Genomic DNA, 144179 nt, shown 5'->3' on the forward strand with positions numbered 1-144179 from the left:
ATATATATATATATATATATATATATTATTATTATTATTATTACTGCTATTACATTTTAAAGAAAATATTTCCTCGAGTTCTTCAGCATCAAGGAATCTTTCGTTACATAAATACATAGCAATTCAAGGGTTAACACAACTTAACACAGATCTTTGGGCATCATAAACATATTTTATGACCGAAAGTATTTGTGTTCAAACATTACTGGTATAATGAAAACCGGTTAAACAACCGATTCTTATTAACTTTACCCACCTTTTCTGGAATCATCATATCCAATCTCTTTGATGGTATTTCGGATGACTGATTGATAGTCCACATGAGCTTTGGAGGTAATTTCACCAAACACCATAATCATGCCGGTTTTGGCAGCTGCCTCACAAGCGACCTTAGCATTTGGATCCTGCTTCAGATGTGCATCAAGGATTGCATCACTGATTTGATCACATATTTTGTCTGAAAAAGTGAAACTTTGAGTTGTTGAGAACACAAATTGGAGCGGAAAATGTTACGGAAAGTGGCCACATGAAGCTGGGTCTATTCAAGATTACAATTGTGGGATTCATGCGCATTTGTAAAGTAACTCACTAAAAAATCATCTGGATTATATTTTCGAGCTTAAACATGTGCTTATTAGATCCCTCCATATTGAAAATATTTCCACTTTTCTGCAAACGCAGAGTCGGTAGGCGATATTAAAGATATTCAGGAATTTCATTTTGAACGCGTGCTGCAATGATAAATTGGAAACAATTTCCATCGAAGATAATGATTTGTAATACATTCGAAAAATAAGTATTTTGGCTCCTGACTGTTTAGGTTGTGATTGAATATTCAAGCCAAATGAATCTAAATTCACACTCAATATTATTATCACAACCAAATGTAAAAGTCTAATGTCTAAAAACATAACTCAATGTCATTGAATTTACTTACATAAAATTAGTATCATCCGCCTTTTTTAGAGGAGCAAGTCTAACAAATGTTTATACGAAAGGTGTGTGTATACAATGATTACCATAGAAAAGGGAAGTAAAGCTTTGAGCTCAACCCATCCTCCTTCACGGACGTCAATTTTTAAAAATATATTCTTTGAAAAGGACCAAAGGCATTTTAAATCTTTAAAAAGGTTGAAGACGCTATTTATGATTAGATATCTCCCCTCTCCCCGTCCTTTAGTTAATAAGAATTAGCCAACCATATTCTCCATGCAGAGGAAGTCGGTGATTGTATATATATATATATATATATATATATATATATATATATATATATATATATATATATATATATATATATATATATGTATGTATGTATGTATATAAATTTATATTCTAGATAGGATGAGATAATAAAGATGGGTGTAAGAGGCAAAATACAAGAAACATGTGGAGTGGCAAGACATCTGAAAACCATGTAGCTGAAATTGTAGTGTAAAAATTGTGGAGGGGACTACAGGATATGTACGTGTACGCTCGTAGGGTTATATGGAGAAGGAAACACCACAGAAACACAAATTGTTTGAACACACTTCTGTTAAAAATAAATATCTTGAATTCTTTGGAATTTATTTTGGCTCGTATATCATTGTTTCCTTCAGTGGACTGTTTATATGGCCACAAGCAACTAATTATTTTATGAATTAATTATTGTATTAACTATGAAATTAGCATATGTGAGTCGTATATTAAATACTTCATTTAAAAATAAAGATGAGTCGCTTAGATATCAATAATGGTTTCAGAAATTTTCTGAAATTTGTTGACTTAATTTTAAATGGTTTCAACTCTCTCCGCTTATGGAACAATGATGCAAAAAGACATGAAAATATTTTTTCGCTGATAATCAATAACATATTTAACTTGGGATTTCATTAACACCGATAGGAACAAGATTGATATTCTGTATCAATAAAAAGATTTGATGTCTCAGCTGTAAAATCAAAACCATGTTATTTTTAACCCAATATATAATGTATTACAAAATATTTGTGAGAAACACCATATTCATATGACCATCAATTCATAAAAAGGTATTGCTTTTGGGGTTTAGAGCCATTTCTCAGTGTAAGATAGGTTATATGCGGCAGCCAGAATAAGTGGGTGGAAGAACCCTGGAAAACCCCGGTAAGAACTACCAGTCAGTGGGAAGCTACTGGCAGCTTTCACACATATCGGAAGACTCGAACCCACGTGGACAGAGGTAAGATGGCAATGATGATGAAGTTGAGGTCTTTAGGCCACTCGGCCAACTAATGATCCTTCATCACAAGTAGCACGATATATTGATAATGACCACTATGGTGGCATATTGGATGTTAATTCAGCACCGTTTTAATTTAAGACCAACTAGATAGACATTACAGACCTTAGTGAAAACCCCATATTGATATTACCATTGATTTATTAGTAGTAACGAATAGATCTTCATCATGGCTGGCACAATGGATATAGTGGACGTCAGAAATATAAGTCAACAGCGACCGACAATTTTCGTCTGGAAGTTTCTTGACAGTTTAGGTACAAATGCATTCAATAAATTAGGATAGACTTCGGTTAATCAAACATGGTAGTAAATTTTAAAATATTTTAGATTTAAGACGAGCAAATGCACATTCACGACTTGTATGAATTTTACTTTTATAATTATAATAATAGCAAGTTATAATAACACTTGTATATCTACCATAAGAAGAAATAATGTTTAAACATTGGGCAGATGACAATAAAAATAATCAGCTGTGCATGGTCGTTACAATATGTACATGGTATAGTGGCACTACCTGTGACGTTATTAAGAAGGAACGACTACTCCACTTAGTAAGATGTAAACAAACGTACGTGACCAAATATCATCATATCCATCATAATCTATTAGCATGAACAGTGTATGGCATTACCTGGGTGACCCTCTCCAACTGATTCTGATGTGAAAAGGAATTCCCCATTCATTCCGTTTCCTAATTCATTTGCCATAGCTCTTTACTGTTCAATTCAACAATCACGTATAACTAGAAAAGAGGCAGTTCCTCGTCTTTGTCAGACCTTATAAATACTCAGTATGTCACGTGATATTTACCATACTTTGTGATTGGACAGGTAATTGGAATGTTCCACTGTGAAAGATAGCCCATTTTGGTTCATAAAGAAATGTTTGTTCACACATTGAAACAAATGAATGACAAGAATAGTTTAATATTATTTCGTTCACATGATTATTAAATATTTAATAGAAACATAAATTAAAACTTGCCTGTCTTTAAATTAAATGATTACGAACATAATCGATCAGTCCCATAAGGGTCATATCATGTTAACACGGCCGTGTACGGGGTTGTCGGGATACGAGAAGGTGAGTTATACTGTCTTTACAGGGTGGACATTGCTCTTTGTCAGTGCATTGGGACTTGCTAGATGTTATATTTGCAAAGTGGTAAATTATCTTGACTTTATAATAGATAAGGCATTAAAATTAACCCATATGTCGATATTCGAGCTCGAGAAGTAACTACTGACACACCGTGCCATGCACTTCATGGCACATACTAGCGACTATATCCTAGGCACTGAGTTCTTTTAAACACAATCGCGATGTTGAGGCCTAGTTCTTGCATTGGTGAACAAAGTTACCGAAGCCAGTCTTATTCTTAGTCAAGATTAATCGTATTTGCCCTTTAAACCTCATTGACTGCCAATATTGCTAATATGGCCGACACTTGCGACCATACCACAGGTCAGGAGTGTATCAGGGGAAGTATTCATTCAAAATGTGATTCATTCACGAATAACAAGTCTTTTGATAAATGGATATATTTACAATATTTTTCTTTTTACGATCTTAAAAGCGGCCCCGAGTAACCGAGTGGTCTAAAGCGTTCTCCGTTACGGATCAGAGCCATCTCTCCTCTGTCTGCGTAGGTTCGAGTCTCGGATTCGGCCAGTGTGGGTATCTGATAAAGCTTGCCAGTAGCTTCTCCAGGGTCGGTGGTTCTTTCTGGGGATTTATCGGGTTCTTCCTCTACCATTAATACTGGCTGTAATGTATCTTGTGCTGAAATATGGCATTAAACCCTACAACAACAACAACAACGATTTTAAAAGAAGAAGGTGGAAAATCGGTTTCCCCAGGATCTTCAAGATATGGGTGATTTTATTTTGCATTATCCCTACGTTTTTCTCTTAAGCACGTATTATACTGGAGGTAAAATACCATTGCTTCCACTCTCTGTCAGTTCTTCCCAGTGGTAGATATGCTAACTGGTATAAGTAGTTATAACTGAAAAAAAACATCAAACTCATGTATTCATAAATTGAGGTGCAAAACAATTGACAAACATTTAAACTTTTAGAATTGAGCACGTGATTGACTTAGTTTTTATCATTTTGTCCATGATAGTGAATAAAATCCTTCCAGACTGTTCATCTTGTTAACAAACTATACATTTATAAATAATAACATACTGAAATATATTTCCAAGACGAGAATGTTCTATTGAAATATCTCTATGGAAAGTTAGTATATCTTGCTTTCCTCAATATTCCCAACACTTTATTAATATCTGTTACATATGTTATTAGATCTGAGGGGCCTCGAGTAGCAAAGTGGTCTAAAGTTATTGATCACTACCATCTCACATCTGTCTGCGTGGGTTAGTGTATCGGTGTCGGCCAATGTGGGTATGTGGGATAGCTTGCCAGTAGCTTCTCGTGGGTCAGTTGTTCTTTTCGGGGTTTTCCCGGGTTCTTCATCCGCCCTTTTATACTGGCCGCCGTGTATAGCCTGCCGTGTCCTGAAATATGACGTTAAACCCTACAACAACAGCAACAACAACAACAACAACAACAGCAATCAAATTGGAACCATAATGTTACCTTTTCCTTACCAGAAATCTTATTAATCATTAAAAGCTTGGAATAGGTTGTAATGTATTTAATCATAATATCTGGATGAAATTACGTCTCAAGCCAGAATTGCTTAAATTGGAGAAAATAGGGTGAAGTCGGTATAACAAGTTTAAAATAGTCGCAAATGACTAGTATTTTTGAATATATTCGTGTGAGATTGTTAAAATGATGATGAAATATTATTGATAGTCTATTTTAAAATAAATATTAATGCTTTTTAATTTTAACTTCACCACGGATGACATATTTTATAATATGAAATGTGAATCTTGAAAGTAGGATATATTCTAAAATTAGCACCATCTGCCATAAGAGAGGTTTTTATTTATTTTATTTATGCAGTGAACTATTTGACAGGATGGTAATGTTGTTAGTATTATAACAATATATTTCTACTGAATGCTTCATAATGGGTCACAAAAATTCAGTTTTGCTCTCTTTTGTTTTCGGTATAAATTATTGACATGAATTTCGTAGTTAACAATGTTGATTCTGAGTAGTGGTGATCATGAAATTAGCACTAAAATTAAATACAGAACATACGACTTCATTTTATATCTTAATACTATCCAATTTGAAGTGAAAAATTGACACAAAACTCAACATTTTATTTTTTTATTATTCCATTGCACTTAAATAAAACAAGTTTCAGATAATGTCATGAAATTAATGCAAGGCAATGTAAAGAACACCTTTTGGGGCAGGTTAAGTGAAATGGAAGACTAGAAGCAGACCATTTCTTCATGATAACCCCTTTGCTTAGACCATGTACGTATTGGGATTCTCCAACATATGTGAATTATGAAAAACGCTTTACTTCTAATGAATCAAATCATATTTTTGTAATGATATTCTAGTTCATGCTTCTTATGTTGAAAACGGAATATAGTTTTATATGCAAACTTAATTGGTATTATGGTAGCTGATTAAACAGTTAAATTTGTTTCATATTAACGATTGGTGGGGCTAAAAATTATCCAAAATTATTGTTTCACAGTGAACATTTTTTTCCAGATTTTGGGAAGGAGGCCAGGATGTTGATTCCAATGATTCAAAACAAAATAATTTTGAAATATGCGAAAATATACAAAAATATGGTCACTTTTTACAGTAAACAAGAACTGTGACAAACATGTGTACAGTTCTGATCATGTTAATGTATACTCACGAAGTGCTTCTAAAAATCATTCATGTTATCCATGGTGACAGTTGAATTATTACAAAGGGACATAACTATTCAATCTACTTGGGGAATGCGCAGATTGGTCTGTTAAAATACCATTTAAAATAGTTTAACCCTATACATGATGTAAGCGCCTTTGGCAACCTCTACTACACTGTCATGGACTCTCCATTGGAGGCCTGTATCCGATTCGTATGGAAGCGCCTTTTGACGCCTCTTCACCATTCTCACGGAGGTTCCTCTCGACCCCTGCGCTTTAAATCCGCCATTTTGAGCAGGTTTTCGTAACGCCATCTTCGGGGACCCTCCTTCCCCTTCATTAGGTACTACATTTATTGGTGTGAATGAACATTACGTCAAATCACGTGGTCGCTGTTTGAGATCAGCCCGAAATCTGCTATTTAAAGTAACTGGGTCGTATTATCCACTCCCCAAAATAGAGGCCCGGATTTCGTTCATTACCTTCTTGAGTTTACACGATCAGAATCACAAATAGTAATGCTCAATAACTTAAGTAAAGGTTCTGATAATGAAGTAGGCAGCAATTAGGTTTTATAAATTTTCAAATTCAGATGATTTCTTGAAGTAGGCGCAGACAAAGAACTTGTGAATCTAGAGTATGAGAAATGGCAGCATCGGTTGGTTATGCGGCTTGACTGAATTGGTAGTGAACGAGTTCTCTCAAGATTTTAAAGCAGATAAAAAGTATTTCCGTGAAAAAAATAATAGATTTCCAACGATCAGATTTTACTCCTAAGTCTTTCTGTTCATAATATATGTGTACTATACAAGCAAAATGGTTAAAATTGATCTTAAACGTTAACATATACTACACTGCTTAACAGTTAAAAGGCAGACCTTTGTGTATGGAGACAAACATGATGATGATGATGATGATACTTTAATTAGCGTCGCATTGGCCAATCAGGCATGCGCGACGATTTAATGCCCGCACAGCGGGCGTATCAATTACTCACGGTGGAAGGAAAATGTACCTCATCTGCCACCGTGCTTATGCAGGCAAGTTGTGCTGATTAATTTGTCCGATTCCGGGACATACGGTGGGCGGGAATATAAATACACATGCCCATCGTCTTAGTCTGTATCTAGTATATTGGGGATAACATCCCATTCATAGCTATTGATGTTCAACACCATTAGTCAAAACAGCATACAAGGCCTACTTCAATTAAAAAAAAAAAATACCTATTTGATGAAGTCTTTTCAAATAGATAAAGCGCTACAACAATGCAACATTCTAAAGCGCATTAAAAAATCACAGTGTTATCTCTTGTACTTTTTGAGATAATGCTCCCTAAAAGTGACATATCTTATTATAACACTTATCAGGAATATTTAAAATGTAACTCTTTCCATGTTTATTGCTTTTTATAGCTTTGTACTTCTACCCAAGACCAATAAATGTCTGTTAGTTTAATATTGTCATGCAATAATTTATATCCGAGAATAACTCTGTTAACTTTACTTATATATACAAAATGTGTTAAGAATTTGAAAAAAAGACAAAATCTTACAAAACATCCAGCATGTTCTCAAGTTTATTAACCAGAATATTTGATTCATTGTCACAGATGTGTAGGTTATTTTTACACAGTTTCATCTATTCATTCTCTACTAAAGGAACTACTACTTTTGTGATGTACAACATTGCAATCAAATAGACAAGATGTTTTTAAAAATGACACATTTGCACTTTTCTTTCTATGCTATGTCCGATTGTCTATCACCAGGAAATATACAGACGCTTTTAATCAAGGTAATCTCTGTTTCAAAGTGATCTACATGTGGTTTAAAAAAACATCAAAAGCATGTTTCAAAAATATTAACATTTCCTATATATTTAACTGAAAAATTATTTCAGTTTTCTCAGAATTTTAAGGGGAATTAATCCCCAAAAATCGGGGCCCAACTTTTCTTGAAATTTAATATTTTTTCTTTGAATAATAAAAACCATTATACATATTTTTCTTATTAAAAGCATGACAAGATGCATATGCCAGTTCACTCAATTCCAATTAGAAAATGTCTGCCAAATACTGTACAATGCAGTCTGGTGTATAACACTTTACAATCCTGTAGTTTTCACAAGGTAAAAATATCTGCGGCTGCGAGTTACAATCTTAAACATATGCACATATATGTATAAAAGCAGGAATTATTAGCCTGTGTTCCTCTACACAAATAGGAAATCAATTTGCTAGAATAAAAAAGGTTAAGAATACAACAAGAACAAAAAACAAACATGACAAATGTTCAGATACTTGTCTTGTTCACTCTCTGACACAAGGTCTACAAACATAGAAATGATTTCCCCAACACAGTGCCTGAAAACGTCTATAACAAAACGTGACCAAACTATGATGAATTGACAGACAAGATTCTAAAAATAATCCAGATTTTCAGATGACACAGGTGGATAAAGCTTGAGCAAACTTTCCAAAGACTGAAACGGCCAGTTTGGAATGGGATGACTCGAGTCTTCAAACAGGATATCACCTTCTAGGAACACTAGGTGTACATACACATCTGAAAGACAATTTATGCTCAAAATGTATTTCAATTGTATGGAATTAGTACATATTAATTTGTATCAAACTTGTTTAAAGTATCAGTTGAGTTTTATTGATAAATGAATTTATGAACTTATGTTGTTTATGTCGATATTCACATGTTTTTCATTTTCTTAAGGGCTTTAACATTATTTTAACTATTGTAGGAACAATTTGGGACAAGGGAATTCTATATTTCCTATATATCATACTCACTGAAAGTGCATTAATAAACCAGTAATGATTACGTCCAAGCACTATTACCGTGAATTTAGAGGGGTAGTGTGCTGCAAAACGCCCATCATCTTTAAATACTGAAATTGGCATATAGACTGGGGTTTGAAAGTATAAAATAATGAATAACTGGTTAGAGTAATTAAATTGACAGTACGTATCAAAATAAAACAACAAAAAATAGAAAACCTTCGGTCAGATTGTGCATTCATGCGTATGGCTATTTATTGTGCAATCCGTACTGCATTCTCCACGTAAAGTTGCATCCCCAATTAAAGTTTAGAAACAACAACGGTATTATTAACATAATTTATAAAACCCGTGCAAATAGTTTCCATTTAATACATCCTAAATTAAATGTTCGTTGAAAATAAGTAATGTAACAACCGATTATCACTAACCTAACGTAAACATGAGATGAGCCATAACTGCAATTTTACTCCAGGGGACCGATTATCGTGGAGCCTTCATTTCAAACTTCGGCATATTAACTCATTGCAAAAGACAAGAGTTGGGGCTCACTCAATGCTGAAAGAAATGTTTTATCTATTTGACATAAGGGCATGTGCAGTGTACTGCCATAAGTGACCAAGATTAGTTCATATCACCACACTGATATATAGCACCTCAAGGACATGGCTTAGGTCTTCACGAGAGAGATCAGCACCATTTTTCAGGAAGGTAGAGCCTCCCTAGGAACTATTTTCCTATCCCATTGTCACCTTTTGTAGCTATCCAAATTGAAACGGAATGCATTTTTGCTATAAAACATGGTAGTGGTCCTATCAGAACTTTAAATCTGAATGTGTTATTAGTTATGGAAACAACTACCTAAGTACACAGTAAATATGGAACATAGCACCTGGCATTGTTTCTTTAGTGTGTACACCTATATGCATCTGGACAGGCATATTGCTGTTTGCTGCCATAATGAGCTGTGTTGCTTCACTACCCCTGGGAAAAATGTGATCAGTTGTACAGACCCAAACTACCATTTGTTTTAAATACCATTAATTAGTCAAATTTTTCTTTCTAAAATTTATCAAACTGAGTTTTAAAACTTGTATGAAAATTTGAGTTTTCAATAAAACTTAGTTTTTAAAATTTAAATGTTTATTTAAAATGCCATTACAATTTATTTTATCAATATTGTAAATTTCAACATACTATCAGACAGGTTGTATCTTATATTACAAATAGGTTTTTACTGCATTGAAACATTCCTATAATTAAGGAAGATATTGCAAATTTAGTTTTGGTTTCTCAAGAGCAATTGGACCAAAGCTTGCACCCTGTGGAACACCAGCACTACATACTTTCTGACGGGTGTCACATGTTTTGTTTGCAAGGAAATTCAGAAAGACTCCATGTATAAAGTTGAAATAGGTGTAGCAAGCAAATATGCAAGTTTGACTAAAATTGGCTTCAAAAGTGGGGCCTGTCATGAATCGGGCCAATATTGGTACTTCCAGTTCAGTACCCACAAATGTAGTTCACATTTATTTTTAGAACATTTTTCCTCTCATTTTTGTGGTGATATAAGAGTTTTATTTATACATTTTTGGTAGGGGTTTAAATGTAATTGTTTATTCTTGATAACATGAGCTCGGGGTGTTGGTGTCTGTGTGTATTTCGGCGACAGTGCAGTGAGTAACAAGCCCTTGGTGATGATTTGGAAGTGAAATCTGTGTTCTGTGGAACATAGAACCTCTCGTTGTTTCTTTAGTTTATACACCTATTTCCATCTGGAATGGCATATTGTAATTAGCTTCTAAAATCATTGTGAGCTATCCTGTTTCACTACCCCACGGAAAAATGTTATCAGGTATACAGTCCCATACTCCCATTTGTTTGAAATAACATTCATTAGTCAACTATGCTATCTAAGACTTGTCATATTGTCTTTTTAAAACTTGTATGAAAATATTTTTATTATAAAAATAGTTTTTACAATTCAAATGTTTATTTAAGTTTCCAACAGATTTAACTTATCAATTTCTTAATTTCAGAAAACTTTCAGTCAGGCCTTATCTTGTGTTACAATAAGGTTTTTACTTCATTGAAAAATTCCTTTAATTAAGGAAGATGTAGCAAATTTAGTCTTTGTTTCTCAAGATTAGTTTGACGGAAACTTGCACCCTGTGGAACACCAGCAATACACACTTTCTGACAGCTGTCAAATGTCTTGTTTGCAAGGAAATTTAAAAAGACTTCAGGTAAATTGTTGTGGCATTCAAATATAAAAGTTTGACTAAATTTGGCCATAATACAAAATTGGCCTGTTAGGAATCAGACCACGTTTAATGTTCCGGTTCAGTACCCACGAATGCAGTCGCAGCCTATTTTTAGAGCATTTATTTCCACTGTCCATTTGGCGGTCATACAAAGGTTAGATTTAGGCATTCTTGGTATGGTTTTAAAGGGAATTAGTTATTCTTTTAAATGAGTGATTTGTTGTGGCTGTCTGTGTATGTTTCGGTGACAGTGTACACTGTGTAATAATGTATTGGTGATGATCAGGAATTAAATCTGTGTTCCATTGCACTGCGGGTTTCTTTACAGTCCAGCCTCTCCAAAAAATGACGGTCAACCTGTGACATGAACTACTCAGTAAGGTCATCTTTGAAGGCATTTTAGATTAACAGATAATTTTTATTGATTGTCACACAGTGAAATGTTCAGTAGTGAGAAACAAAAGATGCAATGATGGCTATTTGTCAAATTGTGTCAGAGAAAATATGTTTGTAAGTCAACATGAGGCCTTCATTTAATATTGTGCCTTAAGGACATTCAAACTATGGTGTTGGGGTCCAAACAGTTAATATATGTTTTTATTATGAGGTAATTTCCTGAGTAACACATACCTGTTTATATAGCTTCCAATAATTGTTCATAAACATAGTCATAAGGTATTTAATAAGAGGACAGAGATACAAAATTTACACTAGAACCTTTTCAAGTTCTCTACTAGATCATTTTAATCTGTCAGAGAATGAAAATCAGGTCAAAGTGATAAAATGAACTTTCCCCAGCTATATCTACCCTTGTATGTAAGAAAACAGTCACATGATATAATTTGAACGCAATATGCATTTCAGTGTATTGTTCAGTTTGGTTAAGGTTTTCATTGATGTAGTGCGGTATTGTGGCCTATATGATATTATGGGACTTCTAATGAGTTATTTTGCTTTATGCATTATTAATCATTAATAACATTTTTAAATGACACTCTAAAAATTATGCAATCAATATTCAAACAGATCATTTAAATGTAACTATATACAGCTGATATTAACATGGTTACATATCCCACATGAGCAGATATCTATATAGTTTATAATGTTTGGGATCCAAATAATACATTCGATAGATGATATACGCTGTCACTGTACCTATAATAAATCTGTAAGGTACATATCTGACTGTGTTTACTTATAATATCCCAAAATGCTATTTTCATCATGACTATACTTATGTGTTGTAACATATTTCAATTTGGTACTTTCACAGATACCGGTATTGTGGCATCAGCTTATGTCTGATTCCACTGAATCATTGAACTTAATAATTGGTAACTAACACTCTTAAAAATACACTAAATATGTTCAAACAGATCATTTGAAGCATGTTTGCACATTTGATCTTAACAATTACATTGCATATATCCCACATATGCCAATATCCATTCTTGTTTACAAGTTCTGAGGATCAGAATTTCACATTTAGTTGATGATATAGGATCTACTGGTACCTATAGCTGATCTGTGTGGCAACATTTGGCTCTATTCACTTGCAATATCCAAATTTCCCTCATGAATACGATTGCTTATAGTAATATATTTTAATTGAGTACATTGTCACTCGACTTTCCTGTGTACATGTATGAATTAATGTTTGCACCAAGGATCAAACCTCAATGTCCCAACATTGCCTTAAACGTTATGATATATAGTCTTCTTAATGAGTTGTTTAGTCGGTAACTAGCTAAATATGCTTATAGAAACCTGATACATTGTTGGGATGAATGTATCGCTTTAATTCATGCCTATTGCTTTACACTCCAGAGAGTCACTCTGGCAAGTTAAATATTTTCCCCCGTTCTTGCAACCTTGATGTTATTTTGAAATGCACATATCTAACACATTTTACTTTCATTTACCCAAATCTTACAGTTTATATAATTAAGTGCAACATGTTATACCAGTTCAGGTCAAGCCTGGCATCTTGAACAAAGTCTTAAAGTTCGAGCAGTTAGGAAGCTCTCCGGTAGACCGGTGGTGAATGCAAGTTTCATAAGGAAATGTGCAGTGTACTGCCATAAGTGACCAATATTAGTTCATATCACCACACTGATATACAGCAAATCAATGACATGGCTTAGGTCTTCATGAGATAAATTGGCACCATTGTCCTTTAAGGTAGAGTCTTCCCGGAACTGTATTTTCCTATCATATTGTCGGCTTTTGTAGCTATCGACATTAAAATTGAATGCCTTTTTGCAATAAAACTTGGTAGTGGTCCCATCAGAACTTTAAATTTAATTGCGCTATTATTTATAAGAACAACTGCCTAAGTAAATGACACGACAAATGTGGAACATAGCACCTATCATTGTTTCTTTAGTGTGTATTTAATGTATCTGGAGAGGCATATTGCAATTAGCTGACAAAATCTATGTTAGCTATCTTGCTTCACTACCCCTGGGAGCAATATTGTAACTTGTACATACTCAAGCTACCATTTGTTTGAAATATCATTCATTAGTAAACTTTGCTGTCTAAAATTTGATGAATTGAATCTTCAAACTTGCATGAAAATTTAATTTTTTTTAAACGTATCTTTCCAAATTTAAATGTTTATTAACATTTCCATCACAATTTAATAATTCAATATTTTTAGATTTTAAACATATTTTCATTACAGGCCTCATTAAGGAAGACATATCAAATTAAATTGTGGTGTCTTCAAAACACTTGGACAAAAACTTGCACGCTGTGTTACACCAGTTCTAGACAATTTATGATATCTGGCACATGTCTTGTTTGCAAGGAAACCCCAAAAATACTTCATGTATAAAGTTGAAATAGGTGTGGCATGCAAATATAAAACTTTGACAAATATTGGCTATACAAAATTGGCCTGTTAGGAATCAGACCACAATTAATAGTTCTGGTTCAGTACCCCTCAATGTATTCCCAGTCTATCTTTAGAGCACTTATTCCTGTCTCCTTTAGGTGGTGATACCAGAGATAGATTTAGGCATTCTTGTTATAGATTTCAAGGTAAGTGTTTATTCTTTAGAATATGAACTTATGGTGTGGTTGTCTGTGTGTGTTTCGGCGACAGTGTACACTGAGTAATAAGGTCTTGTTAATGCTCTGGAAGTGAAATCTGTATTCCATTGCATTTTGGTCTGTTTACAGTCCAGCTTCTCAAAGCACTACTGCTGAACCTATGACAAGAGTTTCACCGTGAAGTCATCTTTGAAGGTATTTTAGATTAACATATAATTTTAATTGATTCGTCCACAGTTGAAAGTTAAGTACTGAGAAACAAAAGTAGAGAGTATATGGTAAAATTAATTGCTTTCTTTGTCCATATACTGTGAAATGCGTACATGACTCAGATCAATTTTAAGATCAGCACTAGCCCGAAACACCATATTTCCAACTATATGCCTACTGTCCATTGTTAAAAGAACAGTACATATATACCCTTTACATACATTTATTTGATTTACGAAAATATCCCCCGACTCCTCATTGCACAAGAAAGTAATGATATTCCAAACAAAATCGTCAGTGTTTAGAAAACCTTGAAGTTGACTAATTAGGCGCACTTGATTCAGACTAATGATAAAAATCCAAATTAAGACGAGTCCCCGAATATTGTAGAAAAGATGGCGTCCTTCATACGATAGTTTGTTTTTAATTATATATATTTAATGGTGGATGATCACGCAATGAAAGGATTTGATTGCGTGCTTCTCCTTTTTATTCCTGTACCAGGTCTTTCATAGTGATTATATGTTTTTAAATAATGTTGAGCAACCAGAAGTACGCTTCTCTTTTGCATAGAAATTTCCGGTAGGCTCTGATAATAGTCAATACTTATGTGCTGAGATTTTTTGCTGCAGTCTCAATGTAAAGATAACAGTATCAATCCAGTAAGTTATCTGTAAAAAAAGGAAAGATTTTTTCCGATTTAATGCAAGTCATAAAGATCGTGTAAGTTTACATTATTCTACTCAATCAATTTTTGTTAATAATCATACCTTTGAAGGGCAATAATTCAGTTTATTTAGATCATCACACTGTTCCAAACCATATTCTTTAAACTAAAAAACAGAAAAGGGCGAGAAAAAAAAATTCTTTTTTAAAATCAAAACATTATTTATTTCCATAGAATGCAAAGTAAAAGTTTATAAAAAAAATACAGTATTTTGAATTAAATCCCAGATAGTCCTAAAAGTTTGAAGATGAAAGAATTGATGCACTCTCAAGCACGGTCTTTAATGTATCAAAAGCCTCTCGAAATTGTTAGACCAATATAATTTTTGTTTACTTAACCAATTAGTCACGGGTTCAGCAATTATCTAAAAACTGCAGCAAGATGTCCGATGATATCTAGCCATACTCAAAAATCGCATCATCTGCGTTGTACTGATCTTGACAAAATTAACTTTTGTTTAAATTAATTGTGAAATTTGCATCATTGGTTCTATCAAAGAATTTCCAGGTGTCGTTGGAGATGATGATGTCATCGATGTGTCATGATTATCTAGACCAGATGTAATCATGTAGCCGAAGCGAAGATATTTCCATGATATCTTGTGAATAGTCCAATATAAATTGGTGTCATATAAATCGAGGCTAATCCAGTATGTGTCTAGTCGCGCAAACAGACGGACGAAATATCGTCTCAATCATGAAGTTCGGAGCAGTAATAAGCTGATTGAGTCTGCAAAAGTCTACGACAGGTCTCAATTTTCCATGTCTCTTCGTAACCACAAATAGTCTGGAATATAAACCTGGATAGTTCGGTTTTCAGGCTAATTCCACAGTCCTCTTTGCAAAAACATGGTCTCCTGTAGAAAGTACAACTTGGTTGGATCCCTTAGGATCTCATTCATGAAGCTTGCTGGAGGAACAACGAGAACCTCTATGAAACGACTAAGACAATCCAATAGTTTTTCGTAAATTGGTCGACCCATATCTGGCTTAACAGACGGAGGATAGCCATTAGGCGGGAGGGACGGCTCAAGTGATAGACGGTTGTCTACAGGTTTGGGGGAGGAAATGCATATGGCTGCCTGCAAGTCGCATGGCCACGAGACGGTTGCCGTTCTTGCTGAGAATTACCCTTCATCCCTACTCTGCTACGCCTCCAGACGGAATAGCGTAGAGATAGGGGCTTACACGAAGAACATAAGGGCAATGGCAGTGCCGTCTGTTTTCTCAGATAGAGAGAAACGACGGCGAACGTGCGCGATATTGCTTCTTGGTGGCGTTTAATAGAATATAGCAGGAATGCAGCCAACCGAGTCATGTCCAGCACGGAGCTTGGACCGTGCTGAAATATGCGGGCTCGGCGCGGTCGCTTTGGCTGATCCAGATGGCTCCAAATGCAATGCCAGTTCACCGTGTACTGGTGTATCCGGTTTGTCGGTCAGACTGCTCTGTTGCGGATTTGACGTCGTAGTTATGGGAAATGACGAGCGACGTATTGTTCGACTAAAATTCAAGACCAGTGAAACCGTATACTGGTTATCTGGACGGCTGTACCTTTTGACTGACAGCCGAGACGGGATATTGCAGATATATAACTGCTGGCCGGGTCGGCCGGCAAAGTCTGATGGTAACATTGTATGCCAGGCTTCAAGGTTCCTAATAATATGCATGTGTGGGTTAGGAACTTATGTCCAGTGGTCTACAAAATGCGATAAAAATTCGTCTGACTAGCTCTTCGATATTCTAGATCAGGGTGCTTGCTGTTTTATGAGTATCATAAGCGATTCCAATATGTCTTGAATGGAATCTTTTGGCGCTGCTTTGACTGGATCTGACGTAACCGTGATACTTTGCGCACTTGTATGTATCTTCTTGGTGTGTGGGTGGGGAGTAGTGCAGCATATCGATATTCCCGTAAAAACGGTCATCAATTCCGAACTCTGATAAATGCTTAATACGTCATGAACAGAAGATTTGAAAATGTACCCTTTATCTAGCAGCACTTAATTTGTTTTTTGAAGATGTTGGGCCAAACCTCTTTACACAATATTGCTCAAACGCACTATTAGTGTGAGAAAGTACATTCTGCACCGGTCAGTCACTTCAGGGTATCATCCACGACTTTAAAGCATTAGCACTTGATCACACTTCTCTGTAAATAAGGTGAAAAGAAAAGGAAACTGTGCATACGACAAACAATTGTGGATAATAGACCGACATTTAAAAAATTTATACAATTGCACCAGCGAAAACGTATGTGACGCCGGGAAATACTTACACCAGGTATATCAACCTCATAATTAGCTATACTGCTGCAAATAAATGTTGAAGAGTCAAAATTAAATATAAATTTCAATCTATTCTTCAGAAACACAATTGGAAGCGACAGTTTAAACTGGTTACAGCAGGAATACCGGTCGCCACCGATTATAGATCTTTATGAGTTGCGTACCTATAGGTCATTTAGACGGACATGTCTTTTATCGCCCAGTGGGAGGGGTGGGGGCTGGATTTCCCAGTGTTCATATGATCAGGTAATGTAATTGTTGTTGTTTTTATGGGTTTAACGAAAATGATTAGTACAAACTAGGTTATACATGCCGGTCAGTATGTTTGGTGGGGGAATAATTCGGAAAGAACGTAATGTATTTGACAAAGAAATCAAACAATGAACATGCCATGTGTTGTTGACTTGTTATCCTGAGAATCCATTGCTTAATCGATGTTATTAATACCAGTGGTGACCACTCCTCACCTGGATTATATTTACTTGCTGAATAAGAATTGGGCTATAAAATATAGCAGCACATTCTGTGACATATGATAGGTGGCTACTGCTGTCAAACACTGTCCTTCTTCATCATATGAGACCACTCCTGTGGCCTAAGTGGTCAGTGCGTCAGTCTCGGATGCGGGAGGTCTCGGGTTAGAACCCCAATTGAGTCATACCAAAGACTTATAAAATGGCGCTCAGCATTAAGAGGTTAGTGTTTAGACTGGTCGTCCTAGTGTCAAGATAATGTGACTGGGTGGGACATGTAACTGCCCCAGTGTTAGACATCACTATCAACTGCCATACTGCAGACATCGTAGCGATATGACTGGAAAATTGTTAAAACTACGTTAAAACTCCAAATCACACAAACGCTCATATGACAGTCTGTAAGTTTCCTGCTTCTGTAATCTGGCCATTATTACAGGAAATGTTCTGGAATGCTTTCTTTCCAACCAATCACGAAATGAAATCATGCAGACGGTCTGCACGAAGATCAACATCTAATTCAGAGAAGAAAGAAGATCCACAGTGAAATCGTGTAAATGTGATAATGCAGTGAAATTATAAAATCTTTGTTCTAGTTTGATTCCAGACTTGAGAATGCCTCGTCTCCAATGGTTTGCGTCCCTGTATTCTAATTTCATATCTACTACAGCTATATTGGTCATGGATGCATAATGTAATTAATGCATCGAATGCAAACAGCGCTGAATATGAAAGCACTTGAAGATTTCCCTTTGGTCAAAAGTGTACTAACAGAGGCGATAGGGCGGACGGCGGGGCTGTCTCCCCGGGCTCCACAGGTCTTGGGCCGACAAAACTACGGCGGCAGAGGTCATTGGGCGCCAAAGCCAATTGGCCTCTTGTCGTCGCCCCGGGGTTAATTTACCCTTAGTACGGCACTGCCTTTGATCCATTCCTTGTCAACACATGAACCTCCTTACCCTACCATTTGTCATCAAGCAGGCAATCATTAGCGTTTAACTGTAGTGTTGGCTTCTCTGGTGGTTCACTTAAATCCGTGTCTCAGAACCAGCGTATGACATCAACTGAATAAAGATATTCAAGTGTATGAGGCTAACAGGTCATAACATATGAATTACTACACACGATTTTTAAAAGAAATATTTAAGGTTGATTATCAGAGATATCAAAAGATTGTTTGGGTAACAAGACATTTTTAGAGCAAAGCTAAACAAACCATGAATAAAGTCACTCACATAATAAAGGAGCATTGATCGTTCATTCAGATTTAGCTAACTGATGGCATATTACGAAAAGCTTTATTGATATATTTATTAACCTACCAAAACAAGTCACTGATAAACTGTTATTGTTTGTACAAGTCGATTACCTCAAAATAGTAGACTAACAATACAATCTGCACAACCATATTTTTGATGTAATCATTATTTAATGAAAATACAAACAATAAGCCACAATGGCCTTGACCTTTAAGCCCAAAATTAAAGGCCTCTTGCATACTCCGTGTGCAATATGTACGCAAACTTTGGTCAAGGTATTCTCTCTGGAACTAAGCTGTCAATCTACTTTGCTTCAATGAAGAACCACGAATTGGAAATCTACAAATTTCATCAAGACAAACAACAAAGTGAGAAATTCCTCACCAAGCTACAACAAGTGAGTATGCTGATGTTGATCAAGAAGTAAGGCCACAAGCAATTCAAGGATGTTTGTCAACACGTCTTTGATGTAATACACTTCCTGAAGAGATGGACCTGGCGTGTCTTCTTACATGCGCTGAGCTCTGGAATTTTTTGACAGGCAAGCAACATAAATAAAAATCGCAGGAAAGAGATAATGCCAACACAATAATAAATGGATGGACAAGATGTCATTACGAAAGCAAGACATGCTTCGTGGAGAAAGCAAAAGGCAGCAAATAACAACAATACTGAAACCAAATATGCAGAAACTCTGCTGGCAAGTATCCACACAAAGATGGACAGTCCTCTGCGAAAAGGAAACAATGCAATTTTTACAGGAATAAAAAAAAAAACATGTTGCAAAGGTTTGTAGATCTCGGCTCAAGAGAGAATACAAAGTTAATCAGCTAGAAAGTCAACAAGATAAATGAAGAACAGAACAGCTGCAAACAATGCTAGAATTAGATGAAACATGAGAGAGGGCTACTGACTGCCACAGGATCAATCAATAATGTCATAGAAAAAAATACATTATGCGAAGCTGAAGCACGAGCTCAAACTGCAGAAAACAGATACAAATATATTTGCCTAGAAATCAGTGACCATTTTATATATAGCTGGCAAATTTCAAGCCAAGACTGAGACTAAAGCTAAGCTCACAACTGCCCCATTCTATTTAACCAAAAATAAATTTCGGAAATCTACTGACCTATGAAAGAATTGCACTTACACATAATTCAAAGAATCTGTGCTAAACTGAATAGCAAATCTGAAGCACTATGCAAGATTTTCACATATATCTTCAATGGAATTGGAAAATTAAATGATACACATTCACACAGATGATAATGTAGTCCCTGTTACACAACCCCACCAACGGACACCATTAAAAATTCAGAAGAAAGGTCGAAGTAGAACTGGAAAGACTTGAACAATTGAATATTATCAAGAAGGTAGAAGAACCAACTCCGTTGGTTTCTCAAACTGGTGTAGCAACCAAACCCAAGAATCATAATTAAATTAGGATGTGCATTAATATGTTTGCTAAACGAAGTGGTACAATGTGAAAGAAACATCACACTATGGATAGAGAAATTTACAGCATATGTCTACGTTGCAATGGTGTTCTCCAAACTCACGACCCCTGCAAGAATAGAGAGTTGGAAATTCCAATTACAAGTATACAATTTCAAAGTGGTTTACATGCAAGGTAAAACAAATGGAGCACATTACATTGGATGACATCCCGAGGCTGGAACTAAATGCTGTGAACATTTGACTGCTTTAGAGGACCAGGATGTTAAAGAGGTTATCAAATCGATAGAGACTGGAAAGTGGAAACATTCATACAAACAAAACAGCATCCTGGAGAAATTGTCAGGAGTTTGACAGGAACTCACGATTGCTCCAGTTACAAATGGTGCTGTCCTACTGTGTTTTCAGGAAAATACCAGAGGCTACAAGACAGAGTAACATAACTAGCCAATGGTGGTCATCCGGGCTAAGTCAAAACAAAATTGTGAGAAAGTATGGTTTCCTGGTAATCACATACAAGAAGATGAATTTCTATAAAAGTTGTATACCAGGCCTTGCGGCAACGTCATAGTAAATGGTGGACTGCTAAAAATGACAGTTGTAACCGCCAACCATTGGCGCCAAATAAGCAAGGACATCAGTGTACTTCTTCAATTTGGACTCTGCCTAATGGTACTTGTTGACAACTACTATATCCAGTCGCTATAATTATGAACTCCACATCAGCAAAAGCTGTCGTCTGACAAAATGAAAAGATATTTTCAATGTTTTCCACACCAAAGTTGTGAAACTGGATAATGGAACCCCCATTTAACAGAATGGAATTTGCAAGGTTTGCAGCATACACTGGATTCAATAATAGGAAAATCACACCTTCATGGCCTAAAGCCAATTGCAAAGCAAAACGGTTTATAAAGACAATTGGAAAACCAAAAAAAAAGAAAGCAGTCGTGGAATAAACATCTACCTGTAGAAAATGGTCTTTGCCTGTCATTACAAAACACAAACATTACACATTTGTTCGTCTTTCAGGCAGTGACTTGAATCTTTTGACCACAAAATAAATAGGCTTCTACCTTGCCCCAAGTGCAAAACATCTATAAAATGTTTGGTCCAGTCTGCGATCTTAAACCTTAGGTTATTCGGCAAAAATCATATTTTCCTTTTTTTTTCCTTTGTCACATTTTTCTCCTTTTTCACTGTCATCCTGACTTTTGACATTTTTTATGCCAGAATTGATAATGTTCTTTCTAACTCCAAGTGTAAATCATCTACAAAGTTTGGTAACTGAAGATGGTGGACAACTCGAGTTATGATGTAGAAATGAAATTGATAATAGACAGACAGAAGGGTAGAAAACTTTACAAAATTTCTTCCACCTTATGGCAGGCATGTCAATATATTTCTCACCCATATGACAGAGAAATCTGTTTAGCTAAACTCACCGGTCTTTTCTCACCTATGAGACAGAGAAGTCTACTAGTTTTGTGAACCATACTTTTCTATCTCTGTCTGGTTATCTCAGACTGGTTGTCACAGTCATGGTGTCTACACACTAGGTAATACCTTTAAAAATGAAACGTATGATGTATTCGGCTGTGCCTGATGATGTTGTTTTAAATCCAACAAAAACAACAACAGATATATAACAAAAAGAAATTCACTCATAAAGCACTTTATGGTTTCTGCAATTTTGATAACACCATGCAAAACATTTTGACACACACACATATACACACACAAGTCGAGCTATTTGATAGAGCTCCATACACAAGCAATACACATCACTGGCCACTCAAAACCAAACTCTCTCAAGTGATACTGCAAAGCCGCACGCCCCAGAAATGTGTTATGTCAAACTGGTTTCTTCTTTGTTGACCACCAGCAATATGCCCCAGTTGAATTAAATATAATAATGCAATTGCAAATGAAAAATCATGCGCTTACTAACCAGAGTGGTTCATTCATCAGTCCACATGCTCTTCCATATAGATTTCCATGCAGCGTATTATTACACTAGTGATATCCACACTTGTCATATTTCCAGGACAGCAAATGTAAGTTTCCAATAAAGTCACAAACCAGAAATTTCCTGATGTCACTATACATTTCGTTAGAACTGTACCCTGTAGGCGTATTCATAATGTACTGCACAGAATCGTACCACTGCCAACCATATAACGTTTTCCAAATTTGAACTGATGAAAGTTAAAACTTGACCGTATAAAAGACATTAATTTCATATGTCATCCATCTAATAAATGTGAGAATACAGTAATAACATAAAATAAATTTATGTTTCTATTTTCTCATGCGCAGGACTTGTGTACTTAAGGTAGACGGGTCACAACATTTCCTACATTGACATATTCGTCTTAATGCACATTATTAACAAAAACATGTGGCTTGAGATGATCATTGTGCAATACTTCCAACACATAACAATGATAACTTTGTTCTAGATGTTTTCTTTTTCAAAGAGCAGCACGTATAGATGGATTCAACTTAGATAATTATTTAGATTTTCATAAAAGAGTACAAAACATGATGATATTTATATAGAGAAGCAATAATAGTACCTGATGAATACTGTGTTTTGACACTTCTAACTAAATTGCAAGGGTGCAGGGTTATTTTAATTTACTTGGGAACATTTGGGTTGGAAAAATATTCCATGTCAGTGTTAGTACCAAGAAAAGGAAATCCCAATCAAGGGGTTATATTATTTGGATAATGTAACCCCATGACTAGGACTTTCTTGTCTCGGTCCAAACCCCAACATATATTCTATTAATCTTCGCTTTGTCATCTCAGTCATGGTGTATATATGCTAGGAACTACTTTTAAAAAGAAGAAACCCTTGTTGTCTTCTGTTGTGCCTGTTAGTTATCTTTATTAAAACAACCAACAACAAAGATATGCAACAAAAAAAAAATTATTCATAAAGAAAGGTTAGGTCTCTCCAACTTTGATAACACATGATACAAAACATTTTAAGTGTGATAGATACACACATGCATATGAAGTTAAGCTATTCATTATTATGCTAGAAACTACAGTTCATTTCATATAGCATGGCGACTTTTATCCTATATGTAATTCAGTAAATGTTCAGGTCAGCATCATTAAATGTATCTAAAAGTACCTAATTCATTTTCAATCCTTCATGTGAAACACATTATGTATTTTTGGCTACATTTAATGATGCTGACCACAAAATGTACTGACCTACAAGCGGGATAAAATCTGAGATGCTGTGTGGAATAATCTATAATAGAAAACAATTTCCAGATATACAGGCTATAAAGGTCACCCCAATTCCTCCATTAACATATTCATAGTAATGCATGGTATTGAAAAACAATAATATGCACTGAATCTGCTAAATATATTGCAAAAAATATAGGGTTATTTTAATTTTATTGGACAAAATAGGTCAAGTCAAATTATTAATGTCTTTGTTTGTACCAAGACAATGAAATCCCAGTCAAAGGGTTACATTATTTTTCTCCCCATACAACTGAAACTTGCCGATAAACAAATAATGTAAACCCAACACAGAATCTATTAAACTAGTATTCTTTACCCGATTGACATATCAGGCAAAAAGTTGATAAAATTAAATCGCTCAGCATGATTTGGATTATGGTAGTCTCACATCAAGGTTTAACTATTAACTATCCCTTTTATTTTGACATAGCATTTTTCACCACTCAGTCATAAACAGTAGAATACTGGAATTCAAACATGAATTTCACTTATTTCACTACCGTATGGGTTAGGCACCGAAACATAACTTTCCAGTTGGCGCATTCATAAAAGCTGGACCAAGTGACCTCCCACTCATAACAGGTATGTATTAAACAAGATCCTAGTTCAAGAAATGTTAGGTCCATAAAGTTTAAAATAGAAATCAAACTGTAATAGTTGGGGTGGTGAAAATACACACAACTTTACAACTTCTTGTACTGTTGTCCACAACCTCTGATCCTTGATAACATACGAGTGAACATTAACATGATAGAGTGAATATTAACATAATAGAGTGAATATATGAGTGAAGATATGGAAAATAATGAGAATCTCAAACATATGGATTTAATGCAATGCAATATCTTACTTTTGAGTGTCATTATTTGACATACAGTAATATCCCAAAGTTGTTTGCTGGGTTAGGCACATACCATTCAAAATCCTTGTAGAAAGTTGATGCTATCATATTTCTTCTTATGTAGGAGAGACAGAAGCTCCTGGCAAATCAGAGTACAAACTTTACCCCAAAGTTTTATTTGAATACAGCAAGTTACTAATGCAAAAGACAAATGACATTCACAAGTTTTAACAAAATACCTTAAACACTGTTCATAACAATGTTGCTGGCAGAAATGCGATTTATTTGTCTTAATATTTACAGGTCAGACAAAAAGCCATATAAATGAACACTTCCATTCAATGCAACAGTTGCATGAAGGAAAAAGAACACAAGCAAATAACAAGGAACAAAAAGTCCCTTTTATATTTCATGGCATCAGCATAGTAATGATTCAGAATAACTGCTGTTACATTCATTAAAAAGCAAATGTATAGTTAATACGACTGATTTTGAACCATTCTCATTCCTCCAGTTCTTTCAATGCAACTTTGCAATAGATATGTTACCTGATTTTTGCAAATATTCATTTGTCATTGAATGAATTTTTATTTAAGATTAAAGAAAATTAATAGGATGGAATATCTTTCTAAATATCTATGTTGAATATAACAGTTTATAAAGCAGAAAACTGCAGTGAGTGAAAGTTTCCATAAGCCATGATTTTAAGATCATCGTAGTGCTGCATGCAAACATGAATGACAAACAAATAAGTTTACAGTAGTGTGTATGCAGACAGATTAAGCATTATCAAAGGTCAATATAACAATCTGTCAAAATAGTAATCACAATGTAAATTAGGCACTTGTAAACACAACTAGTCCTGCAGTTTTTGATGGATTGCCATGAAACTTTTTAAATAATATGGTCATCACAGATCACTCTACTCTTCCAATTTTTTTTTGTTACTGCCACTTTCAGCTAAAGCTGAATGTAATGTTAAGTAAAATATATTGAATGTAACTACTCTTGCAATTGCACTATTTTGAGAAGAACTGTGCACTTTATACGTTGACTATATATTCATCTGAGTCATGAGAAAGTTAAGGGATGCAGGAGAAAAAGTGCCATATTTACGTGAGTAAACTGGCAATCATTCATCTAGTTTAATTTTATTTGCCCCACCCTATGTACAACGTTATAGATAAATCAGTATCCTGCAATAAAAATCCACTAACTTGCAATAGTAATGTTCATGAACATGAAACATAATTTAAAAATTACAGTATAAGCATTTTTACCTCATAAATACAGTGCAATGTATAGTTATGGGTCACACTGGACACTGTTTTTGATTAACCTCCTAGAAATGCTTTAAACCTAAAATTATTATTTATTGCAATCTAGATGTTTACTGAAAGATAACTAAATGTAAACAAGTGTTTTACAGAACATTGTGTATTGCATATAAACAGTTATAATGACATTAACTGTATGCCAAAGCAAGCAAAATATGAATTCCTTGCATATCTGGAAACAACATTCACACATATAGTAATATTGTATAAATTGTTTTGGTCAAAATCAAAATTAACAGTTTTCATTCTTTTAAGTCGGTTTCAAGTTTAATTTAGAATTATGTTGTTGTTGTTGTTGTGGGGTTTTAATGCCATTTCTCACCACAAGATAGGCTGTTCATGGCGGACAGTATTAATGGTGGATGAAAAACCCGGGAAAACCTCGGGAAGAAACACCGACCCACGAGAAGCTAATGGCAAGCTTTAACACATATCCACATTGGCCGAATCCTAGACTCAAACCCACGCAGACAGAGGTGAGATGTCAGTGATCCATAACGGAGAACATTTCTGGCCACTCGGCCACTCGGGGCTCCTGTAAGTCTGTATTTTCCTATTTACTAAGTAATAAAGTGTTTTGAAATGTTTTAACATTCCTTCATTGTCAAATCTCTTTTCAGTTTTTTGTCTTTTCTTACCCACATTAAAATAGTCCACCATTCATCCATAAACAAGGGCAATGCTTGTTTACTTGTGCCTAATCATGGTACATTGGGTCTATATTGCAAAGCACAAGGACACCTGCACTGCATCTCTTTGGTCCCAGGTTTGATATGTGATTACAACCCATTGAAGTTTAGAGATATTGTATATGCCTCTATCTAAATAACAGAAAGGGAATGTTCTATTGGTGCTATATATCTGTACATCCCTATATCCTTGAATATCCAAATCTTGTACTTTTTTAAATACATTTTCAAATTTTTTACCTACAAATTTCGGTAAAAAGGCTTGATAGCACTATTAACCAAACATGCACATGAAGTAAACTATTGAAGTCTTGTAGGCAAGTGTAGATGATCTGATTAGATTATAATCATGTAATAGCCATTTTTTTAAAAATAATACAAATAAAACCACAGTTTCTAAGATATTTTGTTTAACCTGCAGTGGAGTCATGCCTGTCTTATGAAAACATTTCATTTCTAATTTATTTTGTTAACATTTGAGATACCCGCAATACGAGGATCTGACAACTATGTTATGTATCAATGTTACCAATATGATTTAGTCAAAGTTTGTACAAGCAAATCTACTGTGACATTTCTTGTTCTCAAACTTAACTAGGTATACTCTCTACGATTATTTAAGCCAAATGTCTCTTGTAAGAGTACAAGGATATACTTAGAGTTCTTTTTGCTAAACATACACAGGAGGCATGATTCAATTGACTCAGCATAACTCAATCAGCCAATGCAACAATCATTGTTTAAGCAAAACACAAAGTAATCTGTTCATTATGTCACATCATCAGCCAATACAATTGTGAAAGCCTCAGTCCCTCATTTGGCAAACATCTCACTGAGCAATTCAAGAGTTTTTGTTAAACAACACTTTTTATTTCAGCAATTTACAAAGATCCATTAAAAACTAATATTAATAAATTCCAATTAAAATGCTGACACAAACATGTTTTATTCAGCTATACTGCACTATAAGATGACTACAACAACTGCCAAGCATACATGATTACAGCAAAAAAGGGCAAGCTGATAAATATGGTACATCTTTACTGTGCAACACTTTACATCAGTTCAGTAAAGATTACTAAAGAAAGTGAAATTTCATGTGCATATTTAAATTAAATAATCTGAAGAAGAAAGGTTACTGTATTTACTTGCTTATAAGTTGAGTCCAACTGCACACTGCACTCAGATCTGCTCATGTATAATTGGCCAACATATCTGGGTCTGTTCAGTTTATTAGGAGTAATCAGTAGAAGAAACAACACAAATCCTTATCTGCCGGTACCTTATTTGACGGCACTTCAGGCCTGTGTTGTTTGCCTTTTAAACTCGACTTACAAGCTGGCATAGATAGTACTACCATGTGATATAATGTCTGTAAAATTTCAATAATTCTTTCCTCTGAGAAAGTTTTGAATGAACTTATGTTGACCATCCTTTCGATATGTGTTCATATTATATTCATGTAAGGAGACGAAATGATGTAAAAGAAAATGTGGATAGATGATCTCATAGCCCAACCTTTACTTTGGCTTGCAAACACTTCAAGTTACCAAAGGCTCCCTAACTTGGGGTTTAAATGTCTAAAACTTCGAATAAATCAAACCTGCTACTATAATCCTGATTTTGTTTGTCATAACAATTTCGACTAATCAAATTTCACATTAAAATTAATCACATAAGATTATGAAACATGATACAACGGTTCCTTTCTTCCGCTATGCCAAAAATAGTAAATCATAAGCTGACAACAGGACTAAAATATTTATTTTCTTCCTTTTCTCTGGTAGCATCCTTTGGGTTTGACCCCTGTATCAGGGTCAGTTTTTCCTTTAACTCCAAAGGCTTAGCACCTTCAACATCAATAACGGATTGATCTGCTTCGCTGGTCTTCAACTCCCTAACCTTACTGCCCTTTAAAGAGATCAGTCCAAAAGGACATGATAATATCATCATGCATAACTCAGCTAGGAAATTCTGAAATCTGACTTGCTTATTTCCAACCATTGACCAATCAGTTTGAGCATAAAAATGTATTATTAGAGCACCATCACAGTGAAACTGGGTTACAGTGACCTATATTTCATTTGTGACTTTTGTTTGTTCAGCTTATCACTCTATGAGGCATGGTTATTCTTGTCCCTTGAAACATTGTTCTTGCGATTGTTGTAATACATACATTATGAATTCACTTATAAGACAAGTCCAACAGCAAACTGCACAGACCCAGATCTGCCACAGCATAATGCAGAAGCAGATCTGGGTCTATGCAGTTTGTTAGGAGTAGTCAGAAGAACAAACAACACAGACTATAATTTACTGATGCATGATACTACTGCAGATCAGGATCGTTGTTATTTGCATTTTGACTCTACTTGCATGCAAGTATAAACTGTATGCAAGTATTACAAAGTAGGCATTTTAAATTTGAGACAAATATTCTGTGCATATTAAAGCAATTGATGCCACCTTTTTTGTTGTTGTTGTTGTTATAGGGTTTAACGCCATTTTTCAGCACACGACTGGCTATACATGGCTGCCAGTATTAATGGTGGAGAAAGAATCCGGCAAAACTCCAGAACGGATTTTATATTCTGTCCAATTTTGTCGTATGAAATGTCTATGTCTATGTAACATAATTTAAAATAAACAATATATGTTGGGGTTCCCACTTTTATGTTCTGTACATGCTGCTACAAAGTCGAGTGTTTAAGGATCCACAGCACTGAATACTCTTTTAGCATAATTTACTATGCATAGATTGTTTTAAATCAGTCTTTAAGAGGCTTTGATAGACCTAGGAATAATAAACTTTTGATATTTTAGGGCACAAGGCTTGTTCACCATTTATAATCGAAAACGCACGTCGAACAGATAAAAGGCAAAGTGTTGTTATCAAAGGTGTGATCAAATGAAATACACATATACAAATTGGGAATGCACTACTGTAGAATATGGACATGCAAACTGCCAAAAGTAGTACGATCAGACTGCACAACATAAATACAGTAAATTTATATGGTACCCATCATTTTAGAATTTGTATTTTTTTTTAAAACACAAACAGACACATATAAATGTCAATTTAAGTGAGTCGCAGAGTAACAGTCTCAGAAAATGACCTAAATTCAAATCCTAACCAAGAACTCAATGCAAATCTAAGTCCAAATCATTGAACAATGAAATACAAATCCAAGTGCTTAGTTTTCATGAACTTGCCTACAACTATGAATAACTCAAATGTTCCGTGACTTCTGCTGTGAGTTTGTCAATCTCCTCAGGACTTGCAGTACTAGCTGGGCCAACAGTCTCTGTAGTCTTCTCCTGGGATTTCTAAACACAAAATAATATAAAACACTTGTAAATTATAGCAAATTGAAACAATATAATACACTTAGGTATCTATATGCATCTTCCCATCAGCAATAGCAACGAGACACAGGTATCTTCCATCTTTGTTAAGTGATATTCAACATTGCTGAGAGACCATTTTCTTACTAGCAAAATAAATTTCTTCGATAATACTACCACGACCATAATGCGCGTGCAGAACTACCTACATTGCGCACCCAGCCCTCCCGCTTAAAACAAGCTATAGGTTATATGCCCACGAAAACCATCAGTTAGAGTGATCCCCCTTGATATTTGAATAGGTTCCAAATCCCTTGAATACGTCAATTACTACTGGAGTAGAGTGCACATTATCTATGTAACTGTAAGGAGGCTGGAAGGATGTGCGTGTTTTACGATTGGGTAAGTATTGTTGACGAAACATATTTTATTTAAAATTGGCTTCTTCTTCATGCATATTATGTGATCATAATAACTTAGGAGACAGGCAAGAGGTGAGTGATTAACATCTCCTTACGATAGAGAGACCACCTCTGCTTTCCTAAGTTATGTGAGGCAGGTTCTGAAAAGATAACCTGGATGGATAATCGGCTCCACATGCTGGGGAATAACTTCAAAAAGTGGAAAAGTTACTGCCCCGAAACAAATCAAGCGTAAGTCACGAAACAAATCTTCAAAGAAACTGCTGAATGACCTGAGAAGGTAACCTGTTGTTTTGTGGTAAAAATACCCACCCAGGTCTAGCTGAGCCTTTTGGCATGCAAGATCTCGGAGGCAAAAAGGTGGCGAAATTAGTAAATTCTCCATTTTTCTTTGTACACTTTCAAACTGTAGGGCCATCTCACTTAAGCTATTCTTTCCATCACTTGACAAATATCTGTTATTGAGGACTTGTTTAATATTATCCTAGCATGCAGATTAAACAACTCCGTATTGGGATGGAAATCCTACCATTGTGCCTGCTTGACCAGACGACAAAATGTCTCTATTTTCTTGGATATTTCTGCTGCTAGAGATATGTCATTCATCCACAATTTTTTCTCACTTGAGTGGAAGAACCATGACGAGATGACACTCTGAATCGTTTGCTTTGTGAATCGCCTTCAAAATCAGATATGTTGGTGGGTAAGCATTCGCATCTAAACCATTCCAATTTTCTGGAAAGTCCATCGACCACCCATGCCTTCGAATCCGGGACTTGTGGGAGAAAGGTTCCCACAAATAGAGTCACCATTGATCAATCCCAGTGGCCACATATGTGAGTGAAATTCAAGGGATGAAGCGACTTAGTGTTTTGAATTAGTTGATTCTTTTGGGATGGAGAGTCCAGTAATACATTTAGTCGGCCAGGAATATGATGCATTTGCAGGTGGATTTGTCACTCAAGACACCATCTTATACAATCCCAAGCAATAATGAAAATGTCTGAAGACTCGGTTTACCCTTGGTGTCTAAAATAATTCAACACAGTGGAATTGTTGGACAGAATGAGAATGCCCTTTCCATATGGTTCATCCTGCCACTAATGAAATGCTCAGTATGGCTTCCATCTGCAAACGATGATCCTCAGTGAGCCACACTCCACTGGCCTCCTGGAATGATGAAAGGAGATGTGCACCCTGGACCTCGGTGCTTGAATCTGTAAACACCGCGATCTGTGGAGGTTTTACCTGCAAGGGAACACACAATGTGAGTTAACTGAGGTTGTCCCATCTTCCAAGCTGGAACCTCATATATGTGGAGACAGTTATAGGTTGGTTCAGTTTGTGGGGTTTCATGCCATTTTTCAGCACATGATGGACCATACATGGCAGCCAGTATAGTTCTTTTGAGGAAGAACACAAGAAGAACCACTGATCAACAGGCAACTACTGGCAAGCTTTCCCATATACCTGCATTTGCCAAACCAAAACTTCAACCCACTTGGAAATACATGAGGTGTGAGTGATGTGTAAAAGCAAGCACCTCAGACCACTTGGTCACCTGGGACACCTTATAATTTGGTCAAAAGGGCAATGTATTCGCTTCTATTGGGACAACATGATGATTGTAATGATCTCAAAAAGGGTCGCCTAGGACAACAAGTCTGCCACACTGAGTAAACCCAGCAGGCAAAGAACTTGTCAGGGTGATCTGTATAAGAACTGAAACCATCACAGAACTGAAGTTGATGCCCATTCCTGAGGGTGACTCTGTTTTGAAATCCATACCCAAATGGATAAAATGCCAAGTTGGTATGTTTATTGATTTGTCTTTGTTGACAAAGAATTCAAGGCAGACAAGTAGAATAAAATGTAAAATGGCTATCGTGTCTTGTTCCAAGCTATAACGCACTTGTATTTTTCAAAACTTTTTTCCAGGTAGTCAGAAATTGTAGCCATGACGTGCTACTGAAATAGGCCATGACCCTGTCCATAAGAAATTATGCAGCAAATTATTCAGTTTTCTTTAGCACACAATCCTGGCTCAGAAAATAATATCACACCAGTCTGAGAGGGTGCACTAAAAACCTGAGCTGGTGCGTACAAGCAGCACCTTCATGTGTCAGCATAACAAAGTTAGTACAAAATGCAGAAAACGTTTGTGAATAGGAACGAACAAGGAACGACTTGAAAGGTTGGAAACTTATAGCTGAAAAATATTTGCCTTCAAATACTTGCTTTAATGAAGAATAAATTCCAGAATAATTGTGGGATGGTTTGCGAGGTCTCTCCTGAGAGAGACTGTGTGCTTCAACATGAGTGGAAGTAGCAACCTAAGTACTCATGGGATTTGGAACCAATCATTCTATCAAGGAGAGATCACTCTAAATGGAACCTTTGTGGGCTTATTAGCTGATAATATTTAGCAGAGAGGGCTGGATTAGCAATGTGTCATTCCCACCATCACTCCCAATTGAACTATGTTTCACACAGTTTGCAGAAGGCATAACTGTTGCCCTTTCTACTAGCAAACATGAACAGCCAAATCGTGCAGTATGATGCGATAAACTGCTGTACTCATCTCTTCATGTCTTTGGCTTAAATTTTTTTTTCCACCACTAGCTTCCTCAGAAATGTATTTCAAATTCATTTTCCAAACCTGACTCAGCCATGATGCTGTTTACACTACAGATGGAACAAAAATAAATCTTACACATGCACAGTGCATGACGTTTTGCACACGAGCCCTCTATTTAATACAAACCTAACTAAGGTCTAAGGTAAGCTGATTTTGCATTATTTTCATACTTCTTTTGCTTATTTTCATTCTAACATGCTAATACAACCATTTAGTATTTTTAACTCTCGCAAAATCAGATTTGGCACTTGAAAGGCATATTTCTGTATTTGCTATTACTTTCTCTGCACAATGTGGAAGAATACGGAGGGTCCACAGGTTTGATATATGTGTATGATTTAGTTTAATAGATATAGAGAATCTTACAAATTCTGGTCAATCTCTTTAAAATCTTTTGTATAAAAAGCAATACAAGTACATTACTGTATATACATACTTACAAGTCGAATCAAACTGTAAACTGCACAGACCCAGATCTGCCACTGCATAATGCACTTGTAGTTTTTTAGGAGTAGTCAGCAAAACAAACATCAAGACCCTGATCTGCCAGCACATTATGCAATGACAGATCAGGGTCTATTTTACTTGCAGTTGTACATTGACTTGTAGTTGAGTATATACAGTTGAGACTCGTCAGTGTTGATGTAGACTAGTTCAAAATACTGGGTTGTTATTGTTGTTGTTATAGGGTTTAACGCCATTTTTCAGCACAAGATGGGCTATACATGGCGGCCAGTATAACTGGTGGAGGAAGAACCATGGAAAACCCAGGGAAGAACCACCGACCCACGAGAAGCTACTGGCAGGCTTTCCCACGTACCCACGCTAGCAGAGCCTTGGACTCGAACCCACGCAGATAGAAATGAGATGGCAGGGATCCGGAACGGTGGGCAGTTTAGACCACTCGGCCACTCAAAAATACTGGGTAACAGAATTATACTGGAATAGATTTAATATGACAGCCACTACTTGAAGCAAATGGAAATAGTTAAACCATAAACAAAGAAGAGAGTCCCAATTGTTTGTTCATTTTAATAGGCTGTATGAAGCTTTTTGAAACTATTGGGCAATGAAAAACATCAGTGTTACTGAACTGATTTTTCAAGTTGCCTAATAAATCATCAATATTAATAATGCAAATATTGTCAATATTACAATAAGTTTTCAAGGTAATAATTTTACATTCAACATCCAGAATTAAACAAGGTATCTACATGTATATACAGGACCTGCTTTAAATTTTCCATATTAGTTTCTGTACTGGTATTTCAATGTTGCATACTGGTTTATGTATCAGTATTTAAATTTTCCATACCAATCTATATACTGGTATTTCAATTTGTGCATACCAGTCTATGTACTGGTATTTCAATTTTCCAAACCAGTCTATGTGCTGGTATTTCAATTTTCCATACCAGTCTGTATACTGTATTTAAACTGTCCATACCAGTCAATGTACTGGTATTTCAGTTGAATATCTAGCTTAACCGTAGTATAGTTTCTTTTACATTTCATATCATGCTACAATTACTACTGTAGGAATACAAACATTTTAATGTAAAAATGAATTATTGCACTATAAAACTATTAAGAATTAATATAATATATTCCAGTGTAGACATTTCATCACATAAAATTTGACAGCTGTTCCATTTCAACCTACGTGGTACACAGTAAAGGCAGTTTAAAAACAAATATGCCAAAACAATTACTTGAAATATTACTATAATTGAAATTCGTGCATATATGACCTTTAAACCCTTACTGAGGATACTATAGAAGAGAGGCAATAATCATACCTATGATATTGGCAGAGTGTTAGAGTGTAAGAGTTGACAAAATATTCTTTGACTTAAGTACATTATGTTAGATGATTTAACTGAGGTAACACAAGTGTACTGATTCAAAATGCAAACAGACTGTCTTTGGGTTCATTTCTACTATATATTAAAATGTTGCAGACTGTGTGGAATATGGGTACGAACTTGACTAAAAAGATTCGTGCAGCACACCGCTGACAGATTTCCCCAAACGTGCAACTTTTATTTTTATGGAAATATTTGCAGTGTATAATCATTTGGTTCAAAATATCATCAGACAATAATCTTTGCTTAAGAAAAATTAATCTGTGAAAAACTTCATTTTGGTAAATGTCCATCTCTATTAATTTCATATTTTATTGGGATCTCATATAACACAAGCTTTACATGTCTTACCTTATCAGCTGCATCTTTTGAAGGTGCAGGGCCTGGTGGTCCTGAAAATTTCTTTTTCAATTCCTCTATTACTGCAGGTTCAATCTTTTGGAAGAGTGGAAAAGGCTGTAAAAGAATAATATTTAATAAATCAATGGATACAAATAATGTAATTGGTGAATGCAGAATATTACAAATGGATCACACCACTGTCAAGTGTGGGTCATAGTGGCATGAATGACTTTTATTATACAATGTCAAGATCTATAGCATAATGTTCATGTCAACTGGATCAAATGATTGTTCTGATGATATTTCCAACTTCAAACCAGTCTTGTACATGCCATATAGTCATGAAACTGAGCACAAAATGGAATTCATGTCTAATTTCAGAACTTGTACATGTTTTATGTCTAGATTTATATCCTAACTTGGGGAATGTAAGTCTGATTTTTATATTTGTAGGTTTCTGGCTAAAATAGCATTTGTGTTCACTATTTCCATGAGGATGAAAAGAGGTACACCAGGAAAGCCAGTTTCAAAATATGGCTTTTAATTAATATCTACAAAACACTGCACAGACCCAGGTCTGCCGGTGCATTATGCGATGGCACATCTGGGTCTCTGTAGTTGGACTGAACTTATCAGTGAGCATATATTGTATACAATAATAGCTCTTACCTTTCCCATCTTGTGCCCTGAAGGTAAATGGCAGACAAAGTCCTTATAGATGAAATAACATTCCTGTGGTGCATTCAGCTGCTCCTGTATGGTTCTGCTAACATCTGGCATGTATGGTTGAAGCAGCACTGAGAGAAGGCATCCAATGTTGGCACATAAGCTGCACACAGTGCCTGCTTTACACCTGCAAATAGAGTTAAGGAGTGTTGCAGTGTCATCTTTTCAATAAATGTACAATGGATCCCATTTACAACTAAATCTGATTTGTCAGTTTTTGAGAACAAGATAAAGGGCTAAATCAAACCAATATCTAACTGAAATTTAGATACCAATATCCATTACCTTCTGCATATTGTTTTCTCAATTTTGCTTTAGCAAGCTAATTTCACTGGTCTCGTGTTTTTTTTTTTTTTTAAATGTGAATGATACAGTACTGGAGGCTATGAACCCAGCTCAAAGAGATGGTGATCGAAACAGCTAAGTGAGTCATGAAGAAATCCAACAATATACTGATATGAAAAACTCCAAAATGTTCTACAGTGCCAATAAAGCTGTTCATGGTCCTTCCAGATTCGGATCCACACCATCTACCCTTAGAAAATGGCATAATAACCATCAAAGACATCGAAGGGATTAAATAAAGATGAAAGGAACATTTTAGTCAGCTCCTCAATCACCATCTACTGTCAATAGAGCAACAGTGTAACAAATCCATCAAAGACCAGTTTGTGAAGAGTTGGAGTTGCCCCCATCTGAGCAGGAAGTGTGGATGGCCATTGAACAGATGAACTGTGGCATAGCACCAGGTAAAGACTGAATCCTGCAGAGATATTCAAGGCTCCCAGCACAGAAGCATTTGAAGCTTTCCATTACATCCTCACCAGTATCTGGTACAAGGATGATATGCCTGCTGATCTACAAGATGTCACCATCATCTCACTGTACAATAATAAATGTGCTAGAGCTTACTGCTACAGCTATAAAGGAATCTCTCTGCTCTCCATTGCAGGAAAGATTCTTGTCACACCATCCTGAACAGACCTGTTGTAATCATTTCAGAGAAACTGCTACCTGAACCACAGTGTTGATTCTGTCCAGGCCGCAGCACAGTCAATGTGATCTTCAGTGGGAGGAAAATAGAGGAGAAATGCATGGAACAGCACATACAGTGTTTATGGACCTCACCAAGGCTGTCAACTCTGTAAATAGAGAAGCCCTGTAGTTTCTCCTTGGAAAAATGGCTGACCTAGAAAGTTCACCACCCTTATCCAGTTGTTCAATGACGACATGACAGGAGAGGTCGTGGCCAATAGCAAGTATGGAGGGCACTTTGGCATCTTCACCAGAGTGAAGCAGGGCTGTATGCTTGTTCATATGCTGTTCAACCTTTTCTTCAACCAAGTCCTACTCCATGCCGTGAAGGACCTAGGCATTGGAGTCTACATCAAGTATCGCCTTGATGGATCCCTGTTTGATTGATATCAGCTCATTGCAAGAACAAAGACAATGGAAATATTACCTCTCGAAGCTGTTTGTAGATGATTCTGCACTTATGGCACACAAGGAAAACCACCTACAGACCACTGTGAATAAGTTCTATGAGGCATCCAGGCTGTCGGATCGGACAATAAACCTAGATAAAAAAGAGGTATTCTTTCATCCAGCTCCTTACACAAACCCACCACAACCCACCATCAAGACTGAGGAGAGACAGCTGAAGAACGTGGAGAGCTTTACGTACCTTGGACGCACAATATCTTCAGATGGCTTGCTGGACAAGGAAAATACAGCCGGATCTGGAAAGCAAGCCAAGCCCTAGGAAGACTTCATGTCAGAATCCTGCGGCAAAAAGACATTTTGGATGCCCACCAAACTCAAAATCTATAACGCTGTATTCCTCACATCCTTGCTCTAAGCCTGTGAAACCTAGACCGTATACTGCAGGCATATGAAGCAGCTCAATCTATTCTGCGTGTGCTCACTATTGTCAATCATGCACATCTGATGGTAAGACAAGTTGTACAACATAGAAGTCATCAACAGGGCCAGTGTTATTAACATTGAGGCATTGCTGCTGAAAGACTAGCTTTGATGGTCTGCCCATGTCATTCGGATGGAGGAGACCATAGTACAAAAACAGTTCTTCTACGGTGAGCTCAAGCAAGGAAAACAGAAACGAGTATGCCAAAGGAAAAGGTACCAAGACAACTTTAAGTGTAAGCGGTAATGGTGTGGAATCAAACCCAGCGAGCTTGAGGCCTCAGCCAAGGACCTGTCTACCTGGTGCACACTCGTCGCGAACTGGTGTAGGATAACCACAGCCAACGACTCACAGCCTCGAGAGAAAAACGGCACATTGCAGCAACCCAGACCATCATGTCTATAGACCTACCATACTCATTCTGTAACATCCTGTGTGCATCCAGCTTTGGACTCATGAGCCAAATGCATAGTCACCATGGGCTGCACAACTAGTGTCATCAGACACGTAGGACAACTGAATATCTCATAGAAGTGTGATGGAAACAAAGGAAAAAAATAATTTCTGCAAGACGTTCAAAGACAATTTTACAAAAGAACCTTTAATTGCAAAGTACATGCCCAATCAATTTGTACTGGTAGAATATTCAGGTATTAGTAGGGTATGGTTAATTTGGGAAATTACTGACGAGCTGGTCTCAATGACCATTATTTACTTATTTGAGCAACATTGCCCATGACCTCTGACTTTTAAACTCCAGACATTTTAAGTTTCTTTATTACTATAAGTGCAAGATATCCACAAAGTTTGATCAATAAAGATACTTTACAACCAATTTTTCTACAAGTTAGGACTTCCATGACCATTGATCTTTTGAACCCATAATAAACAGGCCTCTTCAATACCTTAAGTGCCAGCTCTCCATTAACTTGGCTCAAGGTATGTTGTCTAAAAGTAAAGCTATTATGCAAAAAAGAAAATTCTTATTTCACTGACAGTGAACTGAACCATTAACTTTTTGATTCTGAAATTAACAGGGTCCTTAACCAAAGTGCAAGCCATAACTTCAGAAAGTGAAGAACTCAATATATTATGGAGAAACCATTTAGTTTTCTTCTTTCAGTCAGTGACCTAACCTTTGGACCCCAGCATTAATATAGCTATTGATAATACTGGAAACCAGTGCGAAGGATCCAAAGATCATATCTTTCTCTCTTGCACATGGTTACCATGAAAATCTTGCACCATGGTATTTATGAACATACTTTGATACTTACCATGGTATAACATAATTATATTAGGGACCAACAATTTAATGTTCTGGGGCAGGGGCCTGATATTATTTTAGAGAAAATTCCACCTGTCAAAAGCTGGAAACATATCTTGTTCTCATATATATCAAAATAAGACAATATGACATTCATACTATTATTGGAAGAAAACAATACTGAAGAAAATAATATATCTCAGCTCAAAAGAAAATCGCAGCCCTGCCCAATTGAATGCTCAGTACCTTATAGCAGATGAATTTGCTGTGTGTATGATAATTGTTGTACAAGGTGTGATCTAAAACCTGTAACTTCAGTGACTTGATTAAGTTAGCAGTATAGCTGACACCCAGTAAAATACACTGTGATGACATTAGAGATCTTGTTGATACAAATTGGAATTGCTCACATCGAAACAATACTTTTGATATAATAGGCAGTGAAACTTTCAGTGAGATGTCAACACCCTGGCAAGATATGTATCAGAGAGGGACAGTATACTTAAAACACCCTGAATCAATAAATGAGAAAATATTTAGTGGAATTGATAAATTATGTACAATTCAAACAGAATGCAACTTCTCTCTTGAAAATCTTAGGATGATTTGGAGTCTCACAAAGGAGTACATATCCTTAGCACATTACCATATGCTAGAAAATGAATAACAACTGACATCTATTTTTTACAATTTGGATTTGAATATATAATCTTTAACAAGATCCGATTTGGCCACCACACTGGCATACATTGCACATGTCAAACAGGTGATCAAAGGATCATGAATATAATCATATTTGTAATATTTAAAATTAATTTGTGCCAAACACTACTGCTTTGTGAAATATTAATATGAGTTATTTTGTCAAGTAAAACAAAACCTTGCCACTAACAATATTAATTTCGTAACATCATCACTCAGAAATTTCTGTACATTCCTAACTGAAAGAAACTACTGAAGTAATGGTACAGTTAGAAAGTACCGCGGTATGTACCACCAGGAAAATATACAGCAGTAAACTGGTAGGCTGGTAATACCACAAACCTCAAGTTACTGTGCAGACAACTTGATATAAAATAGTTTGTTTAAATCTAGGAATCTGAAGATGGCATGGGGATGGACGGATTGCCATTGATGGACAAATGTAAAACATTACAGCATTCACCGAAACATTTATCGATATTTAAACCTACATACCTGTCCTCCTCACTCCCTTTAATCAGAACCTATAACTTGTATCCTAAATACGTCCTCCTCTCTCAATTTAATCAGCACCATGACTTTTATCTTACACACCTGTCCTCCACACTCAATTTAATCAGCACCCATGACTTGTATCCGACATACCTGTCCTCTTGATTGGCTTTAATCATCACCAATGACTTGCATTCCTAAAAATCTGTCTTCACTTCCTTCAATAAGCACGCAGTTTGTATTCCTACATACACTCCCTTTAATCAGCACCACCATGGCTTATATTCTTGCATACCTGTATTCTTTATGCCCTTTAATCAGCACCCATTGTTTGTATTTTTATGTACCCATTTTATTTACCCCCTTAATCAGCACCCACAGCATGTATTCCTGCATATATGTTTTCTTCACCACCTTTAATCATCATCCATGGCTTATATTCATACATACATGTATTATTCACTCCCTTCAATTAGCACCCATAGCTTGTATTCCTACATACCCGTATGTTTAACTCCCTTTAGTCAGCACCCATGGCTTGTATTCCTACATACCCGTATGTTTAACTCCCTTGAGTCAGCACTCATGGTTTGTATTCCTACATACCTGTCTTCTTCAGTCCCTTTAATTAACACCCATGGCTTGTATTCCTGCATGTACTGGTTACCAAGTCTTGAGATGTTAAGGATGTTCCGTATGGAGTCCCTTAGCCTGTAGAATGAGTAGTAAATTAATTTCTGTTATTTCCTTGTGAACATTATCCACATACCTAAAAGTCAAGCATTTACTAATTTTATTATGAAACCGAAATTTAGTCAAGGTGGACACTTAAACTTCAGATTGAATGCTTGAAATGTGAGAAAATATAACCTACTCAAACCGCAGTAGTAGTGCATTCTAAAAATTAAATGTTATTAAAAATTTCGTAAAATAATCTGACATGGTTTTCATGAGATTCCATTTTTGTCTGCCTATTAAATCACTGATTATATCAATCAACTATTGACCTGATTCATCAGTATATCACATACTTCAAATATTGAACTGATTCATCAGAATATTACATCCTTCAACTGTTGTCCTGATTCATCAGTATATTACATATTTCAACTATTGTCCTGATTAATCAGTATATTACATATTTCAACTATTATCCTGAATCATCAGTATATCACATACTTCAAATATTGAACTGATTCATCAGTATATCGCATATTTCAAATATTGAACTGATTCATCAGAATATTACATCCTTCAACTGTTGTCCTGATTCATCAGTACATTACATATTTCAACGGGGGCCCCGAGTGGCCGAGTGGTCTAAAGCGCTCTCCGTTACGGATCACTGCCATCTCACCTCTGTCTGCGTAGGTTCGAGTCTCGGATTCAGCCAATGTGGGTATGTGAGAAAGTTTGCCAGTAGCTTCTCGTGGGTCGGTGGTTCTTTCCGGGGTTTTCCCGGTTTCTTCCTCCACCATTAATACTGGCCGACATGTATAGCCTATCGTGTGCTGAAAAATGGCGTTAAACCCTACAACAACATATTTCAACTATTATCCTGAATCATCAGTATATCACATACATCAACTATTGACTTGAATCATCAGTATATTACATACTTCAACTATTGATTTGATTCATCACTATATTACTTCAAATATCGATCGGCTTAATCAGTATATTAGATACTTCAACTATTGTCCTGATTCATCAGTATATAACATACATAAACTAATGAACAAATCGTGTGTTTGCAGCATATTTCATTATGATTAAGCAAAGAAGGAAGAGACAGCAAAGCAGAAAGTCTGTAATAAAACTAGATACTGTAAATACATAAACAGTTGCAATTCATCATTAAAAACAAAGCAATTGTCTGCAAAAAATGAATGTTGCTTCCTAGGTATTCATTTTCTTTCACACATATATGTGCTTGCTTTTGCTACAATAATATTGGAAGACCTCTGTATGCATTTGTCTTGTATTTGCTTGCTATCCTTATTTTATAGTGTGTGATTCAAAGCAGATGAAAAGACAACAGCACATACCCATATCTACTAGTTCACTGTAATGGAATATGCCATTTGCAATTAGGCCTGCATTATACAGGAAAATTAATTCAAATCTGTTCTTACTTTGCCTGTTCCATATTCTCGATATACGTGTGAAGTTCACGATTGATCATGGCCAGTAGGTTGAATTCCTCAGCTTTCAGATCCATTGGCTGAATTGTGCCTTCAAAGTTGCTGTCCACAAACTTTAGGGCTCTGAAGAAAACATAATGAAGCATTTTCAACCAATAATGAAATGTATCAGACAAAAAGAGTGGGGATATATAACCATCAATCAGTCAAAATGATAAGCATGTATAACAGCATGTGGGTACAATATTGACTGTGTAGCGTCAAAGTATCATCCAAATGACTTTATGAATGAACGTATAAATAAAAATAAACAAAAAGATCAAGATTTATAAACCTTCAACAAAGGCAAATTCAATGATTGCCATCATTATTTCACACTATTTACTGCAAACGTCAATCCAAAACAAACCACAGAAGAGCACAAAACCACTCCAATGACCCAAACACAAACTCCATTACATGCATGACTTCATGTTTTGACACAAACACAAAATCAATCACATGCAATTCTTCCTGTTATTACCAAAACAGAAAATCCCACATTCACGTCTTCATGTTATGACCCAAACACTAAATCCATCATATGCATGTCTTCCTGCTATGACTCAAACACAAAATCCATACAATATGTGTTTTCCTGATAAAACACAAAAACAAAATATCTGCCTGCAATGACCCACACACTAAATCCATCACATGTATGTCTTACTGTTTTGGCCAAAATGCAAAATCCATCACATGCAGGTCTTCCTGTTATGATCCAAACACAAAATTCATCAAATGCAAGTCTTCCTGTTATGACCAAAACACTACATCCATCACATGACAGTCTTCCTGTTTTGATCCAAACACAAAATCCATCAGATGTATATCTTCCAACTATCACCCAAACACAAAATGTCTTCATGCTATGACCCGCACATTAAATCCATCACATTCAAGTCTTCCTGCTATGACACAGACACAAAATCCCAAATGCATGTCTTCCTGCTATGAGCCAAGTACAAATTCCAACATGTATGTCTTCCTGCTATGACCCAAACACACAATCCAATACATGCAGGTCTTCCTGCTATGAACCACACACAAAATCACACATCTAAGCCTTCCTGACCTGACCCACACACAAAATACACCCTATGTATGCCTTCCTATTATGACCCAAACACAAAATCCATCACATGGAAGTCTTCAAGTTTTGACAAAAACAAAACATCCATCCCATGCAAGTCTAAATCCATCACATGCAAGTCTTCCTTACAAAAACAAACAATCCATTACATGTGTTATCTACCATCTGTTACCCAAACACTACATCCATTACATGCATGTCTTCCTCTTTTGACCAAAACACAAGATTACACGTAAGTCTTCCTATTATGACCAAAACACAAAATCCATCACATGTATCTCTTCCTGTTATGACCGAAATACAAAATCTCATCACATACATGTCTTCCTGTTTTGAACCAAACACAAAATTCATTATGTTCAGGTCTTTATGCTATGAACCACAGACTAAATCCATTACATGAATGTCTTCCTGTTTTGACTAAAAACACAAAATCGATCACATGTCTTCCAGCCATGACCACATAAAATGTGCCACATTCATGTCTTCTGTTTTGACCCAAATACAAAATCCATCACATGCAAATCTTCTTTTTATTTCCATGACACAAAATCCATCACATGCATGTCTTCCTGTCATGACCGAAATACAAGGTCCAACACATGCATGTCTTCCTGTTTTGACCCAAACACAAAATCTTGCGCATGTATGTCTTCCTGCTAAGACCCACACACAAAAGCCCACATGCATCTCTTCCCGCTATGATCCAAACACAAAATCCATCACATACATGTCTTCCTGTTTTGGCTCAAACACTAAATCCATCACATGCAGGTCTTCCTGCTAAGACAAACACAAAATTCATCATATTATTGTCTGCCCGTTATGCTCACACACAAAATCCCACATGCATGTCTTCTTGTTTTGACCCAAACACAAAATCCATCACATGCATGTATTCCTGTTTTGACCGAAAAACAAAATGCATCACGTGCAGGTCCTTCTCTTATGATTGCAAATGAAAACATCTGAAATGTCATTGTAATGTCTTACATTTAACCTCTGACCACCTCCAAGGGGTTGGAGTCAAAATGGGACCATTTCTATGGATGGTTTCCACAGGAATAAGATACATATAATCTCTCCGTCTGTCAGCTTAGGAGATTTAGCAATGGACGGATACAAGGATGGGCGGATTGAAGGAATCACAACATCCTCACTGTGAACTCTTAAGTGTGGGGATATTATGGCAAAAGTGGGTTCAGCCAAGTAAACTCAAACATATCAGTACTGTGACAATCATTTTCTGATTGAAGAATGAAGCCAAAAGTCTATTAATTTACTTATTTTACAAATTAATTTTACTAATATGATGTGTGTGTGATTTAGATTTTCAACGTAGCTTTAAATAATCTTAAGTGTGGCAGTTTATAGTGATGTCTAGCACTGGGGCATCATGCCGCAGATATGTAGCATTATGTCCTACCCAATCACATTATCCTGAGACCAGGCCAACCAGTCATAATACTAACCTCTTAATGCTTAACGCCAAGCGAAGCATATGTTACACAGGTTTACAATATAGTATAATTTAATATAATATGATAATCAGCTTTGTGTGAACATTGATTAAAATACAGGTACAAATAATTTACACAACCTAAAGTCTTCAAGTGATGAATATTTTGAAAAAAGGAAATAAACAATTTTTTGGCTCATTCCTTAATTTATAATATTTAAGGATTTCCATTTCCTTTGCTCCCTCTCTGTATCACCATTGTCCTCTTATCTGGTCACAAGATGGCAGGTACAACAATCGAAAAAGGTAATTAGGGATATTTCTTCTTGTCTACCTGTTGATAAAGTTCCCAAGGTTGTTTAAAAGTTCAGTGTTGTTCTTCAACAAAAAGTCATCCCAACTAAAGCTGCTGTCCTGAAATTTAATTTGAAAAGATCAAGTCAACTGTTGCATGTTTGAAGCATGGATCATTATGTAAAGAGGTCTGGACCGTTACATTTATATACCTATGATCCAGCATGGTTTAACAACAGTACATTTTACCCTATTAACCATGCATAAAATCAAAACACTGTAACTTACATCTCTCTACCAATATTTCGGAAATTTTCACACCAAAAACCCCATAAAATTTCTGTTCAGTTATTTCATGACATTTTTCAAAATTACCAGATTCAAATTTTCAGAACACGTGTGCCCACCCTGTAAACCCAAAAGGTATAAGTGAACTATTTTGTTTTTCAAAAAGGAAAAAGTGTTAAAAATTGCTATAATGACATGAAAATCTGAATAGGTTATCTACATATGCATAAAAATGCAAAGTTTACTTTGTATACCTCAAGTGGTTTTGACTCAATCATGCTAACAAGGTTTTGTGTAAAAAGACAATTTCCAAGAAGTAAAACAAAAAATAATTAACCAATTTGAAATCTTGTATCTGTGAAAAATGGAATGGCTCCGAATTCAATAGTTTTTGTTCTAAAATAAAATTGGGATGGACGTACAGATGTGCAAATGTACAACAAACAACTGCAAAGCAATATGCTCCCTTACCTTGCAGTAGGTGAATAAATACTCTCACTGTACATAAATAATAGGACATTGAGCAAATGAGGTTGTCTTGTTTTAAGCAATCATTCATTTATAGTAATAAATCTTACTTGTGTTTCTGGCCTGATATACAGCAGGTAGAACCTGTAGATGTCAGCAGGTATTCCTGTGTCTTTAGCCTGATCACCAAACACACCTGCCCCCCTGCTCTTGGAAAACTTCCCATCCTCATAGTTCAAGAACTCTGAAAATATGCAATACATGAAGTGCCTTTTTTAAAGCACGAATGAGGGTTCTATGAGAAGAGTAATTATGATTTGCATGAAATGTCTGGTACAGTCACACTTTGGAGAAAAAATTGACCCTGGCATGCATCTAGCCTATGTTTGCAGGTTAATGCATATTCATGAGTAAAGTTATCTTATCTTGGGCAGCCATGGATGAAATGATATCTCTGCAGATGTTTCCTTAACCTTGTGATGAGTAAAATCTGACAAAAAAATAAGATATTTCATGCTAGGATATACTGCATTACGTAATATAACAACCTTATTGAAAGATCACCTCTCTAAAAAGAAAACATTTTGTTGGTTGAATGAGTGTCTAGTCTCTCAAGACCGGTTTCACTCTATCTGCATCATTCATATTCAAACAGGAAAGTCTTGTGTAATGACTATAGGTCTTAAACAATGTAACATCAAAAGGAGAAAGAAAAAATATTAGTCAAATTCAACAAATAACTTAATTCTCTAAGTCACAAACTGAAAATGTAAGAGACACTTACAGTATTATGAATTAAGTCCCAAATATTCTTAAATGTCCTAACACAAGTCCAAAAGTATAGAATATTTAAAAGGAATGCCAATAATCTTGAATGTCCTGATGTGCCACAATGATGCAACCCAGAATGTTTTTGAATGAGTTCTCAATAATCCCAAAGTAGTGTTTTAGTCCAAAAAGTTAATAAGCACTTTGCAAATCCAATCAATAATTTATACAAGTAATTCCTATCAAAGTATATCTGAAGATAACTATAAACTCTATCACAGATTCCCAAAGACTGATATAAAACAGGAATGAATACTTGTTTACCCATATACTCTATTTATACAGACTGTCACCTGAGCTATTACACAACAGAATGTTCTGCAGAACTGATCATTTCTAAGGAAAAAATTCACTCACTCATAAACAAGGTTATGTCTTGAACTTAAATTCAAGTAAACGTCTAAAGACAAAAATCGGGTAGGGACAACCCTCAATCACAAACAAAAAACAAAATATTAATATACATTTTATCTGGATTTCCTACATGTCAAACCAATGACAAAATATTAAAGTAAAACAAGTGACCATGAATTCAAGATCAAAAGGATGAGAATGCATGCTAAAGAAGGAACTGTATTAGCTTCATAATGATTCAAAATATTAAGAAAATCCATCCAAGGGTTATAGAAATATAAGCACAAACAAAATGTGTCTGCAACTGTGACATAAAATTAAGCCTTTCTCCCAAGATCCCAAGGTTCAAGTGACCAGTGCAGTGCTGCACACAGGATGCCAAGGGCAGGATACACTGTATCCTTCTTTGTCCATATATGGGGACCAGTCACCATTTTAAATGTACAAATGACAATAATAACATATAATGCACTCATATGCCATAAAAATGATAATCTTTGTAGCTTCAACATTTTTGCCATTTCAACTTTGTGGTCTGCACTGTCCTTTCAAAATTTACATGAAAATGTACAATTTAGCAACCAACATTTTATCATATGTTAAAAAACTCATGAAAACATTATCTGGTTAACCTGAAATGAGATCTACCATGGAATTTTTCATTCCAGATATTGCTCTCTCATTTACCTACTATCATTTATTATAATAAATACCTATGATTTCTAAATAATTTTCTTTCCAAACTAACCAATCATTAATATCAAGACAAACTGTGTTCACATAAATTTAGTCATTCTGTCAACCTCAAATTAAATTAAATCTTCCTGGCCATTGAGGGGGGACGTCAATCTCGAAATATGTTACACTAACGGCCATCAGATGTGTTCAATTGCATCCCCACCAACTGTCACAAACTTGGAACGTTTTCTTTGCCAGATACATCTTAAAGTTTATCACCTTTTGCAATTTTGGACATTGTTAGCGCCATTAAGACACAATGGGGCCATATCTGGACATGGGACAAAAATTGCGCAACACTGCGAGTGACCATGTTAATTGTCCTGGTTACATAATGATTTATCACATGAGTTAAGAAAACAAATCATGGGCATTAGAAAATATATGCATATAAAAAGACTTTAACATTACTCTCCGCATAAATATTTAGAACTGCTCATAACCCAAGGTCCAAGTGCCAAGCATGCATATCACAGAATGAATTTTCTCAGATTCGTAATGATCCATGCAAAGTGTGAAGACAATTAATTTAGTCATATAGAAAAAAGTGGCCCAAAAAAAACAAACTTTAAAGAAACCTTAATGCCAATATAATATTGTGACCTTGATTCTAAGGCCAAAGGGGAAAGCAAATAATGAACTGTCTCCATAACGATATATTCAAAGCATGATGAAACTCCATCAAGAGGGTAAGAAAATATAAGCAAATAAACAAACTTTAGCCCAAATTTTATATGAATGTGACAATGCGGCTAAGATCATAGAGGAAAGCAAAATTGTACTAAATGATTTGTCTTAGCTTCATAATGATTCATCTAAAGCATGAAGAAAACACATCAAGAGTGTTATGAAATATATGCAAACAAAATCCCAAAACTGAACAAATTGGATTACGCAGCTATCACCAGAAACATGCTTTGTCTTGCATCCAACTAACATGCACTCAACAACAAATGTGCATTTTATATCTCTCTGTGAATTTATATCTCTCTGTCTTTATTTGTATACTCTCTCTACCTCTCTCTCACTTGTACTCACAGAAAATGAGTACTAGCACACACATACTGCTTGTAGCAATCTACATGTTCACACTCTCTCTTGCATTTATGGTGAATACATGTGTCCAATTAATCTGGCAGAGATATAATTCAAATGGATAAGACTAAGATACAGAGAAAAGAGAAATGGACACGTTAAGAAAGACATATCTAACCTGTAGCTATCATGTGATTTACAATGGTGTAACCGTCATCTGCTCCCAGCAATGTACAAGGGAAGATAACACTGTGAAACGGCACATTGTCTTTTCCAAGGAAGTTATACAGCTCCACCTGTATAAATTTTCGATGAAAGCAAGCAATCATTAAATTAATTAAAAGAGGAGTTTTAAAAGATAGCCATGTGTAAATTAATAGCTGTCATGTTAACTTTTAATTTGGGATTGCAAATGTATGGACAAATGTTTCCCTTACCACTGTGCTCACCAGCACTCAACCCCATGTGATACAAATTATAACATATCCCCTCACTCCTTTCAATATCTACTGGTTCATTTCCTATTATCACAACTTATTTAACTCTTAGTGTGTCCTTCATGCTTTGTGTAAGAACTTTTCTTCTTCCAGATAAAATGAAAATATTTATTTAAACATTGATTCAATCTGGAGAGGAATTAACATAAAAATAAACGCAATTTTTGTTAGTTCACAAAACAGTGGAGGAATTAATTTTTATGAGCAACAACATTATCAAAATGTAATAAATGTATGCTCCTCTTTTAAAAACGATTATACATTCTTCCATAATGATTACAATCTCACCACTGAATCTTGAAGATAGACAATTCAGATCACTTTAAAAAAGAAAACTGTTTTTAGATGTTGAATACATGCTGGCAACTGGTCTGATGGTCAAATGAAAGTTACTGCTCCATCAAACAAAAGATCCTGGACATTCATTGTTCTGTCTGCAATATTAATGCATTGTTGTGGTTTTGTTGAAGATAACAATTTTGCAGCACCTACATTCATGGAATTGGGTAAATGGTCCTATTGTTTTCAAATGATTACTGCTCGTTGTGTCCTTAATCAGTGGTTTGCTGCAACCACAAGCTCCACAAAACTTGGTACCACCACACAATAAGAATGAGCTCACCATTTTTATAAACATAAAAAGTTACTTTCTACAAACCTGTTGTGGATTTTTCCACCATTTCTTCCAATGCTCAGTGTAATTCGCAGTGATTGAAATGTATCCAATAGGAGCATCAAACCACACATAGAACACCTGTAAAAAAAAAACAACAAAAAAGCAACTACGATGACTTGCCATCACAAATTCCCAGCCATGGACAGTGGTCAAAAGTCCACCTATCACATACAGTCAAATCGGTTCTAATGGTCACCTTTACTCAGCGGTCACCTGTGCTAACAACCATTCTAATTTCCCCCTGGCAAATATTCTATACAACCATCCTGTATGTAATCACCTGCCTTCCTTGGCCAGGTGTTTCCTAACCAAACAATGGTTTATCCATGCCTAAAGCAGTCACTAGAGAATATCCACGCTGACTGTTCAATCTACGTACACTGAATCTTTGCTTCATGATGAAGGCATTGTTTATATAAAGGAATATCAGGTGAACTGATATGCAATCATTTCTTATACACTTGGACTCGTAACATCAGTTAGTTCCACTTACAGTGTCAAAAAGTGTCAACGTGTCAAATTCAAAAGCGAGGCCATTTTTATCACCAGGGTTGAAAGTTTGAGTAATTTCTTTTCTGGATTGTGCAAATAGTTGTGTTATTGCAGGAATAAATGTAAGTCACTTTCTGTGCCAGTGTGATGTTTACAGTTAAGCATCTTCATTTATTTACGGTGAATCTAATCAATCTCTGAAAAAAAAAAAAGTGTTTTTAAGAAGAGATATGAATTACATCCCTTTGCTTTAGTGACGATTAAACTGTAAATAACACATCTTCCTGCAATGACTGCATATGTAAAGTTTGGTCAAAAACTGTTTGGAAATGTCGTACTTAAAATTGTTGTAAATCTTAAATTTTACCCACCCATCCACACACCCTACCCAGCTTATGAAATAAGCATGCATTTGTCTACCTGTCCAATAGCAATAATGTTCTGGTTGGGTGAATAAAAACATCAAAATAGTAAGTCCATTTGACCAGCTTAAAATAAAGAACGGATTAGAAAAATCAATCTGGGGGACACAAACTGTCTTGGAGGACCTAGGTCTTTTTAAGTTTGCTGGTCCTTCAAGCCCATGACACATTTAGGCAATGGGGAAAACTGCCAAAAGCACGAACCAAATATGACACCCTTATTGCAAATGATTAGTAAATAGGAAACAAGCAGAAATGTTCATGAATTTCCATCTACAGTTTACGAGGATATATTTCAGATCAGATCTATCTTCATTTAGGACCAATCAGGCACCATAAGTCATCTTTCAGTGAAAACCCCATTCACCTATGACCATTGATTTGAGAAGCAATCACAGCATCATTTTTAAGATGGTCACTGTTGTGACCATACTAGATGTCTGAATGGCACCATTTTCATCTAGGATAAACTATACATCAGAAGAAGTCTTTCTTCACAATCCCATGCTGGCACATCCAGCTAGTCAGGAGGAGTAGTGACATCAAGATTCTTAAGATAATAGTTGTGTGAGTTGCACCATTTTCATTAAGACCAACTAGACATCACAAGAAGTCTTCCTGGAGGAGTAGTGATAACACGATTTTCATATTAAAAATGCTGTTGCTTTTGGTTTAATGTCATTTGTCAGCACATGACAGACCATATATGGTGGCCAGTATGAATGGTCGGGTAAGAACCTAGAAAAGACCTGGTAAGAACCAGTTACCCACATGGAGCTCCTGACCAGCTTTCTCACATTCCCACACTGGCATAAGCTGAGATTTGAACCAACACTGACAAAGGTGAGATGGCAGTGATCGATAAAGGAAAGTGCTTGAGACCACTTGGCCTCCCAGGGATCCCCTATTAGACATCAGACCTGCATCATTTTCATTTAAGACCAATCAGACATCACAAGAAGTCATCTGGTGAAAATATAAAGTCAATATGACTTTTCATTTAGAAGAAGCAGCAATAGATAAGATTTTCAAGATGGCTACCGTGGCAGGCATGCTAGACATCAAATTAGCACCATTTTCATTTTGTACCAAGTAAACATCATAAGAAGTTGTTGATAGAACCATCCATTCAAGAAGAGTAGTGATAATTAGGACCAGCAAGACCATAATATGACTATGTGTGTAAAGTGTAATGGCAATCCTCCAATTAGTTTATGAGGAGTGGCAATAACAAACTTGTGTTAATGTACGGACGGATGACTGACAGAACAGGCCATAAGCTCTTCTGACCTATGACGAATGTATGAATAGCTATCAAAATACTAATACTGGATGTAACATGACTGGTATCCTGACAGTCTAAGGGTCACTGAATTTAGGTAACAACAACCTAGTGTTTTTGTTGATTCTAATAAAATCTTGCTATTAAATTAACTAAAGACATTAATCTTATCTTTATCATATTGACAGACAAGACAACACAGTTGGAGTTAAAAAGTATGCAATTTATGATACCATGCAGATATCAAAGACTTTCTGCAGACTGGTTTCCTTATTAACATACAACACAAAAAAGCTGCTGGTAAAAAGTGTGTAACTCATGTCATGCAGATACCATGGACACTCTGCAGACCCTAGATACCATGAGATTCAAAATTCAAAGAACTTTAATTAAATAGGCTTTTCTCTCATCTACATGGAACACAACAAAAAATATAACTTCAACAAGAATGTTCACAGAAAAATGAAAATGTATGGAAAATCATAAAAATGACACACAATGTTTAACCAAAACATTTACAAATTCTTTTATTTGTGGACTGCAAAAAATCAGATGTAATTGTCATAGCTGATACCTGTGTGTGACTTTTATATTAATATACATATCCATTCTGCATTACTATTACAAGAAACTGATTGTATTAACATTACATAAATATGTCAAAGACATATATAAGATAACTTATTCTAAAGCTGTGCACATTTTTATATATATTATTAGTTATATTTATCCCGTCTAAACCTGGCTATCATCCTGCATCCTAGCCCGTTTTCCACCTATGACAAACTATATCCTATGAGTTGTATGTTGTTTTCCACCTATGACAAACTATATCCTATGAGTTATATCTTATTTCCCACCTATGACATAATATATCCTATGAGTTGTATCTTATTTACTACCTATGACATAATATATCCTACGAGTTGTATCTTATTTACTACCTATGACATAATATATGCTATGAGTTGTAACTTATTTCCCACCTATGACATACTATATCCTATGAGTTGTATGTTCTGTTTAATATTATCTTTTGTAATCGCAACAGGATGATAGGCATAAACACAGCTAACTCAAATTCTTACCTTATCTGTATAGCCCTCCAGAGGAACAGGGGTTCCCCACTTCAGATCTCGGCTGATACATCGGGGCTTCAGACCATCACGTATCCAGGAATTGGTGATTTGTTTAGAATTGGATGTCCAGGTCCCTTCTTTGAACACTCGATTCAGATGTTCTTGTAATGTGGGCTCAGCCTGAAACAATATAGACACAGGGGTGAAATAACAAAGAATGTAGGAAATTATACTGATCATATTGATAGTTTTCACTACATTCTACATTCTATTGTAGAAGACATGCATTTATGTGCTGCAGTGAAATGGTGAGTTTTCTGACTTTGAATATAAGGTAAAGAATAAATATGTCAATATGTCATGGATGTCCCTGCAATATAATGCAACTGAAGGGTATAGTTTCTTAAGGTCAAAAAAAGAATCCATTACATTTGTTTGAAAATATAGTGAAAGTGACCTACATCATTATAATGTAAAGCCTCGTACCAAATTTGTTTTCTTTCCATAATGTCTTTAAAAAGTTATTAGAATAAACAAAATTAAGATGCAACTTAAGGCCAATGTTCCAAGTCAAACAAAAGTCCATAACTCGGTTTTGAATCTACTAAGTCCCATAATGGTTATTGTGCAGAAACATTCTCTCGGGATTTTATGTGACGTGACATGATGCGACATGATGGTCTAGACTGGTTTGGTGTTTTATGGCATAGCATCACAATTAGGTGTTTTAGTGTTCATGGCAATTGGAGAAAGTGCCTTGCCCAAAGGCACGCATATGTAACCAATCTGGGCTGATCCAATGGTTTAATTTAATCTGATTTGTTTTATAAAGGATTTTACAAAAAAACTAGGAAATTCACTAACCCCCTCAAAGAGGGAAGGGGTGTGCAACAGCTTACTGTGGTCGGGGTTACACATCAAACTGCTACTATTTTTTCCTAACTTACCATTTAATTGGGTTTATGAGTAAACAGTTTCCTTTTTTCTCTCTTCCCCTTCTCCATCCGATGTAAAGGGTTTTATTTTTCTTTTTTTCTTACAGATTGAATGTCATATCACCTTTATTTGGTTAATTTCAACCATCAAACTGTTTAGGTACATGCTCATTGGAATTTTGTATTGTAACTGCACTTTTTCATTGAGAAATTATCCTCATTTCCTCAGTAACATGAACATCTCGTCTGCATTGTTCACTTGCTTCAGCAGCAGTCCCCTCTTCATCATTTCAAGTTAAACTGGAGCATTTCTGTCCAGTGCATTTGCACCAGGTGCCAACATAATAGAGAGGAAATTTATATTTTCCTCTCTGTCATTACTCTGACGTAAAAAAGCTATCCACTGCATTTAACGACTTAAAAACTACTGGCCCAGGTTTGTGGTAGCAATTTCAAAACCCATATTGGCACAATTACAAGCACACTGGTTAATTTCTGGAGTGTTCCAGTTTTAAATATAAGCAATGCTGCCAGATACTGTCTTACAGAATGAGACTGACTGTTTATTCTTACAAACTGTTATTATAATTATCATGTACCAGCGTATCAAACCTGCATAAATATTATTTCTTATGTGCAATTTCTTTCCATTCAAACTTGCATTGTTTGTTGGAGTTGTTTGCAAAATAGAAGACTCCTGAAACAGTGCAGTCTGGATGCAACTCTTTATGATGAGACGGATAAATATGGGTAATACTATGATAGAATAGATAGACATAAGTAACACTGAATACTCACTCGATAGATATGGCAGGGGCATACCAAACATATCACCATCAACCTGATGTGAGGGTTTGGATAAAGGATATAATAAGAAATGAAAGTTTTTAGCAAATTTTGTTTCCCTGATAACACTTGCCCAAATATATTACATTACGATAACTTTCTCTGCTGCGGCTAATCCCTCCATCCTGGAAGGAAGGAAAAATGTATTTCAGTCTATGCATTATTACAACACAGGGAAGCAAAAGGAAACAAACTCTTATGGATTAACTCCCCTTTCTGTCTGCTCGGTGGCTGCCATTATGCCTGGTTTAAACTAGTTTTTCCTTTAACAAAAACTTTAAAGGATATTCACACTGTGGAGAAGGGGGTAGTCAGTTTTTGTGATGTGATCAGGTAAATATTCTCGGAGAAACATAATTTATTGAAATATTTCTTTCTCCATAAAATACATTACCTGATCACATTACAATTTAACAAAAACATCTCTGTAACTGTAGCATGAAATCTCAGCCATATTAACCTGCTCTAAGCATAGTTTATGTCAACAATAGCGGTTATAAAGATTTCTGATAGAACTAATTTTTTATATTATTTATAATGCTGCATTAGGAATTAACTCACTTTTGGGAGGTCAAGGAAGAGGTGCTGAGTTGATTTGATAACTGGAGAGTTTCTACACAATTTGCACCTGGGATTTTTCAGTTCAATGGCATTGATGAGTTTTCCACAAGCATCACACTGGTCTCCACGAGCATCATCAAATGCACAAAATGGACAGGTGCCCTCCACAAATCGGTCAGCTAGAAATCTGAAATATTAAAGGAAACTGAGATGCTAAAAGCATATTGTATAAGAAATGGCTAGTTTATCATCATAAATAAAAATAAAAACGTTAGAGAAATCCCACCACAGTTTTATAAGTGGATGACACTAATAGTATAAGAATGACCATTCTTTAAACTACAGCCTGCATGTCTGATTCAGAGAATTTTCTCATCAAGTTGACAAAACAATTTCATGTGCTATGGAGGACCAGGAACTTTTTTAAAAGTTTACTACAGATTATACAACATTCATGGACAAAAATACTTTTGTAACTTTTAAGTTTTTGACATTAAAATACAGCTGATAAATATAATATGTTTCTGAAAACAATTATTTTCTGTCAAAAACGACAAGGTCAAAAATTATATATGTCCATTTTATTGATTTTGTGAAATCTGTCAAAAAACGGGTTGTCGATTAATGAGAATCCGACATTAACATTCTTCTCAAGAGAATGAATAAAATGTACAATTCCTTCAAATAAAATATCATTTACGGCATTTTCTGCCAATTTAATCAAACTATTCCTGAAATTCAATTTTCCTTCTTCTGAGTAAATTCTTCCCCAACTCTCTCTACTACTGTCCCTGATTCTTCAAATAATGCAATATTTATTAACTTATATGACACTGGTACATTTATGAATAAAAAGGAGAATTATCAGCTCTGCACTGAGTTTTGAAACAAACCTGTCACAGGCCTCACACTGTAACTGGTTGATGCTGTCTTTAAGAATCAAATCTCGATTGTATAGTCGCCAGAAGATATCTTGGGCTATTCTGCAGTAAAAATTAGAAAACATAAGCTAGAAAACTAATAAATTGTATAAAAGAGTAATGTAATATGGTATGGTTGACTCTGGAGATTACTGACCAGCAAATCTCAGTGACCTCACCCTTAGGTCATGCCGTCTTGAACTAAATGTAATAAACAAAACCCATTATTTTCTTATTTGACTTACCACGATCTTTACTCTGAATTTTGTATTACTCCATGTGCAAGTCAACTATAAGGTTTGGTCAAGGAACTTACTCTTGCATAAACATTATTATGCAAAATCCTTATTTCTTTCAGCCACAATGACCTTGACCTGGTAGAAAATGCGAGTTATTATGTAGAACCCATTTCTCTTCTTTCAGTCAAAGTCACACTGACATTTGACATTTTGATTCCTAAATCGATAGAGTTCCTCCTTACCCCAAGTGCAAGCCATTCACAATGTCTAATAGTTGTAGATTATGGACAACTTGAGGCATTGAGGAAATTGGTCAAGACAGAATGATGGACTTCACAACATATTACATTCTGCCTTATGGTGGACATACAAAAATCGTGTAACCAAACATGTTATAATTTTGTTACTGTAATATCCGATGAATTGTATTAAAAATAAATTTATTCTTTTACGATTTTATACTGTATGGGTTAATGGAGCAATTAAGATTTTAAAAAAGATTGCAAATACTATGTTTTATATAAGGACAAGGTGTAAGAATAGTTAAATTAACAGTACATAGCAATATCTGTCAGACACCCTGAAATGGGTAATTTTACTAGTGATACGAAAATGGAATGCAGACTGCAGAATGATGAATAATAATTGAAAATGGAATGAAATGTGAATTCGTTTTATTTTCAACCAATGCCAAGATTTCTATGGTTGAAAGCCCTTTCTCGTCATACTCCAAGATCAGAATCTTTACACTGACAGACAACTTTTCATCCTTACATGACATGGCATTGCTCTACTTGGGCTGGACATTAAAAAAAAAAAACATCACAATGTGATGACATCATCACTGGTGGTAGTCTCTAAACTAACCAAATTAAGAAAGAAAAAAAAACAATCCTACAAAACCTAAAAATGTTATTTTTACATTTACTGTAACTGCAGTTATATTTTATTTAAAACTGATCATAAATTCAATGGTGTCTTTTACATTTTATACATTTACTAATTCATTAAAGCACACTTTGAATTTTGAATCATATGAGATGTAAAAGCAATGGTTCTTACGAAAACTCTGATGTCAGTAAATGCACTGCCATAGTGAAAATGGAAAGAAGTGATGGATGCATTACCGAGACCAACAATAAAAAATGAGATTAGAGATGAAATTCAAACATGAATTGCATACAAACGAACACAATCAAAGGCAGATGAAATAGAGATCTGGTAAAATTACGTATTTTCAGAGTATGGTATGGCTTTATTATGGGTCAAGATAAAGTGCGATTTTTTTTGCTAGGTCAATATATAGTATTATTTGTTCAGGGTCTATATACAATATGATTTTTTTGTCATGGTCTATATGCAGTGCCATATTTTTTCTGGATTCGCATATCTTATGCACGGGTATATGCAGCATATATCACTGCAGTTCTGGACTAAACAAAGTGTCTCTCAAAGGGACTTCAAAGGGGCTGCCACTCTGCTAGCAGGACTTGGTCTATAATGTTTGCAGCTGGTCGAGTTTTATGCACAGGAATGTACATTAGCTATCGCTGCAGTTCATAACTAAAACAAATATCAGGGTTAACAAAGCATTGGAAGTTACGAAATCCAGAAAATTAAACGACACATGCAACGATCTTTAAGGGCTCAATTATAAATTACTTTTCCCATTCTCCTTGCCTGCACTCTAAGTAAAATATATTTAGCATAGAATTTATAAAATTTCCCATATTTGTTTTCATCAATACAAATAAACCGCATGGCTTTCAAGTATCTCAGAAAATTATGCAAGTGATGTTTGACTGTTCTGAAACAATTTTCAGCTAATATATTGGCTTTAAACCGCTTTCAAGGCCTTGATTTTTCCACCTAAACATTAAAGCACTTTCAAGAACTTGACCTTGCCACCTAAAAATTCAAGCACTTTCAAGGCCTTGATATTTCCACTTAAACATTAAAGCACTTTCAAGAACTTGACCTTGCCACCTAAAAATTCAAGCACTTTCAAGGCCTTGATGTTTCCACCTAAAAATTCAAGCACTTTCAAGGCCTTGATATTTCCACCTAAACATTAAAGCACTTTCAAGAACTTGACCTTGCCACCTAAAAATCCAAACACTTTCAAGGCCTTGATTTTGCCACCTAATAATTCAAGCACTTTCAAGGCCTTGATGTTTCCACCTAATAATTCAAGCACTTTCAAGGCCTCGATGTTTCCACCTAAAAATTCAAGCACTTTCAAGGCCTTGATATTTCCACCTAAACATTAAAGCACTTTCAAGGCCTTGATTTTGCCACCTAATAATTCAAGAACTGCAAAGGTTTCAATAACCTGTATGAACCCTAAGTACTTGTGAACAAGAGTTGTCATATAAGTACTTAGGTTATGTATTTAAGTAAATTCTATATTGTCACCCTTATATAACCAGTTTCCATATTCATTTTTCACTTAATTGCATACTGAAAATTAAGTTCCGATTCTTTAGATTTCAAGATACTTATTTTCATTAAACTACTATCCATATTTAACACTGTTATGGAACTGAATAAATCACAATTTTCAAATCCCATTTATGTAAATCAGCTTCTTTGCTATTGAAACCCAAATCATGTGTTTGAGTATGCACTCAAAAGTTGGATTAATATGGAATCAGGCTATGAAACAAAGTCACATGTCACTTGTAAAGAAGCCACTCAATTATATGCCATGAGTCTGAACTTCATGTATAAATCTGAAGTTTTTAAAGAACATTAGACAGGAAAGAAGTGGTACCAAGGTTTGAACTTAAAATTTTAAGAAAATAATGACAGCACATGAAATAAAGGTACACATGTTTGGTCCGACATTTAGTAAATTAGTTAAATACATATTTCCATAAGACACGCACAGATTTAAAATATTTTCCCGTTTTTATTACGTTTATCAATAGATTTTAAATACAGTGAATCAAATTTAATAAATTCCAATTTATTTTGAACTTCATTCAAACAGTAAAGCAAACACCATAAATTGGTGAATATAACAAGCGGGTTATACAAGTTTTTCCCTATCAAACATCCCCCGCATACAGGTATGTATGTATGTCTGTATCATTTATGTTTTACTCATATTACGACATTATATTAATATTTTAATAGACTCATCTCCTATTTCAAACAATGCACTAAGTATGAAATATACTCCTCTCCTATTTCAAACAATGCACCAAGTTCGAAATAGTACATGCGTCTAAAGTTGATTATATAGTTATGTTTTACATGTCACATAAAGTTTCCAACGTTTAAAGATGATATAACAACAAAACAAAATCAACATAATAAAATCAATATCTTCAATTTAATAGCTTACTAATTTATGAAGAGATGCAATTTTTGTTGTGTTTATTAAAGTCTTAAACTGGGGGGCCCCTGAGTGGCCAAGTGGGCTTAAGCGCTCATCGTTACGGATCACTGCCATCTCACCTCTGTCTGCGTGGGTTCGAGTCTCAGGTTCAGCCAATGTGGATATGTGAGAAAGCTTGTTGGTAGCTTCTCATGGGTTGGTGGTTCTTTTCGGGGCTTTCCCGGTTTCTTCCTCCACCATCAATACTGGCAGCCACGTATAGCCTATGTTGTGCTGAAAAATGGCGTTAAACCCTACAACAACAATAACACCAACAAAGTCTTAAACTTCCTTCAATATAATTTTAGAATATGAATTTTTATAGCGCAGTATGTCAATGTTGAAAAATAAATGTTAAAACATTTGGTTAATTACAATATTAACATACTTGCTGTCTTGAAAAACAACCAAAACTTCAGCTAGGAATGCTTCATTGAAGGTTAAAACTAGTGATGCTGCGTCTAATTTGCTGTCATAGTCGGATTCAGAACTAGATGAGTCAACTTCCAGAAGAATTTCACATTTATGAAAGCCATTACAAATATTAGCCAGTGTTACTCTTACCCCAGCTGCCATACCATAACTGATTAGATTGTTTATTGTAAAATCGGGAAGTATGTAGTTCATGCCATCTGGCGAATATTTACAGGTAGGTGATTATATATTGATTTTTAATGAATGGATACACATGGCTTTGTTCCAACAGTTAGCAAATAAAGCACGTGGCATTATACTGGAATTAGATGACTCAAGGTGAGGAAATTAATTCTGAATTGACCCAGTCTGGTTGAAATGGCTCTGCTGCAGAATATCCTTTTATCAAGCAAAGCATGTGGATTGCAATTCGGCCATTCGAGGGAATCAGTGGTAAACATATATGATGACTCGCCATTTCCTAGTATTTTATTATATTCTATATTTATAACAAAAAGAAGTCAACTTTGATTTTGGTCGTTTATTATTATTCATGAAAATATGAGGGTATGTACATCCACGGGTACTCAAATATATTTTTCACACCCAATAAAATAACTACTTGTAATACACGAGTGCATGCTATACTTTAACACGTCATATTTGCTAATTTAATGTAGCTAAAATTAATAAAAGAGGAGCATGTGAAAAATCAAAACTGTAGTTGTGTTTTGTTTTGAGTCGGGGAATGATCTGTTTTGGTGAGGCTTATGAATTTGTTTGGGCCTAATAGCCTTGATGTATCCCTACAACATATCAAACTTGTTCTTTCTACCAACTCAGAAAATCATGTATGCGGTTTTGTGAATGTGTCTTATATGGGCTGATGCATTAGTGATAACATCTGAAAAATCTGATTCATACTCTGTTTGTTGTTTTGTTGTGGTTCTGCCAAAGTAATCAAAGTCAATGTTGAACCATCTGTAGATTTCCTCATGGATGACGTTGTACTTGTCACAGATCTGTTGAGGTGTCAGTCCTTCCTCAATGGCCTTTGTCTCAGTAGCTGTACCGTACTCATCTGTTCCACACACATACAGGCAGTTGTAATTCCTCAGTCGACAATACCTGGTATACATAAATATTTCACATTCAAATTTATCTTGAACTCAATCACCTAGATTAATTCTAACTTGTTACTTTTTTTACATATCATCCAAAACTCAGTCTTGTATGGATATGCATGTTTTTCTTTTTCTTGTATCTGTTTGCTCTTGCTCATTACCTAAGACGAACAGTCAACTGACCACAAATTTAAATAACTCCCGATAATGTTTAACCTGGAAACAAGTATACATTTTCCGTACAAATACATATGCAGTGTTGCACATAGGATCCCAAGGGCACAGTGTACCCCTCTCTCCAAATTTGGGGAACATACACCAGTTTAGAATGTCACTGAAAATTGGAAAGGAACAAGAATTCTGAATGGTAAATTGGATTATAATAAATGGACTATTCGGCTTCAGTACCATAATTATGTCACACATATACATGCACACACACACACACACACACATGCACACACATGTATATAATGTTCTTTAGAAGAACACTATTATTCCGTGGGAATTTTACTTCTACCGGGAACATGACACATTTCTAAAAAACAGTTTTCAATGTAGGAAAATATCCAATAAAACATGTATAAAACGAATCCTGAAAGTATGCCAGATATGAAGTAAAGATTAATATTTTTCACTCATTCTTCTAATTTATTTAACAAGAACAGGGCACAGAAGATATTTCTCCTAGACACAATTCAAAGACTTTTGGGTAAAACCCTGTGTTGATATGATCATACATTCAGAGGAATAAGTGACCAGATTTCCCGTACGTTCAATGTAACAGCATTATTTGATGTAAAACTGACAACATGTTCACTCAGGATCAGCTAGATATCGTAAGTTTTCCGATGAAAACACTAAGTCTATATGACTTTCCAATTAAAATATACAAGATGGCAGCCATGGTGGCCATAACAGATGTCAGATTAGCACCGATGTTACTTAATACCAACATCATAAGTCTTTGATGAAAACCCAATGTTGATATGATTTTAAATTTAGGAGGAGAAGCAAGATTTTCAAGATGGTAAATGTGGCTGCCATATTGGATCCAATAACAGCACTATTTTTGTTTAAGCCCAGCTAGATACCACAAGAAGTCTTCTAATGAAAACCCCATGCTGATATGATTCATTTTAATCTTCTTAGTAGTTTAGAAATTGTAACGAAAACAAACTTGTGCTAATGGATAAAGAGACAGATGCTGGACAACAGATAGCACATAATTACGTAAGATCTTCTGGTCTAGAGTTGAAAATACAAAGTTGAATTATTTTTGATTAAAAGGATACTCCAACTTTAATCAAACAGATTTTGCATTAGAGATTTCAGATATTTAATCAAAGATATACATTTGACTAAAAGTCCACCAATTCCGTAATACAGAAAATGGTACCTGCCATATATATTTGCTTGTAAGTTATGTCCAACTGCAAACCATACAGACTCAGATCTGCTGCTATATAAAGCGTTGGCGAACCGGGGTCTGTGCAGTTTCTTAGGAGTAGTCTGTATAACAATACAGGCTCTGATCTGCAGGTGCTTTACGCTATGGCAGATCAGGATTTTTGTTCTTTGCAATCTGACTCGAATTATAAGTGAGTATAAATGGTAGGTATGCTTAAAACTGTATCATATTCTGTATGTAATTCAATTTTATTTTATTTGAGCAACAATAAATTTAACCTTTGACCTTTAGATCACAAAAGCAACAAGCCTTTTCCATACCTTAAGTGTAAGTCCAAAAATAAATTTGTTCATGGTATGTGGTCTAAAACTATAGTAATTATGCAAAAACCATTTTTTCTCTCAGTCAGACTGTCCTTGACCTTCAACTATGGAATCAATAAACATTTGTTCTTTCTTACTCAATATGTAAGCTGTCCACAACATTTGGAAAAAGGTACATGCTTGATGGCTTTAATTTCTGTGCAAATCTTTTTTTTTTCTTCTTTTAAGTGATCTTGACCTTTCCATCCCCAAATTATTATGTTTCTGCCTTATCCAAAGTGCAAGCCATCCACAAATATTTAAAAAATATTGTGATTTAAACTGATATTATTGTGCGGAAACCAATTTTATTTTTAAAATCACCTCACTATGACCCTGACCTTTGGACTTTTGACCCCAAGACTGATATTTGATCCAGGTATTGATGCAGAGCTAACGCTATTGTCTGGAAGCCGTTAATGTTTCAGTCACAGTGAGCTTGACCTTTGACCTTCTGACCCCACTACTGACAGGATTTTTCCTTAGCCCAAGTGCAAGGCAGCCACTAAGTTTGGTATCAGTAGATCATGGACAACTTAAGTTATTGTGTGGAAACCAAGAAAGACGGACAACTAAATATGCTGTGTTAATGAAGGAATATAAAAAAATAATCTACTAAATACAATTCTACTGTTATCACACAATCTGTTCACTTACATATAGTGTGGGCAGTTTACTATGTTTGATATTACAACGTGTCAACGTGTTAATATATCATTTTATCCGATTCTAATTGGTCCAAATAAGACAACGAAATTCTTGGGCAGAATTCTCTTTACAGATTGAACTGTGGGAAGATTTTCTTTACCACACCTTGTGGAACTTTTTGCTTTTACTAATACTATACAATTTTGGTAGCCATTTTCTTAATCAACTGTCCAAAGGCAATTAGAAAAAAAAGTCAGGTCTTTCTAAATATGGTTAATTTACCCCAAAAGGATTCGTTACACAATATACTGCCTATCATGCACTGAAAAAATTGTGCTAAACCCCAAAATGAGAACATGAACAAGAACAAAAAAAAAAAAAAATACTAATGGTACTGGCATGCATGAATGGGGGCTGGGTGTTGAGAGTGGTAATCCCAAACATAGAATTTGCCATATATACAAAAGTGGTTTGAATGTTAACTTCCAGAAATAAATAAACTCAACTCTGTTCATAGAAGAATGTGAACACAAAGTAGTCTCCAACTGCAGAACATTATACCTATCAAACCGCAATATTTTTACATGGTAAAATACTTCAAACAATCTCATGTTTCTTACATGATGTAATTCCAACTATCTCCTGTTCCAAATCAACTAAGAGAAAAAACCGGTCACAAACGCATTACAGTGAATATGGAATTTCTTCATCCAGTAATAATTCTTTCACATAAATATCCAACAACTTCCAGCAGTGAAAAAGATATATCTTAGATGTCAACAGTGTTACACTAATTGTCTAAACCAAATTAATCAAACCATGTGATATCACACTGAACTTCCATACACATTCTGTGTTGAAAAACAATGTTCTCTGAGCCAAGTGTCCCATTTATTACAAAAAGACAATTGCTTGCTGCATTCTAATTTGTAAAAAATCAGCTTTAAATGTCATTGGTTATAAAACTGCCATATAAATCGACAAATGTTTGGGACTATTTTTTATGTGCAACAAATGAAATGAGCAACAAGCGAGGAATGACATTATTTCTTCTTCTTTCTCTTTTTCTGTCATAATACAAACTATGTGATAAACAGAATCTCAAATGACTAATGAGTTAATATTAAATGTATTAAACTCGCTGGATAATGTCCAAAGCACACAAAATCTGGATATTATTCATTTCGTTTCATAACTTCAGTATTAAATCATTACCCATTTGAAATCCTATATTCATGTTATATTATAAATTATAAGGTGTATCGTTTAAATTGACATTTATAATACAGTTCACCATTAAATGGCCAGTTGTTAGATTTGCTAAGTCTCAATCATTACTGAAAACATATCTATAAATATGACCCAGTTCTAATGTTGATATCCTTTCATGATGTAAAGAATGTCTTTAAAAACAGAATGTATCACAATCTATTCATGGCCCTTCCAGTAATCCCTTTTAAAAAAAATATTAATGATAATGATAATGTAATAAAAAATAAAACAAAATAAAAACAATATAATACAGATTTTAAAAGCCAGATAATTCTCTCTGAATGATTTGTACATTATTCTTGAAACATATCATTTTATATACATGTTGATAGAGTTACCTACCTTGAGAAGACATCTGCACTAAGAACACAACCTATAATATTACCAAGATGCGGTACATTATTGACGTAGGGAAGAGCACTGGTGATCAAAATATTTCGAGAACCTTCTTCTGGTAAGCTGGAAAAAAAAAACACATTAGTGATTGGAGCATGTGTAAGTCACAGCCCACTATGATTTGTTTGGCATGGTTTTAAACAGATGAACTTGGACTGGGAACCGAAGTTAGGAGAACTGGTATCTTTGTAAGTCACTTAAATGATATTGTGGAACACTGGAAATCAAATATCATTGATGGTCTTTCAACATAAAGTGGTTGCATGACAAATCAGGTTCAAATCCATCAATCACTGAGAAGAAATTAAGAAATAGGTTATAGGCATCCATGGAGGTGCACATTACCTGTAAACATTGTCATGGAACACCTGAATTTGAAATAATTCAGAGTATAACCGTTATAAAGCATTATGCTAAATTTAGTTGGAATCGAACAATCCTTAATAACTTTAAATTTTAAAAAACACAATCAGAATGACAGGCAACATGGAGACATAACTCCCATAAATGATGCTGTGTAATGTTGGGAATTTAACTCAACGAAGTTCTAATCAATATAAAGCTAAATACCATATTTGGTTGAACTCTAACAGTATTTGTATAATGTTAAAAAGATGGATGGGAAATCAATAAGGCACAACTCCTATAAATGACTTTGAAGAATGCTACAATTTTATCGCATTCAAGTTTTCATCCAATAATGCTGTATGCTAGATTTGGTTGAATTACAATAATCTTTGGTAAAGATAAGTTGTATGCCAAATTTGGTTTAAATTCAACAATCTTTGGTAAAAATGAGCTGTATGCCAAATTCGGTTGAAATTGAACAATCTTTGGTAAAGGTGAGCTGTATGCCAATTTTTTTTTAAATTTAGCAATCTTTCATAAAGATGAGCTGCATAAACAAAATGCTATCATGATAAGCAACCAGGGTCCATAACACATGTAACACAAGATAATGATGACTGAAAGCAGAAATGTTACACAACATTATTTAAACCCCAACTATACAAAGGAAAGTTGTCTTGTGAAAACGAAATTGCTGACAGATGAATGGGCAATATGATCATGTGGGGCCATAATAACAGTTTGCTGTCTTCTTGTATAAAAAAGCAGTTACTTGTAACTTTCTCATTTCAGTTTTATTTATCACAGACTAATATATATAGAGGTCCAAACTGTATATCTTATACTGATTAGGCAAATATAAATGTGTTGAACTGGTTTTCAAACTAGTGTAGTTATCTAGGGCTTGAAGAAATACATATATATATATATATATATATATATATATATATATATATATATATATATATATATATATATATATATATATATATATATAAAGATTAAGATATATAATGTACTAGGTGCTTCAAGTACGGGCAAAACCGGCTCACTTACAATTAGATGTACAAATCAATTTCAGGATTTTTTTAAAAAACAATTTATTTTTTACCAAAAAGGTGTTGTGGTCAGCAAGGAAAAACTGGGACGGTCAACCAACAACCAGATATACACTTATATTTTTTTTTTTGCCTTACAACTGTGATAGGCAATACCGTCAAAGACATCTGCTACTGAATATAATTTCCACATAAGGTCATTTATAGCATCAGAACATCTGAATTGTGATCAGTAAGAAATAATGAATAAATCAGCATCTATGCATAATCAGACACTGCAAGACAGATAGTTGGCATTCCAAAATAAAATTGACATGTGATAGAAGAAAACAATCTTCTGACCAATATGTCTTAACATCTTTGACAAAGTCAAAAGGTATTTTTCAACTCTATGTACCGATCTATTTATTTAAAAGGAAGAAGAGCTGTGGTATTATAATTGCTTTGCACAATTGTGGTACCAGATTCAATTCCTGGAGGCAACACATATCTACCCATGCAAGATTGGTGTTTCCTTAATATTTTATAGTTTCCTCTGCCCAACACCAACAACTTGGCGACAAAATACTGACATTAGTTGTTGGAAATCTCCGTGTAAATATTTATTTTTAAAAAAAGATTACATACATAGGATGTCTACGTATCCGGGGTTTGGGACATAAACTTCTTCCAGCCTTCCATGCTGCAGTAGCCTCTGCTATTTCCTCCTCAGTGGCAGTGGGTTTTTCTATATTAACCTGTTGTATATTCAATTATTATTAATGTCTATATGTGTTTCCATATTAACCTGTTGTATCTTCAATTATTATGATTGCCTAGTTGTGTTTCTACATTTAAATGTGTTATATTCAATTATTATGAATGCATGGATGTTTGTCTTTATTAACCAAATGATGATAACAGAAATAAAAAATATGGTAAGAAAACAAAACATCTAAATGATACAGGTATTTGATAGTTTTGCAAAATGTGCAATTTGTACTGGAGAAAATAGAAAAGGAAGACAATACATCTAAAGTATTTACAATGTATAATATTTAACACAGAACATATGCCAAGTTTCTTCCAGCATATTCCAATTTCAACCTACCTGTACTTCTTCTGCCCCACTTCCTTGTTTCTGTCCCTGTTGTATAGGCGACTGACCAATGTCCTTTGCCTGTTGTGGCACTGGCTGGGCAAGAAGGGAAGCCTGATATAGAAAGCAACTAAATTTTATTATCTTGATATGAAAAAGGCTGACATACCATTGGTGTAAAATAATATCATGTCAAATCAAACAAGCCACTTCTGAGACCTGCATAAATTGGCTGAACCTTTCCCACCATATGTTGTATATCTAGACACTGGGTAGGATAGGTCAGGGGAAACTAAACTTAGAAGATGGTGGTCACTATGAACCGGTTAACATTTATTAGTTTATGTGTATATGGATGTGTTTGTCATTTCTACACAAGTGACTGTTAAATTCATGCGACTGTTGTAGCACGTATGTAGAACGTAAATTTATAGTTTATTCCAATTCATAGATTAACAAAATAATTGGAGATAAGCAGAGTTGCAATGATTCAATAATATGTATTGCTACTGTGATATTTTCTATGATGATGTACCGTGTGGGATGTCAGATATTGCCTGGATATCCAAATTCAAGCGCAATTGTGAGTATGACAATACATAAATGTTTGAGCACTTGATGGTGATGTCTCACAATATACATAAATTCAAACTGAGAAAACAAATTGAAGAACTAGTATGAAAGCGTTTCTCTGTGTGGATATATTATTATCCATTATCTAGACATTCATTATCAGACTGGTTCCTGAATCAGCAAGTGCCACCAACAATGTCAGTGACAATACATCATTCATTTTCCTTTACGTAAGGTTGATATGCAAAAATTATAAATTAATCCTATGTTGAAAATTTTTAAGTTTTGTAAATTTAACGTCAAAATAAAAATGTAACTTATTGTCAAATATAGCATTACTAAAGCCTAAATGGTAGGCAAAGTCGGGAACATAAACTCCTCAGCTGTATTAGAGGATACAGTCTAGAAATATGCAGGTTTCAGGGATCAAATTAAGGCATTGTATAGTTAGCATTAAAATCATATGAAAAACTTGCAAAACAGTAATGATATATTCTGGTTATACTAGCAAATATTTGCTACTTAATTACAATGTAGACACAATGACACAAACAATCCATGGCAAAGGCAAACATGCAGGGTAAAAGTTTATATTATGTAAAATACTGTATCATCACTTCAGACTTTCAAGCACGATCTTGTGAACAAATATGAATAATGTCATGCTACTTTAATTTATAAAATAGGATAAAAGTAGTTGCAACAAATAAGGAAAACCGGCAGAAGATGTGACTAGACTAGACTATCTCTACTCTTACCAATGCACCTCCTATCTGAAAAAACATTTTCCCAGAATAAACAAATTCCACACTGCATCAGCCGACTTTTATCTAAATCTGTAGTTCAGACAATGGTGACATTATATCAGTACCAACAAAGCACAACAAATCGATGGATGGTGGACCTGACTGCCTAGGCAAATTAATAACATCAAAGCATCAGATGTGCCGTTAAAACTGAATAATTTATTGAAAGAAGCACAAAGCGGCACAGAATCTGTCAATGATATCGAACAAATTAAATGTATGAAGAGTCATCAAAAATGTTTGAAAATTTGGGATAGCAGGATTGATTTCAAGAAATGTATAACAAACAATGAAAAGGTAGGGTGCCTTGAAACTTGTCGTTTTTAAACAGTAATATAGATTGTGTTGCCTGCCAAATGTATGAACTTGTATATTGTATCACCACAGCAATATGGTCTCCATAACAAGATCAATCATTATCAAATGTGTCTGAAATTTGATGATATTAGCACATATTACAATGTAATCATAATCAAAACAGAAACATAAGTGAAGTGGACACAGACTTGTACGGATTAAACATATCTCAGTCATATTCACTGAGATATGGAAGATATAAACCTTATCAAAAGGAGATTAAAAATACATGGCCAACGGAGTGGTAACAAGCAAATGTTGATGGAAGGATGACAGATGGAGGACGGACACTTGGCTATACCATAAACACACTAGGCCTTACAGCCTGGTGAGATGAAAATTACCTGAACAAAGCTTTTTGTTATTAATATGTGCATCTTCAAGTGACAACCGTACGATTTAACAAGATTCAAGGCAATCCATCAAAAAACATGCGACTAGTTGTGCTGTCAAGATTGCACTCAATTCCAAGACAAAAGAGCATTGACTCTAACAAAAATTATGTGAGAAAAGTGATTTGTCAATATGCACATCATTAGATGATAATCTTAATACTTTTCCAAGTTCCATGGGAATATAATGAAATGTGTAACTAAATGACGTCACAACTTTTTTCCATTCACTGCATTCAGCAACACTTCAACAAGGGCAATAACCCTTACAACAATTATGCCGCAAAGTGATCGGTCAGTATGTGCATCTTCAGGTGATAATGATATAGACCAAGTTTCATGGCAGTCCATACCAATAATTTTCATCAAGTGTCATGAAGTCCATAACAATAATACCGTCCAAGTTTAATAGCAGTACATAACAATAATATCGATTAGGTTTCATGGCAGTCAATAACAATAATACTGACCACGTTTTATGGAAGTTCATAGTAATAATGGTAAGATTCATGGCAGTCCATAACAATAATATTGATCAAGTTTCATGGCAGTCCATAATAATAATATTAATCAAATTTCATGGCAGTCTATAACAAAACTGAGCAGGAATCATACCAGTACATAACAATAATATTGATCAAGTTTCATGGCAGTCCATAACAATAATGCTGACCAAGCTTCTTTGCAGTCCATAACACTAATATTGTTCAAGTTTCATGGCAGTCCATGAGAATAATACTGACCAAGTTTCCTGGAAGTCCATGACAGTAATATTGACCAAGCATCATGGAAATCCAAGACAATAATATTGACCACGTATCATGGCAGTCCATAAACAACTGTGGGGCTAATTGCACTACCAAGACTGCATGCAAGACAAAAGGACAGATGGACATGAGAATTCCTATATACCCTTGACCCTGCCAAGGAGTGCGTATAAGAAATATTCAGCAATACGGCTTAATTTACGCTAAGGCATTAACTAATAACACACATACTTTAGTTAATTAATTAATAATGCACACGTAACACATAGTTTACTGATTAATAATGCACATAGTTTAGTAATTAAATTAAAATGCACATTCATCACATAGTTTAGTAATTGAATAATAATGCATATTTATCACTTAGTTTAGTAATTGGTTAATAATTCATATCCATCACATACATAGTTTAGTAACGGATAACAGTACAAATCAAACGAGTCATGTAAGCGCATTTACTGTTGTAAGTTTGAAAAATAATTGTATTTTAAAAATTTAGTTGCAATTAAGTTATAACAAAGTTTATTCAGTCGTGATTTTTGAGTGATCTACACATTAAATGTCATTTTAAAAAATCCAGACTAAAATTATCAATCGCTATGGACTTTTGCAAAGGCAGTTCGGCATTACACTTGGGTCAATAAAGTCGATATTGGTTTTAATTATTACTAGTCAGGGGAAATCAAGGTATGCTTACGTGAACAAGAAGTCGTGCACATCTTCATCCCCTGTATGGAAGTTCAACTATGAATGCGGTAAAGGAATAACTTACAATAACGTTTATTCTTAGCATGTACATTTGACATCTTTTTAGACTGATAATTTAGCATGATGTAACATTTATCTAACTAAATCTGAATTGATAGATCTGTTTCTAGTCTTTAGCGTGTATGAATGCACATATCTGTATGGGAAAAATAGATATTATGTGCGAATTAAAATAAAAGATGTGATATACAATACAGAAGATATGTACGAAGCTACATAAATGCCTCACATTTATTGGAATTGTGTGCCGATTTGTTATTCCTCCTGATATTTTCCCAGGCGTTGTTTAGAAATGATGACATTATCGCGTCTCTATTTACGTTTGTAGTACAAATTTTTCCCAACCCACACGCACGATCCCACTTACATCATAGCGCAGGACAAAACCAGTTTAAATGAGATCAACCCGCTTGCTTGACTATGCCTAACAATGAAGCACGTTATCAATGAATTTTGCTGACATGCATTTTTCGAGGAATTTGTACAATATTATTCAATGGAATTGTGATGGACAACGCGCAAAATAAAGTGAATAGACGCCATTTAAAAGTAGGTGTTATCAAATTCTCCAAAATGACACCTTTAGCTGCATAAAGTGACTTAGACCGCAAGCATGAGCTATGTGACTTGTATTATAATAATGCACATTTATCCCGTAGTGTAGTAATTAATAATGCACATTTATCATATAGTGTAGTAATTGACTAATAATTTACATTTATCACATACTGTTTTACCTTCAACACAGAAGTATCTTTGTCTCCCAAAACAAACTTGACAGCTGCTTTGAAAGGTTCTAGGTTTGTGAGATAGGAATTCCATGCATGCAGATGTTTATATTGACTTTCCCATCCTACAGCACATATAAAAAAGTATATTTTAAATAAGTAGCCTTTAGTCCATAAATGTTTTCAGTATGAAATGCAAAACGACCTCAAAAATTTCTAAACATTTGTATATTCTTTCAGTTTACCAAAAACGAAATCAAAATCCTAGGATATTCATATTTATCAGCCCACTTGGCCACAGTTGGCATCCGCAGATCAACTCTGGCTTAGCAGAGGTTTAAGTGGGTCAATATGACGATCAATTAGATGCAAAGTGTTGCGTAATGACATTTAGTCTAGTAACGTTTAGGTGGTTATAGTAGAGTTTGTCTAAATAACCGGGTCAACTAGTTTACATTTTCGCTATACAGTAGTCCCCCTCTTATAAGGCCACCCCTAATGCAGCAGGGAAGTGGCCTTATAATGCAGGTGGCCTTTCTAGAGGGGGATGACAAATGCGAATAGTAAATACATATGAAAAAAGTCATAAGTACATTTAATTTTAAATATTTAATATTTTAATTAAAAAAATCACATGCATGATGTGAAATAAATGTAAAATTAAATTTGTCATCATTTTCAAAAGAATGCTATGAATAACCATTGATTTAGTTTTAAAACTGTCTTTATAATTATGTTACAGTTCACATCATCTGTCACTTTGTTGGTAACGGTCTAAAAACCAAACCAGTCTCGTCACATTAAAAATATCCTTGCTGTCATATCCCCTGCATAAATCGTTTAGTCTTTTGTTCCAATCTTCGACAACTTCATTATTAACATCAGCTGATTCGCCACTAATGACAGAACACTTGATATTGTGTTGCACTTGAAATCTGTGCAACCATCCGTTGCTTGCGGTAAAGTCGTCATATCCCAGTTCAACTGACAAACTGTTTGCTTTTTCTTGTCTTTCAAATCAGGATACAAACATCTCCTGGCTCAAACAATCTTCCTTTCTCCGTCCATTTCACCTTTCCACTTCTGCAGAATTGTTTCATTATCTTTCACGATATTGTTTATCTTTGTCTTCCCAACGTTAGTTTTCTGCAAGGATCCTCGACGAGCCCCCCCCCCGTCAGCCGTCAGTTGAATTACTTTCACGTTCTCCTCTAAACTGAGAACTTTTATTTTCCTCGATGACATGTTGATCTTTTTGCAGTAAGTTATTCATGTTGCCAACTACAATACTGATAAAACAATTTTGTATGCATCTAAACAAATTGCTGTGTTTTTAAAGGAAGTGATCTTATCACGTGATTCGTTAGTCGCAGTCTGGTACCCTATTGTTTTTATACATTTCTTTAAACTAAGTGAGAGAAGCCAAAATGGCTTCTATATGTACCATTAACATCATGCAGATTTGACCTCGCGGACGCTAGGATTCGTAATTTTGACAATTATTGTCAGTAGTAATAGCCACTGATTACCAAAGTGAACAAGCTCAACATCTTATTAAGGGAAGCCATAAAGGCTATTAAACCATTTTCCTGCTGACCTGGGTATTGTACATCGATACTGCCACTTTTCAGCTGTTACTACTGTTCGATAATTGTAATCTTAACAATTATCAGAGTGACTAAACCAGACATCTTATGACAACACAGCAGTAAGGCTAATTGGATTACATGTACGTACCCTTTTGTATGGATTAAAATTTGAGTCTTTCTTGGTTTTTATGGAATAAATTTGGCTTCTCGTGAGGCGTAAATGATATAATATTAACCTTAGTGGTAAATGTACTTTATTCAACACTTCTTTCAGTAACGAAAACCTGACATCGGGAAACAGAAATCGGATTATTTAACACACGTTCTGAATAAAATACTGGTTCTTGATACATATTCATATAAAATGCGGCCGCTTCTGAGGGGTAAATTTTATAATTTTGCACTAATATGCTGGCCGCTGGTCGCGTTAGCCGGGTGGACTTTCGCGAGGGGTACTTTTGAACACAAACTCGTCAGTGCCAACGGATTCTGGCCGTAAGGAGCGGGTGGCCGCTGGTCGGGGGGCCGTTCAAGAGGGGGACTACTGTATATATATATATATATATATATATATATATATATATATATATATATATATATATATATATATATAATAAATAGTTAAAAAATTTTTAGAACAACCTTCTTAATCAGATTTATAAAGTTTAATAAATTTAAACATACTCAATTTTAATAAAAATCTTGTTGAAACTTTTAATGCCATCATTAATGCGGCAAAACCTACTGACATGTCTTGCTTTTGTTCTAACATGGGCATGACCAACAGCCACCAACCTACACTGTTTATGCATTTGAAATTATAGGGCACATTACAAACTTAAGCATAACCACCTATTTCAGTTTAACTCTGGTAGCTCTGCTCAATTCTACCAGCCGAAAATATTATCAAGTTTACTCATAACTAATCCACACCCACCCAACCTTAACAACAAAGACCACACATTGTCCACTGCTTAACTGCTGACCAGATAAGGTTCTGTAATATTTGCTGAAATGCATGAGCATAATGGCATAGATCATAAGCCACAAGCTCATCATGGGATGGCAGATCCGGGTCTATGCTGTTCTAAGAGACGAACAACTATATTGGCGCAAATATAATAACTTACCTTATTATTTTCAAACAAACTATTCTGAATTCTCAATGACTGAATGGGTCACATGCACTCAACAGTAATGCAGTGTAATGGTTTTCACACAGTCATTTTAGATATACAAAACAATGTACCGTGACAGGGCCTGGATATGGCAGAGTAGTCTAAAGCACTCGCCATTACCAGTCACCGCCATCTCAGTTGGTACATATTTGCATTGTCTGACATAATTATAACAGCAATGTTGTAAGCATAAACAACAATCAATAAAGGAAAAGCCAACTCTAAATACCAATTATCTTCCAATGAAAAATGTCATCTTGAAAACTTCTTGTGATTGGCTGAACACAAATCTCAAGCTCAGACGTTTTACTATATCCAGAATATATTCTCAGCAGAGGTCAAATTTAGTTTTATAGCATGACCTTGAGAGACCAACTTTTATGAGCGGCAATGGGGAGAAGGCAGAAAGGCTGGTCTCTCACGACAGAATGTAATTTAAATACTGACAATATATATTTACCAAGAGCAACAAGCACACAATGAATGTTTAATAGTTTTACATATAAATACCTGAAACATTATCACAGGATCCACCTTACTTCAATCAGTCACAGTGACCTTAATATGCTAAAATCAATAGGCATCCTACTTATCTCCAGTGTATGCGATCCACAAAGTATGGTCAGGGTATGAGAGGCAGACAAAAAGATCTCTTCCTTGGGTCACTGTAAACTTGTACTCTGTCCTTTTGACCCAAAAAGTGACAACTGTCTTCTTTGCTCAAAGTACAAGCTATCCACAGTTTTGCTCTGTCTGTGATCTAGAACTGTGTTATTCTGGTGAAACCATTTTTATTACTTCAGACACAGTTACATGAACTTTGACCTTTTACCACAAAATCTAATGGTTTCTTCACACCTCTCCCACAAGTACAAGCTATCCACAAAGTTTAGCAAATGCAGATGGTGGAATACTTAAGTTTTGGCTTGGAAACTACTTTTCTTCTTCAGTCACACTGAACTAGACAGTTTACTATTTCACTCTAACATTGAGTGGGCTCTTCTTTACACCATGCACATGCCATCCCAAAAATTTGGTATCAGTAGATGGTAAACAGTTCCAAGTTATTGTGTTTTAAAAATGTTCATCTTTCAGTGAGAGTGACCTAAAGTTCTTAATTTATGTGCAAGTCACCTACAAAGTTTGTAAATGTAGATATTTGACGAATTTAGTTATTCTTTCATGGTAGTGACCTTGACATTTGTCCCCCAAATTGATAAAAGGTGAACAGCTCAAGTTATTGTGTGAAACTGAAATTGGTTTAGGTATATGAACACACATACACACACACACACACATATATATAGGAATGTATAACTAATCCACACCCACCCAACCTTAACAACAAAGACCACACATTGTCCACTGCTTAACTGCTGACCAGACAAGGTTCTGTGATATTTGCTGAAAAGCATGAGCATAATGGTATTGATCATAATGGTATTGATCATAAGCCACAAGTTCATCATGGGATGGCAGATCCGGGTCCATGCTGTTCTAAGAGACGAACAACTATATTGGCGCAAATATAATAACTTACCTTATTATTTTCAAACAAACTATTCTGAATTCTCAATGACTGAATGGGTCACATGCACTCGACAGTAATGCAGTGTAATGGTTTTCACAGCTATTTTAGATATACAAAACAATGTACCGTGACAGGGCCTGGATATGGCGGAGTGGTCTAAAGCACTCACCATTACCAGTCTCTGCCATCTCAGTTGGTACATATTTGCAATGTCTGACATAATTATAACAGCAATGTTGTAAGCATAAATAACTATCTTTAAATACCACTTATTTTCCAATGAAAAATGTCATTTTGAAAGTAAAACTTCTTGTGATTGGCTGAACACAAAATCTCAAGCTCAGACGTTGTACAATATCCATGATGTATTATCCCAGCAGAAGTCAAATTTCGTTTTATAGCATAATGACCTTGAAAGACCAACGTTTATGAGCGACAATGGAGGAAAGGCAGAAAGGCTTGTCTCTCACGACAGAATGTAATTTAAATACTGACAATATATATTTAACAAGAGCAACAAGCGTACAATGAATGGCAAAGTATATGCCCGCACCCTGTTTAATAGTTTCATATGTAAATACCTGAAATATTATCACAGGATCCACCTTTCTTCAATCAGTCACAGTGACCTTAACTTTTCATGCTAAAAGCAATAGGCGTCCTACTTACCTCCCGTGTATGCGATCCACAAAGTATGGTCAGGGTATGAGACGCAGAACTAATGTTATTATGAAGAGAAAAAAATTCTTCCTTGAGACACTGTAAACTTGGACTCATGCAGATGGTATAAAACTTGGCTTGGAAACTATTGTTTTTTTCTTCAGTCACACTGAACTAGACATTTTACTATTTCGCTCTAAAATTGATTGGGCTCTTCCTTACACCAAGCACATGCCATCCCAACAATATATATGTATATAGGAATGTATGGATAGATGGATGGATTGATGAGCATATGGACAATATCATAATAGTATCCATCATATGGTTTGTGTGAAACAAACTATTTGCTAATAATTTAACAGACTCAGTAAATTTAATTTATAAACTTAATAAAACCATCTCAATACAGACACAATTTTACCTTCGAGACAAAATTTTCCATTTAGAACAGGATAAAGAGATGACCACAGCACAATATCTGCCTCCGTAACCTGATCCTGTAAGAACATCAAAATCAGAAACAATATATAAATCTATATCATAGATGTACAGGTATAATTTATACTTTACTCGAGTCTCTTGTTCATACAATACTGCAGGCAAACAAAACATGATGCATAATACAATTTAAATATCTAATTATGTTTTTAATTCAGTTTACCGGAAAAATATGTGTCAACTATTAACTTTTGTACAGGTTAGAGATTCACTCATGTCCAAATGTTTATATACATGAAAGATAAAAATATACATATATAGATCATCAGAAAAAAAAGATTCAAATCAGAAAAATTTACTGGGAAGGGGGGAAGTGGGGTTTTCTAATTTTTTTTTGTGGTTCAAGTCATGTGAAGTCCGGAGATGACAACAGCCAGCTTTGCTCAAGATGCAGTAACACTTGTCAATAAAGGGCATTCGAGGGAATAATACATTTGTACTGTACAGACAATTAGTCATGATGTGAAGGAAGCATAACAGAGCATAATATATTTTCGATACATTTAACCAAGTAACCTTAGTCAAAATATTCTCTGAAATTGTCCATCCAGGTTATCCAATCCAAAGACATCAATTAAATAACTAAATTACGTTCCAAGCTAAAATTAAGCAAACATGTATGTGCAAAATTACACCCATTAGCTTGATTAATTCAATCTAAATTTGTGTCAATATCCTTCATATACATGTGGGATGTTGACAGTTGCCAGTTCCACTCAGAGAATGGCGGGATGACTAATTGGTTCTCATTCCATGGAGTTGCTAAATGACTATAGTATCAATAAGTAAAATATTGTACGCCCGAGTTATAAATATATACACTGTATTTTTCAAATGTAGCTATGGTAATAAATTTTAAATATATACATTTGTTCTAGGCACAGACATTTTTAATCAGTCAAATTTTAAGTGCCTTTTCCTAGAGACATTACGGATGGTGATATCAAGTGAGTTGATTAATGAAGCTTATATGGTAAAAAAAAAAAGAAGATATTTACGTATATTTATTTTTCTTCCTATGCCTATGATTTATATTCTCAGCTACAGCAACAAAAAAAAAACCCCAGGTAATTGAGGAAAATATTGTGAATTTATTGATTTTATTGGGTATGAGATTTCATGGTTTTGCCAAAATTAGACTTTTGTTACAACTTACATTTTTGGATTGGGTAAGGGATCCTATTGTTTCCATACATAATCATTTTTTCCATGGGTCTCTGAATCTGTACTTTTGTAGCAACCACAAAATCCATAAACAGGTGTAATCGACAATTACACAGCTTGCCTCAGCTACAGGAGTCATTTTGAGAATTCAGTAACACATACCTTTAATGGGTTAGTATTTACTCTATTTTTACTCGATAATCAATGTTCCTTGGAATATTATTATAAAATGCCATGAGATACGTATATGACAAGTTCAGTGTTAATGTACATAGTCAACATTTTTATCTGAATCAGTGTAATGCTGTAGAAAAAAAAAGTGCTATGTCGCAACAGAAATGTCATGAAATGTGAACTTCCTTTACTGGTAACGATCTGACCTGATATCTGATTTTCTTAACTCAGCTTAGTGCCTGGTTACTATTATAATAATCAATATTGATCTATAAGTTTTGTGTTGACCACTAAGGTGCAGATTACTCAACAATCAGGAATGAGCAGAGTTTGCTACAACTATTTAGTATTAAAATTTAGAACAAGTAGTATTGTATTTAAGTTCAGTAAAGGTGCCTACATGACAAGATTGACATGTACTTTAGCAGTATCCAGTAACCATTGCAAGCATCAATTATTATGCCATAAACTGAGACTAAACGCTTGACAATTAAATGTGACATTTTTAAAACCTTCTTCAAAAGCTATTATCATTGCTTAACACCATAAGCCAAATTTTAATTGATGTAAGTTGCTGGCTGGAACACCACTAGAAGCAGAATTTATGCATCAGCAATCACTCTGATTAGTCAATACAGCTGAGGACCCATATGAAATATATGCAGTCCCTTCATCTCATTCCCACAGTGATTTATATTTACAATAAATATAATTAACTTGCTAAGGGTAACCTACAGGGTCTATTCAAGAAATAAACATTTATAGGAAAATTTCCCGTCCATTTTGAAACAAAAAAATAAAACAGGGATGGGGGGTCTTTCTTGCTATAGGAAAACTATGTATTCTGCTGCTTTTTCATAGGAATATTTGAGAAATTAGCACAAATCCCATTATCAAGCATTTTAAGATAGATCCTGAACCAAAACATATTGTATTCTCATTAATAATGTAAGTTTGCCATTGAATAAACCTATGTATTCCTAGTTCCAACCGTACTTCTCATAAAGGACCTTAGACTATAGGTTACGTTGTACTGTATACAGCAATGCAAAATCTATTTGGCCATAAGCTAAACACAAATAATTAACCTAGTTTAGTAAAGCATACAAATATAGCTCACATTAACTTTCTTCGATGGCAAGCATTTCGTACTAACAGAGAGGCATCCAAGTCGCTCAAATATTAGTTATAGGTCGCATATACCTCTTTCTGCACAAAGGGCATTAATACTTATCAAGATGAATCAGGGTTTCATGATTCTAGATAGGAGGGTATACATACATAATGCCAAAAACGTATGTGGTCATGAGCTTAATGCAAAAATGGACCGAAGAAAGGAATGATGAAATATAGGTTCCAATGAGTGTTTTGCTGTTGCACAGATGTGGCATTAACAGAGAGAGGTTGCTCAATATTACTAATGCATTATGTTGGGTTCTTAGGCAGAGGCTCCCTCCACACTTACTGTCATTCACCTGGTGTTCTTCACATGACAATACAAGTTTTAAATAATTTAAGTGTATAAGATCAATTGTTACTGAATACTTAAAAGAAAGACAAAATGAAGAGGAATACAATCTTTGTTAGTTTTGGCAATTCAACATATACAACAATGACTTTAAGCAACTAAACAAGCAGTGTTTATTTTGAAAACGAGGTACCACTTGTTTATTTATGTATATTATATTATCATGATATAAAATCACTAAACTATTATCATGGAATGTATCATGATACAACAGGTCTGACAATACCCAGAACTGCGCAGCAATCTAACACAAACATGTAAATACCAAAGTGAAGTGAAGGGTTAACCATGTGTCACAGCTACCTACTTCTGTGATGACAGTGCAGTGCCCCTCATAATGCAGTCCTTCATCAAGTTTAATGATTCCCAAGTACAAACAGTATATACAGTACGTAAAAAAACGGGACATAAGCTATTTGCAAAAGCATAACCTGAGCCAGTAAATCAGGAAATGTAAATCATATTCACCATCTTTGATTATATGAATGTGATTCTAACAAAGATGCATACGATCAAGTTCAAAGATTCTAGCATGAGCAGTGGCTGAAAATAAACTTGTCACAAAAGCTCAGCCCAAGTTATTGAAGCATGAAATGAGTCACAATGATCTATTTTTGTAATGTGGGTAAAGTACTTAACAAGTTGCATCCTCTCATCAAGTTTTGTGATACGAGGTATAACAGGTTAAAATATTAAAACTTCGGACAGATAAACTCAAGCAGTTTCTAATAAATATTGATAGGAAAGTGAGAAGGGCGATGTTTAGATATATTTTGACAGAAAGAAGATCTACAATTCCACTGAAAATGTTCAAACATTACCATAATATGTATTTGGCAAGTATTATATGTTCTTTTTTTTTCTGCTTCGTTAACTTTACATTGTCAGAATTGTTCAGTATTTTACAATTGTACACTAACATGCACTTCATAATGCACTCACATGTGCCATATAGTGTCTTAGGAACTACTTTGTAAACAAATCTTGTACACTCACGTACTATTCACTCCCAAGGTCGTGCATTTTTTTCATCCGAAAAACTCATTCATATTTTTCCATACAAATGCAGTAACCTACAAATACTCCTTACAACAAAGGCTTTGATACATCCAATTGTAAAACTAAGAACAGAATACATGATGAAATCTCACCCCACAAAATGCTTGTCTGCCATTAAGCTCTGTATCCAGATGTTCCAGGTAACCATGGATACAAGTCATCTGGTTCTCATCTCTCTTTCCATGTCCAATCAAAGATACCAGGTATGGAAACACTGTCGGCTGTCAAAGTATAAAGGCAAGGTAAAAATAAATTTTCCGGAAGTAGTCAGCAATTTGTGGTATCTTTCTAGAATATGGGCACTTCAATCTGAAGAAAAGTATTAAAAGGGAAATAAAGATATAATTAGGCATAAAGAATGTCAGTTGCTTAATGTACTGTCTTATGATGTGTACATGTTTCAATAGTTTTCAGCTGCAGACAAAATATTATTGGCAAAATTGTAAATTATAATTTTTGGCACATTCTTATTTTTGCTGGCTCTAAGACTTCTCATACAAGGATGATTCATACTGGGATATTTCACCTTAGACATCCGATTTTACATCAGATGTTTCACATTTACTATCAGGGTTAATTAGTCTCATCCATTGAAACACTGCTTAAATATATAAATACAAATCATCCATATTTCTTACCAAGAAAATACAACCAAGTGTATAACATATATGACTACTATATACTGCAATGAAGAAAATTCAGTATTGGGATTAATATGGTACAAATCAAGTTTGAGTTTCATAATCTAACAGTATGTACTCTGACATCAAACTAATTGCAACAGAACTTGTTTTGCCTCGCTGTCAGGTGGGCTATGCCTGCTACTGTAAGTAGTGCTAGACAATACTATCTGTGCATGTTGACTCAGGAGTAGATTAATACATCAGATGTGCAGGTAGATGGTAAGAGGTGTTTGTACATTGCAGGGTATATGCTCAGGTGCAGTAACAACTGATGGCCATCTTAAAATTGTCGTGCCACTGCAGAGGTTTCGGTGAAAGAGTGAGGGTGACTCTGCAGAACCTTCCCACTCTTAAATCCAACTCGCATGCAAGTCATGACATTTCCCTCCCACCACCAGTTGTGTGCATGTCCTGTGGTATTGGGCAAGCAGCAATTGTAGCTGCAAACTGGCAGCTCAAGCACAGGGTCATTTTTCAATGGATCAAAGCAGAAGTGGAACATAGCAACCCTTGCTGACTGAGCAGCCCATTTTACGATCACATTGTTCACATCTGTAGCATGAGGAAGGGGCTAGATAAGGTGCCTTAAACATTACCTGCTTAACCTTAGCCCATGTCAGCATACTGTGGCTGATGGGGATTGCAAGTTAGCAGACAAAATCCTAACAAGAAAACAAAGGTGAGGCAACTCACCACCATTGGAATGTGCAGTACAGCAGCACATAGACTAAAGAGAAGAACATCCCTAGTCGACAGACCATTGACCCGATTCGAGATTAAGATAGCATACCCTAGCGAAAATCTCCCAGCTGAGGAAGAACAACTCACCAAAATAGGAGTCAACTACACCTTCTTCTGGGGAGGCTGAAGTAAAGATCGATATGAAGCCGGTTATGGGTTTCCTATCAAGTCAAAGCTAGCCATTAAGCTCACAAATCTTCCAAAGGCTTAAATGACAGACTAATGCATCCAAGACCCCACTTTCAGGAAAGAGAGTCCCACGATTTCTTGAAAAAAGTCATGTAACTATCATCAACATCAATGCATCCAACCTTACCAACACCGGTGAGATGAATAGCACATTTAATAAAGACCTGGAGTCTCTTATCATAGAAGTGTCAAAAGCAGACAAACTCATCAATCTTGGTGGTGTCAATGATAATGTTCGCACAGATCACCAGACATAACCATCTCATTGACTATGTCATCGTCAGGAGAAGAGATAATCAGCGTGTCTGAGTAAAGAAGACCACAAGAAGTAAAAACGTTGGACTGACCACAGTCTCATAGTCTCCAAGCTCAATATCTAGATTCGGCCTAGCCGATGACCGCAAGCCAAAGGGGAACCCAAAAAGCCCAATGTATCTAAATTGAAAGAGTAGAAAACTTGAAAAAATTGATGCAATCTTCGAGAAATGTTGATGAAAATTGGGCATCCTTCCAGGTTTCTGTTTTCTAAACTGAACTGCATCCGCAACACTTGATCCAACTACAATAGGTTTTCCAGACTGGGCTGATGAGAACTGTGATGTCAAACAAAGACTACTGAATGTGAAACAGTTACTAAATATCTGTTGAGTAGTCAGCACATCAACATATAAGAAGGCAGCCTTCTGCAACATCAAGAGCAATATGCAGTGCAAATTGAGAAAGTTACAAGACTCATGACTCAGCAATAACGCAGAAGAGATTCAGTCCTATCCAGACAGGAAGGAAATGAAGAACCACTATGATACTTTGAAGACAATCTACCGCCTACAGTCATCAGAAACATCTCCAATACTGAGTGCTGATACCAGTGCTCCCTGACAAAGAAAAGATACTACAAGATGGGCAGAACGCATCAATAACACACTCAATCTAAAATCATATATCAGTGTAAAGGCAACTGATCAAACGCCCCATACATAAATTAACACATCCTCCCAAGCTGACTGACATCGAGAAAACAACTGACCTGCTGTCAAAAGGCAAACCACCTGAAACAGATGATAAATCAGCAAAGTCTACAATGCCAGAGGCTTGTACATGTCACAAAAACCAACAGAACTCTTCAGTCAATCTGTATGTGACATTCTTGGTTGTATTTCCAGCAATTCTCATTGATGAGAAGATATCAACATGGGGTGATGCAGACCATATTGGACCAATGACTCTTGGCTAGTGAAAACAGACCACTACAAGCATGCACCAAATCTTACATGAAACATATGTACAGCTATATAGAAAAACTGTCATTATGATGGCATGGCGAAAAGGCCCTCAAACCTCGATCTCGAAGGAAAATCATTTATATTTTTCCATTACAACAATGTGTTAGTTGGTGATTTGATTTCAAACGTTGAGGTAACATTTATAAAGCAAATGTATCCAGTGTTCCTCACCAACAGTACAGCACTTTCCCATTCCAACCATTGGTCTAATGCAGAGGTGTCAGTCTCCTTCCAGCTCATATTTGTCAAGTATCTACTCGGTTTAAAAAAAAATAATTTTTAGAAAGTCTTCTGAAATTCAAGTTTTATTTATAACAAACAATAATATTTACATAACAGAATACATATTCTGATCAGATTCTATAATTGTGAAATTTCCTTTTACTTACTGAACATTGTACAATTTTTTATAATCCATGTTTTACCATTTATGATGATGTCGGCAATTTTGCCGTGTAATGTGTATCATTTTGTATACTTCTTTTAATACAACAGTCCTTTAAACTTTAACTGTAAAATTCATAATGATATTCAAAATATCCGACAGATTATCTGATCCAATATTGTATGACACAGTTGAATAGATTTTGTAAAATCTTCCTAAAAAGATCACTTCTAATAAGACCACACATGGGACTGGAGATAAATGATCTTATAACCAGGGTGTCTTTAAAACGTTACATTGAATATTAAGAGAATCTTTTTTCAAATCTGTATTTGCAATTGATTTAGCATTGTGGTCTTGAAACAAGGGTGGGGGTTTCTTACAAAGGATTTTATTTTATTCACCTGTCACTTACCTAGCTGCTGCATTGGGTGAGAATATAAATTTCCCAGGGTGCATTTCTAATGCTGGCAGCTTGCAACTGCTCAAAGGGGTTACCACTTTCTCTGGAAAATGAAAGTTATACTAACTGAATGAAATAAAAAATGATAAGCATTTAGTACTATCTGGATTATATTATTGCCTGAGTCATTCAAAGCACAGTTTAAGAAAATTAGCCTACATTTAGAAAAAAGCAGGGTCTTTTGCAGGGGGCAATGAAATTCAAAGAGAAAAACAAGCAAAATATGTAACACATGCACAGCCAAAACTTTGACATTTGGCATAGAAAAGAACAACTATCATAAATAATAAAAACTAAAGACAAGGAACAAAACTGCAAGAAATAGCTATATGTCTAAGAATGGATGATATACATTTGATTCCTGACTACACTATTTTAATTTGTGCACATGGATGCAAAATGGATTCTTTTCTCAAGTACTGTGGTGGTGAGTGGATCATCTTGCAATAGAACCATGGCATTGCATGGCTTGGCATGCACATTAATATTGTCAAATTTACTTACACAACTTCACTTCTTTTTCTTGTTCTATTAAATCTTAACAGTAAGAATGTTTGTGCCCATTAAATCACTAAAAAAAAAAAAAAAACAAAGATGAAAATGTTTTAAACTTTTTGCTCATATAATGGATTTGTTGGGAATGAATAATTACATTTGAAGCATATATTCTAGTTAATATTTTTTCTCACGTACATTTACATACAAATGTCACTCTCCACACTCGTTCAGCGTTGTTCTTTCTTTATATGTCCCTTCTATTTATCACATTTTACACATATTTACTACAATCAAAATAACTTTTCTTCTTTTCTTCCTTCACAATATTGCATCTTCCTCATAAAACAATTTCATTCTTTTTCTCTTTTACTCATGTTTGTTTTGAACATCTCTTTAATAGATTTCACAGTTCCTTCTCTATCCATATACATAAACCACAAGATGTTGGTCACCGAAAGGTCCAGTCTTGTTTATCTAGCATTTGCTTTTATCCAACACATTTTCCAGGAACCAATCATTTCATAAAAAACATTCAAATGTTTTATATGTTAAACATTTCGGTCAAATTGTGTTTATGAGGGCTTGTATGTCAATGAGTTTGCTTTGGTAACTGAGAATGGAACCTAGCTCCATCACCCTTAAAAAGAATACAGTATATACTTAGCTTATAAGCAATGTACCAGCAGATCTGTGTCTATTGCAGTTTGTCTGGATTAATCAGAATAACAACAGTGATAGACCCTGATCTACCTGCACATTATATGACATCAGATCAGAGTCTATATTGCTTGAAGTTCAACTTGACTTAAAAGCAAGTATAGACAGTATAATTGCCTGGGAATAAAATATGCAAAACTGCAAAACTATGGAATTGTAAACATCCTGAAATTGGGAACATTTAAACTGTATTGTACCTAATAATTTCCAATCATTTAGGGCCTCTTAACAATCCCTGCATGCGAAAGAACATGCGTATTACAGACATGCTATGACATACAAAACATCACTTTCATCCTCCACGTGCATTATCTCTAAGTAAAAAAGAGTTGTTATCTAGCACAACAATTATCTCCATTCCATTTCTTTGATGTATGAGAGGCTAATTGCTGTTCAACAGGTGTAATATTATTTTCTAACAAAACATAAATAGATTAGTCAACTTCCTCGTCTGTAACGGCTTGTACACAATGTTAACATTGCTAGGTATAAAAGTGTTATTATAGGTGATATAACATTATCAGATCATACATGTAACACCTGTTGCAGGTATCTTCACATGCAAAATAATAACACATGTTCATGTCCCATCCTACTTTATTCAACTCATACACCATCAATAAATGTACCCCTCGAGTTAAATCCTTAGGAAGGGGTGGAGTAAAAATAGACCAAGTGTCTAATTTTAGCTGAACATTTGCTGGAATTTACAAAACCAGTTGCCTGACTCACTGGATAAGCTCAAACTCTGATCCGGCAAGCTAGATTTTCCAGGGTACTTTCCTGATGGCAAGTAACAAAACGGATAGAAAGAATGAGAAAATAGCAGTTTTCTGTTCATAATGCTTATGTTCTGTACGTTGTATACCCCGTAACCTCTACATATTACACATATTAGCATCTTCAGCATTTATATGTACCGCATCCTTATATTATGTAACTGGCCACAATTTCTTTCATTTATCTTATGACATGTCCATGTTGTAGTCAATGTATATCCCGCATTTGCTTGTGCATACATGACAATGTGAATATTTACTATATTAAAGCAAGTTTTGACGAATAAGGAATATCTATTTGTTTTAACATATCCTAAATTTTAATTATAGTGATTGTACATATCCAGGATTCTCTTAAACATATGCTATATTTTAATTCTAGTAATTGTAAATATTCAGGATTCGCCAACATCCATGTAATAACCTTAAATGGCATAATTTGAGAGTTTGCCGACTCAAACGGTCGGCTAGTCAAAGACTGTTTTGATGCATGTTGCTAATTTTAAGGTAAGCAAGTGTTAATTGTTAATAATATAATTTATGAGATGTTTTTGACAGGTGTGTTTGGGGAAAAAAGGGCACATGTGCCTAACAATTAACCACCAAGAAGATTTTTCTCAAAGTGCAATCAATTTACCAGTAATGTAGCATCCACAAGGAGTGTTTATGATCTGCTGGTAATGTGATAATTAAAAGAGAACAACGTATTGATGGATATTTCCAATTTCAAGGTGATTAGATGACAATTGTTAAGTAAGAGATAAAATAATTGTTTAGAAATAATTCAATTGTGTGTACAAAATAAATCATTACCAACAGTCCAGTTTTCATTAATTTATAAATAGTACACGAGATGACTCAGCTATTATAATGTACCTTGGTAAAAAATAATTTCCTCAAATTTTATCTTTATTGTATTCTTGTTTGGATATGCTTCATTCAAGCTCAAATTTCCAAAGGGCAAGTTATTGTTTCTTTTATAAAATTTGAAAATCTCTGATTTTAATTCAATTTTTCATTTGCACTATATATGTCTTTCATGATCAGTTAGGATATGTGATTCTTCTCTGAGGTTTTTGATTACTGCTTAAAGGGGAAGACACGGGTAAACTTGTTTGCTCCACAACTCTCACAATTCATTGAGAGCTGACATATATTTCCATGTCTTTTACAGACCATTACTTGGATTGACAATTATTTCTGATCTTGACCTGATATTTATTTCTGATCACTATTAGCATTAGGAAAACATATGCTGTCTGAAGCAGACATCTAATGACAATTGATGTAAATGTATGCCCAGGAAATGTACCTGAAATGACTCAAAGTATTTGTATGTTCCTGATACAGAGAAACAAATTTGTACATGCACTACAATTCTGTAAGTGTCCTCCAATGAAATATAAAATATCAAAAAAACTAAACAATTACTGTAAACAACTATTTTTGCTTTTTAGAAATATAATTTATTGCCGATGTTCAGCAACCCAATGATGTACACAACTGTTTAAGAACAAAGATTACCAGTAGGGAATAATACCTTTTATTTATATTTTGAATCCTGTGCAAAAGTACAAGCTTTAAGAAAAAATAATATTAGTTTGATTTTATTTTTTTTTTATAATATATTGTTTGACTTTTGGGGCGGTGGGAATAGTTTATCAATACTGAAGTTCATGCTCTGTATAAAAACGTAAGCTAAATATATTCCTATATTTCTCTTCCTCATAGAAAAGAACATGACAAGATACACATATCAATCAACATAAACTTGTAAACTTCTGGATTTAAATGAAGAAAATTTAGTTCTTGTAATTTGTTTTTTAGTAAAATCAATTGAAGAAAAATTATGAAGATGATACTTCACAGGCTTCCATATACTGGTTATAAAGGATGATGAACTTCTATTTCCTGTAAATATTAACCCCAATGACCCCTGATACATTCCAACCCTGTTCAAACTGAAGGATTTATCAGTGACATCTAGGAAGAATTATGGCAATTTTCATGTCACTCACTTTCAACACAACTCTGGATACAATGTTGAAAAAATGCAATGTACACTTGAATTCATTTAAATTACTGTTCAAATCTGTATAGTTTGGGGGAACTTCAGATACTGAACTGTTGTTGAGTGTTCTGTGGAAGAAATGTATTCAATATGAAGTTTCGGATAGCTGAGAATGTTTAGATACTTGAGATTTACATCATCAAAGTTAAATCATACAAAAATACAACCTGTTTGGCCTTTACCATAATGTTCCTGTCCAGGGCTTTGGAATTACATCACAATTAATACTTCCAGTTCAGTACCCACGAATGTAGTTCTAGTCTATTTTTAGAACATTTTTTCCTCTCTCATTTTGGTGGTGATAGAAGAGTTTTATTTATACATTTTTGGTAGGGATTTAAAGGTAACTGTTTATTCTTGATAATATGAGCTCAGGGTGTTGTTGTCTGTATGTATTTTGGCGACAGTGCACAGTGAGTAATAAGGCCTTGGTGATGATCCGGAAGTGAAATACGTGTTCTGGTTACATGCTGTTATGTTGATAGTCAATGATCTAAAAAAAGAGCAGGTCAACCTTTGACAAGAACTTCACCGTGAAGTCATCTTTGAAGGTATTTTAGATTAACATATGATTTGCATTGATTGTCACACAGTGGAAAGGTCAGTACTGAGAAACAAATGTAGAGAACATATAGTAAAATTAATTGTGTACTATGTCCCTTTGGAGATTTCTAAAGGAAGGAAGGCAGTGTATAACTCTACCATTCTCAAACTCCAGAGAAAATTTACATATATGTATTGAATTCATATGTATTTCTGACTGCTATTAGGAAAACCATGTTCTGTCTGAAGCATACACTTGTTTGCTTGTTAGGTGTGCTCTATAAATGTACTTGAAATATCACAAAGTACACAAGCTTTGACTGTTCTTGAAATGTAGAAACAAATAGTCACAGAGTAGGTTATAATATTTTCTAAAGGTCTAGCTATTAATGTATTGATAACAAAATTTCACCTACTGTTTTTAATAATCTACTGCTTAAGTTTCGAAAATGAAAATTTCCATGCAGAACAAGCAATCTCCTGAAAGAGAAATGTCAATCAAAAGGAATGTTTAGCTTTGTAATCTCAAACAGAAAGCAATCACTGTCATACTGTTGTCAAAATAAAAAAAAACTTAAATGCTCTTTAGACCCTCCTTATTTCATATAAATCTCATCTTGTATGAGCTGGTTCAACAATGGGGGAAATATCATAAACTTTCCTTTAAATTCTGAACAATATGCAATGCTGTTAAACTTCAGTCAAACCATTATAATATAGGGCTCTTTTTTTTTTTTTGCTATGACAATTAGGAAACTCAAGTATGCACATGAAATGCACATACAATATGCAAACAACTGATCTACCTCCTCAACTGAAGAAAACTAAATTTCCAGCCACACTGCAGACTTTAAACTGAAACTACAAGTCATTTGTCACAAAGCAAAATTATTTTCATGCTTTTCTCTGTCCTATAAACCAAAGTCTCTACATTCCACAAGCTCACACCAAAGAGATGGATCAAAATTCTGAAATTTATCCCACCACCTGGGAATAATAAAATGGCATTAATCACTTTAAAGCAAAGTGTACAAAACATTGACATTTGTCCAAAGTAAAACCATGTTTTTTTTCTCCAATTATCTAGCACTCCCTCATTATAAGTCTTTATCGGAAGTTTATCTTATAATGAATGACATAATTACAGTCAAAACTGTCAATTAAAGCCACCCTTGGCAAACAATAAAATGACCTTTGCACACTGGTGACCTCTGTATGCACACTGATCTCCCAACATGGTTTTCGGAATAAATACTGTATATACTCACATATGAATCCAACTGAAAACTGCACATACCCAGATCTGCCATTGCATGATGCGCTGGCAGGTCTGGGTCTGTGTAGTTTGTTCAGAGTAATCAGTAGAATAAACAATACAGACCCTGATCTGCAGATGCATTACGCTATGGCAGATTAGGATCTTCAGTGTTTGCAGTTTGACTCAGCTCGTTAGTATATATGGTAAATGTTGAAAATGAGTGATCAATGTTAACTCTTCAAGCCGGTGAGGAACCATTATTTGGCAAGGAAACACCTGACTGCTGATCACAGGAAATTAGCTGGGGGAAAATTAAATGGGCATTGATACCAGGTGACCGCTATATGAAGGTGATTGTTCAAACTGGTTTGATTGTATGTATAACTCTGGTACTAAATAATGAAATGGGATCTATGAATATACCCATGAATAATGAAGTGCCTTATAGTGAGGGAATGTGGAACAAATCGCTACATGTACTGCATACTGAAATGTATTCCGGTGAGACTGGCAAACTACACACAGAATTTCACATGCTGTATAGTATGTGCTTTTTATGCACTTTTTGGTAGAGGGAGGGAGTGTAAAACGAAATTAATAATACAAACTATTGACTGCATATTTTCCAAATGGAAAACTTAAAACAAAACTTAACTGGCACGGAAGTAAACACAGATAAGTCCTAAAGTATTAATGATCTGCAAAAACCAAAACAACTTGAATTTAAGTTGAATGAAATCTGTCTGCAAAAAGTAATGGTGACAATATGTATTGTTATTTATAGTTAGCATTATTGTATTGTGTAATTAACTTTTGTCCATAAGTGAGTGTACGGGTTTAAGCCTACCTGACTATGTCTTTTTTGTAAACAACATTTTACATAGCTAATTTTTGTCTATGACTGTAGATTATGTATTAAGATAATTAATTGTAGGTACACCTGTATACTTTGAGCTGAATGGAGGACATTATTTTTCCCCTCAGGATTCCCTGGTCTACTGATATTTTCTATGTTCTTTAATAAATTTTAAGAGAAATACCTGACCCTCTTTATCAACTAGAATGTTCTGGAAATGAACTTTTGACCCTCATCCTGGTCCACTTATTGTGTCTTAGTTTTTTATATTAAAGTTGACTTAATTAGAAATACTCATTCCTAATATAACATATGAAGCAGAATCAATATTTTAGTTCTGTTCAGTTCTAATTTGAGAGGATTTATTTAAATTATTCATTGGAATAGCAAAGTACTTGTTAATACTTTTGGACTCAATCACTATTTTGAGATTATTGTAAAGTCATTTAGAGACATTTTGGATTATATCAGTCATACACAAAGACTGTAAGCACATCAACACTATTCCACACTATTGGTACATCAGCACATTCAAGACTAGACTTCATTCGGACCACCACTGGAATTCGTTCAGAATAATCTACGCTTTTGGACCTGTAATGTAACTTTTAGGAATACGTGGGATTTAATTCACAATAATGTAATTTCATTTTAATTTTTCTCTTTCTATTAGTTTAAGACCATATAGTTGAAACAATATATACCATATATACATGCTTATAAGTCTGGTCCAAGTGCAAAAGACACAGACCTAGATCCACCGTAAGATAATGTGCTCGCAGACAATGGTCAATACTGTTAGTTCTACTGATTACTCTTGACAAATTATATAGACCCACATCCACTAGTGCTTGATGCAATGACAGGTCTGAGTATATGTGGTTTGCAATGAACCAGACTTATAAGCAGGTGTGTATGTATTTGCATTTAACATTATAATAATGACAATACGGTCACAATTCAAAGTAAAGTTATACAATGTAAATGTGTTTGTGTATGTGTGATTTGAATTATTAATGTAGCTTTAACAATATTTCCGACATACCACAACGATGACTGCAATTAGGCAGTTTATAGTGATGTCAGGTACTGGAGCATCATGCCACAGACATGTAGCATCATGTCTCAGCCCGTCACATTATGCTGACAACGGCTGACCAGTCCTAACACAAGCCTCTTAATGCTGAGCGCCATGCAAGGCAGCTGCTAGTACCATTTTTATTAGCCAGCCTATGTTCAAACTCGTGGCCTCCCACATCCTAGGCGGACGCTCTAACCACTTAGGTCACTTGAGCAGCCTGAATGTAAAGGTAAAGAATTGAACAATAAGGACAAAGTAGAAAAGCCTTTACTAATGAAACCATTTGCAATGGAATAAACACATTCAACTTCTATGCAGAAAATCAATTAATGTCTTTGGCTATGACACAAGGTAAGACTACATGTTAAGAAAGCCAAGAAAATGTATTACACAAGATCAGTTCATACCTAGCAACCAAACCATACACTATATGCAACAATACCTAGACTACAGTAATGATATTTTGGGCAACACTTCTTAAAAGTATTTGCAAAGTATTCTGCTTTCAAACTCATCTTAGATACTATTGAAAATATCCAAAATCAATATATATATATATATATATATATATATATATATATATATATATATATATATATATATATATATATAACTCTGAAGACATCCTAAAAGCAATGAGTTAATATATCTGGATGTAATGCCCAGCATACACTGGTTCGGGATGGCGGAACAAAAAAAGATCTCTGCTTGCAAAAGACAACGCACAATTTTTGCACCTACTGATTTTTCTGCCTCAAAGTATTAGAAATTAACATGCATTTGTGTTCTGGAAGAGATTCATGAAATTCAGCCCCTTTTCTAGAAATCAGTAAAATATTCTACTCATGCCTTCCAATAGTGTGTACATTAAGCAATGGGGGACATTAATTATAAGCTGAAATGTTTGAAATCTCAGTGTTATCAGTCACTTTTGACAACAAATGGTCTCTTATTACAGCAGGAAAATATCATCCTACCATCAGGTTTTGTGTGGACTATTTCCAGTTTCAGACCACTGATCTCTGAAGCCACTATAATTTTCAGAGTCTGGAAATTCCCGTCATCTGTATACAGTTTCATCTTGCAAGCCTAAAAATAGAAGAGCTGACTCACATTATTTGTTTCAGAAGCAAAGGATGAATGCGTTCAGCATACTGAACGATAGATCAATAAAGTATAACTTAAAGTTATATTTACTCATCCATAACATCATGTTGTATGAATCAATGATGTGAAGATGTTTTTGCATGGGTTCCCATGAAGAGGTTGTTGTATAATATTATATAAATCTTTTTGACTGTGATTTTAAAGTCAAGTTTTATAAAGTATAAACAAATATATCCTGTTTAAAGGTAGTTGATTAGGAATTTTTACAACTTACAATTACAATAGTGTAATCTAATTAATCCATTCATTTCAAATCCATAACAATGTAAAGTTTCTAATTTGCTCTTTTAAAATATTATGACCAAAATACGTTGCATATATCTCACTCTATATCCAAATATACACTTTCAGGTATGAATACAGTGCATATGAATATGATACATTTATAAACTTACAAAATCTTTTCATGATATATATATATATATATATATATATATATATATATATATATATATATATATATATATATATATATATATATATATATATATATATATATATATATATATATATATATAATATATACACACATATATACAAAGATAATTTTCTACTTGAACATAAAGTATTACTTATAACAAAGGTTAAATACAAATAAGCATATGGTAAAAACGATATAGCTTAAATAAGGGAACAGAAGCAGACAACCATTATATATATATATATATATATATATATATATATATATATATATATATATATATATATATATATATATATATATATATTGGATTTCTCCCACTTCTTCCTGTTCATCTCATACTTCTCCCTATTCTGTCCAAAAGGATTAGTCACTTATCCCTAAATTTTAAGTCTACTTTGACCCTTGATATATGTATGTTGTCGTGATGGGTTTGACAACATTTTTTCTGCATATGATAGGCTATATATGGTGGCCAATACAACAGATGGAGGAAGAACTGGTGAAAACCCTCAGTGAAAACAACTAACCCATTGGCAAGCTTTCTCACAAAACTATATTGCCTAGGCCCGAGTCTCGAACCCATGCATATAGCAGTGAGATAGCAGTGATTGGTGCAGTAAGTGCTTAAGTCCACAAATGTACTTGTAATATTATAGGGAAGCTTAGCAAAAATGAAAACCTTTTTCTATTTTATATGATTTATATAAGTATGTATGTATGTATGTATGTATGTATGTTAGCAGCATATCAGCACTATTATGACTCTACAGTACCACATAAAGATTAAAAATGATGACATATTGAACTTTTTAAACAAGTTACTAGATAATCCTAAATAAAGTCCAACACGATAAAAAAGAAGGTAATCATGCTAAAATTCAGTTAAAGGTATATAACATTAACTACTTAAAATAAGGTCACAAAAGTATAAAATCCTTACAATGTGATATGATCAGCTATAGTTTGTTGGTCTGTTGTCCCCGTAAAAAGGCTGTCACATTCAAAGTTGTGAATGAATCTGTCTCTTTCCGTAGGGTCTACGATAATTTTCAAATAGAATTAAATCACTACACTTAAACAATCAGTGTGTTGATTTACTTTATTTTTACTTTAGGAACATTGCTTAAACACATCATATAGTCACTATGTCAAAAGTAATATCTTGTGCATAGTAATTTTATGAAGGGTAAAGACAGAGTTTTCACCTCTACCAAATGAGATCACCGCAATATACTTGGATATGTATTAATCTTCTAAATGTCAGGTTTTACTGTACATTCCTGAATGTTTCAATGGATCCTTCACCTTCAAATCTGATTTCGGAATAAATATTGTATATACTCGCTTATAAGACCAGTCCAACTGCAAACTGCACAGATCTGGTCCTGTACAGTTTGTATGGAGTAATCAGAAGTCAAACAATGTAGACCCTGGTCATGTATTTATTTAGTCATCATCCTTATACTATATCATTTTAAGGGCACTATATATCTAATAGGTTTCCTAAGTGGCTACAGCATCTGCCCAGCATTAATCGGATTAAGTTGAAGCACACGCCTTTAACAAAACGAATAAAAGTATATTAATACTGAAGAAAGTGTTTAGATAGCTTCGTTTCATTCAAGATTCTCATCATCCTTTAAACCGGTTTTGGTATTCTCAGCTTCCAACGCATTCCAGCCAGCTGAAATATAGGCCAACTCAACATGAAAACTGTTCCAGTTGCTTGTGTAGGAATTTAATTGATTAGGAAAAAAGATATTAGCATAGGTAAAATCTGACTAAAACATTATAACTTTCATTTATAGAAAAGCGCCGAAACGGTTTGCCAAGTGTACGATTTTCCTGAAAATTTTGCTTATCATTGCGATGTTAATCGACATCAGAACACGCTACACAGCGCCTTTATTTGGGCAGTCAGAATTTGATGCCCAAAACATAAATATCAGGGTCGAGGTCTAACTTTGTAGGACTAGTATGCATCATGATTCTCCAGTACTAGACATCACAATAAACTGTCACAATGCATACATTGCAGTAATATGACTGAAAATGTGTTAAAGCTACATTAAAAATGAGAATCACACAAACATGTAATAGCGATAATCTATCAATACGTTGGCGCAGTCACACTTGACTATTATGCAACAGGTGATGCACGGTCGAAGATAAATTAATACGGAAGTGATAGGATAGTCAGAAGAGTAATGATAGGAAAGGCAAAAATAAGTAAAATAGTCAGTGTACATTTTCCTCCCTTCAACACTGCACTGACACTGCTAGTGTTACAATATTTATTTGTGGTGAATCTAGGAGCTCTCCTCTGAACCATCTCTATCTTATTTATTATGTCTTTATTATGTGGGTTCCACACAGTTGAGCAGTACTCAAGACCTGGTCGAACCAAAGTGAAATGCTTTTTACTTCATCATTGTTGATTTGGTGGTTGCAGCGCAGGAAACCAAGGTTACTGTTCCATTTCTTCGCTATCTTGTATGTGTTTCTTTCCCAAGAGTGGTCTCTCAATAATTCCACCCACAGATATTTTGTTGCCTGCTCATTGATTAACTTGGGCCACTTAAGTGTATATTTGGACATGATTAGTGACTTCTTCCTGTAAACTCTTAGGATGCTGCATTTTCTGGGTGGAATGACACACCTCAAGGTTTTTTTTTTCCCAGAGGGACAGTTGGTTCAGGTCTTCTTGAAGGATCTCCCAGTCCTTGGAGGCATTTATTTCTCGGTAGTCATCTACAAAATGTATAGTATTGGATTTGACACTCACAGGTAGATCATTGATGAACACCATGAAGAGGATAGGACCAAAACACTCTCTTGGGGTACCACACTAACAACCGGTGCTGGGTCTGATTTTGCTCCATCTACTATAACTCTCTATGATCTATCTGACATTTCTCATTCATTTCTGGGTATTACTCCTGATGCCATAGTGATCCAACTTACAGAGGACTCTTTCATGGGGGACACAATCGAAAGCCTTACCTAAATCAAGAATAGCAAGGTCATACTGCTTCCCTCTAAGGATCTGACAAGCTCATCCACTAGGGTTATGAACTGTGTTTCACAGCATCTTCTGGAACGGATACCATGCTGGCGGTCTGTTAGAATGTTGAAGTGATCTAGATGTTTCATCATGTTGGTGACTATGATGTGTTCAAACATTTTACAGCAGATACGTGCAAGGGAGACAAGTATATAATTGCTGGCCTTGAATCTTGGCCATTTTTGAAGATAGCTGTAACCTGCTGAGCGACACTTCTTGTAAATATAACTCAAGTATGGTGCACACTCTTCTGCTAGATCTTACAGGATCCTTGCTGGAATCATGTCTGGTCCTGTGGCCTTCTATGGCTTAATTTTCCGCAACAAGCTGTATATACCTTCTTCAGCAACTTGGATGTCAGGCATTGATGGGTAACGATCTCCATGTAGGCTTGGTAGACCAATATTATCCTCTTGTGTGAAGACTGACTGGTATTGATGATTCAGTATGTAAGCCTTGTTGGATGCCTCTGAATGTAGTTTCCCGTGTTGCTTGAGTGGTGCCACACCACAGTTGTCTCTACATAAGGTTTTAATGTAGTTCAAAATTCTCTTCTGCTTGTTTGGTTGAAATTCTTGATTTGGATTTCCAATTTCTATCAAGTTTTCAGTAGGCCTGCCATTCTAAGTGTTGTGATCTTGTTTTCGCTTCTTTGTATATTTTCCAATCTGTTTGGTTTCCTGTTGTTTTCTGTCTTGGAAACAATTTGTTCTGTCTACTGTGATGGGCTTTAATGAATTTGTCTATCCAAGGCTTGATTGTTTTGTTTCCAGATAAGGTCTAAGATGCTATAAATTTATCCATTGACCGTTTGATGTTCTCCTCAAACATTTTCTATGAACCATTTGCAGAAAGGTTATTTGATTCACGTATGAATGATTCTTGTAATGACTTCAATTTTTTTAAGTACCATGCCCTTGTCTGCATTCCTGTATTGGACGACCTTAGGAGCTGCTTTCTTCACTTTCATTTATTTTAGGCTGGACTCGATATAAATTGCTATATGGTCAACAATTCATGGTATGACATCACACTTGTTGGTTAGTGTTTTGTTGTTTGTGAGGAATAGATCAAGAAGGTTTGAAGTAAATTCAGTTACACGTTTTGCTGAATATACAACCTGTTCCAGGAATTAGTCCTTTATGATATTTAGTAGCTGTTGGCATTGGGCATTGTTTGTGAACCCTCATTCTCCCAGTCAATATCTGCCAGGCTGAAGTATCCTCCTAGCGATATGTACACACCTCATGGGATTCTTATAAGGCATGAGCAAAGCTGGTCTAGGCAGTTTTGTTTGGTCAATGATGGTGGTTTGTAGAAGTCACCCACGTATAGGTCTGACGCCCCTTCACCTTGGTTTTGGCCCAAACTAACTCAAAGGTATTATCTGCCTTAAGTTCGTCTGGCTCGCAGCTGGAATACTGGTCTGATACTATGACAAATACACCACCCCCATGGGATCCCTCTGGACAATCTTTGCGGTACGACCTGAACTTTGCTGGTAATACTTCACTTGAATTTATGTTGTTGTCTAGCCATGATTCCGTACCAATAACAATGGTGGCATTGGTAGAGAAGATCATATTGCTAAGTAGTCCCATCTTTCCAGGCCCGTTTATAGACTGACAGTTAATGACAAGGATTCTCATGGGCAAGTCAGTTCTAATTCCAATGGGATTATGTGTCGTAGAGGTGCTTCTCTGCTTGTGTGGAGATCAAGTAGCAGTTGGGGTTGTTAAAGCTTATCTCACTGTCTGCTTGGGTACTGTCGCTAAGGCACTGGTAACTGTTACTCGTATCGAAGACAAAAGTGCCCAATAGTCCAGTGGATAAGTTTGGCAAACCACACTGAATACATTCCAAGCTTATATTGTGAAGGGTTTTGAACACGGCACCTGGCATACTAATACACTATTGATACCATACTTCGCATGAGTCACAGCTCACACAAGGTGTTGTCCATTTACAGGCTTTGTTTCAGACCCCGCAAGGAAACTTGATGGTTCTTGGGCCCAGAATTTGTTCTGGTGCATATGATTCAGCCAACAAAAGGCTACACAGAGGAAAACGAGAAATTTTTAGAGTGGTAATGAGGTGGGTGGAAAGTAATAATCTTGCGTGATTCCTTATCAGTGCTGGTCTTGCGGTATTACTTTCATCTGCCGGGTAAATATTTTGCGTATCAAGAGAACAATGGTGATATGAGATAAGCCATTTGGTGTAACATTTAAAGTTATGATATCTATCAAATCAAAAACAAGAAGAGAAAGCGAATGTTTACCATTTATGGTTGCATTGTGGGATTTGCTGGTGAGTAACCAGCGTTGATTAACAGAATACCTTCAATCTTATACAGAAAATAGTTTCAGCAAGGATACTATCATAGTGTTTTAAGATATGTTCCCCAACACCAGGGATGTGATTTTGTATAGGACCTGACCTAATTTTGTGACTTAGCTGAAAAGAGTCGTGAGCTAGAACAGGAAAAGACTGAGCCGCCATTTTGGACATTTTATGTGTTATGTTATAAAACGTAACTAGGAGCACGCTCTAGATTTAATATGGAAAAAATGTTCTAAAAATACTATTTGAAAAAGATAATTTTCAATATGGCTTGCTTCTTTACTTTGCTTAGCACAACTGACAGTCTTTGTCCTACATGTAAGACCTCGACGCTGATATTTATGGTGTGGGCGTCATAAAAACAAGATGTGCTATGTCTTACATTATAGGACAACTGATAGTCTTAGCGTTTCTAAAATAGTCGGTTTGGTACGTCGAGGAGAGCAGACACACTTTGGGTGCGCTCTAAACCAATGGCATGTATAAAGCACATGGTTGAATGAGATCAACTCTCACCACAAGGTATCTGTAATTTAGTATAATTTTTTGGGCAATAGCTTTATTTGTTTCTTTACTTTTCCCCCGCTGATGATTAGTAAATTTGTTTGTATTACTTTTTTGTTTCTTTTGCACATTTGCACTTTATGACTTTTGGTAGCCTTGGGGTTACAAGTTTTTGTATTGTACATCTAGCAAATACTTAATTACATACAAACCGTGATAGCGATAACCGCCTCATTTTGAATATTGAGTGGACGTTTTGTGAATCAATAAGCCATTAGTGGTGTGAGACCCTTATCAAGCAACCACAAGGCAGGTGAACTGAACACAGAAAATGCGATGGATCAAGGACAGGGACAAATCGAAATGAGCCCAATAAGTGTTAAACCAAGTGGTACAAAGCTGTGCACTTATTTAAGAACACAAGTAGAGAACAATATGTTACTAGCTTTCCATCCATCGTGGTGTCAAACCCTCGACTTTGGAAATGCTGCAAACGTACCGAGACAAGGAGAAATAGTAATGGCTCTACACACAATGGGGACAGACATAGGAAAAATTGACGGCCTACAAAATGGAGGTTTTAGTAAGTATGTTCTATAACCCAAACAATCTGATACTCCTCCACTCAGCACAAATACCATTGAAGTTAAAGGAGTAATGGCATCAATAAGTGAAAGAGGACCTTTCGTAAGAGAGACTGAGGCAAAAACAATGGAAATTCATATTTCGGGCCACCCTCTGAAAATTGATATGAGAGAAGTGATAAATAAAATAGAGAGCAAGCTACTTATCAAAGTGAAAACACACAAAATGGCCACTGTCTGGGGCTTTGGCCCTATTAAAACGGGTAAGAATAATTTTTTTTTCCCCTGGGAGGAAGCTAAGAAAAACCCAGTTTTCTTTTACGTAATGGGATTAAGAGTAAAGACCTGGCACAGAGGTGGCGAATTTGCCAGGAAATGCCCCAAATGTAGCAAAACAGGACATGACCCCAAAAATTGCAATAACCAATCGGCCCCAACTACTTATGCTAGGAAATGCCCCAAATGTAGCAAAACAGGACATGACCCCAAAAATTGCAATAACCAATCGGCCCCAACTACTTATGCTAGCAAGGCTGCAGGCAACAAAAACTGAACAAACAATGACCCACAGGTACAAAGAGGGAATTTAATATCAGAAATCAGAAATGAGATGGACAAAATGCAAAGAAAGAACAAATATCCCTACAGGGTATAACATCATTACCGGAAATGGGGAGATCTCCCAGATAACACCTGATTGGATAAACATCTTGAGTCTGAACAAGACGGGGAAATATGAAACCTACCACAAAAAAAGGGCAAATGGAATTAAAAAATATATTTGCGGTCCTAGAAGTAGAGGAAAACCCTTCACAACAAGAAGAAGACCAAATAGAGGAGGAGGAAACTGAACTGTATGGACTGAAACATCTAACCTCAACACCCTTGCTTGAAAAGAAAATAAATAAAAGAAAAGCACTCTCAGTTTCAAGCTATAGTCTCAGGAAAGAGACGAAACAGAAAATGGAAACGAAACCACCAAAACAGCACACGAAAGAAATGAGGCCAACATTATGAAACTAAAACTAAAAAGGAAAAGACAAAATAATAACGAGGTAGACAGCCAAATGGACTGTGTCAAATCAGGAGACAACGACAGTGATAGCGACGAAGACGAAAGCGAAGAAGACTTTGAAACAGGAACGGAGTGCAACAGTAACGAAAAGGATACGGAAAACCACTAACATGACAAACAGCACAAACAGGAATGAAGACACAACAGGAGTAACTACTCCAATAAACAGTGTATCAGGGGTCGGACACAGTGCCCCCATAAATTGAACAAATGTAATAATATTTTAATCTAACTCTTAAACATAAACAAATAATAGAAGAAAATAAACAAAACTGAATACAACCACTAGTGCGGCACCCTGGAGGGAAACAAAAATGGAGGGAAAAAACTTCCCTTTATTGTCACTAAATGCTAATGGGATTAACAATGATAAAATACTAAAAGTGACACATGACTTTGATTATGATGTACTTTTTATACAGGAAGCTCACAATGGTTTTACAAGGGATCTGTTTGCTTTAACTGAGGAGAAATTAAGTGGGATTTTAATATTAAATTATTTTAAAGGGAAGGATACTAGGGGAGGAGTAGTGACACTAATAAAAAGGAGAAAAGGCTTAAATTGGGAAAGGAAAGGAGGGTGAAAACTTCAAATGGAAAATGATACATGTTGTGACAGAAGGGGTACATTTCGTAAACATATATATGCCAGCAAACATATATCAAAAACAACATTTTTTAGAAAAACTCTCAAAATATATAGAAAAATTCTCAATGGAAAATCTGATATTGGGGGAGACGTTAACTGGGTGGGGGATAATACTGACCAACAGGAGAACTGACAACAAATGATATACGATTTTAGCCAGAGATGGAAACCTTCCTAAAAAACAAAAACTGGTCGATGTGTATCGATTCTTAAATATGCCTAGGAGAGAATATACGTACGAATACAAAATAAATAAAGGTAGTAGGCTGGGTAAGTTTTACTGCACAAATTTTGACAAAAATATATGTAAAGATACAGGGATTATGGATTTTAAATCATCAATCTCAAACTAATATATATATATATATATATATATATATATATATATATATATATATATATATATATATATATATATATATATATAAAGAGATACTTGAATATTAAGAGTAACAGCGAATAGGGCAAAGCGAATTCGAAACTCAATAATAAGATTTTAAAAGATCAAGATTTTGTGAGAGAAATAAAGACAGAAATGAGTAAATTTGAAGATAAAGGGAATACATACGTAATCAAGGAATGGGATAATTTAAAACTAAATATTAAAAAGAAAGCAATATACTATTCCAAAAAAAGGAGGGAAAAACAAAAAATAGAAAAAGAGGCAATGAAAACACAATTACAAAGAAAACACAGCTGAATTAGATAATAAGTTAAAAAGTAGATTACATAAATTAATAGAAGAAGAAAACAGAGGTAGGTAAATTAGGGCAGGGAAACTTACTGAACTATACAAAAAAGGAGAAGGTCTATACAAGAGTGAAGAAATAATAAGAGGGAGGGAAAAATGCATGAATAGCCTAAAGTTGAATACAAAAGAGACGATATCAGGTAAAAAAAGAAATTCTAAATTATATAAAAGAATACTACAGCAACCTGTACAAGTCGCAAAACATAGAGGATACTAAAATAGAAGAATATCTACAGGGAACTGAATGCGAGATGATATCATCAGAACATAAAGACCTGTGTGATGATTTCATCTCGACATAAGAAATAGTAGATAACATTGGGAAACAACAAAAGGAAAATCCCCAGGAGGAGATGAACACACCGAGGAGTTCTACATAAAATTCCGCAGCGAGATGTCATCCATACCAGAATGGTTATTCAATAGCATACTATTAAGAAATGATACTATGAAAAAAAGTATGAGAGAAGGTATAATAACGCTAATATATAAGGGAAAAGGAGATAGAGAGGATTTAAAAACTTTGAGGCCCATCTACCTCCTAAATACAGACTATAACATTTTAAGCAAAGTATTAGCTGAAAGACTGAAGAAGGGAATGGAAAAAATAATAAATATCAATCAGACAAGTGGGGCAAAAGGGAGGGACATTCAAAATAACATCCTAAGCATCAGAACAATAATAGACTATATAAATTAATGCTAAAAAGGTGCTATGGTACTTTTTGACCAGGGAAAAGCCTTTGACAGATTAGAACACAACTATATACAGAAAGTATTTAAAAAATTCTGCTTTGGAAATAATTTCCAAAAGTGGACTAAAATATTTACAGCAAAATAACTTCAAGAGTACAGGTAAATGGAGCAAACGCAGGGAAAATTGATACCCAAAGATCAGTGAGGGAAGGATGCTCGCTATCTATGCTACTATACGTAATAGCATTTGAAATTCTAAGAATAAGAGTAAGACTAAATAAAGAGATTGATGGCATTAAAGTTCCAAATATAAAAGGAGGTAAAAATGCTACAGCATGCGGACAATTGTACGAACTTCATAAGAGATCCAACTTCCTTCAAACACCTGGAAAAGGAATTCGAAAAATTCGGAAAGGCATCAGGATCTAAAATTATTCATGAAAATACAGACATTTTAAAAATAGGAAACTGGCGGGGAAATCCCTTACCCCTCACCTAATTAAGGAAAGAGTAAAAGCATTAGGTATCTATTTTGGAAGAAAACAATAGAAAGAAAATGTAAACAAATGAACAATAAAATAGAAAAAAGGTGAATATATAGGCACTCAAGCCACTATGCCTCATGGAACGAGCCCATGTGGACAAAACATATGTATGCAAATCTAAATTATATCATAAAATCAACAGACATTGGAAATAATATACTACACAAATTAGACAATAATATAATAAACTACATATGGGACTATACAATGCACTACATTAACAAAGAAACACTGTAAAGAACAAAGGAAGGGGGGGGGGCTAGCTTTACCAAGCCCAATTATACTCAAATGCACCAATATTTTAAACAGATTCAAAAAGCTACTGTCAGAACTGAAATCACAATGGGAAGGTATATACGTCTATTGGTTTGGTTTTACGATAATGAATTGACTAGATATATATCAAAATAATAAATTGGTTAAAAAATTGGAAGTCCCAAGAAAATTTCAGAATATAAAAGATTTACTACTAAAATATAGGGATCAGTAAAAACTATGGGAGTCGAATGAGAAACTAACATATAATTGGATAAGGGAAGGAATTACAAAAAGAATATCAGATGTAAAATTGAACAAGAAAATGTACATGTCAACTGGGAGAGAGCAAGGGGGCACTGGGCCAAACTAGGGTCCTTCAAAATCCAGAGCCTCTGCTTCAAATACATGCATAATGCATGGTTGACAGGAGAGGTGACAGTGAGCCGGCATATGGTCAGAATATCGCCAAAGTGTCCACTGTGCAAAAAGACCCCTTTTACTAACTATCATACTATAATACAGTGTGAAAATAGTAGAACTTGTAGAATAGGAGTCATAAATGAAATAAGCAAGGGAGAAAAATACAAGAAAAAGAAAATATACTGTACCTAGATGGAAAATTTACAAAGTGAACTCTATACAAAATAACAGAATATATAGTTGGCACTATGAGGGCATGCAGGCAGATCATAGCAATAGGAGAATAAAAATATGAAGTCAGTAAAATAAATATACGGTACATATAATTCCAAGAAAATTTTTAAACTGCCCAAACCCTCAAAAGTTTATTAAATTTATGATAATTTAATTACAAACCCAATTATATTGGCCATCATAAACTCTTTATGTCCCTGGGGGAGGTAGAACATCAAGGGGATGGGATGGGAGGGAAAGCTTTGATCGGCTACCCACCAGGGGTGAGATACTGCCAGGTTGCAGGTCAGAGCTTTCATCTCATCCTCCGACCCAGACATGCACCCCGTCAAACCTTAGGAACCTTTAAACTCCATATTAAATCTTAAACATAAACTCCGAATTACCTAAATTTTTTTCAGTTTTAATTTTTTTTTGTGAAGTACCTAATTTAAGTCAGATAATTGTGTTACTCTCCTTCCTTGTTTAGTTTAGAAGGGTAGAAGGGAAAGGACAGGGTTCCTATGTGAGGGAAGTACAGGACGATGACGTCATGGGGCTATGTCACATGGCGCTACGTGAAGTGGACAGGCCTGTGAAATAGTCTTGGAAAACACCCTCATATAGGATATAAACAAACATAACATGATCATATCACAAAACACGCATAGCTTACATAAGATACACCCCACTGATCTTTTCTCTAAACATACAGCTCCCGTACTGTATGTTTGATCGGTCTACTCCTTATAGACAAATAAACAATTTTGGAATTTTTGGAAAATATGTAAATTTTAAAAAAAGGTGGGGCTACCTCGATTCAGGAGAAATACAATGAAATAAAATAAGTGTGGATCTTGCATCGAGCGCAGCTTACCTATTTCTATTTTTAGCACATACTGCGAGGAACGACACACATAACCCACTCAACTAAAACAATAGGATTATTTTTTTATATAAATTAATATGCTGCACCGTTGCAAATAAAATTATGAAATATAACTTTAAATAAGTTATATTGGATTCTAAATCCAAAAGACCGAAATAAGATAACTGGGAAAGAAATTTGATATAAACTTGCTGCCTCAAACATGCAGACAATATAGCATAAACACAATATAGCACTCATACACATAGCAAACATGGAGACATAGGAGACCCGTAGCAAAGGTCACAAAAATTACTCTAGGGAAGGGACTCCGAGCAAGGTGAATAAAACCAGGCTCGGACAAACCACCCTATAGATAACACTAGGGAAAAATAAGTAACCCATCAAAAATTTCAAATTAAATCTATGATTAAGAAAAAATTCTTTTTAAATAAAACATGCAACATATCTAATGGTGAAACACACAAACATAAAATATTTTTTATATTTTTTTTGGAATGGGGGGCATCTGTCTGGTCCCCCCCCCCCAGAAAAAGTCCGTATCAGATGCTCTTCTATTACTCAAACTACTAGGTTAAATAAAAATTATTACATATGTTACTTAAGATGGTGGTGTGTTTTTTGTTTTACTTTTTAAAAAGGAATTCACCCTTATCACAAATTCCGTATGGCGTCTTATCTAAAAGAAAAGATTGATAATCATACTGGCTAGCGACCAGTTATTGTGATTTTTAAAGGATGAATTACAAGTTACTGAAGATGCAAACTATTGCTTACTTTGATGACCAGGACAGCAACCAACACTCAATCTTTACAGCTAGTCAGGTCTACTTTACCAGAGCCCACAGTTTAAGTATCCTAACAGACAAGCATTGTCTGAACTGCAGTTTACAACCTCCGCACAGCACAAGACAAATGAACAGTTAACACTTGATGTTACTGTTTGGCTCCAACTTGGAATAACGCAACATTTCTGAATCCTGAGTTGTTGCGCTCTTTCTCGAGAAATTGCCTGACCGTGCGAACCGATATAAATAAGCTGAGCGGCTGACTTAGCATCAGTTTCATTAGAGTATTAACAATGAAAGACATTGATAGGGCTATTTTTGTATCTTTTTGTAAGGAAAATTACGTAAACAATAAGACGACAAATAAATCCGTGGCAAAGCTTCTATCAATAATGTATTTAATCTGCTGGATGAGAAACTTCAAGATGTTGTAGTATTCTGTAACAATTCGTCGGCAAAATTGGCGAAATTAAAGAATAAAGTAAGTATATTTTTCTCACTTTCATCAGTTTCAAGTAAAATTTAAGATAGGTTATGACATTAACTCTTGAACAATGTCATCAAAGTACATATAGTATAAAGTGTATTAATGACTATTAATATGAATTTTCTAAATTTCTTAATTAAAACAGCAATTGCTGAGCAATGATTAAAACATTGAAACTTAACTTGTTTATATTTGGAATAAAAATGTATAGGCCTATCAAATTCATTTTGATTTACACAAATAAATAATAATAAATATGTTTAGATAACATCAATCAATTTATCTAATAAATGCATTATACATGGCTTGCAGTGAACATACCGTTATGATTTATGTTGCTCTTCAAAGATACATTTTTAAGTTAGAAATCAAGTGCAGAGGAATTTGAGACAAATCTATTTTTATAACACAGTCGAAGAGAATAGAAACGACCCAAACAAATAATGGCAACAGTTGAATTGTAATAGTGAATTCACTACTGATGGTAGCTGTAGCAACCGTCGAAGTCACTGTCATATTGCAAATCATTTTTTGTTTTCATTATTCCCCGTACATAGGTAGTCATTGGTCGGGGAGCCATCCCACGGACTGCCTTACAATTCTTTTTCTACCTAAATATTGTCTTCTGTAATTTTGAGATAACAAGTGACACTTTTTCAAGTCAATCATTGCCATTCCCCTTCTTCGTAACTTTTATTTATTATTTTCCATTGTATCTTGTCAACTCATCTTTTCCACAAGTCTTTGTAGATTTAACTATTTCATTTTATAATGAACCAATCTGTAGGATTTGGTAAACTTATTAATATCTGATTTTATCACAATAATTGTCCCTAGGGGGTAAGAACTCTCTTCGACCACTGAGTCAGCAGTGTTTTGATGTCATTTAATTTACGATCATAATTAAGATTGATCATGAGACTTAAATCTGTAGAGAAGATATTGTGAAACTATCATATACCCAGCATCAATTATACTCTATCCACAAATGAATGTTGCTTATTTTCATGCTTCCTATATTATTCTTGCTTTCTCCGTACTATTATTGTTTTCTCTATGTTTCCATTAATGCCTCATGTCTTTGCATATAATTTTAATGTGTGTATTGTACTTTAAAAAGCTTTATCAGATCCATCAAAAGCAATGTTGCATCATATGCATACTGATATATTAGAAATTCTTTTCTATCTATAATAATACCACTTATATATTTGGTCCTTTTAATCAAATCCTTTTAATATGTTCCCTGATATATAATCGGCTTTCATGAAGAAACTAGCACCGCCTTCAAGTTAATTTAAAACAGATTGAACCATTTTTAAAGAGTTTTACTGTGAAGAAATATTCAATACAATCACTTGGCAACATCAACCTGTAAATGAACATAGGGTAAACAAGTATATGATTAAATTATGCTCATGCAAGTTGTTATAAGAAAGGTCCATCCTACAATTCACCTCAGCAGTTTCACAGTTTAATACACTGACTTGTATAAAAAAAAAACAATTACTTGAACAAACCTTCAAAATCTTGGTATTAATAGAGATTAATTTTGGTCATGGTTTGACATCCTTCCCTGAGCATTTATTTTACACTTTGGATGGAATTGTTATTACAATAATACAGAAAATTCTTTGTTACCTGGGCAAGGTGTGCTGTAAAACCACATGGACACCTTATTGTGTGTGAATTGCAAGTAAATCATACACTCTTTTATGATTGCCAGGTGTGGTATAGATAAGGTACAGGAAACCAACAATAGATTAATGGTGGATGTTAAACATCAAACTCATAATAATATAACAATATATCAGGAAAACATTGCAAGAACTCCCTTTTGACCATTCATGCCTTTAATCAGTATTTCTAGGACTAAATTCAAAAACGTTACATGCAAGCAAAATGCATCAACTTAGATTAACCCCCATAGCTGTGAAATATAACTCAACCTCGGATTATTAACAGCACCTTTAGGCTTTTAATATCTTCAAAATTTTAATTGTATTCAACATCTCCTCTAAAGATTTTTTCCTTCCTTTCAATCAGTCATTCTAAGACTAAATTCCAAAGACCATCATGCAAGCATGATGCAACAACTTTAAATAACCCATATAACCATGAAATATACTCTATGGAATAATAGTAACAGTACCTTTACAGTCTTTAATTATATTCCAAACATTCATTGTATGCAGCAACTCCCTTCAATTCCTGTTCTTCTTTTATACGAATCTTTCTAGGAAAATTCCAAAATATGTCATGAAAGTTATATTGCAACAACTTGAAATAACCTCATAGCTATGAAATATAACTTATGAGGCAATATGAAGAACACCTTCAGACCTTTATTATCCTCCAAATGTTCTCTTCTCAAACATTTCCTTTGAATATGTTTCCTACTTTTTCAATAGTCTTGACATGATTAAATTTCCAAACATGGTGTGCAAGCATTGTACAGTAACCAAGAATAACCCCCCAAAATGTGAAAAATATATGGGGAAATAGACAAACGCCGTTCAGACCTATAATAATCATTTCATGCAAGAACTACTGCTAAGACCTTTCCTACCCTTAACATAGTGTTACAGTACTAAATTCCAAAATATGACAGGAAAGCATAGTAAAACAGCTTGGAATAAGCATCATAGCAGTGAAATACAATTCGGTGGGGAAATAGTAACAATCATTTTAGGCAATTAATAGCTTCCATATATTCCTCTTCTGCAACAACTCCCTTGAAGTATATATATGAAGATTGTTATGATTTGTGTGTAAACATGGTTGCTTCATTTTGAATTCTAGACACAACATTGATTCTGACCTCAGCAAATTCTAAAATCAAATTTTACAGCATCCAAATATTCATTTTATGCAAGAACTCTCCTCAGCACCTGTCTTACCCTTAAAATGGTCTTTTTTTTAGGAATAAATTCCAATATGGAATGAAAGCATACTGCAACAACTTGGAATAACCCCCATAACAGTGAAATATAACTGTATAGGACAATTTTGAAAATCCCTTTAGACCTTTAATATATTCCAAATATTCTGTATATGCATTAAATCCCTTGAATACCTTTCTTACATATACAGTGGTGTTTAAATGATTAAATAAAAAAAAAATGGTATACAGGCATCATTCAACAACTTGAAAAAATCTTTATGACTGTGAAATATATGTCTTTGGGGGATAGTAACAATCCCTTTAGATCTCTAATACATGCCATATATGCTTCTCATGAAACGACTCTCTTTAGGACTGATTACAAAAAATAATACAAAGAAATAGTATTAGTAGTGAAAGAAAGAAAGAATAATACATAGGCTAACATTTAAATAGATTATTTCATTAAATATTTTTACAAACATATATTTCAAGTACAAATATATTTTCAAATATACATTTTAAATACAAATATTTTTTTGAAACATATTTCAAGTGCAATTATTTAAAAGAATGCCATGGAAAAGAAAAATCGGATTAAATAAATATATACATTTTTGAAAACTAATATAAATAAATTAGCAGACTGGTACTTAGAATTTACAAAAGTAAAGAGTCTTTATACTTATACCGAATGTAATTTCAAAGTACAGAACACACACACACACACACACACACACACACTGAGACACACACACCGATTAATTTGGAATTCGAAGTTGTTGCGCGCAATTTCTTTAGAAATGACTATTCCAAGTTACAGATAACGACCAAGCAATTTATTGAGAAAGAGCGCAATAATTTGGAATTTCAAGTTTTTTCGTAAAACTTCTCGAGAAATAGCCTATTCCAAGTTGGAGCCCAATATTACGACATCGCAGTAATTGTTGCATCAGTTGAACTGAATGACTTCCAGCTAAGGGAAGTAATTTCATAAGAAACGTAGTCGTGCTGTTCGATCGGAACATCGCTCGTCCATTTCCGTCACATCGTGAAATTACCTCGGATGTAGTAGAAGGAATACACATCAGTCTGATGTTTTGTGTTGTTTGCCTCAGGTGGAGTGCACTACATTGCTATAACAGCAAAGGGATCATCCATAAATGACGTCTGCAGTGATGGGGAGGGGGTTGTTCAAATGCGGACAACTGCGGACAAGGTGGGAGGGGGTGTAAAGAACCTTGCGGACGTCCGCAAGCTAGTATTTTTGTTAAGATATTATGTGCTCAACAGCTGCTTTAGGCCTACTGCGTGTATTCCGGTATGTTTTGTACGATTTCTGCCACAGAATATATACGAAGGGTTGGCATTAATGCATAGGTCTGGCTCCCAGTGCCTGAGGTTGATTACATGGCCAACATTTCGGCCCTGCGGACCTGAGCGAGTATGCACATAGCCAAGTAAGGTGCACCAAGGCCTGTATAACGCTCTCAGTTCAGACAATACAGTGCCTAGCCTGTGATGAAGACCCTGGCTGACCATGCGACTGCAGAGCTAGTGCCAGCCTCCCTTGAAGCAGGCGGCTGACTGCAGTCGCCACCACTACACTGCTGTTACGCACAGTATATCTGAAATTATTGACTCCAGCTGCATTCCGCACACGTGTGTGTTAATCAGTGACATAGGCAACGTACTGTTTAATAGAGTTTTTAATATCTATATATTTTCAGCTAATATGAGAAGCGCGTTTGTAATCAGTGTGGCCTGTACTTTCCATCACAGACTGCGAAGCGCAATCATGCCCGTATTCACAGGCATGCATTAGCGAGCACACAAGCTGAAGTGGCAGACGTCGGCGCTGTGGAGCAAATGAAAGCAGTGATGAAGGTCTGCCAGTTGTTCGCAACTTACTTGACTCTCTACAGTCTGTGTTTGTTGAACTGTAGTAAGACATTGACAGTCTATCGAACTTAGCTTTCTGTGATATGACAACTTTAGTTCTATGTCTTCAGCAAAGACTATTTTAAAGAAAGACTTTCAGTTTGTTTTTGTTTTGTTTCTTTGTGCTACATGTTGTGATGAGATCATTGAGCGTTGTATTTTCAGAGCACCAGCTATTCCTTTGACAGGCCATAAAGCAGTGTTTAATGCTTGATGGGGACGTCCACAGCCGGGGTTGGGGTGGGGGTGGGTAGCCACATACGGACAAAAGCAGACAAGGAAGAGGGGGTAGGAAAATATATATTATCTGCGGAAGTCCTTTTTGGACAACCCCAAAGGCCGAAAATATTTTGACTGTAATTCTGTCTCCTTCCGCTGCCATATTATTCCATGTGAATAAAAGCAGTTCACATACTGGCGACGAATTACTTCCGCAGTTTCTTTCTCAACTAAAATGACCGACGTTCCCATTGACACGGCAGCAAGACGATCGCTGGACCATTTTCGTTAGATTGTCAACTAACCTCGGAAGCATTTGATCATTCGCCTCTGGTGGAGCATCTTCACTATCCAAGCTTCCGATAACCTTATTCACCCTGGCATATCGAGTAGACATTTCTGTGTTTCGGGTCTGTGAATTACATTGGTAGCAGCGGAAAGCCACCGAATCTAATCAAAATTAAGTTGTTCAAATTTGAACACTGTTCCTACCTGATCGAGACAAGGGGAGCACACAACATGAATGGACTGCTAAAAAAGCCCTTTTCCAGTTTTGACACAAATACCATTCGCCAAAATAGACCTGCAACGGCTTCCCTCTGGTAAAGTGTCATACTTTTGATGTTAAACTTACAAAGTATCCATTTTTGGTCAATTGCCCCAGCAGCAGAGAGGGTGAACAGACCAATTTTGAAGCGTCCAAAAACCGAAATAAGCCTTCCTACGAACAATCGAAAAATAAAAAGCGTCGACAGATTTTAAAAAAGCGTCGACACTTTACTGAGAAAATCTCTCCGGAATTTGTCTGATTAATATTACTCCATTGTCGTTGGTGATTTGTTCTAGTTTATTATGCACGCTGTTTACGCAATTACGTCTTAATTGAGGTCCCACCCTCTCTGCTGCTATTTATCCAAATATTTTATCAAGTCCAATACGATATCTTGTTCTAGGATCGTGCAAATTTATTGTTATAAATCCATGCGGAGTAGCTTGCGCTCGTGAAAAGAAGTTTCTGAATTTAATTATATCCATGTCACCACTGCACCAAATTTGATGAATATTTCTCATCGTGTGTTTATCAACTCCATTGAACACAACTAAAATATTACAGTTATCTCTGATCACTTTTGGTATTTGTGTGTATCGCTGAGTAACATAAATGACATTGGTGTTTTTATGTCTACCTCGAGAAAATATTCTAGCTGGGTTTGTTTGTTTATCCAGCATCACATCGTCGTATACAACCAAATTATTAATAAATCCGTCTATGGAATCTACTGATGGTGCTTCATCAATATCGGTTATAAACTTGATAACATCGTCATCCAGTAATCGCCCGTTTTCATTAAAATCCTTGAGCACATCATAACATCGTTGATCATCAACTGACGGGGTTACCAAATACAATTTATCCCACTTTAACCATCTCATAAGATTAAGTAACAACTGTGTCTTTCCACTTCCAGATGGTCCTATTATTATCATTCTGATGGAATTTGGTAACGCAGGATGGTGCTTGACAGGTTCTCGTTTTCTTGTCGCTGAGAAATCAATTATATTCATGCTGTGTAAAATATATATGGATTTATATTGTGTGAAGTGCAGGACACGTACCCCGACGGATACACTAACAACTGTTACCACAAAAAATAACAGATCAGCGGTTACGGGTAAGTGTACGTGGTGTGGTACAAAGAAATTTAAATTTATTCTCGGTGATAAGTCAGGGATAAAGTCAGCGTTAAAAAGAAAAAAGCAACGAGGAGGTAATATTGCAGCGAAATTAGGAAAATTACCGGGAACTCCGTGGGCTAAATACCCAGGAGAAAAACATCTACCAGGATATAATTATTGCGGTCCTGGTACTTGACTCGATATCAGGCTTGATAATCAGGATCAACCAAAACCAAGTGAGGAACCAATAAACGCTATTGATAAAGCATGTCATGCTCATGATGTTGCGTATAAAAGCAATGCTCTACAACATAGGCATATTGCAGATGTGAAATTAATTCATGAGCTAAATTCTATAAAAAATAAACATATCAAAGAAAAATTAGCTAATTGGTTAGTAAGATCCGCGATGAAAGGTAAATTAGCGCTAGGGGCTGGTAATATATAAAATGGAATCGATTTATTATTCCCCAGTTGGATACTGGAAAGGTAAAGCAGCAATTAGTAAACTTGCTGATGCATCAGCGGTTAAACATTCTACTGCTAAAGCGTGGTTATCCAAACAATCAATATGGCAAATTTACCTACCACCACCTAAGCAAATTCACTTTGCACATTTCAATGTCAGTGTTCCTAATGAAGTTCATCAAGCTGATATATTATTTCTACCACATGATACCGTTAAAACTGGTCGACGTCAAATAATATACAAGTACGCGCTAACTGTTGTTGATGTTGCAAGTAGATATAAAGATGCAGAACCGCTGTCAACGAAAACAGCATCTGAAGTAGCCGATGCGTTTGAACGAATTTATCAACGAGGTGGTCTACGATGGCCACAGCTGCTACAGGTTGATCCTGGCAAGGAATTTCTTGGACCAGTATCATCACTGATGAAACAACATAATACCAAAATACGATGAGGACATACTGCAATTCATCGTGATCAGGCAATTGTTGAACGATTTAATCGAACACTCGCTGAGCGGTTATTTGGATATCAATACGCGAAGGAATTTATTAAGGATACGAGATCTCGTGAATGGCTTGCAAGATTACCAAGTGAGCAGCAGAGAGACTAAGCCCACCAAATATTCCGTCCAACAGAACCCTCTATCAAGAACACTCTTGATAGAGGGTCTTATTTCACAAAATAAACCCTCTATTCAGAAAACTATGACAAATAAGCCTTCTCTGCTGACTAGAAGAGTTATTTCATGAAAAATAACTAACTATAAAAATACTTCTTGACTCCGGGGTCTACTAGACGAAACACTTGGTGGCTCAGTCTCTCTGCTGCTAAAAATGTAAATATTTTTAATCCTAGAATTTCTAGTTAAAAATTGTATCCAACCCAACTCGATACCGTGTCCGAGGATCATGTAAATTTATCGTTACAAATCCGTATGGTTTTGCCTGAGCACGACTAAAGAAATTTCTGAATTTATTTATGTCAATGTCACCGCTGCACCAAGTCCGATGAATATTTTGTAGCGTGTGTGCGTCAACGCCGTTAAATACCGCGAGAACGTTACAGTTATCTCTGATCACTTTCGGAATTTGTGTATACCGTTGAGTTACATAAATCACATCAACGTTTTTGTGCCTACCGCGTGAGAATATCCTGGCAGGGTTTGATTGTTTGTCCAACGTGATATCATCGTACACGACTAAATTATTAATACTCCCATCAATATCATCGATACTCGGTGCTTCATCAATATCAGTTATAAAATCAACAACATCTTCTTCACTTATCGATTTTGCACTTTCGTTAAAATCTTTTAATACCTGATAACATCGCTGATCGTCCACTGATGGGGCTATAAAATATAATTTATCCCACTTCATCCACTTCATTATTAAATTAAGTAACAACTGCGTCTTACCCGACCCAGATGGGCCTATAATAATCATTCGAATTGAATTGGGTAGCACTGAGTTATGTTTGATTGGCTCTCGTCGCTTTGACGCAGAAAAGTCAGTGATCTCCATTAGATATATCATAAAATAAATATGAATTTATATTGTGTGAAATGCCGAGCACATACCCCAAATGCGGATATGACAACAATTACAACAAAAAATAATCGACAAGCGCTTACAGGCAAGTGTGAACGATGCGGTATAGCGAAGTTTAGATTTATTAAAAAAAAAAGCGAGGAGGTGATATCGCAGCCAAGTTAGCCAAGTTACCAGGAACACCGTGGGCTAAATACCCAGGAGAAAATCATCTTCCAGGATATAATTACTGTGGTCCAGGAACCCGACTTGATATCAGACTTGATGCTCAGGATCAGCCCAATCCAGGCGAGTATCCGATAAATGCTATTGATAAGGCGTGTCATGCGCATGATGTAGCTTACCGAAGCAAGGATTTGCAGCAGCGCCACCTCGCGGATGCGAAATTAATTCATGCATTGGATGCCATCCCTGATAAATCTTTCAAGGAGAGGTTAGCATCCTGGTTGATAAAAACTGCAATGAAATCTAAGCTTGTATTAGGCGCTGGTAATTAATTATAATGGAGTCGATTTATTATTCCCTAAGCGGATACTGGAGAGGTAACGCAGCAATTAGTAAACTCGCTGAAGCAGCAAAAGTTACAAAAGTTACTGCTACAAATTGGTTATCCCGACAGGCAATATGGCATATTTATCTACCGCGTCCTAAACAAATTCACTTTGCACATTTTGATGTTAGTGTGCCAAATGAGGTTCATCAGGCTGATATATTATTTCTGACACATGATACTATCCGAAGACGCACATACAAGTACGCGTTAACTGTAGTTGATGTTGCAAGTAGATACAAAGATGCTGAACCGTTAACGACTAAAACAGCATCCGAGGTTGCTTCTGCGTTTGAAAGAATTTATCAACGTGGTCTACGTTGGCCAAATTTATTACAAGTTGATCCTGGCAAAGAATTTCAAGGTGCAGTATCATCGTTGATGAAACAACATAACGTCACCATCAGACGAGGACATACTGAAATTCACCGTGATCAGGCAATTGTTGAGCCATTCAATCGAACACTTGCTGAGCGGTTATTTGGATATCAATACGCGAAGGAATTCATTCAGGATACGAGATCGCGCGAATGGGTTGCAAGATTACCAAGCGTGATAGCTGCACTAAATAACGAGATCACACGAACAACCAACATGAAACCTGCCATCGCAATCACAAAAAAAAACATATACCCGTACGACGTGATTCTTCAGCACAGCCAATACTGGGTAATGTCACTGTAAGATATTTATATTAACCGGGTGAACTTGAAGGTGTTAAACGAAGAGCGACTGATCCTATCTGGAGTGTTACCACACACAAGATAACCACCGTGACAAGATCCACTGGTAGACCATCAATCTACAGGTTGGATTCAACTGCTCCTCAACGTGGATTCACACGTGATCAACTACAGGTAATTCCCGAGGATACGCAATTACCGCCAAAATCACTTCAGTGATTTCGATCACTTAACTAGCGTTGGCGCCTCTACGTCGATTACACTCAAGACAGGTCAACATGATATTATCACGTGTATGACCGCGACTGTTATCTTTTCTATCTACGGTAAATTGTCTTGAATTTTTATTCGAATACTGCCATAGCATTATACAATTACAGCTCGCACAGTGATTATTCTGCAGTTGTTTCAGCGCTCTGATAAATTCAACATCAAGATCAAAGTCGCGATTATTTTTTTTGTCACTCTGTTTGTAACCGGCGAGTTTTTTTCTTATTACATCACCATCGGTGATGCTGTTGTTTTCATTATTAATTTTATCAGCGTTTGATCTTCCAAGACAATTCTTCGCAGTTGAGATATTCTTCTGACTCTGGACACCGCCAGGTAGACTAAGTTTGACCATTCGATTCGATCATCAACAATCCAGACAGTTGTATCTGAAATAGTCAGTCCTTGAGATGAATGAATGGTCATTGCGTATCCTAGCGTCCACGGGGATTTATTCATTTTTAGTGCATCTTTGACAGTATTAATATCAACTAACACAATATCATTCAGTACTAAATTCTGTTTCTCTGTTTTTCCAGGAATATCAACATCTATATTCTGTAACCGCGTATCAGCTGGTCTATAACATAACGGCACTGGCAGCATTGGAAACTTTTCTTGTTGTAATTGAAATAGTTGTTGTTGAAGTGTGTCTCTGACTATCTTTCTACTTGCCACTATCAAATCGTCTGGTTTCCACACATCCCAAAAGTCGCTCATCGAAGTTTCAGGAATCATCTCGCGCATGATTTCACATTGAATTTTATTCGGTTGTAATCTGATTAATTTTTTAAATTCTTTCAACGTTGCATCAAGTGCTCTATGATCATCAGACACTTCTTCGTAATAATCAACAAAATCTTTTAACCAATCATGCGGAGATGCGCCGACAAACGGAGGTGGTTGACCGTGATCGCCGCACATAACGACTGCAGTATTTTTCGTTAGCAGCCAATCAAGAAATGTTTTTAACGTTTCCAGCGGTACCGTACATATCTCATCCCAAATTATTTTCTCGGGAATATATTTTGTTCCCATTCGATCTGACGTCCACACACCGCCGCTGTATTTGAAAAAGCTGTGATAAGTGCAAGAATTGACTCCTCGCTGTTTCATCTCCCTGGCAAGCCTGTGTGTAGGTGTTAGCACAATCATATCCGATTTTCCAAATAATTCAATCGCTTGAGTTGTTTTACCAGACCCGCCCGGCCCGTTTAAATAAACGGTTTTGTGTCTAGTGATTGGATCATACACAGATGGCAACAACGAAGTTGTCGAAGATATTTCTGACATTTCTGATTTACAATAATCATCCTTAATTGCAACATCAGCGGATTCACAATATTTGTGTAACATCTCCGCTTTTATTCTCCACTAACTCCATGATTCATCGTAAAAGTCTTCGACTTTCCTTGTAAAACGAGCCAGTAATTCTGAATATTTTTTATCGATATAAAATGAATCCGTTGCAACTCTAACTGCGGTGTCAGGAAATCGATTTATCATTGATAGCAAATTTATAGAAACATAACCCAGCATTGAAGATCTTAGATGTGTGTACTGAGGCGATTCTTCGTTGATATAACTTACAATTGTGCCCAACTTTTTCCCGTCGGACAAGAACACATCCTCCCGATTACAAAATATATTTCTCGCAACAGCGTCAGCAATTATAAAATCCAATTCAGCATCATCGATAATCAACCGCGAGTGATGCATTTTATGATCAAATGCTGCACCCTGAGTAAATTTACCAATTATTCTTCGTCCGAGATCTTTTGCTACTTTTTCACTATTGCTGAGTTTGATCTTGAGAACTTTAGGAGCCTCACTGACAATGACATCCATCGGGGTATTTGGACTCTCTCGTGCATACTCGCCGATAACTTCATTTACACTGACACGCTCCGGTGTTGGCAACCAAACTGAGGTATGCGGTTGATATGATATGATTGCTTCACTGACAGTCAACGATACCAGTATTCGGCTGTCAAGCATATATCGCAATAACACTATTGGTACCCAGCGCTTCTCTGAGAAGTGTCTGCCAAACCAAACATAACAGCACGGATGAAGTCCCGCGGAGAATTCAAACGAAGTCACACGAGCAAATCCTGTCAGGTCAGCGTCGGGTAAAACGCCGTTTATAGCAACTCGTGTCATCGAGTTCGTGGGATGTCCAAATCGCTTAAAGTATTCGCTGCACTCGCCGTTCCCGAGAAAGCTTCCTGGGTAGCAAGCAATCATATCCACGGAAATTATATCCCGGTAGTCATACCGGGTATTCCACAGCCCGCCATGCCCATACTCGACACAACTTAATTGTATATCCGAAAGAAACTGACTTCGGGTTGGTCTCCACGAATTTCTTTCTCTGGCGGCGTGAGCGGCAACACTTGGAACTGTAAAACAATTAACCAATAACTGCTCAATGTCTTCGGAAACACTTTGTGTTTCGACGCTTGCGTTTCTCACATATTTCTCTGCGAGTTTTTTCATTTGTTGTTGCAATGACTCCGTCCGGTATAATTCCCCGTTGGGTTTTACAAATTGATCATACTCGGAATCTTCGGAACTCTTAAATAACCACACTGACACAGGGTCGGTTTTACTCAGCGTGTAAATAGCATCAAATATGTTTCCGGAATAAAGTTTGACAACACGATCTCGTGGAAATATTGTAACTGCATCAGTCCAGGCATGAGAGTTATGATCAATAATTTCAATCGGTGATCCTGACTTTTTATAATGTTTGGAATTATATAATATTTCCCCGGTTAGTGTTTTTACTGTTATTGAACATTTTAATTTACTTGATAGCACAGCAACATCATTTATTGTTGCCCCAGTATCCTTAACCGATTCAGCCCATGCTGTTATTTTTTCACGTCGCAGATCGGTTAAACCGTTTCCTCGTTTTGCGTTTTTAAAGTGTTCCATTACTTGCTCGGCTACACAATTCAGCGTAGTCATTGATGACGTCTTCATCGGGGTGAGTTTATTAATTTTTTTTTTTTTTTTTACCGGATATATTCCATAAATGACTGCGGCTACAGGATACGCTCGAGCGTAATATGGTTTATCAATCCCGGTCAGCATTCCTGGTTTGGAATCTTTACTTAACAGAATGGTCTTTCCGTTAGCAAGAACAGGATAGAGTTTGTCACGGATAACCCATTCATCGTCTTCAACGTTGACGATAAATTTTATTCTGAAAAAAATATTTCTTACTGTGTTCATCGCTTTGATGAATATCAAATAGATAACCAATAATTGTTTTTGCTCGGGCATCAGTCATTGTAGCATCGATGACTTCGTCAGTGTCGCGGATAATTTTAAATGACGACCATACATGAGAAGCGCCGTCCTCGCGGAATTCTTTTTTACCCTCCCTGATAATATTAAACAGATCAGTTAGATTCCGCCGTCGTGAGTCTCTGTTTAGCCTGTCAAGATCGAATCTCCCAGCGCCAAATAAACCCTTCATATTTTATTTAAGACAAATATTTAAATAAGAAATATTATATATAAATGAATAATTGCAAGTGGTTAAAAGTTGGATCTGTAACAGTCTGTGGTAAGCCCTGATGGAAGGAATTCTGCGGTGAACATATACAAAGCATCAAACGAGGAAGCACAGGACCTATCCCATGCCTGCGATGTGGCATTGGTGTCAGGGGTAAAACACAATTATGTGTGGGATGCGGGGGGGAACGTTACCGTGAACTCAAGCGATACTACAATAAAAAAAAATGGAAATGCGCTGAAATCCAAGAGTGATTATGTAACTAAGTTTTCAGACAAATTATAAATTAGACAAATATATTATTATATAAATGAATCAAGAATTTGTCTCACATCCAACCATTAAGAATTACGAAGCATCACGTGAGGGAATAGTTAGAAATAGCAGGTTGAAAAACCCAGTTGGTTTTGTTACTAATGCTGGTTATTTAATGTTCACTGTTGGAAAAAAAGTTCTCACATTCACAGGTTTGTGTTTGAGGTATTTAACGGAGAGATCAAAGATGGTCTTGTAATCGATCACAAAGATAATAATAAACTTAATAACTCTCTTCAAAATTTACAATCCTTTACTCCGAGCGAGAATTCTGCACGAGGTGGCACTGGTAAATTTGCAAAAATTCCCAGAGCTGTCAGATCTCTCAACAAAAATAATAATAAAGAAAATATATTTCGCTCAATGAACTCAGCTGCGAAGTATTTCGGTATTAAACCGTGTTCGGTTCAACGTGTTGCAGAAAAAATAAATAAATCAACTTTTTCACGTAAGTTTGATAGCTGGATTATATTTTCTTATGTAGATAACTCTGCAGTGACTGTGTGAAAATCGAAGGATTTCTGAAGTCAATGATACAATTATTTCCCCCTTGTCACCTTGACAGCGCGCTATAACACTTTACAGGTACGAGCAGACGATTTTCTGCACAAGGAAGTAAATAACTTCCCTTTATTTCCCCTTGATTTTATCAAGGTGACAGCGCAAGAATGATTTTATCCCTGACTTTGCCAGGGAGAAACGCGTATTTATCTTCTTTTTTTTACAGACAATATCACTATTTTATTAAACTTGTTCGGGTTTATGGTTCATCTATATTTTTCACACGATCATATTTAAGAAAAAACGTTTTAAACAAATCACGCTGAGCTATTTCTGAACTTCCAGGTATCAGTCGGTTTATATACAATATCGTCCTAATGCTATACGGGGTTTCGAAACCAAACGAAGTTGCACAACTTTCTCCGTTATTGCCCCGTTCAGGGGTTGTCTTTTACCACCCAACGGGATTGATTTTGGGGGTGGGGGTGCAACTTTGTTGGACGTAGAATATAACCCCGCATCTGTCTGTGTTGTCTACATGTTTGTACCGTCCTAGGATAATTTAGAATTAAGTTATATGTTTGTACCGTCCCTAGGATAAGTTAGAATTAAGTACTAGGATAAGTTACATGTTATGTGTTGTCCCCATATGAACCTTGCTAGCATATCAAATGGTAAGCTAGGAGGTTCACAAATGGGGAATGTCTCGTCGTTCGCAAACACACCTTCTGGGCTTTCTAGACTGTTATTTGGCAGTTTAGGAGCTCATTGGGGGTAGTGTTTCCGCTCCTGAGTTTGGTAGCCTATCATATGATAAGCTAGAAGCTCAAAGGAGATGTGATGTTTTTTTATTTTAAATATATAAAAATATATATAAATATGAATCACGAAAATATCAATAATTTGATTGATGCTATTAAAAAATTAGAAAAACAAGGATTTAATTTATCACTAAATCCTGCATCAATTCTGTCTGATTTTGAATCTTTATATGAATCTAAATGTGCAGGGCGTTATATTCTTCCTGCTCAATGTCGATTCATAAAGATGATTCAAAATAATTTGCATAAATCGCTGGCCAGCGTAGCGGAGGCATAAGTAAATGAATTTGTTCCACTGTCTCGTACAATCGAAAAGATCAGGCTGGCACTGGCAGCCGAGTATGAAACTAAAAAGATAATAAATAATCGAGTCCGAAAATTGAAACATTGTATGTCCGCTGACGAAGTCATCGCTGACTTTGTCACTGACGAGGAAGTAAATACCTCAGCTTGATTTCGTCATTGACGAAGTCAAATACCTTGATAAAATCAAGGAAGTGAAATCGAAAGTAAAAAAAAAAATATTACTTTTTTTTACTGCGTAAATTATGCAATTGTCCGATTTCACTGATTGCTACTAGCAAATACCCTATCAGGATCAGTGAAATGGTCAGTGTTAAAAAAAATACATATAATAAAATTATGCAATTGTCCGATTTCGTTGGTTTTTACTAGCAAATACCCTATCAGGATTAGCAACTTGGACAATTTCGTTGGTTTTTACTAGCAATTGCCCTGTCAAAACCAGTGAAATGGACAATTTCGTTGATTTTTACTAGCAAATACCCTATAAAATTGAGTACTTTGGACTGTTTTGTTGATTTTTACTAGCAATTACCCTATAAAATTGAGTACTTCAGACTGTTTTGTTGATTTTTACTAGCAAATACTCTATAAAATTGAGTACTTTGGTCTGTTGCAGAAAAATACTATAAGAAAAAATAAAATCCCGCAGTGAAATAATTATTATATGAAATTTATACAAACTGCAAGATTTTTGTCATTTTTACTAGCAAATACCCTATCAAAATCAGCAACTTGGACATTTTCGTTGGTTTTTACTAGCAAATACCCTATCAAAATCAGCAACTTGGACAATTTCGTTGGTTTTTACTAGCAAATACCCTATCAAAATCAGCAACTTGGACAATTTCGTTGGTTTTTACTAGCAAATACCCTATCAAAATCAGTAAAATTGTCAGTGTTGTAAAAAATATATACAAAGTAAAAATTCTTTAGAATTTTCAAATATTTTTACTACACAAAAAAATAAAATTATCGTAAAATCGTCCGATTTCTGTGATTTTTTTCCCGGTGACTTTCACTGCAGTATCCTATCAAGATGATCCCGTGAAATGCATGAGTGAGCATAATTCATGATTTGGTCTGGAAAACATGTGATCGCTATGATATGATTTTCTTGTAGTTGTTTCAACTGCGATTCTGTCAGTAAAAAATCATCATTGTCGTATTTATCAATAACTATTTTAACTTCACCTAATTTCATCATTGATGAAATCGACGACGCTCCGCTGAATAATTTTTTGATATATTCTTCAAGTGTTTGTCGTATATGAAACATTTCACGTGCTGATACATGCTTATATTTTTTTTTATCATTTAATATAATTTATTGTGACAGTGCTGTCATTGATGGTGATGTTACCAACAGTGCCATCATCGTCGTCACTGTCACTAACAATAAAATCACTGTCAGAGACATTTTCATCTTCATCACTAACAATAAAATCACTGTCAGTGGAAACACTTTGTGTTTCACTGTCACTAACAATAAAATCACTGTCAGAGACATCTTCATCATCATCATCGTACTTCCGGAAATTCGAAGATTTTTTGGACATTATTATGATATGATATTATTAATTGGAAGTCTACGATTTGAAAATCCTCTAGGACTTTACCAGCAAATTAATACTTATAGTTTAATTTCTCAAGTCCAAAAGTCTACCCTGTTCGTCAGTGACTTTAAAATTCATCCTTGTCAGCGTTGAATTCAAACACTGCAGAAATACTGGATTGATTGGCTCTTGCACAATCAAAAACCCAGGTGGTTCTTTAGGAGTAAATGAATATAGTATAAACCCTTGCTGGGCTTGATTTGATACTGTTGTGTCTATGTTGTAACTGCCATCAATTGCGTCACACACAAGATTGACTACGACGACATCAGTGATATTTACGATTCCCGGAGAAATATGCTGGCCATCGCCCGCTGTGGAATTATCGTGTCTGAGGATAGTTGGCGGTGGTAGCATTCGCTTGTGCTGTTCAAGTATGTCATCGAAGTATTCATCGATGATATCAGTGACGTATTTTCTCAAGATGACCGGGAAACATATCCTGGTAATTTATAATTCGGTACTTCAGCTTCTTTCAGCGAGTACTTATCCAAAAATTGTTGTTTATCGCGGGATCTGCTGTTAATTACTGCCTGAATTACTTGCTGGTTAATATATTCCATATCTGCGGCAAGTTGATTTAATATCTCAATTTGTTTAATAATTTCGCTGCGTGAACCTGTCACATCGGAAACATGTTCTTGGAAGCGTTGCCGTAGATACCCTCGTTGCGCTCCATGCACCACATTAATAAATTTCAAGTATTCAATAATGTCGTTTAGATAAACATAAAGTCCAGCACGCACCCACCCTGATCCCACTTCACGAGTAAAATTCAACATAATATCGACGCCACCTTCAGCAGAGAAAATCTTGCCATCCAACTTGTCCCTTTTTATCTCATCAAGACGTTGTTTGTATGGCGGTGTAATTCCGTGATATGACTGCGCGTCAGTGATATAATCAGACATTTTTGGTTCTGGTGGTATCGGTGGTGTCGGTGGTTTTGATTCAGGCCATCCTAATACTGTTCTGATTGAGCTGTTATAAATGTCTACGGCGTAACCCGGTGAAGCGACTTCGATGATCGTTGACAAAGTTGGCTCGTGTGTACTTATTGATATTTTTGCTTCTTTTCCGGTGATACGCTTCATTTGACGCTGTATTTCTTTGTTGATTTCCTCTATCTGATAAGACCCTGTTGGTAAATGAATGACGTTCCAATCTGGTGTACCGTCAGGGTTATTCTGATATGAAAATACGAATGAATTATCTGGCAACTGTCCGTGAAATGATGTCGACCTGATGTTGGGCCAACTGTGACATACTCGTAATTGTGCCAACGCGATTTCTTTTACTGGAATTGCAGTTGGAAAATTAATATTAAACTCTGGTTGCGTAGAAGATATTGTTATCATTGATGTTTTTACCGGAGCTGTATTTGCGGCTATCTCTTGAAGTATCTCCGTCATTATTTATCTTCATCGTTTTCAAATTAAAATTCTTTGTGTTTTCGTAATCGTTGTATGCGCTGGACATCAATGTGAATTCGGAATCGGATATAACTGTATCGTCAAGGCTGGATGATATCAACGAGGACAATTTCGAGTAGGTGCTCGTGGCCGCACTGTTTAACCTTTCATATTCGTGTAATTTTGTTAGCGCGCACGAGGATATTTTTTTTTGCAATTTTATTAGCAACTCCTGCAATCGTCGTTGATGCTGAAATTGTGATTGTAATCGCGATTGCAGTTGTCACTGGTGTCAGCGCTGATAATGGCACCCCAGTAGATGCAACTACCGCGGATACCGAATACACTATTGTGTCTAATACAGTTACACGCCGTTTGTATTTTTTTTATCTTTGTTGCGCATTTGTCAATAGTGTTTTTTTTAACTCTGACTGCCATTCGCGTACCTGATCATATCTATATTGCTGAGCATCTAATGTTGTCGTTGATGCTGATTTCATTTTATTATTTTACGCGGTAACCAATTGAGGCGTTTCAGCTACAAATTCCAAACACCACCAGTAAGATGTTGCGGTTAATTTCCTGTCTGCGGCTTCCAGTATAAATGTTTCTTCGGTTTCCTTGTTTAATATGATAGTCACAACCCCGGAATATTTGTCAGTGGAATGTCTCCAGGGATATGTTGTGAAGATCTCAAATTTAGCGGCACTGAACACAGACAGTCTATACACGCCAGTGGCTGTTGCTGTATATTTGATAGTATTATTTTGTCGGGACCATGTTGCGAATCCCGATGATACCGTGTATACTATGTTGGTGATATGCCCCGGGGTAACTCCATTGGGGACTTTAATCAAACTGGTTTTGGCAACGATCTCAGGAATTCCCGCTACGATGTTTTGCTGTGTTTGTTTGATCGTGTCAGTGTTGGTCTTGATTTCAGAAAGTTTCATATCGATGACTGGAGGAGCCCCAAAGAACTTATCAATGGACTCATCAGTGTTTTGAAAGTTTCTTCGAAGTCTTGTAAACGCGCCCACGTGAACATCATACTCTGCCCGCAACGTGGCTAGTTTACCGTCAACGGTGTCTACATATTGTTTGTTTGCGGAATCTTCCGGAGATGTTGGATCTCTTAAAACGGTTATTTTGTTACCGTTCATGCTGAGTTCACCTGTCGTTGTATCACCGGTCTTCGCTACACGTTCCCCTGCGGCTTTTCGTGCATCATCTCGAAGCGCCGCGATTGATATCATCGAATCTCTGATTCTGCCGTTGTCAGTGAATACAACGATGTTGTCCGTGGTAGCTCCAATAACCCTGCGAATTATGTCATTCCACTTAATGTTACTGGTTTTTAGCTTGCCATGTCGATCTTGAAAAATTACAACCTCATCTGGGTCTATTCCGGTTAACGTTAAAAGATTATCAATTTCATCTTTGGTCGCATACTTTGATAAATCGATATCTTTTTTTTCTTCCTTTGTTCTGCTTGATCTTCCGTAAATATCAACCATTATTAGTTATGGGGTTGTTTAAATTTGGAAATCACAGATGTGATTTCAACGTGTATTCATGCACGACTTTGTGAGGAGAATTCGCTGATTTCGAGATTGCATCAAGAACATTTAATACTTCACGGCCACATATCGGAGGATCAGTTAATGTTTGTGTTGGCAACGTTGAGTACCAAACCGCTGCTGACGTTGTTAACGGGGATACATATCGGAGGAATTCAACTGGCGGTGCTAGCTCGTACGAATCAAAATAGATAATTCCACGTGGATCGATCGCGTAAGCAACCCAGTGAGTTCCTGGACCGTTGCTGTTATCAAGATTAATAATTCCGGTTTCTGGATTATTCGGTCGTGCTGGTAATTGATCTCGCATAAAGACGCCTCTGAAGTTCTTTATACGCAATTGTTTAACAGCATCAAACAAATCAAAATTTGACATCGGTGTGAAAACACTTTGTGTTTTTAAAACCTTTTTGGGTACCATGATGGTGGAGTTCCTGGGAGTCTTAGCCCTGATCCGCGAGTCCCCCTTTTCTTTGTATCCATTTCCTGTTGCTTTCTTTAGTGCCATTCCAGCAGCTGTTCCAACAGCCCCTAACGCGGCTGCTTTTGCGACTGCGGGACAGCAGCAGCTATCAGTGCTGGTATCGCGGCGAGAAGAGGAAATATACCACCGGTTTTAACCATATCTTTGACAGCTGCAGGAGAGAAATCAAGTTGAGTTCCAGTCGTTGCTTGCATTGCTTTATTGAAATGTTTTAGTTGGGTTTTAGTTAATGACAGCTTGTTTGGACCGCCCATTAGCTGATCGTGTTTTAGTGTTATTTTTGTCCCACATGTGCTCGCGTTCTTCGATTGTAATTTCTTCACCTGACCAGGAGTCAGAGCAACATTAACATGTCTGTATGACATTTTATTTAATACGAGATTGATCTAATTGTTACGTATCTTCGGAAAACATTACATATTTTCCACTGGGGCATCAACGAGTATCATTCGGCCGCCAGCACCTTCAAGCAACATTGCTTTATCGGAAAGTATGACCGCGATTGCTCTGTAATTAGCTATAACTCCTGCGTCTCTATTTACGGTAGCCCGAAAGTGAATATCAACGACAGACTGTCTGGTTAAATGAAGATGCTCCAGCGAGAAGTAATAGATTGGATAATGAGATATAAAATCCAATTGTGATATTTGCAAACCAGTGTCGATATTTAGATCACGCGCTAGATACTTTGTCAATCGTTGATATGCACGTGCAACATGGTTGTTAGCAAAATTTAGCATTATGTTCTTGGATGGTTCCTGATGTCCGTTTATTCTCAGAGAAACGTCAGTGATACCACGTTGATCAAATATCATATGCGAACGTGTTTCATTACCCACCCGTGCAGCATCCTGAAGAGCAATAAACCATTGATGGCACTTTGAATACTATCTGTGGTTGTTGTAAGCCACGATAGCAGCGTTTTACCACCTTGATCCATAAAAGAAAGCAGTCGCTGTTCTTCAGTAATTGCAGGAGTCATTACCGGCATCCACAGTGATAGTTTTGTTATGTTTACCTTACCAGCGTCACCTTGAGGTCGCCATATAGCATCATTGTCGTCGGCTTTTCTAACAAGCACGACTGTATGTTTTGCTCCAAAAATCACCTTTCTGACATCTCTGCAAAATCCAAAGATGTGCGACAGCGGAATGGCACATGAAAAATGTATACGATTACCTTTTAGCATTTGTTTACGTGCAGAGAAACCTAAATTAAATTCTGCATTAGCACCACGAACCACCGACCACACATCAGCGTCAGCGTTATCGGCAAAGTTTCTTGGTCGTCTAATATCGTACTGATCACTGTTAGGAAAATTAGAAGTGTCCTTGGCAAACATCATTGATGGACTGGCTGATCTTGTATAATCATCAGAATATCTTGCTAGACCAATTATTGTTGTAGCAACATCGACATCCTTCTGAATTGATTCAATATTTTTTCCATCAATCATGTAGATAGCACTATCAAACAAGGCCATAATTCCGTTATTGACAAAACCGATTTTAACATTGGGTCCGTATTTTGTATCATCTGTTTTTATAATTTCTCCTTCTACCTCAATAAATGCTTCAGCGGGCAGGAAATATCTACTGGTATCCTGAACCTGAAGTTCAATTCGTCCTCGTTTATTTGGTTCTCGTGCGTCATAAGAATAATACTGATAATCACGCACTGATTCATTTTTGAGAACCGGTTCGTCTATGTCGAATGCTGGGTCGGATTCCTGTTTAAACATTTTATTATAGAAGTTATCGTCTAAAACGAAGACCACTTCCCGCAATCAAACTTGTGTTTATTTGTTCAGGATTTATCAGCGCTGCTAGTTTTTGATTTGCGGCTTCATTTATTACTTTACTAACATTTGCTGGCATGTCTGCGGTGGCTGGTAATTTTACCGGCGGAGGTATTCTACGTATCAGTCGTGATAGTCTGTCCTTGACTGATTGAAATGCTTTACTGGCAGCGCTACCAACAGCGCCAATAGCTTTATCTTTAATAACATCAATGGCTTTCATCGATAATTGTTTTGCGATCGGTATTGCTTTAGGTGCCATCCTCGCAAATAAACCCTGAACAACATCGCCTAATCCGTTTCCATAAGTCATCCTGTATACAGGTACTCGTGAATTTACCACCCTGACCATGACTGGTCTACGATGAGAATTGTGTACAATCATTTTATTTAATTGTTATTTCTCTAATCGCTGTCCACGAGTTCATCAATAAGTTCCCGATAGATGTGAGCATCCATGATGCCGCCGCGAAATAGTCGCTGACAGATATCAGCTGCTTCATTAATTATTTCTGGTGAGTTATTTCCGGCACGCCTTCCTCCTAAGAGAACTTCTAGCCGTGATACATCATTGATGATATTATCAGGACAGGAAATAAAATCACCACCCAAACCTTTGCCGGATGTTTTTGTAGTTGGTTGTGTTTTTAATGGTGTTAAACTTTTAGGAGGATCAATAAGTCCAAGATCCACGAGAATATCTTGCTCTTGTTTTTCTTGTTGTTGAGCAGTTCTCGCAAGATAATTGTTAATACCGCCAATAAAATCAGCCCATTTAGGATTGTCTTGTCTAACCTGAGGAATATCATAATACCCACGAAATATACCCTTATACCATTCTTCACGACCCATTTTCTTCACGTGCTCGGGTTTTAAAAATTTATCTCGCTTAGTAAAAAGCACATAAGCTATTGGACCTAACTGATTTTCTGGCATTTTTTTTAAACCATCAACAGCACCCGTTATAAATTTATCAACCAAATCAACCTTAGCCTTAGCCTTAGCTGAAGCTGTTTCTGGTACTACTTCTGAAGCAGCTTCTTCTTCTTCTTCTTCTTTGGGCGGTATTACCGCAGCTATATCTGTTGGAAGCTCTCGTAAAATCTTTTTTGTTTGTTTAGTTCTCCTAGCAATCTTTTCAGCCTGCGTGGCGGTTTGTTGTAGCACTGGAAGAATACCCGGTTTTGTTTATATCACCTGGATCCCCCAGTAAAGCTTCTTTGGTGACCGCCGCAGCTTTTTCAGTAGCTGTTGTAACGGGCTTAAATAATTCTTCTGCACCTGTTGCAAATTCAACTTGTGCTTGCTGCCGCGCTTGTAATTTTTGCCTTACAGAATCTCTCACAGGAAGAAATGTTTTTATTGCTTCTAGTCGCTCTCGAGCCAGTCTAGCAGAATGTGCTTCTCCAATATTGGCCATTATTGTTAACTTAAATTTTTAATTCACAGCAGAAATCCTAGAAGTTTTAGAATACTTTATATTAAAAATATTTACATTTTTAGCAGCAGAGAGACTGAGCCACCAAGTGTTTCGTCTAGTAGACCCCGGAGTCAAGAAGTATTTTTATAGTTAGTTATTTTTCATGAAACAACTCTTCTAGTCAGCAGAGAAGGCTTATTTATCATAGTTTTCTGAATAGAGGGTTTATTTTGTGAAATAAGACCCTCTATCAAGAGTGTTCTCGATAGAGGGTTCTGTTGGACGGAATATTTGGTGGGCTCAGTCTCTCTGCTGCTAAGTGTGATAGCAGCGTTAAATAATGAGATCACTCAAACAAGCAACATGAGACCTATTAATGCAATTACAAAAAAAATATACCTACACAACAACGTGATCTTTCAGCACAGCCAGTATTAGGTAATATCACTGTCAGGTATTTATATGAACCCGGTGAACTTGAAGGCGGTAAAAAAAGAGCTACTGATCCTATTTGGAGTGTTACCACACACAAGATATCCACCGTAACAAGATTATCAGGTAGACCCGCAATCTACAGGCTGGATTCAACTGCTCCTCATCGTGGATTTGTACGTGAACAATTACAAGTAATTCCCGAGGATACACACTTACCACCGCGATCACTTAACTAGCTCCGTTACGTCGATTACACTCAAGACAGGTCAACATGATATTCTCTTGTGTATGATCAAGATTATTTTTTCTGTCTACGGTAAATTGTCTTGGATCATTTTTCAGATAGCGCCATAACATTATACAATTACAACTTGCACAATGATTATTCTGCTGTTGTTTCAACATGCTGATATATTCAATATCAATATCAAAATCGCGTTTGTTCTTTTTGTCACTTTGTTTAAAACCAGATAATTTTTTTCTTATTATATCATTCTCAATATCATCACTAATCACTGATGAGTCCATGACGATTCGTCTCAATTGAGATATTCTTCTTACTCGAGAAACTGCGAGATAAACTAAGTTTGACCATTTGATGTGATCATCGATGATCCAAACAACTGTATCAGTAATAGTTAATCCCTGAGATGAATGAATCGTCATTGCGTATCCTAGCGTCCACGGGGATTTGTCAGCACGTAGAGCATCTTCAACAACATCAACATCAACTGCGACAATATCATTCAATACTAAATTCTGTTTCTCGGTCTGTCCTGGTATATCAACATCAATATTCTGCCGCCGTGTATCAGCTGGTCGATAACATAACGGAGTTGGCAATGTTGGATATTTTTCTTTATGCAACTGAACCAATTCCCGTTGAAGTTTATCACGAACTATCTTTCTGCTTGCAACTATCAGATCATTTGGTCTCCACGCGCGCAAACAGTCGTTCATGGGTGTTTGTGAAATTATTCCACGCATTACTTCACACTAAATTTTATTCGGTTGTAGTCTGATTAATTTTTAAACTGTTTTAATTCTGCATCAAGTGCTCTATGATCATGATCCACTTCTTCGTAATAATCGACAAAGTTCTTTAGCCATCCATGTGGAGATGGTCCAACAAACGGTGGTGGTTGACCGTGATCTCCGCACATTATTACAGCAGTATTTCTTGTTAACAACCAATCTAGAAATGTTTTTAATGTTCTAACGGCACAGTGCATATTTCATCCCAAATGATGATCCTTGGAATGTATTTCTCGCCCATCCTTAAAGATGTCCATGTATCACCCTTCCATCGGAAGAAGCTGTGATAAGTACATGATTGTACTCCTCGCTGTTTCATTTCTCGCGCGAGTCTGTATGTAGGTGTTAGCACGATCATATCTGAATTCTGAAATAGTTCCATCGCTCGAGTGGTTTTACCAGAGCCTTCCGGTCCGTTTATGTATATTGTTTTATATCTAGCTATTGGATCATATACCGATGGTAACAACGAAGTTGTCGATGATATATTTGATCGTTGATTTTTATAATAATCATCTTTGATCGTTAACATCTTCTGATTTTGAATAATCAAGTATATTTTCTTTCTTTATTCTCCATGAACCCCACGGTGCATCATCGTCCGTAAAATCATCCAACAACGTTGCATATTTCTTATCGATATAGAACGAATCCGTTGCAACCCTAACTGCGGTATCAGGAAATTTATTTATCATAGATAGTAAATTTATGCTCACGTAGGCCAACATCGATGATCTTAAATGCGTATACTGAGGCGATTCTCCATCCATATAGCTTGCAATCGTACCTAATCGTGTTTCATTTGATAAATAAACATCTTCGCGGTTTATAAATATATTTATCGCTGCTGCATCAGCAGCTATAAAATCGTATTCGGTATTATCTAGTATTAATCGTGCATGACGTTGTTTATGATCATATGCTCCACCTTGAGTAAATTTTCCTATTATTTTTCTTCCAAGATCCTTTGCTGTTTTATCACTATTATTGAGTTTAATCTCGAGGATTCTAGATGCTTCTTTGATGATATCATCCTTGACATTTTTCTCTAAATTCTTTAGTGACCTTTTCGAGACTGATATTTTCCCTCGGTGGTAACCAAACCTCGGTTTGTTTCTTATATGATATAATTGCCTCACTAACCACCAACGATACTAATATCGTACATTCGAGCAGATATCGTAATAAAACTATTGGTGCCCAGCGTTTTTCTGAGAAATGTCTACCAAACCAAACATAACATATCGTATGAAGATCCATAGCAAACTCAAATGATTCAACACAAGCAAATCCAGTTAGATCAAAATCTGGCAATGGTCCATTTATTGATACTCGCGTCATTTCATGTGTTGGATGACCGAACCTTGCAAAATACTTAGAACAATCTCCGTATCCGAGAAAACTTCCTGGATAACACGCAGCCATATCAACAAATATCATATCGTTGTAATTATATTTGGTATTCCACAATCCGCCGTGGCCATACTCGACACAACTTGATTGTATATCCGATAGAAATTCATTTCGGGTTGGTTTCCACGAATTTTTTTCTCTAGCAACATGAGCTGCAACAGATGGAACAGTAAAACAGTTGCTGAGCAACTCATCAATATTTTCTGAATATTTTTGAGCAAGATTTTTCATTTCTTCATGAAGGGATTCTTTACGATATATTTGACCGTTGGGTCGCACAAATTGATCATATTTTTCATCATCTGAGCTCTTAAATAACCACACTGACACAGGATCGTTTTTACTTATTTTGTTAATAAAATCAAACATGTTATCATCATAAAATTTAACAATTCGATTTCGTGGAAATATTGTTACTGCGCTAGTCCACGCGAGTGCGCTATGATCAATAATTTCGATCGAAGCTCCTTTTGATTTATATTTTGATTCATATAATATTTCTCCTGTTACGGTTATTGGGAATTTTAATTTTGTTATTTACATGTCCGTGTTTCCATTCAGTGACTCTAGCATCTTTAATCTATTTATATGCTTTTACGTAAGACATTGAAGATCTGATTTATTCAGATTGAGCAAAATTCAAACGCTATGGAACTTTAAAATGGCAAATACACACGAATTTCCATATACCACTCTTTACATATACTGTAGCATATAATCCACCTTTAGAATAACCGAGTAGTGTCCATAGGTTTAACATGCAAATGGTATTCAAACCCTAAAGTTGAATTTATAGCTAGAAATGGCTTTATAGCCACAAACGTGAATGGTAATGTTAAAATTGTATATATGTCTACAATTCACTACACCACTTAAGTTTAATTTGTTGTCTACCTAGACCAACAAGCAAACATATAAACAAAACACAGACAAAATGAATCAACACAAAATAGCATCTCCGCTATCCAACTTTCCGATATATTACCCTATCTACACCTTGGCGTATCGAGCAGATATTTATGTGCTTCGGATCTCTGATATTTTTTATTGGATAAGACAGCAATCCACTGCATCCAGTGAATATTAAGTTGTTCAAATCTGAACACTATTCTAACATGATCGAGACAAGGGGATCACACAACTTGAAATGACAATAAATAGCAATTTTCCACTGCTGGTCCGTGTTTGTACAAATACCTTTCACTCAAATATACCTGTAATGTTTTTGCTCTCTCACGTAGTCATACTTACAATGTTAAACATATCCTTTTTAAAATCAATTGCCTCCACCATTGCTGGCCCATGTACAATACACCGCTGTTACACGCTATAGGTTAGTTGGCATTACATACATAGGGAGGCAACTCATGAAATCCAAAAGATGTCGCTAGGACAAATCACAAAAAAATATTTGCTCGATCTACCAGGGTGTAGAGAGGGTTATCATATCGGAACCTTGACTAGCGAAGATGCTACAGAGGTGGCCTTAATCCTCAGTGTATACGATTAAGTCTCTATTTGTCCTTGGATCCTTACCATACCATCAAATCCACTGTTTCCTTTTATTTTCCCACTGACAAGGTTGGACTGTATTCAGTCTTCTTGGTTGGCAATAACAGGTACGGTCCGTCTGCTAGATTTACATCACGTGCGTCTATTCGGGCATGTGCGAAACATTACTGTCCAGAGAGTGAACTACTTAGTTTCTCGTCTTGTGGCAGGCACACCAGTGTGGCCACCCGACACATTACTGTACACATAGCGTGCTACTTAGTTAATCATTGTACGGGAACCAGAGCCACCAGCTGACGACACCCGGTCCAGCGCAAGCACGCATTTCAGGGATATTAAGGTTCTTGACGAGTGAGAATCGTCCACGCACTCGTCTTTATTATGTTTGGTCGAGGCCAAGGAGGGAAAATAGCACCAAGGGATGAGCAGAAGAGAGGGCGAACAACCTCTAATTGACTCACTCGTTATTTGTAAAAATAAGCCTTTCTGGAAATCGTAAAAAGGGATTGCAATCTGAGTGCCAAGTATGAGGCTTCACCCTCGTTGCTGCTATTTAATTAAAAATTGTTATATCAAATAATGGTTCATCCGAAATCTTATACTGCCCGGTTAGCTCGAGAACGATTAGAAGCAATTAAGAATTTTCTCACTGTGAGAGATTCTTTTAGAGAAAACCTGCAAGCGAGACAGCAAGCACAAGTTGAATACGCAAAAGTACAGAACAGTTATTTAAACCTGTTACTAAAGTTAATGAAGAAGTCGTAATGGCTATTAAGGAGGATCTTCTTCCAGTATCAAAACAAACCACTGAGCAAACTGAAAAAATAGCAGCGAGAACTAAGAAAACAAAAAAGATTTTACGAGAACTTCCAACTGAAATAGCTGCAGCTCAACCTCCATCTGTTGATGAAGAAACACTTGAGGGCATTGGCAAAATTCGTACTGAAGTCGCCGACGTGAAAAAAGAACTTATGCCTAAGCCAATAAGAGAAAACATTGAATTGATTAAAAAAAATAAGGAAGGTTTTGTCAAAGATATTAGAAATACTAAAAGTGAAATATTACCTGAAAAAATATTAATTAGTATGTTTTATAAATCTAATATTTTAAAACCCAGTTATGAAAAAGTAAACGATGATAATCTTATTAAATGGATATATCGCATATATAGAAACAAAAACATGCCAGAGATGATGATTTAGAATACAGAAGTCTTGTTGAAGAAGTACTAAGACTTTATAGAGAGACATTAAAACAAATAGAACAACAGCAAGAACCTTCATATCAACTTCCTCCACCACAGTAACAGACAGAACAACAACAATCTTCTTCACCGCAGCAAAAGTTGATGTCGAAACATAAAAGGTCTGAAGAGATGCTTAAGAAAGCAAAAGAAGAACGATCACCCTTAAGACTATTTAATAAAAGCGTGGAAACAACAATTGAGGAAGAAGGAGCAACCGGAGGTGGTTTGGGAAGTAGTCTTGCTTGTCCTAACAATATTCTCAATGACATGCAACGGTTAGAAGTTCTCATAGAAGGAGATCGTGCTGGTAATAATTCTCCGGAAATAAAAAATGAAGCCGTTGATATTTGTCAGCGTTTGTTCACAGGTGGTATCATGGATATTGGCGTTTACCGAGAACTTATTGATGAACTCGATGATAACAGTGATTAGATAAATGGCAAGTTGTTGTTGTTGTTGTTGGGTTTAACGCCATATTTCAGCACACAATAGGCTATGCATGGCGGCCAGTATTAATGGTGGAGGAAGAACCCGGGAAAACTCCGGGAAGAACCACCGACCCACGAGAAGCTACTGGCAAGCTTTCTCACATACCCACGTTAGCCGAATCCTAGACTCGAACCCACGCAGACAGAGGTGAGATGGCAGTGATCCGTAACGGACAGCGCTTTAGACTACTCGGCCACTCGGGGCCCCGATAAATGGCAAGTAAAATAAGATGTTCATACACAATAGTCAACATGGACCTGTAATGGTCAGAGCAGTAAACTCACGATTACCTGTTTACAAAAGTGATTTATGGAGATGGACTTGGTGATGTTGTTCAGGGTTAGGTCCAAAAGTAGCACCTGTTGCAAAACAATTACCAATGAAAGCTATTGATGTTGTTCGTGAAAAAGCTCCTGGTGCAATCGTCGATGTTGCTGGTAAGGTATTCTCTGCAATCAAAGAACGACTATCGCGATTAATACGACGAAAAAACTAGCGCTCTCAAACAATGCCATAATGCCGTTGTTGACAAAGTCAATTTCAAACCCGGCTGCATATGTAGTATCATCTGTTTTTATAACTTGACCTTCTATCTCAATAAAAGCCTCTGTGGTAAAAAGTATCTACTTGTATCATGGACTTGAAATTCAATTCTTCCTCATTCGTTGGGTACGCGTGCGTTACAAGAGTACAATTGATAATCACGTACACTTTCGTCCATAAGGACAGTTTCTTCCATGTCTAATGCTCTGTCGGATATGCGCTTAAACATTTTTATTATACTTGTTTTCATCTAACACGTGAACAGCTTCTTCGGGAAACTCCACTTCCTGATATTAAACTTGAAATATTATGCCCTGCTTCACCGAATCATTGATCTGCTTGCTCTACCAGTTTCTCATTTGCAGCTTGATCTATTATTTTACTGACCCTCGTGGGATTATTTATTTTGACTCGAATGGGTTAGCTCCACCGCAGGAATTTATCAAGTGTGTCAAACAGTCAGGGATTTCAGTTTTGTACTCAACGTTACCAACACAAAAATTAACCGATCCGCCAAATTGCGGCCGTGAAGCAATTGCTGTACTTGACGCTATATCAAAATTATCATTACCGCTTCACAAAGCTGTGCACGATTATACAAGTCAGTGTTGGAAATCCACGATTTGAAAAAAAATGAAGAAGAATAATGGTTGATATTTACGGAAGAACTCGTAGTGACATTATGAAGAAAAAAATCTGACCTAGTTTTATCAAAGTACGTAACAAAAGACGATCTTAATGATCTCATGAACCTGGCTGGAGTTGACCGAGATGAGCTTGTTGCTTTTTAGGACCGATATGGTAGGCTAATAAACAGCAACGTCAAATGGAATGATATAGTTCGACGAGTATTCGGTGCGGTCATGGATAACATCCCTGTGTTTACTGACGGCGGTAGAATCAGAGACGCAAGGATATCGTTTACAACCATCAGAAATGAAATCGCTAATCGTTTAAAGAATACTGGTGACACAGTGGCAGGTGAACTCAGCATGAGCGGAAATAAAATAGTAATGCTCGGAGACCCTAAATCTGACGAAGACGCGGCAACAGAAAATAAAACGTGTGGACGTTAACTACAGCACCGTAGATAATAAATTGTCCATGTTACGGGCCGAGTATGACGTTCATGTGAGTATGTTCACGAATTTTCGTAGAAATTTTAGAAAAATTGATGAAATCGCAGATCATTTCTTTGGTACTCCGCTCACTGCTGACATGAAGCTTTCTGATGTCAAGACGAGCATTGATACGATTAAGAAAACACTCGAAGACATCGTAAGTGGAATTCCTGATATCATTAACAAAATTAGTTTGATTAAAATTCCTCACAAACAGATCACCAACTTAGTATACACAGTGTCATCCGGATTCGCAACATGGTCACAGCAGAATAAAACTCTCAAACATACCGCACTAGTTACTGGTGTGTATAGACTGTCTGTGTTCAGTGCTGCAAAATTTGAGATATTTACAACGTATACCTGGTGGCATTCAACCGATAAGTTTTTCGGGATTGTGTCTGTTGTGTTAACTAGCGGAACCAAAGAAATATTTATTCTGGAATCAGCTGATAAGAAATTAACTGCAACATCTTACTGGTGGTGTCTGGAATTTGTTGCTGAGACGCCTCAATTGGTAGCTGCTTAAAATAATAATGGCGCTAACAGAATAAAGAGTCCAAAATATAGATATGATCAAGTACGTGAATGGCAATCAGCGTTAAAAACCATCATTGAAAGGCACACCGTGAAAATAAAAAAATACAAGCGGTGTGCAGTTGCCATTGATGTTGTAGTTTATTCAGTGTCCACGTTAGTTGCGTCAACTGGTATAGTATTATCAGGGCTGACTTCGATAACAGCAGCGGCAGCTATAGCTGCAACGACAATATGTGTTTCATCAGCAGCAGCAATTTTTGCAGGTGTTTATAATATTATCGCAAAAAAGATCTCCGCGTGCAGGAATACAAAAATGCACGAATATTCTACGCGGTTAAGCATAGCAACAGCATCATATTCTAAATTATCATCGCTGATACCATGCAGCCTCGACGACAAAACGATATCAGATTTCGAATTTACCAACATGGTGAAGACATACAGTGAAGTAATTGATTCAGAAAACCACCATTTGAACGAAAATGAAAAGAATATTGACCGAATTACTTCAGCAGAAAGCCGCGAACACGGCACCGGTAAGAACAACGACGACATCGACAAACTCAACAAACCCTGAATTTGGTATTAATTTTCCAACTGCAATTCCTGTAAGCGAGATCGCTCTTGCACAGTTTCGAATATACCACAGTTGGCCAAAGATCAGATCAAAATCAGTCGGTAGATTACAATCAAATAATTCACTGGTGTTTGCAAAATAAAAATAAACCAGATGAAACCCCCGACTGGACCGTCGTTGGAATACCGACCGGAAGTTATCAAATCGAACATATCAATGATGAATTTACACGTAGAATAAAAAATATCACCGGAGTGGAATCCAAGATAGCAATAACCATCCACGAACCTACACTATCATCTGCAATCGAGATAACTTCACCGGATTACGTCGTTGATATATATAAATCATCAATCCGATCAGTGTTAGGATGGCATGATATTGCACCGCCGATACCTCCAACACCGCCTGAACCTACACGGGCTGATCTTACTTCAGACAAAAGTTCATATCATGGAATTACCCCATCATACAAAGATCATTATTTCCCTGATCTGAAAAATTTAACGGTGTTGAGTATTACTTTTAGATTATTTAGTAAAGACCATATAGTGTGGAATTTCATTGTTAAACAATCCCCTGAAGGAAGAACTACATCCATTGAGATTCGCTTAGACTCTATTATTGACTATTTTAAAGACATTAATCAAGAACATAAAACACAAAAAAAAAAAAAAAAATTATAGCAAAGTTTCCAAGAACATATTTTTGATATAACAAGTTCACGTGAGAAAATCATCAAACAAATAGAAATATTAAATTAGCTTGTATCCGAAAGGAATATCTTAACCAGTTTGTAATTCAGGCAAAAATTAATTACACTGACGACAGAAATCGATATAAACAAAGATTTGTTGATAAATATAAGATAACAGAAGTTGATCTACCGATATTTGAGTTTCTGGGTATAACCCAGCCGAGCTGCAAAAATCACTCAACGATATCATTGATGAGTTATTTCCTAAAATACACGCCGAGGGGAGAAAGATAACGCCACCCAGGGACAACATTCTCAGACACATCAATCCCCCCCCCCCCAGACGGGACAGGCCGTCATGTATCTCTGGAAATTGTAAATATAACCTCGGTGATCGCGGTCAATCTCGTCTGTGATGCAATTGATCGAAGCTAACACACACAGAAATATCCACACAAGCACAGCAAAGATACATCTTGTATTCTTTTATACAACAAGTTCCACCTGGGTCTCTTATTATGCAAAAACCAGTCAATCTCGTCTAATTAACTGTTATCAAGAATACATTTCAGATTAACTGACCAATCCGGGAGCTTGATTGACTTTCGTGGGTAAGCGCTAAATCTGAATTTATATGTAAAGTCCTAATGATTTCCAATCGTAAAAATCTACGATTATCAATGGAACAGCACGTCACTGACGTGGTCTTTATGCAACTGTCGCTATATTTGAAATATTTAACTGCCTTAGGCTTTCTATTTTCCGCAGCATTTCCGAGTGTAATATTCGCGCCTTGTGTGATAGCCTATACATTTTGAGGAGAATTATCGAGTTTGTTTTTGTTAATATGATCGATCACAACACCGTCTTTGATCTCTCCCAAGTAACATTCGAATACAAACCTGTGATTGTAATAATATCTCTTCCCCAATAGTAAATTTAAGATAACTGGCATTATCAACTTCACCAACTGGCTTTTTTCGCTGACAGTTTCTTACTACACCATCACGAGATGCTTCATAATTTTTAATGGTGGGATGTTGAACAGATTAGTTTTGCTCCATTTATATATAATCAGATTTGTCTAAATTATAACTTATCTTCAAATCTGATTATATAGTCTTCAGAGGTCCTTATAACCTTATCAATGACCTTGACAGAGTCAAGATTGTTATTTTTTTTATCATGATGATGTTTTAATTCTCTATATTTCTTAGCTCCACAATACACACACAGCTGTGTTTTTTCCTCCAACTCCTACACCACACCGTAAACAAGGCTGTGGACCAAGACTCCTTAGTCGCACACTTTGCAAATGTTGACCACATATTTCCTTCACGCAGGATTTATTGCAAGGAGTTGAAGATCCTACCATCAACCACTTACACTGATTTCTTATTTGAGCCATCGTATATATAATATCTTTTATGTAAATACTTGTCTGAAATATAATATGGAAGAGTTTGGGAGTTTATCTACAATCCATTCTTGGAAAACTTTCAGATTCGATCCTGACATAAGAACCCCTGACTTGTGGAGGCGAACTCTGACTGAGCCGACTATTAATCTAATTAATATTATCAGGGATGCTAAAAGAGAATTTCGTGACGATGGGGCATCTCACGTATGGTCGACATTCAAAATTATACGTGACGCTGACGAAGTCATTGAAGTTACAATAAACGATACGCGAACGGAAAAGTTATTCGATTATCTCAACGATCA

At 35.7% G+C, this 144179-nt stretch overlaps 2 protein-coding genes across 2 annotated transcripts in view; both read right to left on the reverse strand.

Annotated features, from left to right (window-relative positions):
- The window catches only part of LOC149792024 (S-adenosylmethionine synthase-like), a 17221-nt gene extending 14169 nt beyond the window's left edge, over positions 1–3052 (reverse strand). The window contains exons 1-2 of the mRNA XM_089970518.1: positions 2901–3052; positions 257–457 (exon numbers count right to left, since the gene is read on the reverse strand). Of these exons, the coding sequence (XP_089826644.1) occupies positions 257–457; positions 2901–2976 (277 nt within the window). The 5' untranslated portion in view covers positions 2977–3052. The remainder of the gene's footprint in view (positions 1–256; positions 458–2900) is intronic.
- A 4577-nt stretch (positions 3053–7629) lies between these two features.
- LOC149792025 (methionine--tRNA ligase, cytoplasmic-like) lies at positions 7630–108471 on the reverse strand. Its single transcript, XM_089970517.1, has 24 exons — positions 108327–108471; positions 94945–95056; positions 86117–86207; positions 85488–85569; positions 82513–82641; positions 78419–78494; positions 73046–73161; positions 68658–68759; positions 68195–68304; positions 66108–66224; positions 61873–62076; positions 56887–56976; positions 55994–56180; positions 53661–53831; positions 50359–50454; positions 49382–49499; positions 46359–46492; positions 45533–45612; positions 42599–42730; positions 41070–41174; positions 36022–36205; positions 35362–35466; positions 29954–30067; positions 7630–8635 (listed from the first exon to the last, which is right to left on the reverse strand). The coding sequence occupies exons 2-23, from the start codon at positions 95045–95047 to the stop codon at positions 29960–29962; spliced, it is 2640 nt and encodes an 879-aa protein (XP_089826643.1). The 5' UTR covers positions 95048–95056; positions 108327–108471; the 3' UTR covers positions 7630–8635; positions 29954–29959.
- Between the last annotated feature and the right edge of the window lie 35708 nt (positions 108472–144179).

The sequence above is a fragment of the Sinohyriopsis cumingii genome, chromosome 9 (assembly GCF_028554795.1).
Source record: "Sinohyriopsis cumingii isolate HCF-2022 chromosome 9, ASM2855479v2, whole genome shotgun sequence".
Taxonomy (NCBI): domain Eukaryota; kingdom Metazoa; phylum Mollusca; class Bivalvia; order Unionida; family Unionidae; genus Sinohyriopsis; species Sinohyriopsis cumingii.

Coding starts and splice junctions, on each gene's coding strand:
- LOC149792025 (XM_089970517.1), bottom strand. CDS start 95,047: ATGAAACTGTATACAGATGACGGGAATTTCCAGACTCTGAAAATTATA. Junction 86,208..94,944: donor AGTCCACACAAAACCTGATG/GTAGGATGATAT, acceptor TTCATTTTCCAG/AGAAAGTGGTAACCCCTTTG. Junction 66,225..68,194: donor CGGATACGTAGACATCCTAT/GTATGTAATCTT, acceptor TTTTTTTTCCAG/CTTACCAGAAGAAGGTTCTC.